Below are 144,179 nucleotides of genomic sequence, written 5' to 3'. Positions count from 1 at the left end.
AGAAGGCCAAAACATTGATAAGATAAATATAAATAAAATTATAAAATCATCTCCAGGAAGAAAAGATAGCTATAAAATAGATTGAGAACTGAGATTTTTTGGCATGAGAGAAAGCATATCTATGTTAGAAGTTAATAAATCTAGAATTTAAACTGTAAGTATCAGTATGTTCTGTTGAGATTTATTTTTGTTAAAAAATTTTTTTTAGCTCTGTCCACTGTAACCTTGTAGAAACAATGATCAGCTCAGTAAAAATACACTTTTTAAGCACACAGATTTATGGTTTCTAAATACAGTTTTCCACCAAAATTTAGCAGAATTTCTAAAAGAAATAGTAGATTCTAAGTCTGAGTCAGGAAATATACAAGTTGATTTTAATCTTCCTATTACTAGAAACCAAAAATGATATGAAAGACTGATCTGGTCATGCCTAAAAAGCTAAAGAGATTATATGAATAGGTTTCCACTGGTCAAAGAAGGCATAGTAATGAACTAAAGCACATTAAATATATACTTATACATTATTGTTGATTAATATATTATTAGTTAATTAATATATTATCTATAGTGGCAATTTTCTAGATAGTTAGGAAATGCCATTCAGTTTATGCCTCAATGTTTCTGTATCTTTCATAGCACTTAAATTGTCCTTCTAGTTATAATTGAGAGTTACAGAATTCTTTTTAGTGAGAAGTAAAATCTTTAACAATTTCTTTCAGTAATCTATAACCTGCAATTGTCCTTCAGCCAGAAACAAACTGCTTCTCAAATAGGGTCTTAATTTCTTTCTGCATTCAGTATACTTGAATTGTTTTCCCATGTAATTTTTTAGAACTGTGCAAGACAGGCACATAGAACTCTTAATGTCTTTGTGCATGAATATAATATAATTTGAATGATGTGACATGCAAACAAGCACCCTCCAGGTGGTGCTAGAGCATTGCGCATGAGTAGCAGCCTAGTTAGGGACTATCACAGTAAAATGCCAGATAGATAGCTATGTACTTAAATCTTTAATAATGAAGAGGGAATTGATTCAAGGATGTACCAATATTTGAAAATTAATTTCAGCCTATAATAACCATAAAAAGATTGCCAAAGGCCCGGCAAAATTACCTAAAATTTCAGAACTAATAGGTTTCTCTTTAGAAGAGTAATTTAGAACTTAAACTAGAATCTGATCAAGATTTCCCTAATTTGTTAAATAAACATATGCCTCAGAATTTCTGAAATATTTGGGAAATGTCTATTCTTTGAAAATCCTGGTATCTTAAAAACGAAAAGCTACTAAAATAGGATAACTAACATTGTGATATACCTTAAAGGCTTATATTAATCAAATGCAAACTTTTAACAGAAATACAACTTCTTGACTATGCATATAAAAACTTGTTTGGTTTTAAATGGCAGAAGGCTACATCTGAGGTCCTTTGTGGACTGTGAAGCCCAGTAGTTGTCCTCAGCATGCACTTTCCCAGGAAGCTCAGGACCCAGGTTTACACACTGTTTCTGCTGTTTATTCAAAATATGTCAATGAGCAAGAGGCCCAGTCTTTTGCATTCAATTGCTGTAACAGTGAACTTAGAATAAAATTCTTGACATGCTTGAAAGGAGCTGCATCTTATCACCTCTTTCACTTCATGCATGATGTACAATCGTTCTTCCGCAAAGACCCTTGGTTCTGCCCCTCTAGGGAACTTTCACGCTGGGTGTGGACTCTAGTTTTCTTAGTTTGTACCTCCTTCTTCATTATCTCTGAATTTCACAGTCTGGTATGGCCTTTCCAGAACTGTGAAGAGAGGACTGTGTTTTTTACACTCAGTGTCTAGCAAGGGCCCTACACACTTGCCATGTTTACTCTGGTTTCCATCCAAATGATTATGCATGAGAAAAAGATAGGCCATTCCAATTAGCAAATGATCTGTTTTAAAACTCGCATTCTAGGGGGGGATAAGGACACATATATAATACCTTAATCAATAAAGAAATAAAAAAATAATAAAACTTGTATTCTAGTAATAATTATTTTATGACTTAAAATAACAATACTATCTAATAAATAGGGAATATGCTACTTGACCATCACTCTGTCACAAAGATTATGCACCCACAGCTGAGGCCAAGTTCCCATAATGAGCCTTAATGAGAAATCTACAGGGACCTGAGGCTACACCCTTCTCTGCCTCCATGGGGCTTGACAGGGGACCTCAGTCCTCACCCCCACCCCCACCCTGGCGTCAGGCTGGGGGACCTCAGGCCGACCCCTACCCCAGTGCTAGGCCAGGGGACCTGAGACCATGCCCCCCTGCCCGGCGGGGCTTGACAGGGGCCCTCAGGGTATGCTTCCCATCTTTCCTGGTGCTGGGCTAGGGGACTTGAGGCTGCTCCCCCTGCCCCAGCACCCGGCAGGGGGACCTCAGACCGTACCCCCTTCCTGGTGGGGCTTGACAAGGGACCTCAGGCCATGCCCCCCACTCGGCACCAGGCCAGGGAACTGAGGCTGGGGCTCCCTGCCTGGCGGGGCTTGAGAGGGGGCCTCAGTCTGTGTCCCTCACCCAGTGGGGCTTGACGGGGGACCTCAGGGTGCACCCCCAGTGCTGGCTCGGGGATCTCAGGCCGTGCCCCCGTCCAGCAGGACATGATGGCGAAATTCAGGCCATGCTCCCCACCCAGCAGGGCTTGACAGGGAATCTCAAGCCATGTCCCCAACCTGGTGGGGCTTGATGGAGGACCTCAAGGCATGCCCCTGCCCCCGTCTGGGCTGGGGAACTTCAGGCCACGCCCCCTATCCTGGCGCTGGGCCAGGGGACCTGAGGCTACACCAGGGCAAGGTTTAACAAGGGTGGGACTGGCTGGGTCTGGATCTAGCCCAATGCGGGGGAGGTGGCCAGGTCTGGGCCTCACGCAATTTTGAGGTGCATGTGGGTGGGTGAGGACTTGACTCTGGGTCCCATAGTGTGCCCCAGACTCTGACAGGAGGAAGGTTTTCATATACATTTGACTAATTTTCTTTAATCTCTGACACTTTTATTATAGAGAAAGGACAAATAGCAATATTAAATTATTTCATCTAATTAATCCCCTTTTAATGTGCATGAATTTCATGCATTGGGTCACTAGTAGGATTAATAATATTTCAACAATATTATTGAAATATTATATTATTGAAATGGCTGATGTGCCTCAGTGGTTGAGTGTTGACCTGTAAACCAGGAGATCACGGTTAGATTCCCAGTCAGAGCACATGCCCAGGTTCTGGGCTTGATCCTCAGTGTGGGACATATAGGAGACATATAGGACAATCAGCTGATCAATGATTCTCTCTCATCACTGATGTTTCACCATATATTTGAACCCCTCAATCCTTTAATACCCCTCACTCCCTTCCCTCTTGTAATCACCATACTATTCCTGTATCAATGAGTTTTTGTTTGTTTATTTTTCTTAGCTGTTCATTTGTTGTTCTCTCCTTTCCTTTCTGAAATTAATAAAAATATATTGAAAAATATCTCAATAATATTATTTAATTGATGTTTCAAGAAGAAAAGGCTAAAATTACTTTATCACAAAGCATGGATGCTTTCAATTTTTTTGTTTTGTTTTTTTATTAATCTATGAGCAACATAATTATGGAAGCAAAGTAATTGTCATATTTAAAGAGTTAATATTAAAACACGGCATTTACAATAAACATAATTATAAGTCTAGAAATTAGTAGAATAGCTGACATTTTATAAAGAATTTTTAGCAGCCATGACTATTATTATTTTAAAAATTTTCCACTGTGTATAAAGCATTTATAAATATACAAGCAATGAACCACAAAATTTAGCCTCATTAGTTGGAAGTCCCTTTGGCCAATCATTCCTGAGGGGAAATAGTTTCTAAGGACACTATGGAAGCCTTTGTTACAAACAATTATTAAGTACTGATCTAGAGGTGTTCTGCAGATAAGAAGTTAAACTAGATTAGAATGCTTGATATATCTTTCACAAATATATATTTAATCAATTAGATATAATCTATGATCTTGATGACATTTTTCTAATATAGAATAAACTTTAGGGTGCGCACTACGTAATATCAAAACTTTGAAAAATGTTTATTTTGGCTTCTTTTAATTTGCAAGGATATTAAGACACAGAGGAAAGTATAGCAATTCTTGTTTTGTTTAAGTAACCCTAGATTGTCTATAACATGACAAAATTCAAGTTCTATTCCCAATGAAGAAAGTAGGACTTATATATATAGTGCTCTACCTCCTACAAAAAATAATTAGCTATTTTTAAGTTGTTATTTTATTCTTAATTAGTTTTTTTTTAATGACAAGGAGCATTATATACAATAAAATGCAATTGCTACAATGAATAAAGTTAAGGCTAAATCTTTGGGTATATTCATAATAACTTCCTTGTAATAAAATTTAGAAGCATAACTATGGATATTTTAATCAATGAATACTACTGGATGTATTATGCACCTAAAAATTTATTCATTTTATGTTTTCTATTGTATGATATAACCATTTTTCTGGACAAATGGTGGCATTTTTGGACATATTTATTTGTATCTGGATAATATATAAAAGATAAATAATGGAGCTTAAAAGGATGTAAAATATTTTTTATTATTAATAATATATTGCCATTGGGGAAAAGAGATGTGTTGAAGAGTATGCAATGCATTCAGATGATATGCTATATGATTAGAAGGAATTTATAGGAAGCTGAAAGGGAGAAGAAAATCACACATTTTAATAGAGCTGCATAATGTTACATCCATAGGCAAAGAGATAGTAGTAACCTTTTCTTTGTTTTATGTTGCTACACGAGCACCTTTTAATGGGTGAAATAAACTCTGCTAAATATTGGAAGCATAAAATATGGAAAAGCAGAGATATTTGCTATTGCTTCAGAGTTATGAAAATGAAGAAACTTTTTCAGTGGTTGGTATCTGGTTCTATATGAGGGAAATAAACTATATATGAGACTATAAGTACTGGGTTGTGTTAATGTGAAGAGAATAGCAAAATTAGTGTATTTAATTCTCAGCTGTAAAGCTCTGTTATAGACCGAGTTTTAGTTTGATTTACTTTCCTAGAATATACTTACCTTTAATTATTCAGAGCTTAATGTTGATAAACTAGAAAATCTTATTGTCTTACTTTGATGTAAATCATCACCCAAATTTTCAATTCTTATTTCATTAAAATAAGTATAGGAATTGCATTATGTGAGGCAGTAAAAAGAACACAGGGGTTTTGAATCAGAAAGACCTGAGGTCATTGAAACTCTGCTTTCTTCCAGTATTTTTTCTTTTGCCTTGGATATTTTTTATTGCTATGTATTCTAGTTCACTTATCTTACTTCTGAAGTATTTAAACTGCTATTAATTCTTCCCCGTTAACTTTCATGGTCAATTGTAGCACTAAACTCACTTGTTTTCCTTATCTCAGAGATCACATTTCTGTGTTGCCTATAGTCCAATGTCTGAAAATCCTTTAATATATATTTATCTAGTTTTCTAGTTGTTAATGGTAGAAAGGTAATTAAGTTTCTGTTACTTCATAAGTAACAGAAGATGATGTCTTAATTCAACATTTTTGTGCCATTACCTGAAATAGATTATTTTTTAAAATATTTTAATTGATTATAAAGAAGAAGGTAGAGGGAGAGAGAGGTAGAAACATCAATGATGATAGAGAATCATTAATCAGCTATCTCCTGAATGCTCCACACTGGATTAAGCCTGCAACTCAGGCATATGCCCTGACTGGGAATTGAATTGTGACCTCTGGGTTCATAGGCCGACACTCAACCACAGAACCATACTAGCCAGGCTATTTTTTTAATTTTTAATTTAAATTAATTGGAGTGGCATTTGGTTAATAAAATTATCTAAGTCTCAAGTGTGCACTTATATGATATATCATCTGCCTATTGCATTGTGTGCCCACCACCCAAAGGCAAATCTTCTCCATCACCATATATTTGACCCCTCCTCAATCTTTTAATACCACTCACTTCCTTTCCTCTTGTAATAACCATACTATTTCTGTATCAATGAGTTTTTGTTTGTTTATTTTTCTTATCTGTTCATTTGTTATTTTCAGTCTTATATTCCATATTAGAGGCCCAGTGCACAAAATTCATGCATGGGGGGGGGGGGGGTCCTTGTCAGGCCTGCACCCTCTCACAGTCCAGGAGCTCTCAGGGAATGTCTGACTGATGGCTTAGGCCCACTCAGTGGTTAGCGGGCTGGCAGGTGGACATCCTTAGTGCTGCCACAGAGGTAGGAGAGGCTCCTACCACCACTGCCGCACTTGCCAGCTGTGTACCCAGCTTCTGGCTGAGCAGTGCACCCCTGTGGGAGTGCACTGACTACCAGGGGGCAGCTCCTGCATTGAGTATCTACCCTCTCATAGTCAGTGTGCATCATAGTGACTGGACGTTCCACCGTTCAGTGTATTTGCATATTAGCCTTTTATATATAGGATATGAGTTAAATCATATGGGTTTTTTTTTTTGTTTTTGTTTTTTTTAATTATTGTTCTGATTATTATAGTTGTTCCTCTTTCCCTCACCTCAACCCCCATAGTTCCCCTCCACTGATTCCCATCGTACCTTCTGCCCTTACCCCTTGGATACTATGGTTGCAAATCATGATAAATACACTTTCAGTTTCTAGAATAGTAGTTTGCTTGATTCACACTTATCCTAATAGCATTAATTGTGGCCAGCTTGAGTAAATGCAATTCTAATCTATCTTTAAAGGGCCTGATAAAGCCAAATCAATATACAGATGATTTACTGCTTCCCTGGTGCTCTTAGATACTCCTCCAGTTCCTAGATCATAATACATACTCTTTTAGAATGCTAAACTGAATGACCAAAGTAATTGATATTTTTAATTAGTTCATGTGTTAAAATATTTAGCTCTGTTTCTTTTTTTAATTGTTATGTGGGCATTTGTGTGCATATGCAATGGTGCAGATAATTTCCACTCAAAATTGACAAGTGAATTATTAAATGTTTCTCTTTAATGTAGTTAATCATTTAAAGGTATGCATTTTCATATGTTCTTGTTATGATATTCTGGTGGGCCTGATGCAGATAAAGATTTCCTAGAGTATATTTACTTCTTTATATTCAGTCTACATCCCAGAGGATTTGATGCATAACATTATGTTAAATACTGCTTTTTTAAAGGCATTGAGCTTGTCATTGGCTTATTTTTTTTTTCTTATGAAAGGATACATGAAAAAAATGCATTCGTTTTATTAATATTTATTGAGTGCTTGCTATGTTTTAGGAACTGCTTTGTATCCTGGAAATTAGCAATGAATGAAAGGCAATGTTTTTACTCTCATAGAGCTTACATTCTTTTTTGGCAGAAGATGGAAAAGGAAAAATACTAAGTAAGCAAGCACATAAACAAATAAGACATTAAAGTACCAATAAGGACCCTAATACAAAATAAAATAGGGTGATATGTCAAAGTAACTCTTTAGAAGGTAAACACTGGTCACAGAAGTGAAAATTAAACTCAAATTTTAGAAGTCATGTCTGTGAGATTAGATGATGAAACTGCTTGTGCAAAGCCCCCAAGGCGGTGTATTTCAGGAACAACAGTCTTGTCCCTTCCAGCAAGCAAAAAGAAGAGAATATAAAAAAGTTAGTGTGGCTGGGTGGAACAGTGTGAGACAACTGGTGAATGCAGAGGCCATAACACATAAGGCTTTGAAATATATCTCCCAAAATGCTCTTATGGACAATTGTACAATTTAGAAAATACTATTTTTAGAATATGTTAGTGTGCAGCTTTGTTCCATAAATGATTTATGGATACTATTTTCTTCTCATGGTGCACTTTCATGGGTTGTTAATCTATATCCAATTTTGAATGTCTGGAAACTCAGTGACCCGATGAACACACTTATATATCTTTCTCAGTCACTTCTTGGCTCATTTACACCTGTCAAAAGATGGTGCACACCTTACTGATACTTGCTATCCTAATCGCCTTTCCCTCTGCGTTGAAAGGGTTGTGACAAGCAACACCAGTTCTTTAACCTATGTTCAGACTTTGGCTCTTGTACTTTAAGTGCATAGCTGGCTAGTTTCTATGCATATTACACATGCCCAGGTGCAAATTTAAGCTTTAAAAGAACTGAAAAGTTTTGGTCTAACTTCCCTTAATGTTGCTGCTGTAATGTCAAGTATGAAGAAGTTTTTGAATTGCAGCTGATGATGAAAAGCAGTGATGGTCAAAATCCTAAGTGTAACACCAGCTGTAAAGGATTCTATAGTAAGAAAGTTTTTCTTTTCCAAAACAGCTATGAATGGAGAAAATGGAACATATTTTTGTGTCCATCTGTTTGTGGAACAGCTTAGAAAAAATATTTTTAAATGATTTGAGAACTACTTGCTAGGTCTCTTCCACAATGTTTGATATACATATTTCATAATTTGGCAGACATTTAGAACACTTTGAATGCAGTTGGCTTAAATCGCTCATTTATATTGGCTCTAGACTATTCAAAAATCATTTGAAAGAGTGACATTCTATTCCTGCATGCATATTTCATAAACCCTGTTGTTATTATAAAATAACAAACTGCCACACACAGACAGACCCATAAGAGCTATTTGCACTTTCCTGCTATGAAGTCTGTGATGATTTTTCTTCCTCTCAGCTGACAAAACAGGTAACTTTGTACTGTTAATGGAACAATTAAATAGATAAGTAAAATTAGAATATTTGAAAGGAATGTCACCTTCTGGATAAAACAATTAGTGAGGCTTCCACAAAATCTCCAGGTCATCAGTATTCAAGAATGGACAGAAAAACCCTAAAAAATTTAATCTCTCATTCTCAGCTTCCAAAAGGTAAATATTGCCTCAAGAAAATGTAGTTAAAGTTTTACAAGAGCAATAATATTTCTAAGAGGAAGTCAGTCTCCTCCTTGGTATTTAAGTTTTATACAAATGTAAAAGCTCACAGTCTGGCTCTGTCAAGATGCCTCATTTGTAAAACTTCTTTTCCTCCTCTGAACAGGAGGGAACGGGGTGGGGAGTGCTTTCAAAACAATTATCTGTGAAGGATCCCAAAATGTCGTTGTGAAGATTTTTATTTAACTTTTGAGATCACCACTCATAGCTGTAATTTGTCGTGTTTTTTCCCACAAATACTTCATCACCTTTCTCAGAACTTTGTTAACTTTCTTTAGTGTTAAGAGGAAATTTTTGTGAAAACAATTGGCTGAAATTCTAGATCTAGTTTTTCCAAGGAAGAGAAAAGCAAAGAATATTTGTTGATTTCCTACTAAGTTATGCATGATCAACAAGATAATATTCCTACCATCAATAGGTTTATTATGTATTGAGGGTTTGGAGCATTTAAAAGAAAAATTCAATGCAATCAATCTTGCATCTGTGTGGTGCATTCAGAGGGAAGGATTTCTGAAGGAAAATAAATAATAACTAAACTGAGCTCTGAATGATACATAGAAATTCCTAGAAAAGATGTAGGTAAATTGAGAGGACTGGTGTCTCAGGTAAGGAGACCAGCATATACAAAGACCTGTGGTTGAGAGAACCTGGTGCATTCTGTGAATGAGAATAGTTCAAAGTGATTTTAGCATCAATTGCATTTTGTTAAGAATGCTGTCTTAGCTCAGGCTAATATAACAAAATACAATAGACTGGGTGGCTTAAACAGTAGATATTTATTTCTCATAGTTCTGGAGAACAAAAAGTATAAGATTAAGGTGCCAGTAAATTTAGTTCCTACTGAGGACTGTCTTACTGGCTTGCAAATATTTTTCTTCTCACTTTATCCTCATATGGCAAAGAAAGGAAACTCTGGTGTATGTCCTCTTCTTCTAAGAACGTTAAATCCATCATAGGGAATTAATCTAAACCTAAAAATCACCCAAAGGCCCCACCTACAATTATCATCACATTGTGAATTAGAACTGCAACATGTGAATTTTGGGAGGAAACTATTAGTCCATACCAAACGGGATTTTTCATTGTGACATCAAAGCATATTCACGTATTATTGTTAAATTATTTATTAATTGTTCTTAATGATAGTGTCACATTCAAATCATTTGTAATTTTTAACTCTAAGACTATTGTTCAACAATCCTAATATATAAAAACCCAGGGTCTGTAATGTCCAAAATGACTGAAGGCTCAATCAACCAGAAGTCAGTCCTGCAGTCAGTGCTGGGTTGCTGTGATGATCCAGCACTGACTGTGGGCGTGGTGACCCAGCACTGACTGCCAAGGGGGCTGCAAATCAGGCCTGGAGAGAGGCCTAGAGAGAGAAGCAGGGTCTGATCCACAGCCTCCATGGCAGCTGTTGATCAGCCCTTGCCTCTCTCTTTCTATCCTGGCCTAGCTAGCAATAGCACCTCTGTTTCTTTCTGGGCCTCTGCCTGGGTTATTGATCTGCCCGGCCTCTCTGATAAGGCTCAGAAATAGAGCCAGGCATAGAAACTGACCAATCAGAACCTAATCTGGGTGAACTGCGAAGGCAGAACCTAAGGTGGGGGCTGAGGAGGGTTTTTAAGGGCAACAGCTGTTTGGTGTAAGGTATAAGAAATCAGTTCAATTTTTTAATTACCAGTTTGGCAGAATAGTGCATATGGCTGGCCATCAATCTAGATACAGGGATTATGTGTTTTTGTCTGCCAAGAGTAACTCCTCCTGCAGAAAAAGGCTTCCTCCCCCACCCCCATTTAAGCAATCCTATCCTATATAATCTATCTATACTAATAAAAGGGTAATATGCTAATTAGACGGGGTCGACCAGCCATCTTCTCAACATCTGACTTCCTTCCGGACAAAGTCATGATGGTGGGGGCAGGGGAAGTTAGGGGTGATCAGGCAGGTAGGCAGAGAGGTTGGGGCAATTAGGCAGGCAGACAGAGGCAGTTAGGGGTGATCAGGCATGCAGGCAGGTGAGAGGTTAAAAGCTAGTGGTCCCAGATTGTGAGAGGGACCACAGTCCAATGCTGGTTTAGGCCTGATCCCTGTGGATTTGGGCCTAAACTGGTGGTCAGCATCCCCAAAGGTGTCCCTGATTGGAGAGGGTGCAGGCTGGACTGAGGGCAACCTCCCCCCTCTCACCTCCACCACCTCCCATGCACAAATGTTATGCACTGGGCCACTAGTAGTATATAAATAAGAGGAGTTAGTTGGTTTTTAGCTTCTATACTTGAAAGACAACATAGAAAATCCTATTAGAGGTTGCCTTCAAGAAAATATAAGGAAAGTATCTGTTGTTTGCAACTAAGTTGATTTAGGCTTTGTGAACTGATTGAAATCACAAACTTGGTTTTTTAAAGTCCTCAGCATTTTATGCGAAGTCAACAATTACTGATTGCTATTCTATTTAGATGTTTGAAAGTTGTAATTGTAGGGTTGATGAATCAATCAATGTTACTTTTAATAAGATCTCACCCTTCTGCTGAGTAATTTCCCTTTTATTCCATATGTAGATCTAGATAATCACACATTCTTTTATTTATTTCAGTTAGAAAATATTGTATTGAAATATGAATGAAGTTATTTTCCTTCTAAATTCTTGCACCAGTTATATTTTCTGTTCTTTTATACATTATAGTTCTTGGTGCATCACAATTATATACTATCCATTATCATCAAATCATGCCATTTCTTCTACCTAGAATGCATTTGAAAGCTAGTGCATTCAAAAGGTTTCACGGGTGAGCCCTAGCAGTTTGGGTCAGTGGATAGAGCATTGGCCTGTGGCTGAAGGGTTCTGGGGTTTGATTCTGGTCAAGGGCACAGGCCTGGGTTGCAGGTTTGACTCCCAGTTGAGGGTGTATAGGAGGTAGTGGATCAATGATTCTCTCTCATCATTGACCTTTCTCTCTCCTTCTCCCTCTCTCTCTCTCTCTCTCTCTCTCTCTCTCTCTCTCTCTCTCTCTCTCTCTCTCTCTCCCCCTTCCTCTTTGAAAGCAATAAAAATGTATTTTTTTTAAAAAAGGCTTCACTGGTGGTACATGAAGGAAGTGGTGTCTCGGTGCTATGACCTCTCCATCACCCTCAAAATGTGGTCTAAACACTTCTTTCATTGAGTTTTTATTCATAATGCAAGCCTGTGTATATTCTCTATGTCAAATTAAATGCTCTTGGATGAGGTTAATTTCTGCTTTGTGTAATAGACAGTATACTAGAGGCCCAGTGCATGGACTTGTGCACCAGTGGGATCCTTCGTCTTGGCCTGTTCTCTCTCACAATCTAGGACCCCTTGGGGAATGTTGGAGGCCTGATGCACGGATTTGGCCAAATCCCCGCAGGCAAAGCCAAGGGACCCCACTGATGCATGAATCAATGCACTGGGCCTCTAGTATACAGAGTTATGTAATAAAAATTCCTCCTCCTCCTCCTTCCACTCAATTCCTGTCTAGATAGGTTGAAAACACTATTATTTTTTTAATCTATTTTTGCAGAAAAAATGCATGCATAAAGGGTTTGGCAAAAGTTGTGAGTATATAAAACATAGGATTTAGGTTTACAGTTATGAGTATATAAAACATAGGATTTATTATAATTCATTGCTGTATTATTTATTTATACTACAACTGTAAGCCTACTTTTTCCCACCCCACATATAAGTTAAAACATGTGTATAATTCCCCTATTTCTTCAGCACTTTGCTTTTCATTTTAACAACATATTCAGAAAACTTTCCCACATAACATATAAAAATTATAACTAACATTTATTTAGTGTTTATTGTGTGCAAGATTTTGTTCTCAGTGTTTTATATATATTAACTTATTTAATTATTATAATAACCCTAAAAAATAAGTCCTATTATTATCCCCTCACTCTTTACTAAGAAAATACTGAGGCCCCAAATATTTAAGTAAACCTCCCAAGATCACATGGCTGTTAAGTAGCACATCTTGATGTTAGAGTACTAATAGTCTGGTGTTATGGTTCATGTTTTTATCCATTATGATACACTGACCTTTCTAGATTCCTTATTCTTGTTTACAGAAGAGGACTGAATAAATATTGGATATTTAACAGCTGCCTTTCAAATGCTTGTTATGTGCTAGGCACAGGGCTAGTCACATTGAATGAATGCAGGATGCATAATTCATATGGAATTCTCTGAATGTATTAGCCCAGGAATTGTGTGATGTGGTTACTCTTGGAAACACCTTTCAATGACTCATATTGAAATGAGGTATAGATTGGTAATTTCCCCAAGTTTATATACAGTACTAGCAAATGGTAAATTTTGGTATTAGACACTAATCTAACTGAAATCAATACTTCATGCTCTTGTATATCTGCTTGTGTGTGTGATTTAACAAACTAACTTTTAAAAATAAATGGCTTTATTTAAAAAACAAAACAAAACAAAAAAAACCACACCAAACCGCTACACTAAATTGCTTCAATTGCTTTTAGGCTTCAAATCCTTAGTTAAGAAAAAAGGTATCTTTTAGGTTGTGATATTGTAGAGGAAAATGTGGTGCCATCTCTGAAAATTTCTCTTTAGGATGAGCCTATAGATTCCTCTTTTCCTGTCTACTACTCACTCCCAAACTTGCTATATCAATGATATATTTCAATCCTAAGTGGAGATACAGGAAAGCTCAGTTCTGTAAGTTAAATGTTGAGTGTAAGATATGGTTGATTCAGTCAATTTGATTTTTAGACCACACTCTACACTCAAAAAGAAAGTGCAAGAGATATGATGACAAATGTAATTTAGAATAAAAAATAATTCTTTCCCAATCTGACTCAACTCTGTGTTTGAGGTGAACTTTGCCTTGGATTACATTTGTGGGGCTCACCATTCTGGAAATAGATGGAATTTTTGGAAGTGCTTCAATAGCCTCTTCAACTTCTCCTTCAACCTTTGAAAGGGAATAGTCTTTTGAGGGAAAATGAGCAGATGGAGCCTAAAGCATTTGCCAAATTTCTATAACATTGCTATTACTTGACTCTGTGTTGTCTGCTGGAGCATCTGTCAGGAGGTAGAGTTATGCTTCTGTGTGTCTCTTCTTTGACAATTAATCACACCTCACCTCCATTTCTCACTGCTCAGCATATTGTCTTTTGCAAAACCTGGTGCCAAAAGATTTCAGTGACTGACATAATTTAAGAAAGGTACTATCACAATAGCATTATTGTGAGTCCTATGAGAAAAGGAAAGACTTCACTGGAAGAGAAGCTGACATTTTGGTTACTGCTGACAAGAAGACTATGTAGAGTTAGTCACTTATCTCAAGGGAATTAAAATCTATGATGACATCTCAGTAGAGAAAAAAAGCACACTAATCCGCTATGAAAACTCCATATCATTCTCCTCCATCATTCTGACTTATTTCCTGTCAGCTTATATTCAAATGTGTATATATGGTGAGGAAAATCCATCATTTATTCTGCCATGTGTCATTATTACCAATGAGATGCCTGTGTCAGAGATCAAGTGTTAAAATACAACAGTATTTGTAATATTGTCTGGATCAATTAAGACAGTGATATATATGCCCATGACTATGCTTTAGCCAAAATGATGAAAGAAATGACAGGAGACATGCTCTACCTTAGAGCACTCATAGTCGTAAAAATAAAACCATTAATCATGATGTAGACATAGTCTGTTCAAGTAGAATATTGTAAGACTTTTCAAGGATAGAATGAATAACTCCATTTCATAGGTAAAAACCAGGTTATGTTTTATATGCTAGGCTACTAACAATTCATGTGGCATTCTAGATACAATATCAATGACCCCCAACCACTTTAGCCAAAGTTATGAAATTTTATTTTATTTTGCTCATCAGTTTATTTTGTTCATTAGACTCCACATTTGAGAAATCATGTGATACTTATCTCTCTCTGACTGGCTTATTTCACTTAGCATAACACTCTCCAGGTTCATCCATGCTGTTTCAAATGGTTAGAGCAAAGTCATGAAATTTTTAAATGTTCAGCACTGGTCCAGTGCTATATATGTATTAAGCTAAGCCAATGAGCTCTCCATCCTACATCAGAATTAGAAACTCATGTGCTGCCCCAGGGGATGGGGCAAGGCAGAGTACTCAGTTTCATTTTTCTTTTTCTCTTTGCCAAACCTGTCTTTCTGTTCTTGTTTTTTATTGTTGTTTTGTTTGTGTGTTTGAGGGGAAGTTTATTTTCTTCAGCTGATTTTGAAACAGGGAGGATATTTATGGGAAAAGAAAACAAGAGCAGAAGCTGTCCATAGAAAATATATGAAAGTTCAGTAAGAAAGGTGAGCCTCTGTGATATTTGAACCAAGACTGCTCCTCTTTTCCTCCCTCCCAGCTCGAGGTGGAGTTGTCCTCCTGACTGCTGCAGCCAAGAACATAGTTTCCCTTCTTGCCTCAGTTGCTACCAGGGTTTTCTTCCTGCTGGAGAGGATAGGAGTGCTTCTCATCATGCCCCTAGTTACTTACTGCTAAGGCTAAGCATCAGGGGATTGCTGAGAGGTGGGACTCCTTCCACACAACCCCTGTTTATGGAATGGAGACTACTTTGGGTGTCAAGCACTGAAAATACTGGGATCCTGACTGTATTTGCCACAGCTCTGGAGAGTGTGGATTCCTGTCAGGAGAGACAGGCTGAGAGCAACTTGGCTACTGCTCCCTCTACTGAGTGTTCAGCTTCTAGAATAGACTGGTCATGCAGAGAGAAGCCTGCCATCCTCACCACTTGCAGTTCCACAGCCCTGTCTGGTGGGAGAATCAGGCCATAACATAGCTTCTAATCTCTCCCCAAAGGAAGTGACTTTCTTTGTATGGAGTTCAAGTCTAAGCAATCTGAAGATTAGTGGGGTTTGTGGTGAAAGGCAATTGGGAGGAGATTCTTGGATTTAGTGAAGATATAACTTCGACTGTAGGCTGACAAGTTTGCATGAGAGAACTGAAAAAAGATAACTGGGAGAAGTTTTCCCGGATTAGAGCAGTTATCAAACACTGACCACAGAATCTATTTCTTCAAAAAAGCCACCATTTGATTGGACCAGTTTGTAGAACAATATAGACATTATTTTATAGTATTCTGCTTTATTGTGTTTCACAGATATTGTATTTATTTATTTTATGTTTTTACAAATTGAAGACAAGATCATTCACTAACAAAAAGATTATGATGCTTTTTATTGCAATATGCTGCTTTATTGTGGTGGCCTGAAACCTAACCTGCAGTATCTCAAAGATATTGCCCATTTATGCCTCAGAGTATTGCTGAAAACAAGAGACCGATTAGCTGGCAATTAATGGAGCTTAATAGCTGTTTGTGGTCAATGAAAGGGAGGAAGAGAGCCTTCATCCGAGGATAACTACTAGTACAGTGATTCTTGAAGAGCGACGCGAGGTTTCACATTGTGTGTGTGTCGGGCGCAAGGGGAACAGACTGCACTAAAATAATCCAACCAGTCACAGAACAAATAATAATAATAATAATAATAATAATAATAATAATAATAATAAAGTGACAATAACAAGCCCTGGAAGGAGAGTAACCAGTATCCAGAGTGTCTGCAGTATATTATCTAAAATTTTCAGTTTCCAAAAAAGTTTACAAGATATGCAAAACAAAACAAAACAAAACAAAAAACAGCAAAAGAGAAAAGCACAAACAAACAACAGAAACTGTGAGAGTCCATATTTCACACATGGTTTTTCACATAGTATACTTTTCAGTTCCACAATTACCATTTGGTGGTGTGTTTTTTTAATCACTTATTTCTTCTTATTAATATTTTCTGTTTGAGAGAAACTTGTCATCATACCTCCCTTTACCTCTTTAATCATGCTTTTCTTTAGTTTCAGGAACATATTTGTAATGGCTGCTTTGAAGCCTTTTATGTGAATCTGATATCTCTGACATTCTATGAATTCTTCTCAAAATACAGAGCCAAGAGGAAGATAGATTACCCTAATTAGGTTATGGTCAGAACTCATAGATAGGCTAGCCTTCTGTTACTTTATAGCTCTGAGCCTACTTTATAGTCTAGTTCTATTTCTTTATGGAGCTAAAGTCTACAATTCTACTATAATTCCCAACATCAAATTCACTCAACAATATTCTCATGTTCTGTTACATTGTTGAAGCTTTTCTGTCAATTTCTCTTCTTGGCTACTTCATAGGCTACAAATTCAGAATTTTCTCACTGCATGAATTAAATATGAGCTTTCACTGAATATGTTTTAAAAAGTGCCAACAAAGCATGATTTTTTTCAGGTATACTGGATGTCATTCCTCTAGGAAACCCAAGTTTGATTACTGCAAATGAAATATAGGAAGATTTCTATAAAGTATATTTAAAATTTAGATTTATTTTATTTGTAAATACCAGTGGCCTAGTGCACAAAATTTGTGCACATTAAAGGGAATTAATTAGAGGAAATATTTTAATATTGCTATTTGCCCTTTTTCTATAATAGAAATGTTAAAGATGAAAGAAAATTAGTAAAATCTATGAAAATCTCCCTCCTGTCAGAGTCTGGGGCGCACTGTGGGACCTAAAGCCCAGTCCCTGCCCATCACCTCCATGCACTTCAAAAATGCAGGAGACCCAGACCCGGCCAGCCCCATCCCCATTGAGTGAGACCCAGACCTGGCCAACACCACCCCCATCAAGCCCCACCAGGCGGGGGCCGCAGCCTCAGGTCCCCTGGCCTGGTGCCGGGGTGGGGGCCGTGGACTGAAGTCTCCTGTCAAGCCCCACTGGGTGAGGACAGGGGCTGTGGGTGGAGGTCTCCAGTCAAGCCCCGCAGGGTGAGGGGTGAGGCCTGAGGTCCCTCAACCTGGCCAGGTGCCATGTAGCCTCAGGTCTCTGCTGTTTGGTCGTGACATTATGGCATCCTGGCTAATTTGCATATTCCTCTATTATATAGATAGATTAGGCTAAAATACTAAAATTAGAACTAAGTACATTTAACTCCTATGTAGATGATGATATGTTTATCTGAAATATCGCCTATGAGAAAGCAATTCTGAATATGAACAGGTGAAGAACTTTGGCAGCTTTTGTAAAAGCCAGTCAACATGAAAATCTTAACTTTTGTTTCTCTGTCACTACCATATTTTAAAGATGTGCATGGATGCCTTCTATTTTATTTTAGAGGCTTAAAGTCTGATGGAATGATAAAAAGACTTTTATGCATGCATATAAGCATAACTAATGGACACAGACAGTTTGGGGTTGAGGGCATATGCTGGGAGGTGGGGTGGCTGGGGAGAGGTCAATGGGAAAAAAGGAGACATATAATACTTTCAATAGTAAATAATTAAATTTAAAAAAAGCAGAACAAAATTTTATGTTGCCATACATAGTACAAAAATAAGTGGTAAAATTATTGTAAAATGAAATGGACAGAATATTCCATTTAATTTTCCACCGATGAGAATTTCACAAGAAAATAGTTCACTTTGTATTATAGAAGTGCTTATTGGATCTATTCATACTCACATAAAGCAACTGAATCCAAGTTACCAAATAGTTATTTGCAGAGAGATTTTTTAAAATGCTTCAAAAGATTTTTTTTGGCTATATTATATGGATAAAGGAGAGAAAATTCAGAAACTATTTTCTAAAGTAGATAAACTATACAAATGTTAGTGTGATGCCATCGTGCACTTTAGTTTTATATAGCAAGTTGTTCAAACTGTCAACTTACTCTTGGTGGGTTAGCAAAAAAACATTACATGAATTTAAGCATATTTACATACTTAGTTTTGAAAATTCTGGTGTCTTTTCCCTATGACAGTCAAGGCTGGAGCTTACCTATAAGCAAGATGTTTCAGCATGCTCCATTGTTTGCTTTTATAAATATGCAGATAAGTGCAGTCTTGAAAAAAAATATTCCCATTCCTACCCCTTTTCAACTACACACATTTCAAGCTACTATGAGCTTTAATAATCTACTCACTTGATAAAGGAAAATTATCACTTGTCATAATATAAATGTGAGTGGCCGCCATGAATTAACTTACATGAGAGTGAGCTGAACCTCAGCAATGTAGTCTCTGGGAAACCCTTGCAGAATGATAGCTATTCTGGTCTGAGCAATAAGTTCCTACTCTTTGACCTTGGATTGAAATTTCCTTTAGCATACGTAACATGTTGCTATTGCAGCATATTTTTACATCAACCCTTCTTTCTGTTCCCATTTAAACTTCAAAAAATCCCTGTGGTTGACATTGTATCTGATTTGCAGATGTGTTCAGTTGTGGAGCTGCAAAAAGAACCTGGTTCTTGAAATTGGCAATAAGCTCTTAGTACTGCCACTCCCCTGTGGAGTTAGATTCTACTAATTTAAGTAGATTCTAGGAAATTTTACTACAGGTAAACTTGGAATTCCATCACCACACTTATGTCACTACTAGAGGCCTGGTGCGTGAACTTCGTGCCTGGGTAGGTAGGGTCCCTAGGCCTGGCCAGCAATCAGGGCCAATCTATGGGGTGACCAGCGGGATGATCAGGCGGCCCCCATTGGCACCCGCTTTGACTGACCTGGGCCTGCAGGCTGGGGGCAGCTCCTGTGTTGAGTGTCTGTCCTTTGGGGGTCAGTGCGCATCATAGCAACCAGTTGTTCTGCTGGTCATTCTGCCATTTGGTCAATTTGAATATTGGGCTTTTATTATATAGGACTAGAGGCCTGATGCACGACATTTGTGCAAGGGGCTCAGCCCTCACAGTCATGTGGCTTGCCTTAGCCCTCACAGCCCCAGCTTCATTCAGAAGGTCATTCAGCTGTCTGGTCTAATTAGCATATTATGCTTTTATTATTATAGATAGACCACTATTGTCCTAAAGGCTAATGCATACCATTGCACACTGGCCAGCCAGGCTATTTGAATGTAACCAGGTCATGTTTATTCAGGAAGATGCTGCTGGCATCTTCCTACGCTGAAACAATTTTAGGTTGTCAACTCCCTATAGCACTGTTGAAGATGTAATTAGCAGCTGTGATGATATTCTTCCGTGACAGGTTAACTGAATATTAAAATGTTCAACACTAAGAAACAAAACCCAATAATAATTGAACAAAGTATTTGAACAGTAAAATCAGCATTTTATGTCCAAATCAATGAATCTTGACAAATGTTTATAATCTTATAACCACTACTAAAAATAAAATATGGAATATATGATTCTCTCCAAAAGATTTACCAACAATGCTTTGCATTTGCCCCATTACCAGTTCATTCTCCCCATTACCAGTCTTGGGCAACTACTGATCCACTTTCAGTTTTCATAATTTTTCCTTTTCAAGAATATCATCATAAGTATGGAGTCATAGAATATGTAGCTTTCTGTGTCTGAATTCTCTGACTCAACTTCAAATACCTAAAAGATTCATATTGTTACATGTTATCAGTAGTTCATTACTTTGTATTGCTAAGTACTATTTTATTGTATGGATGTACCTAGTTTATTCATCCATTCACCAGTTAATATGTTGTTTTCAATTTTGGTGAATATAAATAAAACTGCAATGAACATTTATATACTACCATGTGTTTCCATTTATTTTGGATAAATGGAAAGATGTGAAGTTGCTAGGTTACCACCTAGCAATATATAAAGAACTTTCACAGCTCAACATTAAGAAAACAACCCAATAAATACTGGGGGGTGGGGAGGATGTGAATAAGCATGTTACCAAGGAAGATATACAAAATATGAGCATATAAAATTAGTATGTGTAAAGATGTTCAACATCTTTATGGGAGGCTCCAGCCAGGAGGCTCAATTAGTTGGAGCATCATCCAAACACCAAAAATGGCTGTGGGTTTGATTTCCAATGAGAACACACACCTAGGTTGCAGTTTTAATATCTGGTCCGGGCATGTACAGGGGGCAACTAATCAATGTTTTTCTCTCACATCAATGTTTCCCTCTCTTTCTCTCTCCCCCTTTCTCTCTCTCTAAAATCAATAAACATATCTTTAAATGATGATTTTAAAAATGAAATTCAATATCATTAGTCATTAAGGAAATGCAAATTGAAACTACAAGATACTACTATACAGCTATTAGAATAACTAAAATAAGTGTGACCAAAAACTAATATGAATACAGAACAACTGAACTTTCATATGTTGTTGGAGAGAATGCAAAATGATAGAGCTACTTTGAAAAATAGTTTGACTCTTTCTTATAAAATTAAATGTACACTCTCCCTGTCAATCTTCCTACAATTATTTTAAGCAAATGGCTCCACCTAGTGTATATATGGAAAGGAATGCCTATAAAATCTAAATTTACAATTGATTTAGAATTGCAGCATGTCCATTTTTAACCTATTTTTTTAGACATTCATATTTTATTTTGAGTTTTATCTTTGTGTGGTAGTTTATAAGCTCAAGGTTTTTAAAAATCCCAAAGAATAATCAAATGTATAAAATAAAAATTTTCCACATACTTTTTCTTTTTTAAAAAAATATTGCATGGCCTGGCCAGCATGGCTAGGAGATCACAGTTAGGGCACATGACTGGGTTGCGGGCTGGATCCCCAGTGTGGGGCCATACAATGATTATCTTTCATCATTGATGTTTCTATCTTTCTCTCTCTCCTATCCTCTCTGAAATTAATTTAAAATTATAGTACAAATATATATATATTATTGTGGTAAAATATAAAGAACATAAAATGTACATTTGGGCCATTTTTAAGTGTACAGTCCAGTAGTATTAAGTACATTCACATTGTTGTTTAACCATCACCACTATCCATCTTCAGAATTTTTCATCATTTCAAGCTAAACCTGTAACCATTCAACATTAACTCTCCAGCCTCTAGTTACCTCTATTCTACTTTCTATCTCTATGAATCTGAAGAATTATATTTTCCAGATTTATTGAGATATAATTGACATATAATATTATGTAAGTTTAAGGTGTAAATGTGTTGATTTATATACTTATATATTACAAAATATTTACCACCAAAATATTAGCTAACACCTTCATCACATATAACCATTTTTTTTGTGCCACATTATATTTTCTTAATAGCAAAAAGAGTAAAAGAGGAAAAGGCTATATTATCTTGGGTAAATCCCAGACATAGAATAATTAAAGAAAAACAAGCTTGTTTGCTAAAGGAAAACTTGGAATAAAGTACTAAGCAAACAAGAAACTCCTATGCTTCTACATTAAATAAATTAATTTTTAATACAAGTAGCAGTATTAGTATATAAAATGACTATATAGTGACATGGCTATATATTTTTCAATTTTGGTAAGTTATTCATTGTTTTTCATTTATCCTTTAAATTTTAATTCAGAATTTAACATGTGCCAGACACAATAGTAGGCCCACCAGATACAATCATAAATATAAGGCATAATTTCTATTTTCTAAAATTTCATGTATTCTGGGACTGAAAGTAACAACACATAAATATAACAACAACAAATTAAATAAAAAGCATGAAAAACAAAACCACATTCTACAGTGGTATAATTGTAGATACATGGATTATCCAAAGTACTTACTGCCCTAGCCTATTTGGCTCAGTGAATAGAGTGTTGGCCTGTGGACTGAAGAATTCTGGGTGTACTTCTGGTCAAGGGCACATGCTTGGGTTGCGGGCTCAGTTCCCAGTAGGGGGCATGCAGGAAGCAGCCAGTCAATGATTCTCTCCCATCATTGATGTTTCTATCTCTCTCTCCTTCTCCCTTCCTCTCTGAAATCAATAAAATATATATATATATTTTTTTTCAAAGTACTTACTACAAGAAGCTAAATGTAATTGAAGTGTAAAAAATGTTTTTTTAAATTTCTTATAGGCTTTAAATTTTTCTAAACTAACAATCTTAAGAACTAGAAATATATTACTTTAAGTACTTTAAAAATCCATCTAATGAAAACTTCTTCAATTCAATGAATAAAGAATATTTTTTTAAATGGCCAGATGCTTTCAATTACACATATAATAAGACAGATATATGTGGATAGTAGAAAGCATCAGGGATTTTGTTCAGAATGCTATTTTTTTATGTTTGTGCAATTAAAAGTACATTTAAATGGCATTTATCTTTTAAAAATTCAATATATTTCTACTAGAGGCCAGATGCATGAAAATTGTGCAAGAGTAGGCTGTCCTTCCCCCACGCTGCTGGCACCAGCTTCCCTCTGGCACAGGATCCTGGCTTCCCTCTGGCTGCCTTCAGGCACCCAGAACCCGGGCTTCCCTGCAGCCCTGGCTTCATCCAGAAGGATACCCAGTCTAGTTAGCATATTATGCTTTTATTATTATAAATATTCTATACCAAAGATTTAACAATATCTAATAGGTTTTATAAATTGGATTAAATACTTTCTAATAGAAACAGGACACAAAATTCCCTCATATTAATACAGGACGACAGAGAGAAACAATAGTGTGAGCCTTTAGAATACCATTCTAGCCTTTAGGCATGCTCTTATCAATGGCCAGCTCTCCTATTGTTTTTGTAAGACTTGCTGCAACCAGGAACTATTTTTATTCTCAGTTTAGAATGGTTATCCCAAATGGTTGGAAAGCTTCATGCTTCTCATGTCTCCTGGCAGCATGGGTGCCTGAAGAGTAGTACCAGCCACAATCATGATGTCATTCCCACTGTGGCCATGAGAATTCAAGGTGTTTCTCGTCTTATTTAAAAATGGATTATTTAAATTATTGACCATATTGCCTATGTTTAATTTTACAGACTATACTAAGTACCTAGAGCATATTAAAAATGTTAACTTTATTAAAGAATATTTTTCTATAGTATGTCAATTTACATAATAAACTACTCTGCAGTTTTGATTCAAGTCTTAAAATAGCTGTAAAATTATGGGAAGAAACTGAACATAAACTGTGCACCTATGGATGAGGACAATGGGGGGTGGGGAAAGGGCAGAGGGTGGGGTGGGAACCTGGTGGAGGGGGGAAGAAATGAGGAACCTTTGTAATAATATGAACAATAAAGATTGATTTAAAATAAATAAAAATAAAAATGATTTAAAAAATATGCAATTCTAAGTTTTTAGATAATAATTCTATAATCTGTTACTAGAAGAAACTTTTCATGTATATTAAGTTATAAATTAAGAAGATTTTAACCACAAATGTTTACCCTATTGTATGTAGGAATTTATGTTCATTTTGTGGTAAAAATACTCTATGAAAACAATATATAGACTCTAATAGGCTATAGAACCAACCTGTGTGGTTACATTTGGTTATCTCTGTTCTTAGGAACTGTGGCTTAGATATGGCTATATCCTCTTTCAACTCTTCTAATGGAAATGAGTTTGTTACCTAATGAATTTATGTTTGACAAATTTTCTTCCCCAAAGGAAGTCAGTGTATATTTCATTACAACCCCCTTACAACATCCTGATAATGTAAGAGGCAAACTTGCTTTCCACAACTTAAAAATGAGGAAATTCATGTCTGTTGAAGTTAAGTGGTTTAACAGAAGTCTTCTATTTAGAGGAACAGGTCTGACTCTCTTCTATTTCCTTTCTATTCACTCAAACTGCATTCTTTGCAAAATATAGATCCATAGCAGTCTCTATTTTGCATCTTTAGTCTCAGAGTTTCTGATAATTTAAATTCTGCAAGTCATTGTACAATAAAGATGATGCTGTTTAAGAGACTGAGTTTTCTTCACCCATTTTATAAAGCAGTGTTTTGGAAGTAATCAGCATCTTCCTAAAGTTTTAAATTTAAATTTATCTTGACACATATGACTTTTTATTTTATTTATGTCTGCTTGGTCATTAAAATTCTCATCTGCCCTTTTCTACCAGTGACAGAAGTAAGGCATCATCCTACATGGGTTTAGTAGGACAATTCTATATTTAACACATATGCAGTCATTTTATGGGGGTTCTTAGTCTAATTGCTGAAAGTGTCTTTTAATAATTTCTACCTCATTTAAAAAAATTTATTTCAATGAATAACTGAGTGACTACTACTTCAATCTATTTAAATATCATAAGTGTGACATTGTGATTAAAATTGGTCTATTATATTCCAGAACTTAAAATATAAACAACCTTAGGGTATAATATTATGTGTTCAGTTTCAGACCACTATAATAAAGAGAATATTATACAATGAAGTGAGTCATGTGAACTTTTTGGTTTCCCAGTGTATATAAAATTCATTTTTGCCCTCTACCATACTCTATTAAGTACAAAATAACATTTTGTCTTAAAGTGTACATACCTTAATTTAAAAATACTTCATTCTAAAAAATGCTAATCATCATTTGAGCATTCTGTGAGTCATAATCTTTTGGTTGGTAGGCTTTGCCCTTGTAACATCAAAGTTTACTGATCACAGATCACCATAACAAATATAATAATAATGAAAAAGTTTGAAATATTGTGAAAATTATCAAAATGTGACAGAGACACAAAGTGAACAAATGCTGTTGAAAAGATGATGCCTTCAGCATTTCTTGATGCAAGGTTGACACAAATCTTTAATTTGTAAAAAAAACCAACAAACATAATCCGCAAAATGCAATAAAAGGAAGCACAGTAATAAAGAGTTATGTCTTTAACTTTAGACTTTTTTCTCACTGTTATTTGACATTGATCTTGATACTGCCCAAATATTGTTTCATAAACATGAAGTCTGTGCCAAAATTCAACAAGAGTTTATGGGGTACCAAAGCATTTGAGTGATCCTTATGAACATGGGTGAAGCATTAAGATTAAGCAATTTAAATAACTTTATCTAGATACATGTAGTTCTGATTTGATTATTTTTAAGCAAAATTGTCAATCGGTTCAACTAAACAACCAGTTAGTTCAAACTTACAATCAGGAAATCTGTTTTAAAAATGAATCAATGATTTGTCTGGCAATTGATAGGTTATTTTCAAGAAAGGAACTACTAGGTGTACCAGCTAATAATGTGGATTTTTTCTAATAGATGGAGTTACACATATTTTAATATATATGTAATTTGATATGATGCTATTTTGTTTATTGACAGCAAATATCAAAACTTCATAGTCAAATTTGCTGGTGTTAACATCATAAATATTTTTACACTTAAAAATGTTGAATGTTGTGCCAAAAAAAGCATTTTTGGGAAGTTTTAATTCATTATTTTGAAGAAAAGTGCTGCTGAAAGTTATCATATACTTTGGGAAGTTTATGGTGAATATGCTCCATCACTTGTGAACTCTGGTTTAAAAATGTGATGATTTTGATGTGAAAGACAAAGGACATCCAGGTCAACCAAAAACGTTTGAAAACCAACAATTACAAGCATTATTTGATGAAGATGCGTGTCAAGCTCAAAAACAACTTGCAGAAAGATTAAACGTTGCTCAGAAAACAATTTCTGATAATTTACAAGCAATAGGAAAGATTTTAAAGGAAGGAAAATGGGTGCCACATCAACTGAACTAAAGACAAATGGAAAACAAAAAAATCGTCATTAAAATGTTGCTGCAGTGACACGAAAGAAAGTCTTTTTTGCATCAAATTGTGACTGGCGATGAAAAGTGGATTTATTTTGAGAATCTCGCACAAAATCATGGGTTGATGCAGGTCAACCATCAACATTGACTGCAAGGCCAAATCTCTTCAGAAAGAAGACAATGCTCTGTGTTTGGTGGGATCAGGAAGGTGTGGTGTATTATAAGTTTTTAAAACCAGGTGAAACCATTAATGCTGATCGCTACCAACAACAAATAATCAATTTGAACCACACTTTCATCATGAAATGATCAGAATGTGCCAAAAGACACAGCAAAGTAATTTTGCTTCATGATAACGCACCATCAAACACTTCAAAACCAGTTAAAGACACGATAAAAGATCTTGTCTGGGAAGTATCAATCCACCTGCTGTATTCACCAGACCTTGCTCCTTCAGATTACCACTTGTTCCAATCGATGGCACACGCACTTTCTGAGCAGCACTTCAAAATGTATGAAGAAATAGAAAATTGGGTCTCTGAATGGTTTGCCTCAAAACAAGAAAAGTTCTATTAGGACAGTATCCACAAAGTACCTGAAAAATGGGGGAAATGTGTAGCCAGCAATGGATACAGCACTTTGAATACAGCACTTTGATGTTTCTTTTGAAATTATTGTGAGTTCTTTGATTACAAAATCTTCCATTATTAATTAACTGATATACCTAGTAAGCTGGGTCTTGTGTGTAAGTGCAAACTCAATAGTCAGAACACAAATTCTCATTAATTCAATTAAATCATATTTGTAGAGGCATATACAGTGTTTTCTTTTCTTAATGTTGCCTCTTTCCATCAAGCTATTGTTTATCTTTCATTCATGGATTGTGGATTTTAGTTTTTTATTGGACTTGCAACAACCACCTGAATTTACAGACGATGTACTTGTCCAAAGAGCTCAGGTTTTAGGTGGTGAGTGCCACACAAAAATACAGTGACAAGTGGAAGATATGGAAGTTATATTTCAGAAATAGCTAGTTAAATTCTCCAAGATACATTTTCATTTAGGGATATTAAAAATATGCATTAGTTGTGGTTTTATTTTTGTTTTTGCCTATGATTTTCTGGGCAATCCTCCGCCTCCCCATTTATGATACCTACTTCAGCTTTATCTCTTCTTTTTATCCCAGTAAGTCAGACCAAATTGAATATGTCAATGAATTCAAAAGTTTTAATCTGTATATCTCACCATAATTTCCTATAGGTCCTTCTTAGTTATTGTGCTACATAAAAACTTTTGTTTTGCTTTTTGTAGTACAAAAATATATAGCTACCTCAAAATTTATTCCCTGGAGGCACACTTTGCAGTATAATAAAAATTATAAAATGCAAGAAAACTTGGTAAAAATCTCATATAATTTTATTCTCAGTCCTAATGAGAAACAGTAACCATTCCTTAAATTCATTTTACTCCCATCAGCATACCTGTGACAGATTAAAGAGGACATATGCTAAACTTTAGGCTTCACAGTTTGCTCAAATAATTCATTACAAGGCAAAATATTTTTTAGCTTAAGACATAATATCTAAACTCTAAAATAACTCATAGTGGCTGTTCAGTAAACATTCTTCTCCTTCTTCTTCTTCTTCTTCTTCTTCTTCTTCTTCTTCTTCTTCTTCTTCTTCTTCTTCTTCTTCTTCTTCTTCTTCTTTAATTGAGTTCAGCAAGGAAGAAAGAGGGGGAGAGAGATAGAAACATCAATGATGAGAGATAATCATTGACTGGCTACCTCCCCACTGGGGACTCAGCCCACAACCGGGCATGTGCCCTGACCAGAATCAAATTGTGACCTCTAGGTTCATAGGTCAATGCTCAACCACTGCTCTACAGTGGCCAAGCTCAGTAAATATTCTTAATGATCTTGTTTTGAAAATGAGTTGGGAAGCCCCTGTTGGCCTGTTGTTTTCCTTGCCCAGGAGACAGCCTGGCAAACTCAGGGCAGTTAATCAGTTTGCTCAGCCCTTTGTTCCTTTCTTCTGGGAGATAATTCACATCCCGTCTCTCCATGTGCTAACCAGTGTAGTAAGACATACATGCAGTAAGGCATACAACTACAGTCAGGGAGGGAGGTGAGGTTTACCTGTGTCAGTCTGGCTGCATTTGTTCCCACTAAAGAACCCATAAGGGGAACATGCCAGGTGGCTCTCTTTTCATTCTTCCTCAGGTTGAGTTTTAGGGAGCTTAAATTCTCCCCTGCTGCATCTGAGACTAACTGGTTCCCTCCTCCCCTTCTCCCCTGACCATAATGCAGTTCTATCTAACCTGATTTAAGGAAGTTATACATGAAAGGAGATAAACAGAGGAAGAAAATACTGAAGAATTTAGTTTTTAAGCAAAACAAAACAAAACAAAACACCTTCAGAGACATACAACAAAAACACTAAGGTAGCAACTCGTTACTTTTATCAGAACAAGATAGGGCACACCAAGGACAAAATTAGGAACAACAGGAAACTTGTTAAACACTGAGGATAATGTACATATTTTATTTATAATTCACAAAATTAAGGCATAAACGTTGTTTCTAAAACTTTTTCTAAGTTACCCTTTACTGATGAAGCTAAAATATCATTGATGACTTTGCTCAAATGCTGAAGAATTTGGTATCTCTACCATATTTAAGGACAAAAATTGTATTAGGAGTCACTAAGTTCTAAGGGATAAAAGCATAAGTCAAAATAAGGAAATAAATACAAAAGATTCACTGGCACATATTACTGGAATTGAAGAAATGTGTTAGGTGTGCAATATTTAAATAGTCTAATCAATTTTTTTCTGTCTACATTCTTAAAGATTGCATTTAGCTCAGATTTACATCCTGCCAGGTAGAACCTTCCTGGGAAACATCTTAATGTCTCTAGATCAGTTTCAGTGAAGATTCTTATGGCTCTTGTTTGAGTCATGTGACCAGCCGTGGGCCAGCCTTGGTAATGTGGCCACTCTGAAATAGGGACTGAGTGCTAGGTGAGATAGTCCAAACCAGAACACATAAGAGAAAACTGTAGTTACCACAGAAAAGAGAAAGAATACTAGACAGCCAAACCAACAAATATTTCCCACTATAGTGATATTCTTAATTGGGTATGGTGACAAAGATTATTTATGAGCATTGATTTTTTTTTTCTTAAAAAAGGCCACTTTATTGGTAAAACACCATAGAAATGTATTTTGTAAGTATAGATAAAATAGTACAGCCTAATTATTAATGCTTCTCCTACTCATATTCAAATTTTAGGTAGTTCAAAAATAAAAACTGCCCTGCTGGGTGTGACTCAGTGGTTGAATGTCAACCCAGGAACCAGGAGGTGGCAGGTTCGATTCCATTTGGGGTACATACCTGGCTTTTGGGCTTAATCCCCAAAGGGGGCCATGCAAGAGGCAACAAATCAGTGATTCTCTTCCTTTCTCTCTGAAATCAATAACAAATATATTTTTAAAATAAAATCTACCTCAATGTGACCAATTAGACTTATAAATCTTATAGGCAAATGGCACTGAAGGAATGGTATAATAATTGCAATGGTCTTGAAGGGCAGAAATGTATAATAAAGTTGTAACAGAAGTGTAATAATTCTGACTGGTGTTTACTGTAGAAAACAAAAATGCTGACATGAAACTGATGATAGCTGTCAGGTTGCACAAAATGAAGGTAATTCCTCAGAATAGCTAATCTCCTTTAAAATTTATTTGTGGCTAACTTAAATAAATAATTATTAAATAAAAGCATTTTATTTTAAAAATGGATTTTTAAAGCCTGCAGTTTTATCTGTTTACTAGAGGCCCAGTGCATGAAAATTCATGCACTGGAGGGGGTGTCCCTCAGCCTGATCTGCCCCCTCTCACAGACTGGGAGCCCTCAGGGGTAGAAGGCAACCTGGCAATCAGTGGAAGGCAAGCATCATCACACCTCATCACTCCTCATCAAGCCTCTGCAGGCCCTGGTTACCTGAGCCTCAGCTGGGAAGCTGCCATACAAGGTTTGCCTGCACCTTGGGCTGGCCCTGAGGGGACTGGGGGACTCTGGAGGCTCGCTTGGCAAGGCTGGGTTCACCTGAGGGTGGGCCTGGCTTTGTTGTGAGCCTGCCACCAAGGAAGGCCTGAAGGGGGTGGGGCTGCCATCTTTGAGGGCGGGACAGTCAATTAACATATTCCCTCCTTATTAGATAGGATAGATAGATTTGATTTATCTTACAGCTATAAATATTATAACTTTAATTATATAATATTTATGAAATGCATTTTTGCAAACCCCTTCAGAGAAGATTTGATACCTAGGTCATCTCAATTAATACAGGAACCTCATAGCACTGTTAACTTTAAACTGCATTTGAGGAAATCCACGGAAACATTGTATAGAACTGATAAATAATGGAATTAGAATAGATTAATGTCTACATTCATGTTTTTAATCACTACGGTAATATAAATGAATTTTGTTTGAGAAATGAAATGATTTCTGTCCTGCAAAAACAAGGAACCCTGAAAGTTACAGTATTATTGCCCCAAAGGATATTAAGTAATATTGTATTTAAATTAGCATTTTTTTGGAAACTAATCTATCTTGCCGGTTTCCTTATTAATGGGGTGAATAACTTTATTTGAGTGAGCAATGTTTTTTATTTTTTTAAATAATGCTTTGCCATTAAAGGTTTATTGGATGCCTTACTATTCTTCAGAAACATCCTAGAAACTCCTGAGGGAATGAACCTAGTAATTGCCTGGGTTTCCAACATCTCTCCCTCCCTGGGTTGGGGAGACAATGAATATGATGAAGAGATTGTGCGTTCCTAGAGGAGGAATTCATTCTGGCCCTCCTCCATCTTCACTACCAATCCCCTCAGGCCTTCCCCTTACTCTCCCCTGCTGAAGATCCCCTCCTTTCAGTCAATGGATCCTACCAATGCAGTGAGGTCAGGGGAAGTGCAAATTCTCCCAAACATTTAAACCAAAGCACCTATCAGTCAAACCTTTCTCTGACCAAGATGATCTACTTAAAGCTTAATTATACCGCATTATAATCCCAAAGGAGCCTTGGTTGCTTTCCTCAGCTTCACCGCAGAAGCTTTTCTAAGAGGGAGTTGGAGATAGAATCAGATTCAGAATTAAATATATATATATATATATATATATATATATATATATATATATATATATATATACACACACACACACACACACACACACACACACACACACACATGTGTATTGTATATATTGTCAGAGCCCTGACAGGGAAACAGAAACCAGAGACCTCTCTACAAATGTGGCAGGAATTGGTTAAATAAGTGGTGGAAAGGCTGAGAAACCAGACATAGCACAGGGAGGCACTCCAGCTATGAGCAGGAGCAGACAGTTGCTCCACTCCTATGGCTGCAAGTAAAGAAGGGGAGGGCAGTATTCCTGAAGTTCATGGGCTGTTATTAAAAGGTAGACATTGATATCATGAGGATGATGCAGCTGTTGGCAGAGAAACTGCCAAGGCAGATAGAGAAGAAAAGAAATAGTCTGGTTTCTTCTTTCTCACCTTCCCACTAGCCAAACCTATCAGGGAGCAGATGCCTAAAAAGCCTGGGAACTGCAGCGTGCAGACCCAGTCCTGTGACGAGAACAGAGCAGCAGAAGGGGGAAGAAGGAAATAGGACAATACTGGTGCATTGTGTAGTGGGACCCTGAAGAGGTCAATAGAGGCTAATTTTCTATTTCTTCCAATTTTCAGTTTCATTGGCCTTTAGATTCCTTATCTTGCTACTAGGAAATGTAAAGAAAAGTGTTTTTATTATTTGCTCCAGGACCTTGAATCAGGTCAAAAACTTTCTAAGAATACAAAGGGTTGTTCAGAATTTCTTGAAATTACCTGAATTTGAAGATAGTTAACTTGGTCAAGCTAAGTAAAGGTCACTCTCTCAACTCCTGCACTTTACTTTAATACTTTTTTCACTCTCTCTTTTGCCTGCTCTCCCAAAGATATTCTTTCTTTAGTTATGACTCATTTCTACACCGATCAGAAATAGAGACCTTTTACCATTGATTCCACTTCCTCTAATTAAATTGCTCTTTTGTTTGGCACATACAAATGGAAACTATTGCGTTTTGTGGTAATACTAATTACTCCCCCTTTTTGCCTTTTAGTTCTGCATAGATTTAAAAAGTAGATTCGGAAGTGAGGTTAAGGAGCAAATATCAATTGTATTGCCGGAAAAGCTAGATCAAAGAGCACAACGGAAACTAGTAGGTGAAACACTCCTTGCTTTTCCCACTGAATCAAACTTACATGTTGTCATAGAGTGCACAGATAACTACAGGCCAGGGTCCTATATGTTCAGTATCTTCTCTACATTTTCACAACTTGATAAATCAAATTGGAGGACATTCAAATAATAAGGTACACAGAGTGACCAGAAGTTGGCCCCAATGTTTCTTTCTGGAGAATATAAGAGAAGGTATCTCTGTAAGAATGAGATCCCACCAAATTACTTCCTACATAAAATCTCAATCAATCTACCAAAACTTAATTGTGGGCCACGTTAGCCCCATTCGTTATCAATTTGTATAAAATCAATAACTACCTTAAAAACTTAAAAATCCTATGTTCTTTTATAAAACAAATTTAAAATCCTGATTAAAAAAGCTTAAATTTAAAAAATCTTTAAAGCTTTACACTTATAGTATGCAATGTTATAAAAGTTGGCACAATATATTAACAAATCTACAAATGACAAGTGCTGACGAGGATATGGAGGAAAGCAAACCCTAGTGCATTGCTGGTGGGAATGTAGACTAATACAGTTATGGAAAACAGTATGCCATTTCCTCAAAGAATTAAATATAGAACTGCCATTTGACTCAGTGATCCCATTTCCAAGAATACTAGTATATCCTAAGAAATGAAAACACCAATCAGAAAGAATGTATGTATCCCCATATTCATAGCAGCACAATTTATAATAGCTAAGATCTGGAAATAGCCCAAGTGCCCATTAGTGGATGAATGGATAAGAAAAGCTGTGGTACATTTACATCATTGAATAATATGCAGCATTATAAAGGAAGGATTTCTTACCCTTTGAGACAGCATAGGGGGAACTGAAGAGTATTATGCTAAGCAAAATAAGCCAGTCAGAGAAAGACAAGTATCACATGATCTCACTCATATGTGGAATCTAGTGAACAAAATAAATTGATAAATAAAATAGACCCAGAGACATAGAAGCATGGAACAGATCATAGAATCTCAGAGGGAAGGTGGATGTGGGTGGGAAGAGATCAACCAAAGAACTTGCATACATATATGCATAAACCATGGACACGGACAATAAGGTGGGGTGGGCTAGAAGTGGTCAATGGAGGGAAAAGAGAAACATATATAATACTTTCAACAAAAAGATATAATTTTTTTTAAATTAACACAAAATAAGAAAAATATATTGTACACTGAATATAATCAATAACTCTAATTCAACTTTAAGAGTACCAGAGCATGATTAGAAACATTAAAGCATTTTGTGGTTGAAAATAATTGAAAGTATTTTCCTGAAAGGAAAGGTGCGTAACAATGTAACAGCATGTGAAGTCTATTTTAAGTCTAAATCCATTTCTTTTAAATTTAATATTTTAAAAGGTGAAAGTATATGTCCACTAGATGGCAGCAAATGAAATCTTTTAACAGTACTTTCGCTGAAGCAGAAGGGAAAGGAAGTCTCTGCTGGCAGTTAAGTCTTCAGGGGGAGCTAGGAATGTAGACAGAGACCAGGACTTGCAAAATACAGTGGTAAATCAGATAAATCATCATCCAAATTATGATTACAGACTATCTCTGTTGGTCTCCTAAAGTTAAACTCTTTTAACACCAATTCCTTTGGACCTATATGTTCTAAGATAATACCACAGAAAAACTGATCCAACAGTAACTGTCCACAGACTTACGAGTTCTGAAAATACAATCACTGGCTATGACAGAGACTGGCCTAAATTACAAATTCTTATCAATATTTGCCAAGACCACCCGTGGTTAACTCTAGCATTCCAACCCTTTATAGTAACCTTCCCTAGATTCCTTCTTTGGTATTCATTCTCTCTTGAGTTAGACTTGTAGAGTTGTTCCTGATGGTATCAGCCGATGAGCTATAAGACATCAATGAAACATGCTATGTTTAAACTTATCAAGGAGTTATTTACATAATTGCATATAATATTGAAATAAATTTATTTCAAGTACTATAAGTCAAATGTGACCAGTGCATCAAATATACATACTGACAAAGACTTTCTCCTCCTTGACTAAACTTTATTTTTCTAAATCCTCACCCATGTATGTTTTTCCATTGATTTTTCGGGAGAGTGGAAGAGAGAGGCAAAGACAGAGAGAAATATCAATGACTGAAACACATTTGTTGGTTGCCTCCTGCACAAGCCTGACCAGAGCTTTGGCTGGGAGGAGCTTGCAACCTAGGTACTTAATCTTGACTGGAATTGAACCCGGGACCCTTCATCCACAAGCCAACACTCTATCCACTAAGCCAAACTGACTGTGGCCTTGAGTAAACTTTAGATGAGTTCCCATGAGTCCTCTTTTCAATAGCCTAAGCCAGTCTTAGCAATGAATGTTGCTAAGTCATCACCCTTAGTATCTGAAAAAGTTCCTCATTCTCCCCTTTGATGTATAAGTTGTTGGCCTATCTTTAACAAGAATCCTATTAGCAAGAATTTCTCTACTCTTGATGTCTATTCCTAGTAAATTTTCATCTACTAATACCCTCAATAAAGAATTTTTTTTTAAAGATGTCAATTATGGAGTATTCCTGAGCATCTATATATTGTTTATCTTTTATTCCAGCTCCTTCCCTTTCAAAGCAGTTTGTTATCTGCAAAGTTATTTCAGGGAACCCTAAAATTCATTGTGACAGCTTTTGGCTTTCTTTCTAAGTGTTTTAAACCTTATCTCTATTGTACTTTATAGCAAACACTGATTTAGGTTGTTATGCTTCTTGAAAACATTATTACTTATTTAAATTCTTCCAGTTCACTACCGGTAGGATAATCTCAATGTTGCTCTCTCTCTATAGCCTGTTGTGAGAACATCTGCAAATATATTTTTCTCCTCAATTTATTCAATTTCTACCCATTGGTTGAGGGACTAACTTGAAGAAGGCTACACATAGTAGGTACTTTTTTAATATAGAAGTTTATTATTCTAATAAGTTTATAAATAATTATCTTTTTTGAGTATCTACTATATCCTAGGAACTGTGCTAGACACTTTTACTATATTATCCTTATTTTACAAATGAGGAACTAAGGGTCAGAACATGTAAAAGACTTAACCCAGATCACATTAACAACTAAGCAGAAGAGCTGGATCCAAGCTCTATGTCTTATTCACTCTACAGCATGTTTCCTTCATGCTCCCCCCATTTTATTTTCCTCTGGTTTTAAAATTATTTAGCATTTATCCAGTGGGTTAGACTTCTAATCTCAATAAATTAATCTCAGTATACTTTCCTCTTGGGACGCCAAAAAACAAAGTTAAATAAAAAGTCTGTAATCATTGAAAAAAGTAGTACTTACAGCACCCTTATTTAAAATATAAGTACATATATATATTTTTTGCAGTAGATTGCAGCCATTTTAGCCTAGAACTTTCAGATCTTGCTTTTGTTTTTGTTTTTTTGTTTTTTAGTGTGGAATATGTAATTCTTGACAACATAATTACAGGAAGCAGAATATTGGAAGCTGTAGCAAAAGCAACTACTCTCAAGCAGTGAGGAAGCAAGCATAATTTACCGGTCCAAGTAAGCAAACAAGGACCACTCACTAAAGGCACACAGTTCTATATCCCTTATTGTTGGGGTCATCCTCATATTGAACTATATTAATGTGTACCATTGTGGTGTTTAGCTGCTTTATTGGCTCATTTGTTAAAGACAGTTGCATGAATTATCCTCCATAAGTTACTTTAGTGAGTAGTTCTTCCTACATACATGTTTAGCTGAAATTGATATGTGGAGGGTATTTAACAGGATCTCTTACACATGTATTGTTTAATTAAAACTGATATCTCAATATTTCTAAAGCTCTTTGAATCTATAGAAGTATAGATATTAAAATCACTTTGCGTTTTCTAGAAGTTAACAAGTGACTGTTATGTAAAATTTCAATATAGGCATTGAAATATAGCTACCAATTGAAACACTCCCTGATAAATTTGATCTGTCTTTCAGGAAAATACTCTACATATGATCTTCAATTCAGTATTATCAGGGCAAAAACTGAAAACAAGCCAATACCATCAATATGGAAATGGTTAAATAAATTAGAGTTAATTCATTCAATGGAATTCAATACAGACATTGTTTCTTCATATAAAAATAGCCCACATGGATTGCTGAATGTGATGTTAGCTAAGGTAAAATGTGCAAGGCAAACAAAGATCCACTATTTCCTTTTAAATATTTAGACTGCAATTCTTATAACTGGATGGCAACATCCTGTATTATATAAGAAAAATCCTGTGGTGAGACATTTCTCCACTTGAATAAATGCTAATATTTAAAGAGACACAACTAAGTTATTAAACTTGGCTTTAAAAATTTTATTATAGAAATGGGGAAAACATAATTTTATAGTAAGATGTAAAAGATATGGAGGCACACTCTCCCTTCTGGAGCACTTCCTATGCCATGCCTTTCCCTTACCCTCTTCTCTCTCAGGGTCCCCAAGGGGAGCAATGGGCAGCGGCGGCTCATCTCTGGCTAACCTCCTGAACCTGTCCCCAAAGTCCCCTTTTCTCAGGCTTCTCAGTGAGCCAAAGTAGCCTAGCCTAGACTCTCCTGTTGCTTCTTCTACCTTAAGCTCTTCCTTGTTTCATGGTCCTCAGCTTTAATAAACATACTCTTAAAAAAAAAAAAAAGATATATGACACCAAGGCATCAGTTAAGTAATTAATAGCTAAAAGAATTCTTAATTCTGTGATTTAGCAAATTTTAGCCCCCAAATAATATATATTTAACTTTTTAGAACTAATAGGAATTTCTGTAATTAATTGCATACTTGTTATGGTAGCCACCATATGGCTACAAATGTGGCTATTGTGTGCTTGAAATGTGAACAGACCAGAGAATCTGAAACAATGAGTAAAATGTTAAATATCCACTATGATGATTGATAGAGAGTAAGTACACAACAAATCGCATTTTTCTTTTTCACTTTCTTTTTTTTTTTTTTCAACTTTAAAAATCCAACAAGTTATCCTAGATTCTAGAAATGGAGAGATACACTAACAAAGCAGTTTACCTTCTAGGATCTTAGTGTTGTAAATAATGAATTCTATTTTCAATTAGAAATGTAAAAAGTAAACATTGGAGAAAATAAATGAGGTTATTTTGTTGATATATTTTTTATTTATAATATAAGTTATTTATAGTTTTTATTTTAAAATTTACTTTATTTTTACATAAAAATTATATTTTTGTATTTTTAATTCACTTTCATTTATATTGTCACCTTCATAACAACCATATAAAATAGGGTAGGGAGAACCTCCATTTTATAAATAAAGATTCTTTAGTTGAAAGAGTTTAAGTGACTTGCCCAAGACATTTAGTTAATAAACTAGAGGACCATTGCGTGAAGATTCATACAATAAGCCTTCCTTCCTCTGGATGCTGGCACTGGTTTTCCTCTGGCACCAGTTTTCCTCTGGCACCCAGGACTCAGGCCTTCACTCTGGCTGCAGAGGAGAAGCCACACCTCTCCAGGCTTCAGTCTTCAGTCTTCTTCAGTCTTTAGTCTTCAGTCTTCAGTCTTCAGTCTTCACTCTGCACCTGTGTATGCAAATTAACCAACATCTTTGGTGGGTTAATTTACATACTCATGATTGGCTGGTGGGTGTCATGGAGTTATTGTCAATTTGCATATTTCTCTTTTATTAGTGTAGATTGAGAGGTAAATCTTGAGCTTGGTCTCAGATTACAAAGGAGGTACATTTTTTATTCATAATAACTCTACTAGGTTGAATATATTATTTGAATACAATGTATATATTTAGTTGAAGCACATATTATCTTTATTTAAAGATTTTGACATTTATTTACTATTATGAAATCCAGTTCAAGATTTGAAGAGGATGAAGAACAGACTGTTTGGCTTTTAAATGTTTCTTTAATTAGTTTTAAATTTATAAGTTACACTTAATTTATTATGCAATAAAAGTTGTGAAAAAAATTACACAGAAACATGAAATAAACTTTTGCCCAAATGTACAATTCTCTGTACTAACTCATGAACAGGTTTCCTTTTTTAAAACTTATGTTTGTAAGCCAAGACTCTATAATAAAAATATGTTCTTAATTATAGAGAAAGTACTTCCAAATCACTAGCTAAAAATCCTTCTCTCTCAAGAGAAACCAGTTTTACTTGCATGGTAACTACTGTTAATGTTCTGTTTGAATGGCTCTAACTGGTGATATTTATTTTTATAATTTATCATTGAGAAATAGAACTAATAAAATAGAATCACTGTGGTCAAGCTACTAAATTATTAACTTCAAGTGAGTTGAGGCATAAGGAAATGATTATCCTTGTTTTAATTGACTCTGGGAACTTAAACCTTGAAACTTTTCAATCCTGCATCAATACTTGGATGTATATCAGTATGTGTTCCATTATCTAGGCCATCAGACATCTGGTGAATACTTATCTTGGACTACCAATCCAGGGGCTGTGAATACAGAACTGATTCTTCTCAAGAATATTCTTTTTACTATAAAAATTCTCAGATTTTTCTTTTTCCTTTGAAACACTCTCAGTATTGCTTAGACGTGTTTCTAGTTTGCAAACCCTAAGACCCTTGAATAAATCTTTGTCATTTATTTATAGCCATAGTCTCCTGACTCTTGTTGAGTATGTTCAATCAACATCATTATGTCCTGACTCTTTTTGAGTATGTTCAATCAACATCATTATGACACATTTGAAATCACAGGATAGTTTTTTGGAATCAAATGCAAAATATCAGGAAATGATCAGATGTTACATGAAAAAAAAAGTAGAAGTACAAAAATATCTTAATTTAAAACTGTAATTCTACAACTTTGAAAAAGTTATGAAGGATGGAAAATAAAATGGTATTTATTCTCAAAATAAGGAAAGAAGAGAAAGGTCTCAAAACTCATTGAACCAAGAATGAGATATTTGTGTTTAAATTTTAGTTTAGCCCAGCCAGCATGGCTCAGTGGTTGTCAACCTATGAGCCAGAGATCATGTTTCAATTCCCAGTCAAGGTACATGCCTGGATTGTGGGCTCATTCCCCATTTTGAGGTGTGTAGGAGGCAACTATTATAATAAATGATTCTCTCTCATCGCTGATGTTTCTATCTCTCCCTTTCCCTTCCTCTCTGAAATCAATGAAAATATATATTTTTTTAATTTTAAATTGTTCTTTTGAAGAATTCACTTCTGTGACTAGCCTATATCTATGTTATTCCTTTTGCTAGAGATAGAATGGGAAAAGCTCCTTAACAAAATATCTATCTGGGAATTTCTATATAATAAAGATAAATTTAACATCTCTGAAAGAAATCTGCATAGCCATTGAATTTTTCTGGATCTTCTAGAGCTTAATTGCTAGAGCACCCTCTAAGGATTATTATTGCCAAATGAAACATTATCCTGCAAAGGCAGAGGGAAGAAGAAAGGGAAGAAAAGAGGAAGGGGAAACTTGGCAGCATCTTGGGGAATTTAAAAAATTTAAAAAATCATAATTCTTGGATCTCACAAACCAGAGATTCTGAATTAATTGATCTGGAATGTGACCTGATTTTGAGATTTTTATAAGCATCAAAAATATTTTAAATATGAAATCAAGGTTATGTATAACATTTATGGTTTATCTGGTGAACTAAAGGAGACTGTAGAACTGTTGGAAATTTACTAAGGTTTATAAGGTCCCAATCCATTATGAGCCAACAAAATATTTAATATATCATTAATATTCATTAGTAAATATCATTCCCAATACATGCAAGGGACCAAGAAAGGATGAAATCAAAGGCCAAATTGGCAGTCAGTATTTCACCAGTAATGTTTGTCAAAAATGAGCTCCCACTTACTATTTATTTTGTATAAGTTCTCAACTACTAACCATCTCTACACTCATTGGCCAGTTATTATTACTTTCTGAGGAAAGAGGTAAAGGAAAGAAAATAATATAGCACTGCAGGGAATTTGAAGAGCAGGAGAATTAACTTTTAACTGTTTAAAAAGTTGAATATTAAAATATATCTGATTGCCTCATAACAAAATTGTGATTTATTAAACATCTGTCCTGCCACTTGCACTGTGCTAGAAGCCTTTCTTGACATCAGAGAGCCTGCATTATTTCCATAATACTTTAGTTTTGTCACCACAGCTAATATTTACACTAATAATGTATCAACAAATATTTGAAGTGTTTCTCCAACATATTAAATTTCCTCTCAGCACCTTATAATTATTCACTTATTCCCACTAGATGTTTAATAAAGTTCTGTCTACCTGCCAAGAACAACACTGGCAAAAACTTTGAGAGATAGGAAATTAAAAATGAATAATCCTATATAATAAAAGGCTAATTTGCAAATAGACTAAATGGAGGAACAAGCAAACAACCAGTTGCTATGATATCCGCTGACCACCGGAACTTGCAGAACATGGAGGGCATTGGCAGCAGGCAACAGAGCATGGAACATGGTGGGCATTGGCTGTGATGGGATGGTGGAGCAGGTGAGGGGGGGGGGAAGAGGGGAGGGGGGAGGATGGCAGACCAAGGTGGGGTGCCGTGCAGAGTGCCGTTCAATGTCATTGAGGCAAGCCTCTGTTGATTATTGAAAATCCTTTGCTCCCATGCACCACTGTCCCGCCCAGTACTCGCACCTGCTGCTGGCTCTGGTGCTGCTTCTCATATTTGCTGCTGGTGTCCAGTGCCAGCCACAGCCCTGATCGCTTGATGCCATCAGCGGGTGGGAGCAGCAGCTGCCATCCCTGATGGTCCCTCAGGGCTTCTCCACCTCCCCCTGCTCCTGAGGAGTGATTGGGGCTGGCAGTCACCTCTCATACACACTGCCAGCTCCTGGAACTGGTCATGATTGCTTGGTGCAGTCAACAGGTGCAAGCAGCAGCTGCCAGCCCCGATCACTCCTGAGGGCTTCTCCATCTCCCGCTGCTCCTGAGGGGCAATTGGGGCAGAAGCCACTGATGGCACCCACTGATGGTGGCGCTATCTCTGCTCACACCTGCTGCTGGTGCCAGCCCCAATCACTGAGTGCTGTCAGTGGGTACAAGCGAGGCCAGCACCATTAGCTCATAGGAGCAGAGGCAGGAGGGGGCTGCTGCAGGAGGGGCTGGGTTGGGGTGGGGAGGTGGGCCGAGACCCACCCCTGTGCCCACCACAGCCTCACAGCCCACAGTTCAAGGTGCAAAAATTTGTGCACTGGGCCCTAGTTTTTTAATAAAATAGGCAAAGAAAACACTATGAGTTTAAAAATTACGATTTAAAAATACTAACTTAGTTGTCATAACCTAAAACCTAAAGGGGAATTGTGTCTAATACTGAGTTGCAGTAGTTTCAAATCTACAGAGCATCAATTAGTTTGTTGAATCATTTGATTAAGAAACCCTTACAGAAATAAAAATATTCTAGGCTTGTGCTTTTCATTTATGATTTCATTTGTTGTAAGTTTTTAACTAATAATTATCTATAAAGTAACACTGGCTAGTTATTGTTACAGTAAGTGTGTGTGTTTCAATCACACACACACACACACACACACACACACACACACGCACATAAAGATACAAACATATACATTAGTACTGTATATCTGTGTACTGAATCACAGTGTAAAATATATTTTATTGTAGGTGTGTTTAAAAATTTTAATATACTAGACTAGGGAAAATTATGTACTCTCCTATGTGCAAGAACAGAATTTCATTGAGTTATTAAAGTGAAATATTTACATGTAAACAGCTTCATTCTACATTCAATTATCTTTATAGCTTGGAAATATTAGGAATATAATGGTGAGAATTCTTGGATTTATTTTCTTTTTACTACTCACCCAAGAACATGATTTTTATTTTTATTTTGGTGAGAGAGGAAGGGAGAGGGAGACAAGTCAATGTGAAAAAGAAACATAGTTCAGTTGCCTCGGGTACACACTCCAACTCGGGATTGAACTCAAAACCTGGGTAAGCCTCTTGACCTGGGATCAACTGGGGGCTTTTTGGTGCACAGGACAACACTCATCCAACTGAGCTATCGTGCACGGCCAGGGCACCAAATGCATTCTTTATTAAGGAGGGGTTCTTGCCCTGTCAAATGGCAAAGATTCCCCTTGTTTCTGATGTTTCTAGGGTTTCTAAACCATATGCTAGACCTCACTGTGCCTTTAAGAATTCATTACAATTTCAGTAGTTTCCTTCATATATATATAATTTTTTTAAAAATTCTTTATTGTCTAAAAGTATTACATGAGCCTCCTGTCGCCACCCATACCCCAAGCACAAGCCGTCCCCGCCCTAATGTCTGTGTTTATAATTGCTACCTCCTCCCATTCTCTGCCAAAGGTGAAAGTGTTCATGTGTCCCATCCTTTTTCTGAGGGGTTTGTTAGCCTCTGGAATCAATTTACCTTGTTGCTTTGGGAATATAGCTCTTCTATGGGCAGAAAAGGTGACAGTATTTTATATTACTCAGCTTTTTTTCCTTTTCTTTTTGATTATGTTTGTTAGCGTGGGGGTGACATTCTACGTGGCTCTCTATGTTCTGAGTGGAAGCAAAAATCCCAATACCATTTATTTTGAACAAAAGAGGCTTTCCCCCTCTGCTCTCAGACTGTGCCCAGTCTGGTACCAAAGCACAAGAATAAGAGTGCCCCTACTTTTCGACCTCCAAGGAATCCTGTTTCCTTTATGCTTATTGATGTTATGAAGTGACACGGAGGGCATCCTAGCTAAGTAGGAAAGGCAGATGAAAATTAAGGCATTGTTTCTTCTTATGTAGTGGCCAATATTTGACAGACCAGGTCTCTTAGTATAGGTGGGATTACATTTTCACTCACTGTTGGGCACAGAGCTCTGTTGAGGCAAGTTCAGGCCTCAGGTCAGGGGTGGGATCTGTGGAACCCTTCTGCCTAGCTCTTCTTAGTGATTTCTGCCCTCCCTCTCCTTTACCCGCTCCCCCCCCCACACACACACACCCTCAGTTAACCAGCTCCAGCACTTTCTAGCAGCACAAAAACTTGTTGAAGAGCTGAATTTTTTTTTTTTAAAGTTTAATTATTTTTTTAACATGGTATCCATGGGAGGGAAATAGTTTCAGTTTTCCTGGGAAGTCACCCTTCCCACATACATGGCCTGAATAACATACTTTGCCTTTGCTGAAGAAAAGAAAACCAGTTAGAAGTTTCATCTTCATATAAACATTTCATGTCCTGTAACTGTTCTCCTACCGTCTTTATTTTCAGTTAAGATGTTTGCACCTGGGAAAGTAAATTACACTCGAGGTCTCATCCCCTTATTTACGGAGGAAAATAATAATCCTTTCTCTTCTTGGCTAGAAATAGAGTTTCTAGGACAATAATTTTTGTGTGTAAAATTATTAATTTTACAATAATTAGTATGTGTAAAATTACTTAGGAGCATTCACTGGGACACTGTTTTATGATCTTTGCTGGTTTCTCCAAATGTGGTAGAAGTGTTTTTTTTCACGTCTTCTGATTTCTCCTCCAACAATTTTTAGTCCCTTCCTTTCTAGAGAGATTATTCCATTGGAAAAACACCACAGTACAAGAAATCTCGGGTGGGAGGCGAGGAGGGGTGTTGGGGGACAGTTCCTCTGTCCCATCACTGCACATTTCTCTTTCCTTACTTTCTAAAAACACTTCTATTAGAGTTACTGGAGTGTCCTGTCTCTGTTAGCTATCAGGGTCCAGTCGTTAAAAAAAAAAATCTTTCTCTCTGCCCCTCTCCCACGTGGAAGCCAAGAGGAAATAACCTTGGATGGTTTCTCAGGGCAACTGTCAACGGAGCTCTGGCAGGGACGTTTGCCTCCCGCCAAGAAAGAACGTACCCCCCCCCCTCCCTCGGGCAGGCGCCGGTTCCCTGGCGTCCACGCCCGCGGGCGGTCAGTTGGAGCGGGCGGAGCGGGCGCTGGGCCATGGGGAGCCACAGGCCGCCCAGCCCGAAGGCGGCCGCCCAGCCCCAGCGGCAGCGCCCCGGCCTCAGCCCACAGACCGAGGAAGAGGAGCCCCAGGCCGTGCAGTCTCAGGTCCTGCCTGCTGAGCCCGCAGACAGCACAGCGGGAAAAGCCTGGCATGTGGGTGTTGTTTCAAACAGCTTGATCAAGTTCCACAATTTCCAAAAACGGAAAAGAAGCAAGGCTAGGGCCGTAGCCCCCATGACCAAGAAGCCGGAAGAAACTGGGGAGGAATACTGTGGCTTGAGCTGTATAGGTGTTACCTATTGCCAGCGTTTTAATAACATCCACTGCTTACTGTTTTTCGTCTACATGCTGATGCTGTCTCAGGGTGAGCCTGGGCTGGGGGCCGGGGGAGGGAGGGGGCAGTAGGGGGCGCTCAGTGTTGTCCAAGTGGAGGAGGCAGGAGAGGGGCCAGGTGGTCCAGTTTGAGGCAGCTAGTCCTCTCTAACATTGAAAGGGATGACTAGGATAAAAGCTGGCTAATTGGGCTGCCACCATGGGTCTGGGCTCCTGTCCTCAAACGCCTTATTGGCACAGTTACCTCTCACAGTGCGGGTGATAGGGGTCTGGCCTCCAGAGAGCCACCTGGAGAGAGTAATGTTGAGTCATTACTGTTGTTTGGTCACCAACTCTGAGAAGCTCAGGGTTGAGTTACTTGGGGGATTAAAGTTGCAAACAAGACCTGTGACTGCCAGGTTGTTTCTGCTTCTGAACACAATTTTGAGACACGTGGGCTAAGCCATTTCCTTCCTGGATCTTATTTCCTCATGTGTGGATACAGGAGGTCGAGTCAGGATTCAAACAATCTATATGAGAGAACCAACTGCAACTCAAAGGTATTTATCTTTGCCCACACAGTTTGAAGAAGAATGTGGATTTGAATGCCTTTAGAAGGGTATGCTTTCCCTATGTGGCCATGGCCCTCAACACCGCCTTTGCACCTACATTCTTTAGTAGTCTGTATCCCCTGATGTCCTTGGAGTGTGCTAAACGTGGTATTTTTTTTTGTTCTAAAATGCTATGTTGAAATAAGCTATGTTGTAATAAAATGCTATGTTGTAATAAAAATGTCTAAATGTGATTAGAATCATATGAGAGGAGCAAATAAATAGTCATTAGATTTTTTTTCTTGATACCATCAAAGAAGTTTCTCTATAAGGAATAGGCATTTGAATTAAACCTTGATAAACAGGTAGAGTTCTGATAGCTGGGAATGTAATTAAGGAATATTTAATGAATGAATGAATGAATGAATGTGATGTTTTGATGAATAAATACTCAGATACAGGAAAGCCTTGTTTCAGAATGGTGAGTGCCCGATTTGGCTGGATAATAGTTTCACCCAAGCACCAAAAAAGATAATTATACTTATTTTCTTTATTGTCTCAACCCCTGCCCCAGAACTAATATAGTGACTGAGGCAGTAAAGACACACAATAATATTTATTGAATACAAAAATAAATAAATGGAAGGAAAATACAAATTGTAGCCATATTATGAAGGTCTTTAAATACTGAGTGAGAATTTTGAAAGGATACTAGAAGATGTTTCCTTTCCACTAGTGTACTGGGCAATTAGTGAGGTGCTTTGTAGGCTTCTTCTCACTTAATATAGCCTCCTTATTTTGTGGGTGATGAGGAGCCACTGAAGCTTCTTAAACAAGTGGTTTCAGTGAATGTTTAGCTCTACTATTTATTAACTGACTATACAGGCCATTGGCTCAGCTTAGGTATAACATTGAGTCTTGCATTCATAAAAATGGCATATCTATTCACTTATGTATTCATCAGTTGATATATTTATTGTTATGTTTTAAACAATTTTGAAATAATTTCAAACCTATGGAAAGGGTGCAAAGAATTCCGAGTCCCCTTCGCCCAATTTCTCTAGTAGTTTACATCTACCACATATGCTGTTCCTTCACCTTTTCTTTCCCTGAACATATAGATTTTTTTTTCAGACATGGTGCCTCATTACTGCTAAACACTCAGTGTACATCTTCTCAAAGTGAGGACACTTTCCTATATAACTGCCATTCACCCACCCAGTCAAGACTGTGTCAGTGCACACTACCATTAAACTATGAACTGATTATCTCACTCAGATGTTGCCAACTGTTTGAATAGTCTCCTTTTCCTTTTCCACCCAAAATTCTATCCAGGAATACATGTTGCATTCAGTTGTCATAATTTGGATGTCTTCTTTAATCTGTAACACGTTCTCATTCCCTCAAGCCCCCTTACATATATTGTGACCATGCAAGTCTTAAAGTATATGGGTTTTTTATTCCTTATGTTGAACTTCAGCCTGGGTATGTTTGATGTTCCTTTATGATCAGGCTGCAGGCCATGCGTGATTGCTTGCCTGTCTGCCTCTCTCCCTCCCCTTTTCCCTCAATTTGTGGTTTGCCTTTTCATTTTGTGGTTTGTCTTTTCATTTTCTTACCTGATCTTATTGAATGAAAAAAAGGGTTCAGTTCTATTGAAGTCCAGTTTGTTCATTTTTAAATGGTTTGTTCTTTTTGGTTTCTATTTTTAAAAGTATTGTGTAAGTCAATGTCATGAAGATTTTCTATTTTGTTTTCTTGTAGGAGTTTTATAGTTTAGCCCTTATGTTTAGGTCTCTGATTCATTTTGAATGAAAATTTTTTTGTGTGTGTATGGAAAGGATCACAATTTATTTTTTTTCCATATAAAATCTTATTCCAACATTATTGAAAAGACTGTATTTTATCCCATTGAATTATTTTGGCACTTTTGTTGAAATTCTGGTCTTTTTCTGTCTCTTTATAACCTTTGTATTCTGTTCTATCTATTTATGCAAATATTATATTGTACTGGTTACTGTGGCTTTACTACATTTATTGAAATCAGGTATTCTTTTGACTTTGTTTTTTATAAAACGTTGTTTTTGCTGTTATAGATACTTTGCCTTTTCCACATGTTGATTTCTATAAAAACTTATTGGGATTTTAATTAAGGTTTCTTTGATTCTGTAGATTTGCATAAAATTGACATTTTAACAATATTGAGTGTTTTCATGCCTGATCATGGTATGTCTCTTTTCTTATCTAGGTTTTGTATCCTTCAATGTGGGTAAATTAACTTTTCTTTTCTTTTTTTTTTTTAATATATTTTATTGATTTTTTACAGAGAGGAAGGGAGAGAGATAGAGAGCTAGAAACGTCGATGAGAGAGAAACATCGACAAGCGGCCTCTTGCACACCCCTCCCCGCAACCAACGTACATGCCCTTGGCCGGAATCGAACCTGGGACCTTTCAGTCCGCAGACCGACGCTCTACCGCTGAGCCAAACCGGTTTCGGCAACTTGTTTTCTTAGGATGTTTTACAAACATGATCATGTGACCTGTGAGTCAGGACAGTTTTATTTCTTTCTTTCCAATCTGTATGTTCTGTTACATTGGTTAAGACCTCTAATACAACGTTGAATAGATATTTGAAAAGAGAAGTTGTTTTTCTTTCTTATTTTAGGTAGAAATAATTTAGCCTTTCTCAATTAAATATGTTAACTAAGTTTTTTGTATATGCCTCTTATTATTTTGATGATGTTATCTTTTATTCTTAGCTGGTTAATAAATTTTATCTTCAATTGGTTTTTGAAATTTATCAAGTTTCCCCCCCCTGTGTCTTTTGAGACAGTTATATAATTTTTCTTATTTATTTTATTAATATTATATATTGCATTATTTTATTTTTTTAAATATTTAACCAACCTTGCATTCCTGGAGTAAACCCTTATTACAAAATTATCTTTTTTTTAATATATTTTATTGATTTTTGTACAGAGAGGAAGGGAGAGAGAGAGTTAGAAACATCGATGAGAGAGAGTCATCGATCAGCTGCCTCCTGCACATCCCCTACTGGGGATATGCCCGCAACCAAGGTACATGCCCTTGACTGGAATCGAACCCGGGGCCCTTCAGTCCCCAAGCCGACGCTCTATCCATTGAGCCAAACCGGTCCCGGCACAAAATGATTATCTTTTGTATATGTTACTAGATTTAATTTGCCAAAAGTTTGTTATATCCTCTTCAACTAGGTCTGGATTTTAGCCCTTGAGTTTCCATCTCAGTCCTAGGGGAAGTGGTTGTTTCTTAGGCTAGATATTTCTATATTCTTTGACATTGTCTTTACTTCTTACTAGCTAATTCCTTGATACTTTAATCCTCTGTTATAGTTAATAATTTTTTATAGCAAATTGTCCTTGTTCAAATTACTGTGTGGTTTCTCTCTCCTGACTGGATTCAGACTATTATGGAATTGGTATCAGGGTTTAGTCTCATACATATCTATATGTATAAAAGGCTAATATGCTAAGTGTCCATCCTACCGGTAGTTATGATGTGCACTTACCACCAGGGGGCAGATGTCCAATGTAGGAGCTGCCAAGCTGCAATGACTTGGCAGCAGAAGTTCTTGGGTGACTTACCCTGAAACCAGAGAGGAGGGAATTAATTCCTTGTGGGGCCACATGATTTCACCATCGGCTGTAGGTTATGTTATTGTTAGGGCACTGTCAGCCTGAATCTGGTTTACTGCACACTTACATTTGCATGCCACACCCTGTACGACAGCAACTTGGCAGGGTGCCCTCTTGCACTCTGGGACTCTTTGAGGTATGTCCCCACAGGCCAGGACAAGGGAACCCACCTGCCAGAGGGACCCTACTCATTCCACAGATGCCCTTCGAGCCACCCAAGTGCAGCTGGCCAGGGAAGGACTATGGGAGGTTGGCTCTAGGGAGTGTCTGGCCCGTCTCACCCAGTCCCATCCACCTTCTCATTAATTTCCTTTCAAGGTGCATAAATCTATGCATCAGATCATTAGAATACTCATAAAGATGGTAATTTAGAATTGGTTTTGTTATGCTTTTAATCTTGAGTCAAGTGCTGAGCTCTTTGCCAATGGGAAATGGATAGTAATTCTTGGCATGCAGTAACTTCACAATTCATCAAGTTATCACCATGTTTATTGAGATGAAGTGTCAATTGAAGCATGTACCTTGAAAGCCCAAGTGGCTGCTGCACTTTGGTGGTAATGTTGACTATAAGGATTCTGGTGTTGAATGGAATGTTTTCAGTGCCCTTAAGAATTTATGAAGAGAAATGGCAAACTCAGGTCTCAAATTTCAGCTCAAGTCATGGTCTGAGAATTTAAAAACTCTCATCAAAGCGCTAAATAAAGTAAGTTCTCATTTTATTTATTTAACTGTAAAGCTGATGTTTCTGGGAATGAAACACAAAATTTAAATGTATGGGCTAATGAATTATAAAGACAGTTGAATTCACAATATCATCAGTTTCCCCTGTTTCTTCCCCTCTGTTAAGCATCCAAGAAGAGTTATTAATTTTTTCAGACTGTTCAGTTTGTACCTGTTAGGATACAGTGGTGACTTCCAAGTTCTTTACATGTAGAGCTAGAATGGTCTATAAGTTTTTGTGTGGACATATACCTAGGAGTGGAATTTCTGGGTCATATGGTAGCTCCATGATTAACTTTATAATTATGTTGTAGAATTTTCATATATAAGGTGGGGAAAATAGGTTTAAAGTTGTTCATATGGAAAATAATTCCACAATTAATAAGTAATAATGCAAGAATATATTCTGTTTCATGTACTTACAACTATAAACCTTCTTTTGGCCCACTCTGTATGTACGTGATCAGTTTAATGAAGTTACCTTTTATTTCTAGTTCAATTACTGTTTTTATTATGAAAGTGTTTGGTTTTTGTAAAAATATTTTTTTGCATTCTGATATTCATTTGGCTTTTGTTCTTTATTATCTTAATACAGTGAATTACATTGATTAATTTTCATATATTGGAATGAAATTAAGGGGGCCCCAAGCTTTGCACATTTAACTTTAACAAAACATACTATATTATAAAGAGGTAATATGCAAATTGACCATCATGCCCTTGCTCAAGATGGCCACCCCATGTTGGCACAAGATGGCCACCACAATATAGCCTGCAGGGCAGTTGGGGGTGACCAGGCTGGCAGCAGAGGACAGTTGGGGGTGATCAGGCCGGTAGGGGAGGGCAATTGGGGGTTATTGGGCTGGCAGGGGAACACTTAGGCATTGATCAGGCAGGCAGAAGTGGTTAGGAGCAATCAGGAAGGCAAGCAGATAAGCGGTTAGGAGACAGCAGTTCCGGATTATGAGAGTGATGTCGAACTGCCAGTTTAGGCCAGATCCTAAACTTGCAGTTGGACATCCCCCAAGGGGTACCAGATTGGAGAGGGTGCAGGCTGGGCTGAGGCACAACCTTCCCACCACCACCCCAGGTGCATGAATTTCATGTACTGGGCCTCTAGTCCTATATAATAAAACCCTAATATGTAAATCAACCAAATAGTGGAACTACCAGTCGTTATGATGCACACTGACTGCCAGGGGCCAGATGCTCAATGGAGGAGCTGCCCCCTGGTGGTCAGTGCGTTCCCACAGAGGGAGCGCAGCTACGCCAGAAGCTGGGCTCACAGCTGGTGAGCAAAGTGGCAGTGGTGGGAACCTCTCCCATCTCCACAGCAGCCAGACCTCCCCTGAGGGGTCCCGGACTGCAAGAGATCACCAGCTGGGCTGAGCTTTGCCCCACCCCCACCCCCTCAGTGCACAAATGTCATGCACTGGGCCTCTAGTTTAAAATAATAATAAAGACAATTTATTTGAAGAGTTTTATAAAGTATTTGTAAAAAAGAAAATTTTACAAATTTGAATGATTTTGGATAAAATATTTCAGTACAGAAACAGTAGTGTTTCCTTAGATATACAGGGGCCTGATGCATGAAATTTTTGCACTGGGGAGGTGTCCCTTTTTCCAGCCTGACACCTCTCTCATACAGGGAGCCGTCAGGAGATGTTCTACTGATAGCTTAGGCCTGCTCCCCATGGGGAGCAGACCTAATCTGCAGTCTGGACTCCCTTTGCTGGAGGTGACTGGGCTGATCAGAAGAAAGTGCCAGCCCCATTACCCCACTGCTGCAGCCACTGCCAGTCACTGCAGCCGTCAAGGTATTTTCATCAACACAGACTCCAGTCTTTTTTTTATTTTTCTTTTTATCCTCACCAGAGGATGTTTCCATTGATTTTATCTCTTTCCCTCTTATCCCAGGCTAAGCCCCTTCCCAAGCCTACAGCCTCTGCCTCAGGCTTTGGCCTTAGGAAGGACTTCCCCAACACCCCACCCATCCAGTCGCAGGCTCAGCCCCTTCCCAAGCCTAAAGCCTCCACCCAATGGCCGGCTGGGAGTAATCTGGGTGCCTAGGAGGTTCCCAATACCCAAGTATGTAACCACCATCATTATTGGGTTAATTTGCATCACTTTGATTGGCTGTGGGTGAAGTGGAGGTATGGTCAATTTACATGTTTCTCTATTATTAGGTAAGATATTTATAGGAAGTCTTTTCTCAATTAAAATATTATAATCTACAGTGAAGGGTCATTTGGAGGCCTTAACAAACTTCAAATGTATTAACTATTATTCTGGAGGTCCCCAAGACCTCACTCAGACTGAATGATTGACTAGAAGTGTTGTAGGTTAGCAGGAATGGGCTCCAGATGCCTGAGTGGTGGGGTCAGACCAAACCTGGGTTCAACGACTTTAGTACTTGGATTCTGGCTAGGCAAAAATTCAGAGCCAAGACCCAAACTGTAAAAGAACATTTATTTGGTAAATCATGGAGATAGAAAAAGTAATTCCTAAAAAAAATGGGCTTAAGAAACAAGTTACAGAGGTAAAAGAAGGGCCCTAGGAGTTTGGAGTGAGGAAGCTAATGTTAACATGCCCAGGAGTAAAGAAGGGCTGGGGGAGGAAAAAGGGAAAGGGAAAAGTTTGGGCATGCTCCTAGGAGGGAGAGCCCATTGGGTCCTCCATCCTAAGAGTTTTGGTTGTAGATTTTAGGGGAGGACCCAGGAGTAAATTTTAATAGAATAGCCAGAGATGTTCCAAGTATGTCCTTTCAGGGCCTTGTCTCCACTGATTGGTTGGTTGGCACCAGGGCACGGGACCATTACCCAATGCAGCTGGTCTTGAGATTAATCATGCATCTCATTTTGTTGCTTTTCTGGGCCTGGAGATGAAATACAACTGTTCCTTTATGTTATCTCTAGGAGGATAGGTCAGGGGGTCCAAACCCTAAGACCAGAGATATGCTAGGGGAGGAAATGTCACCCCAGATAGGGTCCCACCTACAATTTGTCCTTTGCTTTCTACTCTGGTGACCTTCTGTACCTGACCCATTGTCCTTGCTCTGCTCATGTCTCTCTAACTGCCTCCCACAGAAGGACAGAGGACTCAGAGAAAGATGTCTTATGCATGGTTATGATTTCTTAGAGTGAATAGATAAAATCAGCAAAGGGAATAGGCAAACGGGATAAAGTCTAGAAACCAAGCCCAAGCTGCTGAGTCCTTTCCCAGTGGAGACATATGGACATGCTTGATTCTTCCAGCAATAATGTGAGATAACACATGCAAAGAGTTGCCCATCAAGAAAGATAACACGAGCCTTGGTGTCCAAGATTTTTGAGGGGTTAGTCATGTAGACATGCAGCATCTTGGTGACTAACTTCAGCTACTCAGACTCCAGTAACACACCCTCCTCACACATACACCAAAAAAGGCGTTTCCCATAAACACATTGTTAACATAAACTAATCAAACTGATACTGCATGGCCAAAGGCGTCAGGCATTCAACAATAGGTGTTCACTTTAAATCACCTTCTTAGTATAAATTATCTGATCCAGTTGGTACTGTGTGGCCCAAGGCTTCAGGCATATAAAAGCACTCTTATCAGGCACAATATTCAAGAACTCAGAGTCATCTCCCAGGAGACAACCAAAGGTCAGTCTTGAAGATAGGTCTTTTTTGAGCAACCAAGGCTTGTCAACCCTTTGCTGCAAAGCTATAGAAATCAGATCATATTAAAAGTATATGTTCTTTAGAAAAAATATTAATAACATTTTATTAAAGATAAGTATGGTTAAGAAATTGTTTAAAGTAATGTTCCTTTCAAAAATGTTATGAGATAATAAGATGTTTGAAAGTTCTTGATTGAACTTTTAGCTTCACCAATGTAATAAAACTAATTTATCTATAAATTATAAAAATCATGTAAGTTTTGATACAGTAATGTCAGCGAGGGTCAAGGGGGTATCTGGCCAGAGATAGACCCTAGCCAGAGATAGTACTCTGTGCCCCTAGTTCTTCTCTTGCTTGTAGGAATGAATTCAAACAAGAGACAATAAATAGCAACAAAAGCAGGCAAGGGTTTATTTATGTAGGAAATAAATACACTCAGATAGAACCTGAGTGGGCAATTCAGCTAGCCTACACCAAACCAAGAGCCCTGATATTTGGAAGTTCAGAGGATTTATACCCCTAGGCTAGAACACCTCTAGGCAAGGAGCAAGTTACCCCATCCCTCACATCTCAAAAAAATATATCTTCAAACTATAAGGCCCTTTTGCACAGGTGTTAGCCACAGTTAGACCACATCCTGTAGGAACCCTAAGTCTTTCCTTCTCACATAGTGGTTTGCTGCCTCCATTGTCTATTTTTGATTTGTTCCGTTTCCCTCCAAGACCCAGCTACCTCTCCCAGCTCATATCTACCTAGCTGCCTACTCTAACAGTAGTCTATGCCAACCATTAAACCAGGAAAAAAACAACCGAACCATCCCCAAGCATAGGAACCTGGGATTGGTTATCTGAGCTAACTGATCTTGAAAGCAGCAAAAACAACAGTATCTTGTGGAAAATGGTACGCTAGAAATCCATGACATGCAATGACAAATTTATTTAAAACGTTGCCTGAGATAAAGTTCTTATTGAAGGCAAGATTTTGGAAGACCCAAGAGCTTCTGCAATTGACTTCTATGGTGAAACTTTAGACTACAGAGCTTCTGGGTTTGGCTGGCTGACTGCTTCAGGCTGTACTGAAAAGTTTACAGAAAGAAAATGAGTTTAAGGCATAACTAGAAAATGTATAAGCTTCTAGTCACACACTGCATATTTTGAATAGTACCAACACTAATTCATGGTTATAGAATTACAATACAATTTGAATTCACAGATTCACTAAATCACTTATGTGAGAGTTGGGATATTGACTGGAGAAAAGGGGACCCTGGAAATTGGGTGGAATTCAGTGAATCTGAGACCCATCAACCCTGAAATTCCAAGTCTCCTTTCTCAGTAAGAGCAACAGTTTCTCTTATGACTGAGGGGAAAAAAAGTTTCTGTTTAAAGATACTGAATTTACCTCACCCGACTTTAGGGAATTCTGATTCCCTCATGACCCACCCCATCACCCTTTATTGATGCCAAACTCATAACTAGAATGAGATCCCAGCCTTCCAGAATGACCAACATATAGTTTGTCTTGGGAGTGTCTTATACACTAAAAATGTGCCTGCTACTTCAGAAAAATTGGTTTGGATTGTGCAGGGCTACCTCTTCTGAAATGAAAGAGAAGTTTCTTCATTTGTACCATTTACTTTTAAGAAAGAAACAATATTATGTGCCTGTGGTTTTTGAAGGTAGAAGTATGTTATGGTAACGTTATAGTCCCACTTAGGGGATTCCCTGAAAAAAAAAAAAAAAATAGAGGAAAAGGGAAGTCCTCCTTTTGGGCAGAATGTTGGGTAGTAAAATTTGATTGTATTTCCTAGAAACCATGCTGCCATTGTCTAATGGTTGACCATTTGGTAAGTGGTATGTCAATCTGAATGGGCAGAATTATGCTAAACAAATGTTCAACAAAAAAATTCATTGCAGAGGAAGCTCTCAATAATGAGGTAGATAGGTAACCAACCTCGGAATATTAGCCAGCCTCTTTTCCTGCCATTATACTAGTATATCTTGTTCAGAGGACTCATGTTTATGACGACAGTTATATCAAGAATGTAAGTTATACAAGAAAGAACTGAATACGTGGATTTATCTTCACCAGGGCTGATGTAGCTATTGCACTACTGAGTGCCTGTCTTGTCAATCACAAAGTCAACATAATCCAGGATACTTAGCATATTAGGCTTTTATTATATACAACTAGAGGACCAGTGCATGAAACTTGTACATGGGGTTGGGGGGGGGGGTCCTTTAACCCAGCCTGCACCCTCTCCAATCTGGGACCCTGCGAGGGATGTCTGACTGGCCGTTAAGGCCTATCCTAAACAACCAGTCAGACATCCCTCTCACAATCCAGGACTGCTGGCTCCCAATCATTTGCCTACCTACCTGCCTGATTGCCACAAACCACTTCTTCCTGCCAGCCTGATCACTCCCTAATCACTCCCCTGCCCCTAACTTCCCTGATGGCCTGGTCACCCTTAAATGTCCTCCGCTGCCAGCCTTGTTGCCCCTAACTGTCCTCCCCTGCAGGCCTGGTTGCCCCCAACTGCCCTACCCTGCTGGGCCAGCAGTCCTTAACTGCCCTCTCTTGCCAGCCTGATCACCTCTAACTCCCCTCCCTTGCCCGCCTAGTTGACCCCAACTGGCCTCCCCTGCAAGCCTGATCACCTCCAGCTGCCCTCCCCAGCAGGCCTGGTTGCCCCAATTGTTCTCCCCTGCAGGCCTGGTCACTTCTAACTGCTCTTCCCTGCTGGCCTAGTCATCCGTAACTGCCCTTTTCCTACAGACCTGGGTTTCCTCCAACTGTCCTCCCCTACAGGCCTGGTCAGCCCCAACTACCCTTTTCTGCCAGCCCAATTACCCCTAATTTCCCTCCCCTGCTGACCTGATTGCCCACAACTTCCCTCCCCTCCCAGCCATCTTGTGGCAGCCATCTTATGTCCACATGGGGGTGGTCATTGACCACATGGGGATGGCCATTTTGTGTGTTGGAGTCACAGTCAATTTGCATGTTACTTGGGCCAGATTCTCTATGCTGTTCCATTGGTCTATATGTCTGTTCTTGTGCCAGTACCAGGCAATTTTGAGAACCATGGTTTGGTTATACAGCTTGATGTCTGGTATTGTGATCCCTCCAACTTTGTTCTTCTTTCTCAGGATAGCTGTGGCTATTCAGGGTCTTTTTTATTTTTATTTTTTATTCTAGATGAATTTTTGCAGAGTTTGTTCTAGATCTTTGAAATATGCCATTAGTATTTTAATAGGCATTGCATTAAATCTATAAATTGCTTTAGATTGTATGGACATTTTAATGATGTTGGTTCTACCAGTCCATGAACATGGTGTGTTCTTCCATTTGTTTATGTCTTCCTCTATAATATCCTGTAGTTTTCTGAGTACAGGTATTTTACTTCCTTAGTTATTTTTATTCCTAGGTATCTTAATGTTTTTGTTGCCATGGTAAATGGGATTTTTTTTTTCATTCTGTGAGTTCATTATTGGTGTATAAAAAGGCCATAGATTTCTTAATGTGTTAATTTTGAATACTGCTACATTGCCAAATTCCTTTATTAGGTCTAGTAGTTTTTTTAATGGAATTTTTGGGGTTTTCTATGTATCATGTCATCTGTGAATAAGGATAGTTTTACTTCTTTTCCAATTTGGATGCCTTTTATTTCTTCTTCTTGTCTGATCACTATGGCTAGTACTTCCTATACTATGTTGAACAGGAGTGGTGAATGTGGGCATCCTTGTTTTGTTCTTCTTAGGTGAAATGAGTTTAGTTTTTGCCATTGAGTATGATGTTTGCTGTAGGTTTTTCATATAGGACTTTTATTATGTTGAGGTATGATCCCTTTATTCCCACTTTGCTGAGAGTTTTTATCAAGAAAGGATGTTGGATTTTGTCAAATGCTTTTTCTGCATCAATTGACATGATTATGTGATTTTTATCTCTCAGTTTGTTTATTTGATGTATCAGACTTACTGATTTGCAGATATTGTACCATCCTTGAATCCCCAGAATAAATCCCACTTGTTCATGGTGTATAATGTTTCTAATTTATTGTTGAATTTTATTTGTTAGAATTTTGTTGAGGATTTTAGCATCTATGTTCATCAAGGATATTGGCCTGTAGTTCTCTCTTTTTTGTCATTTCTTTATCTGGTTTTGGGATTTAAGGTAATGCTGGCTTCATAGAAAGAGCTTGGAAGTGTGCCTTCCTCTTCAATTTTTTGGAATAGTCTGAGGAGGATAGGTTTTAGTTCTTTGAATTCTTGGTAGCACTCCCCTGTAAAGCCATCTGGGCTAGGGCTTTTATTTGTTGGAAGATTTTTGATCACTGTTTCAATTTCTTCGGTAGTTATTGGCCTATTCAGGTTTTTAAATCCTTTTTAGTTGAGTTTTGGGAGCTTGTATTTTTCTAAGACTATGTGCATTTCATCTAGGTTGTCCATTTTGTTGGAATAGAGTTGTTCATAGTATTTTTTCATAATCATTTGTATTTCTGTGGGATCAGTTGTTATTGTACTTTACCTCTTTCATTTCTGATGTTGTTTATTTGGGTCCTCTCTCTTTGCTTCTTGGTGAGCCTGGCTAGAGGTTCCTTTCAAAGAACCAGCTCTTGGTTTTATTGATCTTTTCTTTTACCTTTTTTTTTGTCTCTATGTCATTTATCTCTGCTCTGATTTTTATTATTTCCTTCTTTCTGCTTATGCTGGGCTTTTCTTGTAGCTCTCTTTCTAACTCTTTGAGTTGTAGAGTTAGATAATTCATTACCAATGTTTCTTGTTTTTTGAGGTAAGCCTGAAGAGCTATGAACTTTCCTCTTAGGACTGCGTTCACTGTGTCCCATAAATATTGAATTGTTGGGTTTTAATTGTCGTTTGTTGCCATAATGTTTTTTAATTCTTCTTCGATCTCTCTGGTAACTCAGGCATTGTTTAATAGCATGCTATATAGCCTCCAGGCTGTTTGGTTTTTTAAAATTGTTTTTATTGTAGTTGATTTCTAGTTTTATGCCATTGTGATCTGAGAAGATGCTTGATATGATTTCTGTCTTCTTGAATTTTCAAAGACTTTGCCTGTGTCCCAGCATATGGTCTGTCTTTGAAAATGATCCATGTGCACTTGAGAAAAATGTATACTCTGTGGCTTTGGGGGTGAAATGTTCTAAAGATGTCAATTAATTTCATTTGATCTAGTGTGTCATTTAGGAGGAATTGTCCAGTGTTGTTAGTGGGGTATTACAGTCCCCTATTATGATTGTATTGCTGTCAATCACTCCCTTGATATCATCCAGAAGTTTTTTGTTTGTTTGTTTTTGTTTTATGTATTTGGGTACTCCTGTATTGGGTGCATATATATTTACTAGAGTTATATATTCTTGTTGGATTACTCCCTTTAGTATTATGAAGTGGCCCTCTTTTCTCTTGTTAGGTCCTTCACTTTGAGATCTAATTTGTCAGATATACCGTATTTTTCGGACCATAAGATGCTCCGAACCATAAGACGCACCAGTTTTTAGAGAAGGGAAATGAAGAAAAAAAGATTCTGAAACAAATAGTGTCCTAAAATATTTTATGTGCATTAAAACCCAACATCACAGTCATAAACACATGTAATCAACCCTGTAAAGTAAACAGCAGCATTTAGAACCATTTTAGAGCCGGGCAAGCACACAGAGACCACACAGAGCCGGGCAAGTAAAAAAACTTTTTTTTTTAAGTATATGTGTAGGCTATATTTGGACCATAAGACGCAGGGACTTTTTACCCCCACTTCTAGGGGGGAAAAAAGTGCATCTTATGGTCCGAAAAATATGGTAAGTATTGCTATTTCTGTTTTTTTGTTTTGTTTTGTTTTTCATTTCCATCAGGCAGGCAGAAGTGGTTAGGAGCAATCTGCCTGAAATACCTTTTTCCATCCCTTTACCACTAGTCTGTGTGAATCCTTTTTTTCTGAAGTGGGTGAGATAGAAGATGTATGAGTCTTATTTTCTTATCCACTCAGCTACCCTATGTATTTTGATTAGGGAATTTAATGCATTTACATTTAAAATTATTATTGATAGGTACTTGTTTGTTGCCATTTTTATTTTTATGACTGTGTTCCTTCTTCACTTCCTATTTCTTCTTTTTACACCAGACCCTTTAGCATTTCTTGCATTGCTGGTTTGGTGGTAATAAACTCCTTTAGTCCTTTTTTCTCTATGAAGCTTCTGATTTCACCCTTAATTTTGATTGATAGTCTTTTTTCTTTTTTAATATATTTTTATTGACTTTTTACAGAGAGAAAAGGAGAAAGATAGAGAGCTAGAAACATCGATGAGAGAGAAACATCGACCAACTGCCTCTTGCACATCACCTACCGGGGATGTGCCCACAACCAAGGTACATGTCCTTGACCGGAATCGAACCTGGGACCTTTCAGTCCACAGACCGACGCTCTACCACTGAGCCAAACCGGTTTCGGCTTGATTGATAGTCTTGCTGGGTACAGTATTCTTGGATTTAGACCCTTCCTTTCAATGACTTTGTTTCCTCTTCTTCTAGCACCCCTATTATGTGGATATTGTTTTGTTTTGCATTGTCCCAAAGTTCCTTTAGGATCTCCCCATATTTTTTAAGCTTTTTTTTCTAAATGTGTGGGTGTTTTTTTCCTATCTTATCTTCTAGCGCACTGATGCAGTCCTCTACTTCTTCTAGTCTACTGTTGATGCTTTCTATTGAGTTCTTTATTGCAGTGATGTCATTTTTCATTTCTTCTTGGTTCTTATTCATTTCCTCTTGTTTCTTAAACATATTGATGAATTTATCTTCCAACCATTTCAGAGACCTCGTGACCATTTATCTGAATTCTTTCTCTTTGCTTGCTTTCATTTGGTTTACTTCCTTTTCTAGTGATGCCTACTTTTCTTTCATATGTGAACTGTTTCTTTGTCTCTCCTCATAATCTCTCCTCTCTAGGTGTCTGGTTATGTAGCTCTCTCTCACCTGCATTTACTTAAAGGCACAAAACACAACACAACAAGGCACAATGCACAAGGCACTGAACTTACATGTTTTCATGATACTAATAACCCCAAATAAAGTTGACCACTAGAGAAAAAAGAATTAGGGTCTTTTTTGTTTGTTTGTTTGTTTGTTTTTTAAAGAGTGCAAAACTTACATTGAGAATAGGGAAAAAAGTAAGAGAGAAAAGAAAGAGAATAAAAAAGAAGGGGAAAAAAACTATATGGGGATAAAACTCCAATAGAACTACAACTAATCCAAAAAAATACAAACAACTAATACCCAGATATGAATGCAAATTACAAATAACAACTAATAATAAGTGAGGAGAGGAAAAACAGAAGCAAAAAAGTAGTGAAACAATCACACAAACAAACAAACAAACAAAAACAATCTAATCAACAAACAACAACAATAGGACAGAAAGAAGGGCAAAACAAAACAAAATAAAACAAAAAACAAATTAAGAAAAAGGGAAGAGAAAAAATTTGGATAGTGAGGAAAGAGAAGAGAGAAGTGTATATGAACTTGGAACAAGGGATTTGAAATTATATATATATATATATATATATATATATATATATATATATATATATATATATATATTAGTAGAATGGATTTTTAGCATGGGGTAAAAAGAAGGAATAGGGAAAATCTAAAGCAGAAATAGGGTAAGGGAAATAGGACAACAATAGGGAAAAAGAAGGAATAGGAAAAATCTAAAGCAGAAATAGGGTAAGGGAAATAGGACAACAACGGGGAAAAAGTTGGCATAAAGGTCAAGATGAGATAGAGTAAAATGATGCTAAAGGAAAAATTAAAATATAATGTAGAACACTAATCCCAGAATAAAATAAAGAGAAAATAAAATGAAACTTTAAAAGAGGTAAAATAATAGTAGTAATAATAATGATTAAAAACAAAAATATAATAATTAAAAATGTAAAATCAAGTGAGTGAAAAAGAAACAAATTTAGATTCCTAAGTGAAAGATAAAAAATGAAAATGTGAAGGTCATTCACTTTCTCTACTGTTCTGTTTGGCACACCTGTTTCCTGTCAGGTAGTTAGGACAGTACTGAAGTTCCCTGTATTCCACAGCTCTTCTGTGTCATAAGCCTCAATCTTGTTTTCGAGTAGACAGTATTTATTTATTACTCAGCCTGCCTGTGGTTGTAATTATCGAAGAGTCAGTTTGTGATTCAAACCCTGGGTGGCGGTGTTTCTGTATTGACATCTGGGGCTATAAGTCTTCTCTACCCAGTATTTAGAATTTGTTTTCCCTGCTGCACCTAATACTGGTTTGGAGGAATGGACTGCCCCAGAGCTGGTTTTCTGATTGTTTCTCCCTGCTCTGATTCCCAGGTTCCACAAAAACAATTTTTCCCTGTAGTCTCTGAGAGTGTTTTTTATTGGGTGATCCTATGTACTGGGTTTAATAATCATAAGCAAGGATTTAAAGAGAAAAAATAATCAGAGTGAGTGCGCAAACTTATGATTTTTTCACCCTGGCACTGAGTGCGACTCTGCACATGTCTCTGCATGTCTTTTTCCCCTGGCACAGTGCAGCTTATTTACTGGTAAAGCCTCAGGCTTCCTTTTTGTACCCAGCCCAGCTATTGGTTTATTCCTTGAGTTCCCTTCTGTGCATCCCTGTGGACCCCCTTCTACATCTGTGGACTATGCTGGCCCCACATCCATAGGTTTTGTGGGGCGCAGGCTTCCTCTGAATCTCTAGATCCTGCTGCACACATTTCTTCCTTCAGCCTGAATTGTAGACTCACCTTTCTCTGGGGGAAACCTGACCTTTCCGTGAGAAGGTGCAGAGCTTGTCCGAGTCAGTGTATTCGCGCTGCTTGAGACCTGGTGTTTGTGGGTTCACAGCTGTCTGTGGGTGTTGTGGTTGTAGGGTCCCGGGACGTATCCAATTCTTCCCAATTGATAGTAAGGCTAGGCTTCCAATAACAGCCACTCTTCCTTTCAAGATGGCACAGTCTCTGTGGCAAAGCTGGTTACTCTGGGAGAGATTTCAGCAGCAGTGGAGGCTGCCTGGTCAGGGGAGCCTGGTACGGAAGTTCCCAACAGTCCCTTGGAATGTAGGTGTCCCTCACTCACAAATAGACACTCCCTATAGGTCCATACACTCTCCTTTCATTCTCTCATTCACACACTATCTTGTAGGCTGCCTTCCTGACGGCAGCTATCTTCTATATTCTATGTCAATTTATTTTTGTTTCAAATATTTAGTATGATTACCCCTTCCTCCCCATTAGATGTTAAGTGATGGACATGGGCATATATGATACCATTTATTTCATGTTCAAGAACATGACAAAAAAGTAGTATTGTTAAAAGATGTATACACATTGTCAAAAAAGTATTAAAAAGGCTAAGAAATGGTGAACTTCAAGTATAGGATATGAGTTATGGAAGGAGAGAGAAGAATATGTTTGGGAGTACATGCTGGACTTCAACCATTTTGATTATGTTTTATTTTCTGTTCTGGATGATAGATATTAGATTGTAACTTATTCACTTTTATTATTGAAATATAAAATATCAAAATAAATATTAATACTGAGATGATTGAAAAGATCATATTCTTCATCAATTACTCATGAATATACTATTTAAAAAATAAATATAGTAATTCCATTGGCAAATATTTCATAGATGTTAAAGCTTATTGGGTTTTATAAAAAGGATCATTTTATGCTCATAAATTTTAAACACATTTAAATAAGGTGAAATAAGTTTGAGTCACTGTAAATTACGTTTTGCTTTGTAATGTTTACAATGGTGATCTGTTTTGTCTCTTAAAATGCATATTATTGTGTTCTTTTTTTTCTTTCTACATTTTAGGTATTGTGTTTGCTCTTATGGATGTGAGCGTTGACACATTTCAGAGGGGCAGTGGTCTGAAAACCATTGAGAGTATGTTGTTGTCATCGAGTTATGATATTTCATCTTGCCTGGTAGTATTGTTTATAGCACACTATGGAGGGAGAGGAAACATTCTACGTTGGCTTTCAGTTTCCTCCTTTTTAGTAGGATTTGGATCACTTTTACTTGCTTATCCATACTTCAGGGGTCAAGATTATCAATTGAAAATAGAAACTGAAGGTAAGATTTAAATGTTACTGTCATACATCAAATATTTATTCCTTTAAATCATTGCCTCTAGGACCTTATAATAGACTATAATACTTGTCTGTCTGTATACCCATCCACCTGTATCTATTTATATGATCAAGTTTATTAAGCTAATTAATTGTAGCTCCCTAGTAATATATGTCCATTCTTTCATCTACTCAGGATCATAATTTTTCATGTAAGAGATGGGCCTAGGAAGAACAAAGACTGCTTTGTGATAATTATTTTGTGAAATTGTTTTTCTTTTATCAATTTTTATATCTGTTTCTTGAGAATTTCAATAATTTCTCCTGTGTTTTAATTAATCCATTTATTTTTACTTCAAAACAAGGAGCTTTAATTAATCCACTTATTTTGACTTCAAAACACAGACACACAAGCACAAATACAAACATAAAAAACTTACACACAATAAAGAAAGGTCAGATATTTTTTAGCTACTCCTCCCACTTCAAAATGGGAGCTTCCCTTTGATATTTTCATACACCTATCTATGCAGATATATTGCTTTATTTTTATGTTTATCTCTTACATAACCAATTTTCTACTCTGTTCACACATTAGTGTATGTGTGTGTGTATGTGTGTATAATTTTTATGTTTTCTTTGAAATAGTCCATTTACCACCACCTGCCACTCCCTCATCCCATCACAGTTTTCCATACCTAGGACAAGTTGATCTTCAGGCCTGCTTCAACCAACAAGTAGGTATCATATTCCATCAAATCATTTAGCAGTTAAAACTGAAGTTTCTTCATTAGTCTGTGGAAACACTTGTATCACACTCTGATCTTTAGTTTCTAGATTTTTACATGTGATTGGCCACCTAACATTCCCATGGTTGCAGTGAACTGTCACTTCACCAGGAACTTCCTAAATATCTATTATCCCATTCTCTGATTATACCCACTCATTCTTCCAACTCACTCATATAATTAAAACCACAGTTCTTTTATTAGAAGCTTAAATCTATTAATATCTACTTTCTTCCTTAATTAGGCTCTCCTCATCAGTTTTTAAATTTATATTCCTTAATATAAAATATTATATTAAGTACTAGAGGACCGGTACATGAAGTTTGTGCACAGGGGTTTGTGTGTCCTTCAGCACAACCTGCACACTCTTCAATCTGGGACCCCTAGAGGGATGTCCAACTGCCCAGTTAGGGTGGGATCTGGCCTAAATGGGCAATCAGACATCCCTTTCACAATCCAGGGGGACTGCTGGCTTCCAACTGCTTGCCTGCCTGCCTGCCTGATTGCCCCTAACTGCTTCTGCTGCCAGACTGATCACACCCTAACCCTCCCCTGCCAGCCTGATTGATGCCTAATGGCTCCCCTGCAGGCACGATTGCCCCTTGCTGTCTCCCCTTCCATTCTGGTCAATCTTAACTATTCTCCCCTTCAGGCCTAATCGTCCCCAACTGCCTCCCCTACTGGCCTTGGTCACCCTAACTGCTCTCCCTTGCCATCCTGGTCACCCCAACTGCCCTCCCCTGCATGCCTGATCACCCTCAACTGCCCTTCCCTGCAGGCCTAGTTTCCCCTAACTGTCCTCCTCTGCAGGCCTGATCACCTTCAACTGCCCTCCCTTGCAGGCCTGGTCCCTCCAAACTGCCCTCCCCTGCTGACTTGATCGCTCAGCATCCTCTGCCGGCCATCTGTGGCAGCTGTCTTATGTCCACCTGGGGGCAGCCATCTTTGACCACGGGCAGCCATCTTGTGTTGGAGTGACAGTCAATTTGCATATTACCTCTTTATTATATAAGATTTCAAACATACTCTAATCATAATCCTAAAATGCCTGTCCCATTGTCCTATTTTGTTCCTGGGTGGAAATTTTTTTTATCTAACTAGTTATCTTTCCTACACTGTTGAGGAACATTTTAGAGGAAAATCACAAAAAAAAGGACCAGTTAGTCCCACAATGAATTTGATACTGTCAACCTCAATTCTGTTCTTATATGAATCTATTCTCTGACATTTTTTTAAAGTCTACTCTCTTTTATAATTCACAACTTTCCTCTTGTTTTAATTAGTTTGGGCTATTATAACAAAAATATTTTAGACTGGGTAGCTTAAACAACAGAAATTTATTTCTCACACCTCTGCAGGCTGAGAGTTCAAGATCCAGGTGCCTGCCAGTTTAGTTCCTGGTGAGGACCCTTTTCTTGGTATGTCCTCATATTGCTGTGGCCAAGAAAGAGAGGGAGAGCAAGCTCTCCAGTGTTTCATCTTATAAATGCACTGATCCCATTCATGAATAATCTACTTTCATGACTTAATTACCTCCAAATACTATCACATTGTGAATTTGGAATTCAACATATGAATTGTGGGGGGATACTTCAGTTAATAGTACTCACTTAACTTATCTTCTGTATTGTATAGAAAATACATGCCATAAGAAGAAATTGCCTTAATTTCTTACTTATACTAATAGTATAGAAACTATAACTTCACATATATTTTCATTCCTTACTTCTTCATTCCTGTTAAAATGAAAGAGCTATCCTCCTGCTAAACATCCTGTTCTCTCTTACCTACTTGGGAACTTTATTCCAGTGATGATCTGTACCTCCTTCTGCAAATTCCTTTCTTTTTTTCGTGGTACTTATTGACACCTAAATGTGCTCAAGTTATTCCCACCATTTAAAAACAAAAACAGTAATAGATATAACTCACAGTTCTTTTATCACTTTGCAAAATCTCATCATTTTCAATTGACAATTTTTTTGAAAGACATGGCCAAGCTTTCTGACATTATTTCATATCCTTTTTTCAACCCACTTGAGCATGGCTTAAAATAGGGGTGTCGAACTCAATCAGAGAAGGAGCCAAAATCTAAAATCCAGCCTAAATCGCGGGCCGAATGGTTTACTGAACAGTCATAAACTGTCATTGTGATGGAAACGCAGCGGAGTGCAGTGATGACAGCGCGGTGCGGGCCACATTGCAAGGCCTGGCGGGACGGATTTGGCCCGCGGGCCTTGTGTTTGACACATGTGGCTTAAAACCTTAAACACTGCAATAAAGTTATTTTCACCAAGCCACCAACATAATTCATGTCATTTAATATAATTAAAACTTTTGACTTGTTCTAGTACTTGAACTACAAACCCAGTGTTTGTAGTACTGACTGTTCCCTTCTTGAAACTATAGTCCAAATAAAATATTTTTTTTAATCTGAAGAAAGGTGTTAGAAGATTAGTTTTATCCTATTTGCGGAAAATATTTGTTTTCAGATATTGGATAGCAGGCATATCAGGACTGTGAGCTCTAGGAAAAGGAAACCAATAAGCTGAATTTTCTAGGAGAAGGCAAGAGTAGTAGATTAGGGACATATTTTATTAAGGAGGGTGAAGGACCTCCTTAAGTTTAATAATCATAAATTTAAAGTGAGATTTGCATGGTTGTGTGTTTTCCTATGGCTACATTCAATTTTTAAAGTGTAAGTATAGAGTAAGGAGAAGAGTTTAACTTGACTAGGGTTGCAATTTCATTGAGGAATTGAATGACATACAAGAGTGCAAGGGATTTAAAAGTGTTATGATGACAGTGAAAGAAGTAAGGGTAAAGAGGGACCTTGAGATAGTGAAAAGGAGAAAGATCAATAGATTATATAGTCCTGGTGGGTTTTAGGGATTGGTGAAATTGGATTACTAGAAGGAGTGAGCTAGAAAGGTAAAGATGTTTGTAGGATGCTTGAAATTGCAATTCAAGAAGGTTTGTAGTTCATTGTGTTTGAAAGTTTAAATTGAATAGCTATATACCTGCTAAGTGGAATTCAAGTACATAGGGCAGTGGTCAGCAAACTCATTAGTCCTCAGAGCCAAATATCAACAGTACGACGATTGAAATTTCTTTTGAGACAATTTTTTGAACTTAAACTCTATAGGTAGGTACATTGTTATTAACTTAATTAGGGTACTCCTAAGCTGGACTTTGCTAAATATTCAAGGGGCCAAAGAGCCACATGTGGCTCTTGAGCCACAGTTTGCTGACCACTGGGCTAGGGTGTTGATACTGATATGTCTATATAAAGTTGAATTATTAGTGATTAGAATAACAATTCTAGAGACCTCCTATTTAACATGGAATCAAATAGTCCATATGAATACTGAACCAGCTGAAATTTTCCATTAGTGTACTATTTTGCAATATACACATTAACCAGTTTTTCACAGTAATATTTTCAGAACATTTGTTAAGTTCCAATCAATGTACATAATCAAAATGATCTAATAGCATTGTTTAGATCTACCAGGCTAATAACAAATGCAATTCTAACAAACATTTATTTACTATTGTTTTATAAGCATCTGAATTAAAAAAAAGCTTAAGAAATAGGCTGTCCTGTAAAAAACTTTAAAATCTAGTGGATTATTATACAATGACTAACAAAAATTTTTTTTTGTGTAATACAGTGATTTTCAGTCTTTTTCATCTCATGGCACACATAAACCAATTAGTAAAATTCCGTGGCACTCCAAAAATATATATTTTTGCCAATCTATTGGAGTAAACAGGGTCAGTAGGAAAAAAGGGGAGTATAACTGTAATACTTTCAGTAACAAAGATCAATTTTAAAAAAGAAGAAAACACAGAGTTGTAGAAACAAAAATAAATAGGTATAATTTTGATTCATTCCCACTGCATGGCTACCGTTGTGTTGGTTATTATCATTTTGTTTATTTGATAGTATAAAGAAAAAGATGTCAATGCCCCTAACTAGTCATGGATTGCATGTTTTAAAAATTCTTATGGTACACTCATTAAAAATCTCTGGTATAATGCCTTGTCCTTATGGACATATGTTTTAGAAGTTAGTGGGTATGAAATGTGAAATTATTTTAATCAGAGTGACACAAAGTTAATTGTCAGAGAAGTAGATATAGAACTAAGCTCAGAAGGTAATCTTTAATAATTCAGATAACCTAAAAAGGATACTTTTATCCTAGGTCAAAAGTCAGAGTTATCAGATGCCAAATTTAAGATATGTATATTTACCTATACAAACAAGTATGTGTATACATATAGTTATACATATGCATTTATGTTTGGTTTATATATAATATTTGCATCTTTTTCAGTATTCCCACAAATTTTATTTTATCATTGCATTTTTCTGAGAACATGTTGATTAATTGTAGAGCTACTACATTCAATGTAAATGAAATCTTAACGAAAAGAAAAAATATAATGGTGGAAATATCTTATAAAAGGTAAAATATTTCATAAAATACACTGTGAATTGTTGTGTGTTTAAATTTTGACTCATTTAACAAAAAATTAAAATTATCCTTTCAAAAGATATTTGTGAAGAAACGAAGAATCTCAAAGCTTGCAAATCCTTTTCATTCAACTCAAAATATATGACTTTCTTCGTACTTGGACAGGCTGTGCAGGGAATAGCAGGAATGCCTCTTTATATCCTTACAGTACTCTTTCTTGATGACAACATTTCCAGATACTCAGTTGGTACTTATCTAGGCAAGTTTTTTTCTTTCTAATATAATTTACCAATTCTGAATTTTTATTGAGCTTCTATATTTTGGTGTGAATATCTAAAATTATATTCAGGTGCTAATTATTGACTTTTATAATAACCATAGTGGCCTGGTGCATGAAATTTGTGCACAGGGGTGTGTCCCTCAAACCCGCCTGCATCCTCTCCAATCTGGGACTCCTCAGGGGATGTCTGACGAAATCAGCAGACAGATATCCCTCTCGAAATCTGAAATCCAGGACAACTAGCTTCTAACCACTCATCTGCCTGCCTGCCTGATCGCCCCTAACCATTCCACCTGCTAGCCTGATTGCCCCCAACTTCTTCCGCCTTCCAGTCTGATCATCCCTAACTGCCCCCTCTTGCTGGCCTGCTCACCCCTAACTGCCCCCACTGCTGTCCTGCTTGCCCTCAACTGCCCCCCTGCCAGCCTATTCAACCTCAACTACCCCTTGCCAACTTGATCACCCCCAACTGTCCCCCCACTGGTCTGATTGCCCCCAACTGCCCCCCTTTCTAGGGTGATCACCCCTAACTGCCTCCTCCTGCTGGCCTGATAGCCCAAAACTTACCCCCTGCTGTCCTGCTCATTCCCAACGCCCCCACCACCAGCCTGCTTAGCTCCAATTGACCCCTGCTGTCCTGCTTGCCCCCAACTACCGTCCATACCAGTCTGCTCTCTCCCCTCTGCTAGCTTGACCTCCCCTAATTTCCCTCCCCTTTTGGCCTTACCACCCCTAACCACCTCTGCCTCAGCCCTGCCACCTTGGCTTTGTCCAGAGAACCGCTGGAAGGTCTCCCAGTCTAATTAGCATTTACCCTTCTTTTTGGTATAGATTGTAATGAATGGTAACTGGTGTGTTTAACTTTAAAATCACATTGAACCACTTAATTCTGAAAAGCTGCTTGAGATTTGGAATTGTAGATAAGTCATCTGAAGGCCCCCCTAAAATATATAGAGCAGTAGAAAAAATGCATTCTTAATTAAAACTGTAATCTTTCCATATATATATGGAAAGTTCATTTTTCTAGAAAAAAAAAATCTCAAAATAACCAGACTGAATTTCTTGAGTAGATGTATGTTTAAACTTATGGGATATGTGTGGGAAGTTGCTGCCATCATGTCCATTAGGGGAAATATATGCCTCTTCAGTATGAGATTCATTGTAGTGCTAAAATAGTGATCATTGTTCTAAGTCCCTTACATAAATTAACTCACTAATCTTTTAGGGGAGCTCTGAATTTTGAAGTTAATGAAAACAATCTCATTCATCTTTCAAGGAAAGAAGTGATATGCTATTTAATTAACCATAGAGTAGTACCCTCAGTTCACAGTGTTTTATGCTTATGTATCCTGCAATAAGTAATGCTGGGGTTTATCTCAGAATAATCTTCTTATATTACAGTGGCTTCTAGTCCTGGTAGATCATCTATTTGTACATCTATTTATCTAACTATCATTTGTGAAAAAAAATTAAAGTTGTTTTTTATACTTATTGTGAAGGTGAAATAAAAGAAAATAGTATTTTGTATCAAAATGATAATTTCCCTTCAGAGGTAAGAAAAGGCATGCCAATAAACTAAAATGTCTGATATTCATATATATGTTTGCTTTTAGAGAAAAAAAATGCTGTTATTTATTAGTCTTAGCTGAGGGTGGAAGCAAATACATTTGTTTTACTTTTGGTTCTATGGAATAACAATTGGAACTTACATCTATGTATTACAGAGAGAAGTTTATTTTATTGCCACCTCTTGTCACCCTGACAGCTAATGTGAAAGATGCAAAGGGGATGAGAATGTATCATTATAAAGTAGAATCTTGTGTTAGTACCACAAATTAAAGTAAAATATTGTTTATTTAACTTATATTAAATGAAAATATATTTATTTATACTATATTAAATACATAGATGAAATAAGATACAGTAAATAATATAATTAAATTACCTGATTTTCTCTAGTACAAGCTTTGGATATATGTATGGTGGCTAATTTTATGTGTAAACTTGGCTTAGTTTGGTCAAGCACCAGTCTAGATGTTTCTGTAATATTTTTTAGATGTGGCTAACCTTTACAATCAGCAGACTTTGAGTAAAGCAGATTACCCTCCATAATGTGGATCAGCCTCATTCAATCAGTTGAGGCCTTTTAGAATAAAGACTGAGATTTCCCAAAGAGAGAAATCTGTCTCCAGACAGCAACGTAGAGAAACTCCACTTGAGTCTCTTCAGCCTGCTGTACCGCCATGTGGATTTCAGACTTATTTATAGCCTTAAAGCTGTAATATTAATTCTTACCTGATTTTGAATCTGCCAGACTATCATGCACATTTTTGGACTTGCCAGTTCCCACAGTTGCATAAGCCAATTCCTTAATATCTCTCTTACTCTCTATATATCTTATTTATAATAGTGCCAACAATAAAAAAAATTAAAAAGAAAGTAGAAAAAATAATTCCCACTGAGAGATATTGATCAGAAAAACAGGAGATGGTCACCTGCAGGGGGAAAAAAATTGTTCAGAAATCACTTCACACACACCCACAAATCCTTATTCGTTCTATTTCTCTAGAGCACCCTGACTAATAAAGTATACTATGAAGCTTTAAGAAGGAATCCATTTTAGTGATGTAACTTTTATTATCTTGTGGCAAAGCTTGCTTATACTATAGTAGTTTGATGTTTAATATTCATTTTATAGGCTTAATGGAAGCTTCAGTAACAATTGGATATGCTTTCGGTCATGCGATAGTAGCACCATTGGTTACCACCCCAGAGAGTAGTATTATTGAAAGGTAAGCCATTTTCTTTCCTTTTTTTGCCTACATTATGTAAAGTATTTATTCAATAGACACGTTAGCTTATAAATAGACTATAGGCCCAGTGCACAAATTTGTTCACCCATGGGGTCCCTCATCCTGGCCTGTGATCATGGCCAATCATGGCCCTCTCACCCAGTCCAGATCGGGACTGATGGAAGCCAGCCAGCTTGGGAGGAACCATAAGAGGGTTCCAAGGCATGTCCAGCTCTCTTGCCCAGTCTCCACTGACCGGACCCCAGCAGCAAGCTTACCTACTGCTCAGAGCACCTGGCCCCTGGTTAGTGCGCATTATAGCGACTAGTCAAGCATTTGACCAAATGGTCAACCAATTGATCAGACACTTAGCATATTACACTTTTATTATGTATGATACATTTAATTTTTAATGACCATATTTTAAAAAAATATATGTAAATGTGACTGATATGCATATATATGTACATATAAATCACATCTAAAATGTGTGTTTTTATGGTACTATTTGATATAGAATATAAAAAAACACCACTTAGAATGACAAGCTAACTAGTAATCCTAATATATTAAAAGCCAGGGGCCATCATGATTGAAACAACCAAATAGTCAACTAAACAACAGGCTGTGTGGGGTGAGCAGGCCGGCAGGGGGATAGTGAGGGACGACCAAATGACTGAACAGCAGGATGCATGGGGTGACCAGGCTAGTGGGGGGGGGGGGGGCAGTCAGGGACTACCAGGCTGGTAGAAGGGGGCAGTTGAGGGCGACCAAGCAGGCATTGGGGGTAATAAGGGGTGATCAGGTAAGTGGGGGTGGGGGTGGCAGTTTGGGGCAACCAAGCCAGCAGTGAGGGCAGTTAGGGGTGATCAGGCTGGCAAGCAAAGGCAGTTAGGGGTGATCAGGCTGGCCAGTGGGGGATTGGGGGGTAGGAGGCAGTTAAGGGCAATCAGGCAGGTGAGCAGTTAGGAGCCAGCAGTCCTGAATTGTGAAAGGGATCTGACTGCCGGTTTAGGCCCAATCCATAGGATCAGGCCCAAACTGGCAGTCGTACATACATCCCATGAGGGGTCCCGGATTGGAGATGATGCAGGCTGGGCTGAGGGGATCTCTCTCCCCTTCCCTGTGCACGAATTTTGTGCACCAGACCTCTAGTTCTGCATATAATTTTTTTTTAATTGTGGTAAAAAAAACATGTAACATAAACTTTATCATCCTAGCCATTTCTTAAATGTACAGTACAGGGTTAACTATATGTACTTAGTTGTGCAACAGATATCTAGGTCTTTTTATCTTCCTAAACTGAAAATTTTTATCTGTTGCACAGCAACTTCCCTTTTTTCCCTATCTCCCCAGCCCCTGGCAATCACCATGCTACTTTCTGTTTCCAAGAGTTTGACTACTTTAGATATTTCATATATGTGGAACCATGAATTATTTGTCTTTTTATGACTAACTTATTTCACTTAGCATAATGTCCTCAAGTTTCATTCATATTGTAGTGTATGATAGAATTTTCTTCTTTATTCATTCTTCTGACAGTGGACATTTAGTTTACTTTCTATTTGTGGCTATTGTGGATAATTCTGCAATTTCCATAAGTGTGCAAATATCTCTTTGAGATTCTATTTTCAATCCTTTGTGATATATTCCCAATTTTTCTTTGGCTTGTTTAAAAAAAGTTCCTCACCCAAGGATATGCATGCTTATTGATTTTTTTTTTTTGAGAGAGAGAGAGAGAGAGAGAGAGAGAGAGAGAGAGAGAGAGAGAGAGAGAGAGAGAGACATTAATTGGTTGCCTCTCAACTGCACCCCAATCGGGACCGGTGTAGGCCCTAACCGGGAATTGAACCCAAACTGGAGGACACTCCAACTGAGTCACAACAGCCAGGGGCAGAAATGGAATTTTTAAAAGGAATTTTCATTCTGCTATCCATAGTAGATATATCATTTTATATTCCTACCAGTAGTGCTCAAGGGTTCCAATTTCTCAACATCTTTGCCAACACTAGTTATTTTCTGTTTTGTTTTTTGGTAGTAGCCATCTAATTTCAATTTATTTTTGCCTATAATAGGAGGCATGGGCCAAGATTCTATTTTCTCTCAAAGAAATAGCTAATTGTACTAATGACTTTTTGGATCATTTCCTTTTTTTTTCAATTTTTGTTTTTACTGATATTAAATACCATTTTTATCATACATTACATTTCCCATAAATGTGTTTTTTTCCTTCTCTCTTATTTGTCTAATCCATTTCTGACATTTAAAAAAAATTTTTTTATTGATTAAGATATCACATATTTGTCCTCATCCTCCTATTACCATCCCATACTCCTCCCCACATATGCCCCCAGCCCCCTGTTGTTCATGAGCACTGGTTAGGCTTATATGCATGCATACAAGTCTATTGGTTGATCTCTCCCCCTTTCTCCCACCCTCCCCCACCTTCCCTCTGAGGTTTGACAATCTTATCAATGCTTCCCTGTCTCCGGGTTTGTCTTTATTCATCAGTTTATGTTGTTCACTATTTCCCCTAGATGAGTGAGATCATGAGATATAAAAAAATATACTTATAAGAACCAAAAATGAGGCAAGCAATAATGGTTATGCTGGGAGGCAAATGAATCAATCTGTAGAGAGTTTCATTCTGGGCCAACAGTTCTTTTGAGTCCCAATATCAATGCCAGATAGTTCCTTATGTGTACATGTCAGCAATGATATTTCATTTCTGAATGGTGGACAAATGGAGGCAATGCAGGTCTGACCCTCTCTGTTTTGGTCCTGGGCAACCTGCAGTGATGCACAGCTGCTGACTGCTAGTATGGCAAGGTGACGTCAGCATCTTCCATCTCTGGACTGCTTCTCTTCTGTCTTCATGGCTGGAGCAGTCCTGTCAATTCCTCTATGTTGCAGGTATCCACATGATCTTGGAGTTGTTTTCTGAAAATATACAAACATATTTTTTTTAAAAAATATATTTTATTGATTTTTGTACAGAGAGAAAGGGAGATAGAGAGTTAGAAACATCAATGAGAGAGAGTCATCAATCAGCTGCCTCTTGCACATCCCCCACCGGGGATACTCCCGCAACCAAGGCACATGCCCCTGACCGGAATAGAACCCGGGGCCCCTCAGTCCCCAAGCTGACGCTCTATCCATTGAGCCAAACCAGTCCCGGCTACAAACATATTTTTGACCAAAAGTTAATAAAGGAATATTTTTAATAAATTTGACTTTGGATCATTTTTCATTTTCTGCCCAAACAATTTTCCTTTGGCTTGTTTTGACACAATGGGTGTCTTGCTCTGTCCTGCCATCCTCCATCTTATGCTCTCCCCATTAAAAAACAAATTTTTTTTTATTGATTTCAGAGAAGGGAGAGGGAGAGAAAGATAGAAACATCAATGATGAAAGAGAATCACTGATTGGTTGCCTCCTGCAAGCCCTACAATGCAACCTGGGCATGTGCACTGACTGGAAATCAAACCTGTGACCTCTTGGTTCATAGATCTACACTCAACCACTGACCCACATTGCTGGCAGGACATCTGACATATTTTTCTATTTAATGCCAATACTACAACATTTTAAATATAACTACTAAATATAACTTGCGTCTGACCAGTGTAGCTCAGAGGTTGAGTGTTGACCTATGGACCAGGAGGTTATGGTTTGATTCTGGTCAGGGCACATGCCTGTGTTTTGATTTGATCCCCAGTAGGGGGCCTACAGAGGCAGCCAATCAATGAGTCTCTCTCATCATTTATATTTCAATCTCTCCTCTCCCTTATTCTCTGAAATCAAGAAAAATATATAAAAATAAATATAACTACTTATATTATTAACTAAGCTTTATCATATAATTTGCTATTTTGATGAATAAGACTCTACTCATAATTATTCATTAAAAGTCAGGGGCTGTGTTTGCAAAATTACTTTTCAGATAAATTTAATAATCTCATGTTATAATCAAAGCATTTTAATTTGAAATACTTGAATTTTTGTGTCAAATTGGGAATAACTGTTAACTGACTATGTAAGAATATATTGATATAGTATATTGCTCTATTTTCTCAACATTTCTTTTATGCCCTTCACTAAAGTTTTATGATTTTATTTATTGAAGATATCTTATGAAGTTTATTTCTACTGATTTCATATATTCTGTTAGTGTTGTGCATGGAATCTGGAATCTTTGTATTATGACATTTACTAATTATTTACTTTTATTAGTAAATTATATTTGATTTTGATATTAATTTCTAAATTTGTCTTATATCTATTACTTTATTAAATTCTTTGCTTATACTTTGTAGTTTTTTTAAAGTTTATTTTCCTTAATTTTTAGATACTCAGTTATTCACATGAATGTGTATAACTTTTATCATATTATATGCAATATAATGAATATAGTTAGAATATATACTGGGTTCAAAAGTGAATCTAATAAAATTCCTAAAAATTATAAAAATAAGAAAACTTGTAACCCTATTGGCAATCTGGAGTTGAAACGTTCTAGGCATAGCATACTATACAATGGAAATCAAGATTGCAATCCTGTGTCATTGCACTTTGAAATTGGTATCCCTGAGTAATATAGCAATGGATAAAAAGTTGGTCCACATTCTATGAGAGATAAGACCTATAAGCAAGCTACTCATCGGGTGTCTGTTGGCAATAAAGTCACCTGTGAGAAACCAGCACCTCCAAACCTGTGGTTCCTGGGGTTGTGGGCATTTCTCCATGATGGCTGGTTGGACAAAGTCTTAAATGTGTATGAAACTGAAGACAGTGGCTGCTGTGTAGTAATCAACTTCCCTAAATCTCCTCCCTAAATTATACAAAATAACTTCACAACTATGAAAATTCTCAACAAGATCATAGTCTCAGTATTATGGAAGACAAAGAATGCTGAAATTATAATCTGTGATTAAAAAAGATAAAATTTTAAAATCCCAACACAGGATCCTTCACACTCCCACCCCACTCTTCCCCTGTAAGGCTTTGTGGTTTAGAAAGGTGGAGCAAGAAAAATGACAGGTCCTGAGGTTGATTAGGTATGATCACTAGAAAGTAACTCACTCTTAGTCTGAGAGTTCAGAGAAGGCAATATAAGAAAGAGATTTCCTAATAAACGTGATTTAAAGGGTTAATTGTGCAACTTAAAGGGGAGGTTTTCACTAAAGGCCTAGGTACATGATTTAAAGTGGCAAGACTGATTTTAAAGGAGAGGTGAGATTTAAAGGAAAAGTCTTCCAAATGCTTAGCTTCTGTTGGAGAAGAAAGTTTTAAAAATACTAAAGAATTACTCATCACTGCTTGAGTGGACAGGAGAGAAAAAAGAAAGGGAAAAACTTAGGACAAAACACAAGACAAAAGGGAACTCCATAATTGAAAGACTCCAGAATCAAAGCATAACCTCCTGGTCCATAGGTCAATTATTCATTCTCAGCAAAGAAAACAAAAGGGACAAATTAATAGAAAATGTTTCATTTCTCTCTTTATGTTTCTTTCTCTGTTAGATTGTGGTTTTGTTTGTAATAAAATACACAAACTTAAATTTTTTTGCTTTTCTCTATTAGAGTTGATACCGGTTTTTTTAATAAATACTGGTTCGGTACTTGGTGGATTCGCTTTGTTTTTGTCACAGTTATAGCATGGTCTACATTAATAGGATTTTCATGCTTTCCACGGCATATAAAAGGTGACTATACTGTTATAATTCATTTAACTAAAGGACTGTAGGCTCCTCGACCCACCCTCACTTCCCCTGTCCCCACCCCCTCATTTCCAGAATATATACAGAGACATGGGATAGTATTATCAGAACAAATGATGCCTTGTGTGGCCAGATACTATTTTATTTATGTACCAGACTTTCATAAGTGAATATTTTTTTTGCTCCTTGTCATTTATTTTGAAAAAAATGGTTTATATATAGAGTTTATAAGTTTTCTTAAAGAAAGATATCTATTTATCTAGCATCCTATATAATAAAAGGCTAATATGCAAATTTTCCCTTCCACCAGGAGTTCAACTGGGAGTTCCACCAGGCGGAAGGGCTGGCCAGCCAACCACCCACAGTCCCTCCCCCAGACTAGACCCCCCCATCAACCAGCTCTCCCACCCCCAATCGGTGCCAGGGCTGGTTGGACCCCACCCATGCACAAATTTGTGCACCAGGCTTCTCATTATTTAATATATGTACTACCTCATGGAATTGTTGTAATCCTATATAATAAAAGGGTAGTATGCAAATTGACCCTAATGGCAGAATGACTGCTGGACTAGTCATTATGAGGCACATTGATCACTTGTTGGTTGCTTTCCCTGGCTGACAGGCTCCAATGGCCTGATGGCCACCTGAGGTGGAGGCGGGGCCGGCAAGTGGGCAGGAACAGCCGACCTCTTGGTCCCTTCCCCCAGCTGTCAGGCACTGATCACCCAAAGCAAAGTCGAATGTGGAACCCGGGGGTGGTAGATGGTGGGGGATGGGGCCAGCTTGCAGCAGCTGGAGAAGATGGTCTTGATCAAAGGCCAGGCTTAGGGACCATACCTGCACACAGGGCCTCTAGTATAAAATAAAAATTATTAAAATTCTTTTAAAAACAGAGAAATAATATATTCTCTTTATAATAGTACATTTTATTGGCACAAAATGTTTTATTAGCATTAAAGACTACTATTTTATATTGTAGGACTATACTGTATAGTGTAGAACCTTGCCACCTGTGGCTATTTAAATTTTAAATTAAATTAGAAATCCATTTACTCAGTCATAGGAGTGAGTTTCAAGTATTTAATGGCTTAGCTATTGGAAAATTTTCATTATAACAGTATGTTCTTTAGAAGGGCACTGTAGGAAGAATGTACCTTTTAGTTAATTAGATTGACTTTAGCTTGTTCAAAAATAGCTCACTTGGCAAAGACAAACTAGGTTTATTAGGATGTGTGTGTATATGTTTCACATGTGTTTTATTTTTATTATTTTTTAATTTTATTGTTGAAAGTATTATATATGTCCCCCATTTTCCTCCCCATCCCCCCCCCCCACTCATTTCCCAACCCTCACTACCCTATTGTCAGTGTCCAAAGGTAATGCATATATGCATATAAATCTTTGGTTAATCTCTTCCCATCCTTTACTCCCACCTTTTCTTTGAGATTCCTCAGTCTGTTCCAAGTCTGATGCCTCTGGTTCTATTTTATTCATCCGTTTATTTTGTTCATAGATTTTTTGTTCATTTATTTTGATTTTTAGATTTAATTGTTGATAGATATGTATTTATTACCATTTTATTGTTCATATTTTTTTATTCTTACTTGAACATGTCATAAGATTCTTTTGCTTGTTAACATTTAGGTATATCAAGGATAAAATCTGGGAAACACCGAAAGCCTAATTTAATGGACAAAAAGTATAAAGATCAGGAATTTGGAACTAGTATCGGTGATTTATTTGCTTCTATTTGGGTAAAGTAAAATATTTTGCATGAACATGCCAATTAAGTTGACTTGTACAATTTTCTATGGTGGATTTAAGAAAATAACCAACAAGTGTTCAACTTAAATCTGAGTGGGACTTTTAAAGTCTTAATTAACCTATTCATTTAATGGATAATGGGAAAACAGGACATTACCTAGCAAGCATTGCCAAGAACTTGGCTAATGTCAGAGTCTGGTACCAAATTTTTTCCTTCTTTTACTTTTTTAAATATTATTTTGTGTTTATTTTTTCCCTTATGAAATATAAGTATTAACATTATATATCTTTTTATTATGTTTAAATGTCTTAAAAGAGAACTCTAGAAGTTAACAATATTCTTACAAACATCATATTTCATTGAAAATATTTCATCTTAATATCAAATGGAGATGAACTCTGTTTCTATAGGTGAGAAATGAGTCAAACAATGCACCCAACCTACATTCAACTTGTTTTCCCTTCTGTTCACAACTTTACCCTTTAGTTTGCCTGTAGAATTATCATTCTCACATGTAGTTTTTATCAAGTCATTTCCAATATTACTTGGTAGGTGAATTCCATATTCTTTTCTTTTTTTTTTTAATATATATTTTATTTATATATTTATTTATTTATTTATTTATTTTTATTTTTATTTATTTATTTTTTACAGAGAGGAAAGGAGAGGGATAGTTAGAAACATTAATGAGAGAGAATCATTGATCAGCTGCCTCTTGCACACCTCCCACTGGAGATGTGCCCACAACCCAGGTACATGCCCTTGACCGGAATCGAACATGGGACCTTTCAGTCCCAGGCTGATGCTCTATCCACTGAGCCAAACTGGTTTTGGTGAATTCCATATTCTTTTAGTGAGACTTTGAATACCCTTCACAATAGCATCAACTGAATTTTCCTCCATTATTTCAGAATTTTACCCATCTCCCCCACATTCCAGTCACTTGCTGTTTCATGGATGCATTGGGTACTTTTGTAGTTCTGTACCTTTTTAGATGTGAATCTCTCAACTTCAAATGTTCTTCTTTCTCTTCTTCATTGGGACAAAACCTCTTTATCAATCTTACCTTAATGAGTTTCCCCTTTAATGCTTTAGGTATTTATTAAAAATATAATATAATATAACAACATGTATATATGGTATAAACATACATAGTGTTTTTTTATTAAATTCATCTAATTCTTAAAATGAATAGCTATGTTGTATAAAATCTTGTTTACTTGTTTTAATTTAAACACAAAAGTTTTTATCTTTTTATCAAATCATGAAACATTTCTAGTAGTGGTCTATATTTTATTTAGTATTTTATGTACTGGTAACTTTAACTTTTACCAAAGGATTTCATGTATTTCATATATTTTAACAATATAGAAATAAATTAGGTATAGCTTCTTTTACATTGTTAAAAATGTTTTCAGAAAATTTAAACGTAAATATTTTAAGTCTTTTCTAAGACAAATGTGCAAGAAATAAAACCAAGTCAATTTCAATACCTCTCTTTTGTAAATATAGTGTTTTGGTTATTATTAGGATACAAAATTATATATATATATATATATATATATATATATATATATATATATATATAGAGAGAGAGAGAGAGAGAGAGAGAGAGAGAGAGAGAGAGAGAGAGAGACCAATACTACTGAAATGACTGTTTGACCAGTCACCATACAGTGCTAGCATAGATGTATAGACACAGGTAAATTCTATGAGTGAACTAAGAATGAACAAGACAAATGCTTGCCTTTATGGAGCTTGCACTGTAAGAAGGTTAGGGCAGGGATGAGAATTCAAAATTGCTACCAGCACAGACCTGAGGTGCCACTTCTCAGAGCAGCCAGAAATATACCCAGTTGTGGACGGGGGGGGGGGGGGCATGATTGAAGGGCTGATGCTAACATGAAGGTGCGGCCATTCTGGATTTCCCAGAGGAGCCAATGGCTGCCTAGGAGGTGGAACTTTTGACGCTGAATGTCATAGAAACGGACCAATCAGAACCTAATTTGGATGAACTGCAAAGGCAGAACCTATGCTGGGGCTGAGGAGGGGTTTTAAGGGCAACAGCTGTTTGATGTAAGGTTCAACTTTTTAATGACCAGTTTGGCAGTATAATACATATGGCTGGCTATCAGTCCAGATATAAGGATTAACTTTTGTCTGTCAAGAACATTTCCTTCTGCTGAAAAAGGCTTCCCCTCTTTTACCCATTTAAGCAATCCTATCTATACAATTTATCTATACTAATAAAAGGGTAATATGCTAATTAGACTGGGTTGATTGGCCATCTTCCAGATGTGTGACTTCCTTCTGGACAAAGCCATGGTGGTGAGGGTCAAGGCAGAGGCAGTTAGGAGTGATCAGGCCGGGGGGGGGGGGGGGGGGCAGGGGGGAGTTGGGGGCAATATCAAGCTGGCAGGGGAGGGCAGTTGGGGGCATTAGGCAGACAGGCAGGTTAGTGGTTAGGAACCAGTGGTCCTGGATTATGAGAGGGATGTCTGACTACCGGTTTAGGTGGGATGGGGCCTAAAACAGCAGTCAGACATCCCTGGGGGGGGGGGGGGTCCCAATTAGAGGGTGCAGGCTGGGCTGAGGGACCCCCTCCCCGTGCACAAATTTCATGCACTGGCCTCTAGTTAATAATAATAATAATAATAATAATAACAACAACAATAATGCCTTATTAACTGTCTTAGACTTCTGACTGGAACTTGTCTGGTTAGACAAGTAGAAGATATCTTAATTCTTTTAAAATTTTCTTAGAAGGTGTTACTTCTAAAATATTATAGTGAGCAGTTTGGAAAATCTTCACTTCCAAAACACAGTGGATGAAACTGGCAAATTTTTCAAAAATTATTTAAAAACCCTGGATGTGGAATCCAAGATGGCTGCTCAGGTAGACACCTAGCCACAGCCGCACACAACAATTTCAATAAAATACAACTAAAATATAAAATGGACATTACCCAGAACTACAGGAAAGTCGACTGACTGGAAATTCTACAACAAGAAGCAAGGAGAAAACCAGAAGGAAGTGCGGAGGAGCTGTAAAAACCTGAGGTACGGAGACATGCGGCGCGGAGAGGACGGAGCCAGAGAGGAGGGCGGCTGAGTGCCTGGCTGGCGTTCCCTAGCGGGAAGGAGATAAAAGCTTCAACTGTGCTGGGCCCCAGTTCTGACTGCTCTGAACACCAGTTCTAGGCCAGACCCCGGAGACCCAGGCTCACACAGAGGGAGCTGGGCTGTAAGGCGGAACCCCGGGGAGCAGCGAAAGGAGGTCCCGGAGGCACGCACACTGCGCGCAGAGAAGGGACAGTCAGCTGTGCCACGAGATTGCCCTGACAGGAAGGAGACTGGGGCTCCAGTCTGCTCTGAACGCCACCTCCAACTCCACTTCCAACTGAACTGAACCCCAGTACCGGGCTCATTGGGGGAAAGCCTAGACTGTTTGGTAGCAGGCGAAAATCGAGGGCACCTTTCTCTCAGAGGCGCTTGCAATGGAGTACTGAAGGACCCTGGGGATTACTAAGACCCAGGAACCACATAGGGCTGGGCTGACGGAAGCCAAGGCTGTAGGCTCCACCCTGAAACCCTGTCCCATCTGTAGCTGCAAAATGCGACAACGAAATATATCACAAACGAAGGAAATGGAGGACAAAAAGCGACTGGATATAGAGTTCAAATCTACGCTTATACAGTTTTTCAAGAATTTCCTAGAAAAGATGGATAAGACCTATGAGGATATGAAAAGAGATCAACTAGAATTAATAAGGAATCAACAAGAAATTATAAGAGATCAACAAGAAATGATAAGGGATCAACAAGAAATAAAGAATACATTGTCTGAAATAAAAAATATTATACAGAGTCCTAAAACAGAATGGAAGATCGCAAGAATCAAGTCAAAGATTTGGAACATAAAGAGCCAGAAGACACTCCTCCACAGAATTTAGAAGGCAAGAGAATCCAGAAAATTGAAGATAATGTAAGAAACCTCTGGGACAACTTTAAGGGAACCAACATCAGAATTATGGGGGTCCGAGAAGATGAGAGAGAGCAAGATATCGAAAACATACTGAAAGAAATAGTGACAGAAAACTTTCCCCACCTGGTGAAAGAATTAGACTTACAAGTCCAGGAAGCGCACAGAACTCCAAACAAAAGGAATCCAAAGAGGACCACACCAAGACAAATCATAATTAAGATTCCAAGAGCAAAAGACAAAGAGAGAATATTAAAAGAAGCAAGAGCAAAGAAGGTAGTTACCTATAAAGGAGCACCTATACGATTGTCAACTGATTTCTCAACAGAAACCATGCAGGCCAGATGGGAATGGCAAGAAATATTCAAGGTGATGAATAGCAAGAACCTACAGCCAAAGATAATCTATCCAGCAAAGCTATCACTCAGATTCGAAGATCAGATAAAGAGCTTCACTAATAAAAAAAAAGCTAAAGGAGTTCACCACCACCAAACCAGAATTATATGAATTGCTGAAGGGGGTTCTTTCAGAAGAGAAAGTAAATAAAGATAAAAATTATGAACAACAAATACGTAACTATCAACAAGTGAATCTAAAAACCAAGGAAACTAAAAAAAAAAAATCTGAGGAACAATATTAACTGTTGAATATAATAGAATCAGAGGTATGGAAGGGGAATGAACTGTTTATTCTTGGGAAAAAGGGGAGATGGGGATGTGGGAAGAGACTGAACATAAACTGTGTACCTATGGATGAGGACAATGGGGGGTGAGGAAAGGGCAGAGGGTGGGGTGAGAAGGGGGGCTAAGGAACATTTGTAATAATATGAACAATAAAAATTTATTTTAAAAAAATATTAACTGTTGAATATTATAGAATCAGAGGTATGGAAGGGGAATGAACTGACGATTCTTGGGGAAAATGGGAGAGGGAGATGTGGGAAGAGACTGAACATAAACTGTGCACCTATGGATGAGGACAATGGGGAGTGGGGAAAGGACAGAGGGTGGGGTGGGAACCTGGTGGAGGAGAGCAATGGTGGGGGGCAGGGAGGAACATTTGTAATAGTATGAACAATAAAAGTTTATTTAAAAAAATCAATAAAATATATTTTGAAAAAATAAAAAAATAATAAATAAATAAATAAATAAAAATAAATAAATAAAAATCCTGGAAGTTAGGACTATACTTTGAGAATCACTGATCTAATTTATCAAAAATCTTCCTACTGAACCTTAATTATGAAAGCACAAGTACAGAGCAGATTCTGCATATGTCATTGGCTTGTACTTTTAGTGCATGATAAGTGCCTGTCCCAGGAAGAAGAAAAGTTAGGAAAACCACAAATAATCTTGTGCTATTCCTAACACATTGCCAAAGTTGGACAAGAGCAAAACATTCATTTCAAGTGAGATTGACTTGCTTTAAACCCATCTGGACTTTATGTAAATAATAATTTGAGAAGTTTTTACTTTCAGTTTACCAGGTAAGAATTGGTATGCAGTTTAAATGGGATAACTTAAAAACAATAAACTGAATAACTTGTTACTCTTTTAAAAAGTTTTATTACAACCTGATAGAACCATACCCATCTAATTGCTAAAATAGAATTAGTTAAGAATTTTTAGACATATGAGTGCTCCCTTATTGGTAACCAACTGCTTTTCTTTTGCTGCTTTTAAGATTCTCTTTGTCTTTTGCCCTTGGCATTTTAATTATGATGTGTCTTGGTGTGGTCCTCTTTGGATTTTTCTTGTTTGGGGTTCTGTGCTCTTCATGGACTTGTAAGTCTATTTCTTTCACCAGGTGGGGGAAGTTTTCTGACATTATTTCTTCAAATAGGTTTTCAGTATCTTACACTCTCTCTTCTTCTGGCACCCCAATAATTTTGATGTTGGTATGCTTGAAGTTGTCTCAGAGGCTCCTTACATTATCTTCAACTTTCTGGATTCTCTTTTCTTCTTGTTTCTCTAGAGGAGTGTCCTTTGCCTCTTTGTATTCCAAATCTTTGACTTGATTCTTGCATTCCTCTAGTCTGCTATGGGGTCTCTGTATATTTTTTTTATTTCAGTCAATGTATGTTTAATTTCTAGTTGGTCCTGTTTCATATCCTTGAGAGTCTTTATTAAATTTATCAGCCTTTTCTAGGAAATTCTTGAAAAACCTTATAACCGTGGTTTTGAACTCTATATCCAGTCTTTTGTTCTCCTCCATCTCTTTCATTTGAGATCTCTTTTCTTGTCTCAGCATTTTTGCTGCTTCCCTGAGTTGGTAGGATGGCTTTGTGTATTTGGTGTCCTATATGGCCCAGTAGCTGAGTTTCCCCAGTTACCTGAGGAAGACACTCTTGGTATTCCCCTTTGTGTACTACGTGTACAGTCTTATTGTAGGTAAGTCTTGATTGTTGTTTGTATCACTGGGAGGAATTGACCTTCAGGCCAATTGAATGTGAGTATTAGCTGTGTCTGCTACAGGATACCTTCTGTATTGGAGACAGTCTTATAGGATCAGACTTACAAAATTGCAAAAGCCTCTGTGCTCAGCTTGGATGGAGCAGAGTCTCAGGGCTGAGCCGACATTCTTGGCTTCCTGTCAGCTCTGCCCTTGTGCACTTGCCTCAGACCTCTGCCTTCCAGGGATTCCCTGAGTTTACATCTGACAGCTCATATTTCCTGTCAAGAGCATGGGTGCCCCAGGGGCTTGCCCAGAATTGAGTCTCTGTAGTCTGGAGCTTCCAATTTCTTCTCCTATGGAGAGGCCGTGGCAACCTCCATGGTCAGACCTCTCTGTGTGCACTCACTCATGTGCAACTGTAGACCCTGCCCGCTGCAGCTCCCGGCTCCCCTGAGTTTCCCAGTCTCTGAGTCTCTGGGTGCCTTTCTCTACAGTCCAAATTCCACCCGTATGAGCCTGGGTCCACGGGATTTGGGCCAGGGCTGGGATTCAGTGCATTTGGGGGCTTCCTTTCCCCTCCCGCCAGCCAGGCACTCTGCCGCCCTTCCTCTCTGCGAGCGTGCATCTCCCTAACTCAGCGCTTTGTGGCTCCCCTGATTCGTGATCCTCTCTCCTTCTCTCTTGTTGTAGATTTCCCACTCACCCAGCTTTCCTGTGGTTTTGGATGATGTCCATTCTATCTTTTAGTTGTTGTTTTGAAATTGTTGTGTAAGGCAGCAGCTTAGGTGCTTACCTAGGCTGCCATCTTGGTTTCTCTGGAAGGCCCATTCTTGGACAAATCTTTGTGCATTGGGCCTCTAGTGATAATTATAAATGACTGTGTTACTGGTTTATATATTTACTCTACTATACTTTTTATTTATTATTATTTTTGAATGTACTCAATTTACTTATAAAATAGTTTGCTGTTAAACAATATGTCATGTTATACAGCAGCCTTATATGTCTTGTGTTTACATCATCTTTTTTTTTTTTTTTTTTTTTTTTCTTTTTTTTTTGTTAATCCTCACCCAAGGATATTTTAAATTGATATTTAGAAAGAGTGGAAAGGAAGGAAGAAGGGGAAGAGAGAGAGAAAAACATCCATGTGAAAGTGATATATCAATTGGTTGCCTTCCACATGCACCCCTACTAGGGCTGGGGATTGAATCTGCAACCCAGATACATGCTCATGACTGGGAATCAAACCCACAACCCCTCGGTGCATGGATGACTCTATAATCAGTGAGTACACCAGCCAGGATCACCTCATTTTCTTATTGCCTCATTTTATTTTGTTTTCAATTAAGTCTTGTGTTGTTTTGCATAGGTTTTGGCCTAAGAGCAATTGGCTATACCATACAGTTTAAGTATGTGGTAGACTATACAACCTTGGTTTTTATAAATGCACTCTGATTTCACACAATGACCAAATCCCTTAATGACCAATTAGAACATGTCCACATATTTAAGTGACCCGTGCCTGTACTTGTTTTGTTGAAACAGTGAGAAAGAACTTTTCATGTTCAATGCCTCTTGATGGCGGGGGGGGGGGGGGGGTAAATCTGAAAAAGGATGTGGAATCAGAAATATTTCTCTGGTGAATTTTAGAAAGTATAGCTATTAAAGGAAGAAAATAAAAGTCTCCTACATTATATTGGGAGTGTAAGCTAATACAGTGTGGAGAAAGAATCTGGAGATAATGGAATGAAGTATAACAAATTCTAGTCACCTAGAAATTTCTTCTGGGATATATTCTTTTCTAAACACTTTCTCCTAGGCCCTTAAGGGCTCCTGCACAGGGATTTTTAATGTAGCCTTGTTTGTATCAATAACAATAGGATATTGAAATCAGCCTAAGAATTTAACCCTATGGAAGTAGATAAATATGATGGAATTATACTATGTAAAGCACTCAGAAGACAAATTAGATGAATACACAGAATATGTTAAATTTTAAAATACAGTGTTTAGGGCCAGAAAAGAATTTTTAAGTTAATTTTAAAATATGAAAACATAAAACAACCAGTAAATATTTTCCAAAATATATACATATGAAAGAAATACAGAAATTAGTTTGAAAATTAATATTTTAATGTAATTTACAGTCATGTCTTTTTAAATTGGTTTTAGAGAGGAAGGAAAAGGAATAAAGAAATAGAAACATCAATGATGAGAGAGAATCATTAATCGGCTGCCTCCTGCATGCCCCCCACTGGGGATTGAACCTGCTACCTGGGCATGTGCCCTAACCAAGAATCAAACTATGATCTCCTGCTTCATAGGTTGATTCTCAACCACTGAAAAACACCAGACAGGCAGGTACAGAGTTAATTACTCTGAATAGTATCTATCCTATCTAATAAAGAGCTGCTATGCTAATTAGACCAAATAGCAAAATGACCATCCGGACATCCTTCCAGACAACCATCTGGACAACCTTCCAGAAGAAGCCAGGGCTGCGAGGGCTGAGCCCCTTGCATGAATTTTGTGCATTGGGCTTATAGTCTACAATAATAAAAGCATACTATGCTAATTAGACTGGACAGCCAAATAACCTTTCAAATGTCCTTCCGGACAAGCTTCTGGATGAAGCTGGGGCTGCCAGGGCTGAGGCAGACCACCAAAGCTGTGAGGGCTGAGGCCCTGGCACACATTTCATACATCAGGCCTTTAGTCTATAATAATAAAAGCATAATATGCTAATTAGCCAAACAACCTTCCAGATGTCATTCCAGATGAAATCGTGGTGGGAGCTGAGGCAGAGGTGGTTAGGGGTAATCAGGCAGGCAGGCAAGCAGAATGGTTAGGGGCGATTAGGCAGACAGGTGAGTGGTTAGAAGCCAGGGATCCTGGATTGTGAGAGGGATGTCTGATTGCTGGTTTAGGCTCAATCCCTGTAGGATCAGGCATAAACTGGCAGTCAGATATCCCCCAATGGGTCCTGGATTGTGTGAGTGTGCAGGTTGGGCTGAGGGATTTTGTGCACCAGGCCTCTAGTTATCAATAAAACTATTATAGTAATCACAAGTTTTATTTATGGAGATGTTATGGAGAGAAAGGAACCCTCAGTCAGACAGCCTTAGCATTACCTTGGAGGCAGGAGAGGCTCCCACCACCACCGCTGTGCTCGCCAGCCATGAGCCCAACTTCGGGCTGAGTGGCTCCTGCATTGAGTGTCTGCCTCCTGGTGGTCAGTACACATCATAGAGACCGGTTGTTCCACTAATTGGTTGATTTACATATTAGCCTTTTATTATATAGGATAATCATTCTAATGAGTTTGAGGTGGTATCTCATTGTAGTTTTGATTTTCATTTCCCTAATAGCTAGTGAAGTTGAGCATATTTTTATATATCTGTTGGCCATTTGTATGTCTCCTTAGGGGAAGTTTCTGTTCAAGTCCTCTGCCCATTTTTTAATGGGATAAAAGCAGAATTTAAATGACTCTACTCTTTAGTATATGGAATTTCCTGGATTAAAACATTATAGATTCTTGACTTCAATCCTAGTGATTTTCCCTTAGTGCTGCTTAATTTTTCTTTGTCTGTTTTTAGAAAATGAAAATATTTGCTAAGAAAAAAAATAAAGTTAAGAGAAATTCTAATTTCCCTGGTTATCGATATTTATAATTTTTCTCAATCTTTCTGGCAAACTGGCAGAGCCACAAATAAAAATTACAGGCAGTATAGAGATCAAATTACAAATAAAAATGGTTCAAACACTACATGTCTTTCATGTTATGTGTAGATAGGTGAATTGTAAATTTCTGTTCGAATTTGTATTTTTATATTTCTATTTGCATTGGGAAAGGTTAAATTTTTGTGGATTGGTTATTAACATATGAATGGAATATTGATTCTTTAGCTAACAAAATAAAATAATCCATATGTAACATTTCTATTTCAGATTCTGTTAAAGACTCCAATGTTTGTATGTCTAGCTATGACCAAAGCTTCAGAATCTTTACTTCAAATTGGAGCTATTCAATATTTGCCTAAATATTTGGAAAATCAGTTTGTATTAACACCTAGTCAGGCAACTACACTTTCAGGTAACTTTTATGCTCATTGTAATTAATTTGAAAATTTTTATGTAAAATTTTTATATGGTACTTATAAAATATTTCAAAAAGGGGAAAGTAGAGGAGTAATAGTGTTTGCTCAGATTTTAAATACCTAAATACCATTTGCTCAAATTTTTAAAAATGATCACTTTGACATCAATGCATCAGCATTCCTTAACATATAAAATTTTGTAAGACTTCTGCACCCTTCCCTTATCCCATAGATTTTCCTCCCTCCCCATAGGTAACCACTCTCCTAAAGTTAGAGTGTATCCTTTCCCCACATTTGTTTATTTTCAGTGCCCATATCCCTATCCATATAAAATCTATCTCTAATATTTATGTATCATTTTGTACATATTCTTCTGTTACTGTCATTGAAATTATGTTGATTGGATTTATGTTGACCTCTGTCTATTTAATGCATTTTAATTATTCTATAGGAATTTATTTTATGAATTTACCACTGTTTATCTATCCATTGTCATACTAATGGACATGAAATTGCCTCCAACCTTTTCTCTCTTTCAAACAGTACACTAGCACTAGGCTTGCATAAGTTTTCTCGTGCCCATTTGTAAAAGTTGACAAACTTTTGGGTTCAGTTATTGAAGGGTAATTGCTACTGCGTATATCTTCAGTTTTACTGGCTACTGACAATTAGCTCTCCAAAAGAGGAATTAAATGTTTTCAGGTACCAGCATTAATGATGAAGTGGCAAATGTAATCATTTATTTTATGCTGTAAAAAAGTCAAGGATGCATGCTATAACTACTAGGTAGCCAATAGAAGGAGGGTAAAAAGTATACCGACTGGGGAATTTTTTTATTAATAGTAAAAGAAACAAGAAAGCAAAGAACATAAAACATGTGGGCCAAATAAAAAACAAACATTAAGATGTGAGACAACACTATCAGCCTATTATTGAGTAGATTTTGTGATCTAGGGCGTGGCTTTGTCAGACTGCAAATAATATAAAAACCAAAAACATGGTACAGTTTTCAAGAGTCATAATGACAACTTTTCAAATGAGTATCTACGTTATTTGCCAGCATGATTCATCTAATTAATAGAGATTGGGACTAAATCCATTCAGCACTTGTTTCATACAGTATGCGATTAAAGCTGATCTCAACAAGGACTCTAAGCAACAGGATAAGGCTACCTGCCATATCAGCCTTAACCATGCTGGCAAGGTCCTGTATTCAGCCAGCTAAATAAATATATTGGCCTTCAGGGTCTACCATAGGAAACAATATGGATTTCTCTGTAAGTTTCTGTATTGACCTTTCCTCTTAGCCTGAGGTGTTAATCCAAGTTTAACAGAATGTATTAGCTAGTGCATATATTTTACCTTGGCCTGCAAGGATGAAGTTTTGGGCAATTCCATTACCACAAATAACAATGCTGATGAGTGACAGTCTGACCAGAGGGCTTTCCAGGGATGAGGTGGAGTCATTGATTAGTTCAACTAAACCAGAGACAAATTTTGTAGAACCTTTTCTTTTTCTTTTCTTCTTCTTTTTTTTTTAAACAAATCTTTATTGTTCACATTATTACAAATTTTCTCATTTTTTCCTCTCCACCAGGTTCCCACCCAACCCTCTGTCTGCCCTTTCCCCACCCCTCATTGTCCTCATCCATAGGTGCACAGTTTATGTTCAGTCTCTTCCCGCACCCCCCCCCCCACTCCCCTTTTCTCCGAGAATTGTCAGTCCACTCCCCTTCCATACCTCTAATTCTATTATATTCAACAGTTAATAGCTGAAACCGGTTTGGCTCAGTAGTTGAGCCCTGATCTGCAGACTGAAAGGTCCCAGGTTCGATTCCGGTCAAGGGCATGCACATTGGTTGCGGGCACATCACCGGTGGGGGGTGTGCAAGAGGCAGCTGGTCGATGTTTCTATCTCATTGACGTTTCTAGCTCTCTATCTCTCTCCCTTCCTCCTCTCTGTAAAATATCAATAAAATATATTTTTTTAAAACCAAACAGTTAATATTGTTCATCAGGTTTTTTAATTCCCTTGGTCTTTAGATTCACTTGTTGATAGTTACATATTTGTTGTTCATAATTTTTATCTTTATTTTCTTCCTCTTCCTAAAGAACCCCCTTCAGCAATTCATATAATTCTGGTTTGGTGTTGATGAACTCCTTTAGCTTCTTTTTATTTGTGAAGCTCTTTATCTGGCCTTCGATTCTGAGTGCTAGCTTTGCTGGGTAGAGTATTTTTGGCTGTAGGTTCTTGTTATTTATCACCTTGAATATTTCTTGCCATTCCCATCTGGCCTGCATGGTTTTTGTTGAGAAATCAGCTGACAATCATATAGGTGCTCCTTTATAGGTTTCTCTCTTGCTGCTTTTAATATTCTCTCTTTGTCCTTTGCTCTTGGAATTTTAATTATGATGTGTCTTGGTGTGGTCCTCTTTGGATTCCTTTTCTTTGGGGTTCTGTGCATTTCCTGGACTTGTAAGTCTAATTCTTTCACCAGGTGGGGGAAGTTTTCTGTCACTATTTCTTTCAGTATGTTTTCGGTATCTTGCTCTCTCTCTTCTTCTGGGACCCCTATAATTCTGACGTTGGTTCACTTGAAGTTGTCCCAGAGGTTTCTTACATTATCTTCAACTTTCTGGATTCTCTTGTCTTCTTGCTTCTGTGGAGGAGTATCTTCTGGCTCTTTATGTTCCAAATCTTTAACTTGATTCTTGCGATCTTCCATTCTGTTTTAGGACTCTGTATAATATTTTTATTTCATACAATATATTCTTTATTTCTTGTTGATCCCTTATTATTTCTTGTTGATTCCTTATTATTTCTTGTTGATCCCTTATTATTTATAGTTGATCCCTTTTCATATCTTCATAGGTCTTATCGACCTTTTCTAGGAAATTCTTGAAAAACCTTGTAAGCATGGGTTGAAACTCTATATCCAGTCACTTTTTGTCCTCCATTTCTTTCATTTGTGATCTGTTTCCTTGTCTCAGCATTTTCGCAGCTTCCCTGAGTTGGTAGCCTTAAAAGTCTCTGTGTTCAGCTTGGATGGGGCAGAATTTCAAGGTGGAGCCTACAACCTTGGCCTCCATCAGCCATGCCCTATGAGGCTCCTGAGTCTCCGTATTCCTCAGTGTCCTTCAGTACTCGTTGCAAGCACCTCTGAGAGAAAGGTGCCCTCAAGTTTCGCCTGCTACCAAACAATCTAGGCTCTCCCCCAAAGAGCCTGGAACTGGGGTTCAGTTCAGTTGGAAGTGGGGTTCAGAGAAGTCTTGAGCTTTTGTCTCCTTCCCGCTAGGGCAATCCAGCGGCACAGTCAACTGCCCATTCTCTGCGTGCAATGTGCACGCCTCCAGGACTTCCTTTCGCCGCTCTCCTGGGTTTCCGCCTTACACCCTGGGCTCCCTTTGTATGAGCCTGGATCCCCAGGGTCTGGCCTAAAACTGGGGTTCAGTGCAGTCGGAACTGGGGCTCAGCACAGTCCAGAGCTTATGTCTCCTTCCCACTAAGGCAATCTACCAGCAGAGTCAACAGTCCATCCTCTGCGTGTAATGTGCATGCCTCCGGGGGCACTGCCTTTGGCCGCTCCCCTGAGATTCCGCCTAACAGCCCAGGCTCCCTCTGTATGAGCCTGGGTCCCCAGGGTCTGGCCTAGAACTGGGGTTCAGTGCTGTTGGGTCTGGGGTTCACCACAGTCCAGAGCTTTTATCTCCTTCCCGCTAGGGAACTCCAGCCAGACACTCAGCCTCCCCCTCCTCTCCAGCTTCTCTCCTCACGCGCACAATGTGCCTCTGTACCTTAGGCTCTTATAGCTCTTCTGATTTTTCTTCTGGTTTTCTCTTTCCTTCTTGTTGTAGAATTTCCAGTCAGTTGACTTTCCTGTAGTTCTGGATAATATCCATTTTATATTTTAGTTGTATTTTATTGAAATTGTTGTGTGAGGCTGCAGTTAGGTGTTACCTATGCTGCCATCTTGGATTCTCCTGTAGAACCTTTTCTAATTTGATTAATCTTATTGTAGAGATAACTGTTAAGTGCATGTAAATAATATTTCAGTAATCTCTCCAAAAAGCTCCCCTGAGTAACTAAGAGGAATTTTATTTAAGAGAGATTTCTATTGCCTTCTAAGGGCTGTATGATTTGTTGGAGGTGTTTCTTTAAGAACTTGCAAGTCTCTTATGAACATGCCTGTCGCTTAAATATTATCATTTCCAGTTGACAAATAAGGCTTGTCAAATAGTTAGTTATGAATCTGAGTTGGTCTACCCCAAAATTGAGAATATCAAAGCTTCTGTTGTTAGGGCTTAAGTTTTGACAGAAAACCAATAGTAAACCGAGAGTTGTTATTCAAATGTAGAGGTTTCAGGGAGTTAATGAGTCCTATACCCTAAGAGACACTTTCGACTGGAGGCTACCTCCCTTTTTCAAAGGCTTCAACACAAAAAATCATCAGTCATGGGGACCTGCGGATCAAATGGGTCAGTAGGTTTGTGCTACCTCAAAGTAGGGAGTGTGTGAGAGCTTGCTTATTAGTTTCCAATGTAGGTCTTCATTTATATCAGCTAATCCATAGGGATTAGCTGATATAAAAGACCAAGTGAGTCATATATGTCTCCAATACTCAGGGTCCGAAGTGATGCTAGGCTGCCTTTTGGTTGTGGGGAAGGGAGACAATTACATTTCCTAAACTGCCAGAGGTATTGGATATTATGAATCTCTCTTAGTTTTTTTGGCATCATCAGTTACCTTTGCTGATGAAGGTGTGATAACACCAAAGTCATAGCCATTGAGTCTGTTGTTTCTGACCCTCCAGCCAACTGAATGTCATCTATCATTGAAAGTTTTGGGCATCAGAGTGTAGTAGTAGTGACAAAAAATGCTTGTGATAAATGGCAGAAGAGTTTAGGTATCCCTGAGGGAGTACTGAGATTGCATAATTGTGGCCTTGCAGCATGAATGAAAATTGGTCTGTGTCTTTGGGTGCTAAGATAGCCCAGTATTGCCATTTCACCTTAACAAGCAATTATGCACTCCACTCCATAATCAAACAAACAAATTAGCTAAACTTCTGATTGTTCACAAGTTTGTGTCCATAGTGTTTATAAAATTCCCTCCTTTCACACTCAGTGTGATTGCACACCTCTGTAACTGTTGTCTGAAGTTAGGAGGAATCCTCTGTCCAACCAGGATGTATCTTAGTAATAGTTGTTATCATGGGCAAATCAGAGGCTAATGATCAGATTGGTGAGGAAGTCCTTTTGCCCAGAGGAGAGTTAATACCTACCATGGCACCTTCTTTGGTGCTATCTTTTTAAGTCTACTTCAGCATGCAGCTGCTGTCCCAATTCTTTATCACTAGTAGGCAATAATCAACATGTTCACTACTGATTCCCAGTACTTCTGTAAAGTCCTATTACTTGGTCCATGAGGCTATCATTCTTCATCTCTCATAAGGCCATATCTCTGTCAGCATCCCATCTTTGTCACCATAAGTGCTAAGATCTGTTAAGGGTTTGAGTTTTACTCTCTTTCAAAGCTAACAAGTTAGTCTGTCATAATGTCATAGATGCTAACAGAAGATCTAAGACTCCTTCGTCAGAGATGAAGGGAAGTTTGTGACTCACAGCAATAGCTGGAGTATCTCTCTCTCTCTCTTCTCTCTTTCTCTCTCTCTTTCTCTCTTTTTCCTCTCTCTCTCTCTCTCCCTCCTCTCTCTCTCTCTCTCTCTTCTCTCTCTCCTCTCTCTCTCTCTCTCTCCCCCTTTGTCTCTTTGTGTGTGTGTATGAGTTTTCTGAGCCCCAACCCCACACGATGATGTGAAGGAGAGCCAGTGATACCTGCACGCACATGGGTTGCATTACAGGAGTGGATTGCACTACATTCCCTGAGCTTAGGGAACCCAAATACTTTATAATGGATAGTAATCATGCATGCCTTTTGATCCAGAGGGAAATGTTAACTTTTATTATATCCAATAGCACACTTGTCTTTTCTTAGTTCCAGAGGGGACGCTATCTCTGTCTTCCAAAACTGGAAGCAAACTTGCCTTCACTCTGGAGGAGGACATTACCTCTATTATCCAAGGCTGTTTGCTATACAAAGATCATTGAAATGATAGAACAAACAGTAGTCAGTGCTTCTGTTTGCAGGGTATACAGCATCAGAGGGTAATGGAGAATTTTTGCCCAATAAATAGAATGGCAATTTTCTCTATATATAAAAGCCTAAGCAACCTTTATGACCCAACAATTCGAATGTTGACAAATAAGGCTTGTCAAATAGTTTGACTTCCACTGGTCACTGTGATGATGCTGAATGCAGGAGCTTCCCCTTTGTGGTCAGTGCTCTCCCACAGAAAACCTCCTGTAGCCAGCCAACCTTGCATGGTCTCTCCCCACCAGCCAGCTAGGCTGAGAGACCCCACCCATGCATGAATTTGTGCACCAGGCCTCTAGTGTGTATATAAATAAGGATTGCCAGATTGAGGGGGAAAATCCACTATGTTACTTAAAAGAGTCACTGCTAAAATATGAGGACATGACAAGGTTGAAAGTCAAAGAATCTAAAAAGTTGTACTATATTAATACTAACCAAAACAAAAGGTGGTGTAACTATAATAATTTTAAATATAGGATTCTTCAAAGCAAGAGGCATTACTTAGTATACAGAGAGATCATATATAATGTCAGAAGAGTCAACCAGTGAGATGAGTAATATAATTATACATGTTTATGCCCTCAACAATATAAATTTAAAATATATTTAAAATTGAGTTAATTAGATATTAGTGATTTTAAGTCAATTAGATATTCTTATGAAAAGAAGATAAATCTTGACCTCTACCTCACTACATACACAAACACAAATTCTAGATAATAATAAAAGCATAATATGTAAATCTACAGAACTGCTGAATGGCAGAAAGATCATCTGGACAACTTTCCGGATGATCTTCCATACAAAGTCAGCGGGGTTGCGAGGGCAACCGAGACAACTGGGCCTGTGAAGGTCTATTCTTGCACAAATTTCATGCATTGGACCTCTAGTTGAATAATAAAGCTTTTTAGAATAAGGCATAGAAAAAGGTCTTCATGGCCTTAGATATAATTTTGATTCACTCACACTGGATAGCTATTGTTGTGTTGGTTGTTGTCATTTTTTTAAATTTGACAATGTAAGGGAAAAGAGGTCAGTGCTCCTGACTAAATAGTCAAGTATTTTATGTTTTAGAAACTCTTGCAGCACACCTGTGTGCCACTGCATACTGGTTGAAAATCACTGGCTTAGGCCAATAAGACTGACAGCCAATATTTTCTTACCTGAGTTGGATTCTCAGTTTTCCGATTATAGGTGTATTTTGTTTTCCAAACTGTATAATTGTCAAGCTCAAACTGAGCAAGTCTAAGTTCTTCTCCTTGTTCAAGCACAGGCCATGCAGTTGGGAAGAGAAATTTTGAGGATCAAACATTTTATATAAACTTCCATTCTTCCTCTTGTTTATAACTTACTCTTGTTTTTGTTGGTACCTACTGCCCTTGACTTCTGTGATTCTGGGGTAAAATGTGTTTTGTTTCTTCTTGACTTTCTTGTCTTTAGGCTTATTGTTAACTTAAATGTTAACTTATTTAGTTGTCCTAACAACCTTATGATGGAGGTGTCATTATTTATATATTTTCTTTAGTAGCCTCTCATACATTCAAATATAATTTTATTATTGTTTATTTTAAATCATTTTTAATTTTTATTATCACATTTTTATTTAATCCATGAATTACTGAGATTTTCAGTTGCTAAATATATGTGTTTCTTTCTCTTTTAAAATAACTGATTGTTCAAAGAAGTTAATTTTTAACATTTTTAATAGTGTTACAAGCTAAGTCTATTTTGAAAACATTGAATTAAAATACTACTTTGATTTTGGATGTTTAAATTTCTTGAAATCTGGGCAGTTTTTACATAATATATTTTATGTATTTTTAACTTTATTTTCAAAGTTTGCTTTTTTAAATATCTAATTTAATAATGTCTTTTTATTAAATTAGATATTTAAATATCTAATTTAATAAATAATGTCTAGTTTAATTTTACTTATTTAGTATTATTGTAAATTCTAGCTTATTTAAGTAATTTTTAACTTATTTGTAATTTTGTTTATTAATCATCTCTTTTTCTTCATTTTACCTCCTTCATTTGGGTTAGGAGATTTTAACTAACCACTGACAGTTCACTACCCCTACTTTTCAGGAGCATGTGTGGGTACATTCATATGTGTTTGGTCTAGGTTATTAATATTACCTTTTTTAAAACTAGCCATAATTGTAATTATTTTGCAAATAACATGCTCTCTGACAACTTTTTATAATTTTCGCTTTAGTATTGATGTTGTTTCTTTAGCTTGCTTCTTTATATGCAAGATGTAATTAATTATTCACTTTTTACTTCTCAGCAGTTGAAATGTACCTTTATTCTCAAGACTAATGTTTATTTAATTATGGAAAATTATCATTCTCAGTAACAATTTTGCAAATATTGTTTTTCTGGTATATCTTTCATTATATTTCTCATGACTACTGTAAAACATTTTGTGGAACTTCTTATACAATTGTCAAGGTCTTTTAAAACAAACTTTATTTTTTGAATTGTTTTATATTCATAGAAAAAAATTGAAGATAGTAGAGTTTCTATATATATACTCGTAGGTTCCTTTTTGTTAGTATCTTATGTTAGCATGGTATATTGCTTAGAATTAGTAAATCAATATTAATATTACTAACTAAAGTCAACATTTATCTATATTTCCTTATGCTTTCACATAATATCCTTTTTCTGTTCCAGAATCTCACTCAGAATACCATATTAGATTTAGTTCTCATGCTTCCTTAGTTACTCTTGGTTATGACAGCTTCTCAGACTTCTCTGGTTTTTGATGACCTTGACAGTTTTAGGAGTGCTTGTCAAGTATTTTTTAGAATGTTCCTCAATTGGAAATTATCTAATGTTTTTCTCATGATTAGACAGGAGTTATGGGTTTTGGAAGGAAAACCACAGACATACTACTTTTGAATTTGACCATCATCTTGCTGAGGTTATGTGTATCAAATTTCTCCACTGTACTCATTGTCTTTTAAAAGCTTATTTTAGTTATTCTTTTTTTAAAATTTTAAATTGATTTTAGAGAGGAAAAGAATTAAAAAAAACTTTAATGATGAGAGAGAATGATTGATCGACTGCCTCCTACATACCCCCTCCTGGGGACCAAGTCTGCAACCCCTGGCATGTGCGTTGACCTGGAATCAAATGGTGACCTCTGGTTCATAGGTTGATGCTCAACCACCTGGCCATACCAGCTGGGCTCAGTCTCTTTTTTTAAAAAGTTGAATGCTGGATGAATAACATAATGCTTTATTCCAATTTATTAATTCAGTTTCAAATGTCTCTAGTCTGGGATTTGAGTGTTTTTTTTAAATATATATTTTATTGATTTTTTACAGAGAGGAAGGGAGAGAGATAGAGAGCTAGAAACTTTGATGAGAGAGAAACATCGACCAGCTGCCTCTTGCACACCCCCTACTGGGGATGTGCCCGCAACCCAGGTACATGCCCTTGACCAGAATCAAACCTGGGACTTTTCAGTCCGCAGACCGACGCTCTACCACTGAGCCAAACCGGTTTCGGAGAGTTTTTATTTTAACAATTGAATTTAAAAATATCCAGGCTTCTCATTTGTTCTTTTTTTTATCCACCTATTCTTATTTTTTTATTACATTCTCTTACGATTGTACTTCTTCATTTTTATTGAAATTACACTGTCAATCTTTTCAGGCATTTAAAAGTTATTTACAAGACTGTCAGACAATTCTATGCTATAAATTTAATCTGATGTTAATGAGATTTTTGTTTGTTTTTTACTTATATTTATCTTCCAATTTTCCTATTTAAATCTACCATTTCTATATGTTTGGTGCAGATATTATATCAATGTATGAAATTACTGTGTTATCTTTATCTGAGTTTTTTTCTAACTATATTTCTTCTCTTCCTCCTACTCCTTTTCTCTCCTTCTTGTGCTTTATCTCTTTCTAATCCATTAGGCTTCATGGAAAAGAAAATTATATCTCTGAATGGTTATTCTTGAGTCCCACTTTGTTGTGAGATTGTTGATATTACACAGAAGCAATGGGAGGCTTGGTTTACTACCATGTTTCCCCCAAAATAAGACATCCTCTGAAAATAAGACCTAGCGCAATTTTGGGAGAAAAAAAATTAATATAAGACACTGTCTTATTTTCGGGGAAACAGGGTACTTGGTAACAAATCTCTGTTTGTGAACCCTTGTCCTTATGGGCATGCCTCTTGCTACAAACCATAAATCCAGGCAGCTATATACTAATAGCTCTCAATAAGACAGTTGTCATATTCTGTTTGCATGGATTAAGTTTTGGGTTTATCTTAGATATCATTACTACCATAGGAACAAAATTGACCAGTTCTGTCCTTGATTCCATTAGGCCTATAGCTTCACCCCATTCACAAAATTTTATTAATTTTAAGGTTCAGGTTTATTGAAATGTATATCATGCCTTCTGTATCAAATTTTCTGTCTTTTTATTTAAATCTATGTTTGCTATATATTTAGAGCAGAGAGGAGTGCATCCATGTATGAATTTTCTGTACTCTCTTTAGTTGATTGTTTTTAATTGTGTTTCCTCTTTCTCCTCTTTTCCTTTAGGACTTGTTTTACTTCCAGGAGGTGCTTTTGGCCAGGTTCTGGGAGGTGTCATTGCTTCCAAGTTACATATGTACTGCAAAGGCCTTATGAGGTTTACAATGATTACATCTGCTATGTCACTTGTACTGGTTATGCTTGCAATTTTTGTACACTGTGATCCAATACCATTTGCTGGGATCAGTGAAGATTATAACGGGTAAATGTAATTTTGTATATTAGATATTTACCTACAAATCCAACAGTGTATTTTTTAGTCAATTAACTATTATTTATCCAGTGACTTTTATAACTTTATCATTCTTAGAATTATTGAACATATAAAACTGTAAAGCATAGTTTTACCTTTCATATTAAAGGCAGAAACAACAATGATAACTTATTACATGGTTGCTTATGAATTCATAAAATACTAAAGAAAAAATGCATTGAAATGATTCAGAACCTAGAAGTAGAATTTTGTACTAAAGTGGCTAGCAATGCAGGATAGTACTGTCTGTACAAAGCTAGACTTACCTTGAAATGTTCTGAAATGGTATGTCTGCCTTCTTAAAGACATCAAAGAATATAATTGAAGTATATCTGAAATTATGCATGAGTAATGTCTCCTTTAAGCTAAACATACAAAAATTTTAAAAACTTGGCAGAGATTGATATTAAATACAGGGGAACAAAACTGGAATTGGAAACCAAAGAACTGAGCAAGTAAAACATGAAAATAAAGTTCCACTTCCAGCTACAATGGACTAGCTTAAGGCAGACCAGTGCTCTCACTGAGAATACTAGTGACTAGAAAGGCTATATAAATTTTTTAAAATCTTGTTTAAAGCTGCTTGGCAGCTAGGAATTTAAAAGCCAAAATCCTGAAAAAGGCAAACCTTTGAGAGGAGGAACAACCTTCTGTAATTCTCCTTCCCACCCCACCCCTCTCCAAGGATATTTGCTAACTTTGTATATTGATGAGAAACTGAGAGTTTGGACACAGGATCCAGGCAAGAAGCATCTAGTAATATGACAAGAAATCAGAACAAATTTTGACCTATGATTCTAAAGAGATAAAAATAGAGCATGGGACAGGGCAGAATATCAGAGATAAGAGAGAGGTGGACAAATGAGATAACACTCTGTTGTGTTTTCATTCAATTAGGAAGGTAAGATGCTGAAATTGAGCAGAATCTTGTAAAAAGCAGAGAAAGATTTTCTCAGTATTGAGATTCTCTTTACATAAGAGATTAATGTGTTAGGGAGATTAGAATGTGTTAGGGGGAGGAACTCTGGTGAACACGTGTTCTCAATGAAAGGCTAAGACCAATGAATGAGGGCCTTTCTAAAGTACTATAGCCTAGCCAGGAATTAATTTGTTCTCTTTTAGAGTGATGTGATCAACAAGAATTCTACCTAGCAGCATAACGAGACATCCAGTGCTCTGCACAAAAGATAATATATAGAGCTATAAATTATCTTTGGCAAAGATTTGCATTAAAAAATTCCCAGGCAGGCCAAGGACATGGTAAAAATCTATGAGACAAAACAGATGATAGAATAGACCCACAGGTCTATTCAATACGATCCAGATATTGAATAACATGTGTTTGAATGTGTGGGACCACTGACTGTATATTTTTTTCAATAAACATATAGTCAGCCTTCTGTGTCCTTGGGTTTCACCTCTGATGATTCTCAACCAAGGATGGAAAACAGTAACTTTAATTGCAAGTTGGGAATCTACATATACAGAGGGTCAACTTAAGTTATGTAGACTTTCAACTGTGTGTGGGTTAGTGTGGATAAAAAAGCTGTGGCACATATACACCATTAAATACTATGCAGCAGAAAAAAAGAAAAGACAAAAAGAAGGGTCTCTTACCCTTTGAGACAGCATAGAGGGACCTGGAGAGTATTGTGCTAAGCAAAACAAATAAGTCAAAGAAAGATAAGTATCACATGATCTCACTCATATGTGGAATATAAGGAACAAAATAAACTGAGGAGCAAGCTAGATCCAGAGACTAGCATGGGACAGACTGTGGAATCCTAGAGTGAAGGAGGGGGAAAGTGTGTGAGTGGAAAGAGATCAACCAAAGAACTAATACACAATCCATGGATACACACAACAGGGTGGTGAAAGACTGGGGTGGGATTGGGGGGGGTGTGTGTGAGGGCTGGGCTAGGAGGAGTCAATGGAGGGAAAAAGAAGACATATGTATTACTTTCAACAATAGAGATTTAAAATACATATTCACCATATCAACAAACTAAAAATGAAAAAAAATTATATAATGTGAATAGATGCCAAAAGAGCACTCTGACAATTTAGGAAACTAGGGATGGAAGGGAATCTATGAAAATATAAAACTAACATCATACTTAGTGATTATTATGTACTGAATGTGTTTCCATCTCCCACCAAATTTATGTGCCCTAATCATCAGCTTAATAGTATTAAGAGGTAGAGCCTTTAGGAGATAACTAGGATTAGATGAGACCATGTGAGTAGATCCCCCACACACACAATGGGATTAGTAACCTCAGAAGATGAGGAAAAGACCAAAGCCTTTCCTCTATTCCTCATGTGAAGGTACACTGAGAGGATTATGGTCTTCAGTCCAGTAAGAGAGCCTACACCAGACATCAGAACTGCTTGCACCTTGAGCTTAGACTTAGCTTCCAGGATTGTTCAAAATAATGTCTGTTGGTTAAGCCACCCAGTTGATTGTTTTGTTATAGCAGGCTGAGCAAACTAAGAGAACGATAAACCACTGAATGACCAGGAATGCAATAAGAATGTTTGTTTGTTTGGGGAGGGGGGCAATGGTAAAATATGTACACAGATAATAATTTAATAAAAAAAATATATTGAAAAAAAAGAATGTTTGTGTTGAAGACTTCTATATCAACATTGTTTTGGAGGCTCTAGTCATTACTGGAAGAAAAATGAAGGCATTCAGATAGGTAAAGTAGAAGTGCATCTGTATTTATTTGTCTGTATAGAAAATTTAAAACTAGTAAAATGAGTTTGGCAAGTTTGAAGGATGCAAGAGCAACATACAAAATTCTATGGTACTTCTATTTACTGCATAAAATTGGCAGAAATTAATATTAAAAATAATATTGTTAACAATAGTATCAAGAAAAGATTAATAATACAGGAATGTATAGTATTTCTATGTGCTATTTACAAACAACTGGACATATATATTAAATAAAAATATTGATGTTCATATCAAGAGAAATAAATACTTAATGGTAAATATGATAAAAGATGAGCAACAACATTAGTCATTAGGGAAATTCATATTAAAAATTACAATATGAAATTACTATATTCCTCTTAAAATGTCTAAAATAAAAAAGACTGATCATGCTAAGTGTTGATGAGGAATACAGAAAGCCAACTGAAAGTCTTATACACTTTTGATGGGAATGTAAAATAACACAACCACTGTGGAAACTGACAGTTTCTTAGAAGTTAAATGAACACATACCATATTATCCAAACATTCGACTCCTTAATATTTATTCAAGAGACATGAAAGTATATGACCATACAAAGACCACATAAGGATCAGCTACATGAAAGAAGCCTGACAAAGAAAACGGACATAATGTACTACTATATTTCACAAAATGCTATGAAATTCAAGCTAATGATAGTGTCAGACAGATGCCAGGGAGTGGAGGAATTACAAAGGAGCACAAGGAAAATTTTGGGGCAGTTGATTGTTAATATGATTGTGCTGATGGTTTTAGCCAGTTAGACTCAGTGGCTAGATAGAGTGTCGGCCTGCAGACTGAATGATCCCAGGTTCAATTCCGGTCAAGGGCACATGCCTAGGTTGTGGTCTTGATCCCCAGTAGGTGGTGTGTAGGAGGCAGCCCATCAATGATTCTCTTTTATCATTGATGTTTCTATCTTTTTCTCCCACTCCCTTCCTCTCTGAGAGGAAGGGAGTGGGAGAGAATATACATATATTTAAACTGTTTATTCTATGTCAGTTATACTTTAATAAAGGAATTTAAAAAATATTTTATGGATCTCATTGATACCTTGATGTATACATTAATAAATATACAATGGCATTATAATCACATTCAATCTCTTCTTTTACAGAACAGGGAAGTTGGGAAACCTGGCAGCTCCTTGCAATTCTCATTGTAGATGCTCATCTTCATTTTATCTTGCTATATGTGGAAGAGATAATATTGCATATTTTTCTCCTTGCTTTGCAGGCTGTAATCAATCTAAAACATTTCAAAATGAAAAGGTAATTATTTGAGCTATGCTTTTTTCTCTCCAGTAAGGGGTTGAGTTTGTGGATGATGTTTACACTATGGCAACTATGCACATAATTTAAAATTGAACATTTGTTTTCCCTGTTTGTTCTTTGATATTTACATGAATCGGGTCTCATTTTAAAATTCCCCTATATATTCATTTTGGGGGCCATTTCTGTCAGAATTCCTTATTTCCCTAGGTTTTTTACCAACCCATAGACAAATTTTTTTTTGTCATGGAAAGCAGCTAAATACTCAGCTACTTGTTTGACTCCAGATTCATTTTCTTATATCCAAAGTTGCATAAATGAGCTTTTATCTAAGTAATAGACTGTAACTTCAGCTTCTCCTCTTTAAGTAGAACAGAAGTAGGGATTCAGGCTTTAAAAATTCAATCTTTTTCTCATCTGGGTAGTTTTGAAAAGGGGAGAAAAACAGACATGTATTTCCTGACCTATAGACATCATACTACCTCCTTATTAAGCAGTAAAGTCCTTTATTAGTTATAATATAATAATCAGCTCCTCTGATTCTCTTTCCTTTCTATATGTAGAATTTCCACTCCACCAGCTTTCCTGTGGTTCTGTCGTTTAGTTGTAGTTTTCAAATTTTTGTGTGATGCAGCAGTTTAGGTGTTTACCTATGCTGACATCTTGGTTTCTCTGTTGTGTTCTTTTTGTCATATGTTTTGTTTTGTTTTAATATAGAAGTATTTTATTTAAAAATATATGTGCATATACATATAAAGTTTGCTCCATGATATTTGTCATAAGATTTTCTTACTACACTTGGGAAAACTACAAAATGAAAGTTCATATCATGTTTTGAGTAAGCTTGAGGAACTGATCAGAAGAGTAGGTAAGCTATATAAAGTCATGGTTCCCCTAAGGCATAGATCTTTGACTCAAACCCAAGTCTGTTTGTGCTTTTTTCAATATACTTCTTTATCTCATACATTTTCATATGTTTTTAATGAAATGTACTATTATTGTTGTTATTTTGTATAGTTGGTATGCATTTATATTTACCTAACCATTTCCTTGCTTTCATATGAGATCATTTTCTTTCTTCCTGAGGAACCATATTTCACCTTCTTTTATTTAAAAAAACAAAACAAAACAAAACAACAAAAAAAAACAACCTGTTTTCACTGGGTATGGAATTCTATATTGGCATTTTGAAAGATGCCATTATGTTATCTATGTCTCTGGCTGCTTTTAGGACTTATTCTCTCTCCCTTCCCTCCCCTCCCCTCCCCTCTCCTCCCCTCTCTCCTCTCTCCTCTCTCTCTTCCCCTCCCGGTAGTTTTACTTTAATGTGCCTAGATATCATTTTCATTGTATTTATTTTGGTTGGGTTTCATAGAACATCTTTAGTTTGTAGATTTCTGTCTATCAGTTGGAAAACTCTCAGCTATTTCTGTCTCACTTGTGTGTGTGTGTGTGTGTGTGTGTGTGTGTGTGTGTTTTGTGGGGAAGGGAGAGGTATATTAATATACTCTTGCAAGTACCAATGCATTTTGTCTTAAATAATACCCATTTATTAGCTCACAGTTCTACGGTCACAAGTCCAAATTATGACAGATATGACAAGCTCCTTTGCTCAGGGTCTTAGGCTAAAATCAGGGTGTTGGTTGAGCTGCATTCCTTTCTGGAGGCTCTTGGAAAGAATCTCCTTACGAGGTTGGTTAATTCAGTTCTTTGGTCTATAAAATATGGGGCCCCTCTTCACTTGCTATCTGTCTGCTAGGTCCAATTTTAGCTCTTTGAGGGCCCAATTCTTTGTCACATGACTCCCCCTCATCTTCAAGGCCAGCAACAGAAAATCTCCCTTATCACATGCTTTGAATCTCCGACTTCAGGAAAAGCTCAGTACCTTTTAAGGCTTACCTGATTAAATGAGCTTTACTTTCTCCTTTAAAAAGTCAACTATTCCATATAATAATGTAACTTAGTAAAATGTGTAGAATCCATTAATTCACAGTCCTAGGTATGATGTCCCATGAAGAGGGGGGTGGATTTTAGGTGCCATCTTAGAATTCTGCCTACCACAGACTACAAATAGACCTTTCCACTGTGTCCAGTACTCTTTTGTTCTTTTCTCTATTTTCCATCTCCTTCCACCTTTTTGCTTAAATGTATGTACTTTCTGTTGACTTGTCACATTCTCTATTCTCCAGTATCTACTTTTAAGTCCATTAAGAGGTTCTAAGTTTACTCATCATATTTTTCAGTTCTAACATTTAAGTTTTTGTCAAATCCAAATCCTGTTAAATTTCGCATCATTTAAGATATTTTATCCACTTTACCATCCATTTAAAAAAATCAGAGTGATTTTAAAGTTCTTTCTATTAAGTCCACTATCTAGATAAACTATGAGTCTATTTATATTTGTTTCTCTCTTAATTTTAAGCTAAATATTTTTATCAGTTTACAAACCTTGTAATATTATATTAAATCCTAAATGGTGTGTAGGAAAAATAACTCATATCATATTTATTATTTGGCTTCATGTATTTTCAGGATGTGTTATTATGTGCATAATTTTTTATAATTGTCACATCTAATTGTTTATTTTATATTTATAAAATCTCTTTTTCCATTTCTGGTAATACTCTTGTCTTTAAGTAATATATTACATTTTATATATTAAATAGTTACTCTAGCTTTCCTTAGTGATTTTTTCCCATGGTGCATCTTACTTCTATCATTTTATTTTTCAAATATTTGTGTCTTTATGTGTAAAGTGTCTTTTGTAGCCAGCATATAATGTGGTTTTGCTTTTTTTAATTGGAGATTTTAGAGTATTGACATTTATTATAATTATTGCCATGGTGGGTTAAGTTATACCTTCCTGATCATAGGTGTGGCTCAGTGGTTGAGCACCAACCTATCAATGAAGAGGTCATGGTTTGATTCTTAGTCAGGGCGCATGCCCAGGTTGCTGGCTTGAGCCCCAGTATGGAACATGCAGGCAACTGATCAATGATACCCTCTCATCATTGATGTTTCTATCTCTCTCTCCCTCTCTTCCTCTCTGAAATTAATAAAAATATATTTTTAAAAAGACCTACCTTCCTTTTTATTGTTTGAATTAAATATATTTTACTATTTAATTTTTATATAACTTTTGGCATTTTAGTTCTGTCTCTTTGAATAGAATTCCATAGTTTTTTGATCCTCTCAGAGCCTAATATCTGGTGATTCTATAATCTGTTCACTTAAACCTTCTTCATATTTTCACTTCTGCTTTTAGTCAGCCTGGGTTCTATAGCATGCAACCATTTTTTGTACTATATATCTTATGTCTGACCCACATCTACTTTTCATCTTTCTTTACCCTTCTCATTGTTCCAGGAGACTGATATATAGAATGAGAGCTCTTTTACCTTCCAGTTTCTGGCTGGATTAAAGTAAGAGTTCTAGTGGAAAAATCAGAAAGATGGTGAAAAAACAGTGAAGTTGTGTTTATTTTTTTGGTTCTCTCTCTGAACCATGGACTAATGGCCTCTCTGGATGGAAGGTCTTAGTTTCTTTCAGGGAAGCCTCCACATAACTATCTCCTTTTGATAACCACTTCTACTTTAAGGTCCTTCAGAAAATTCATTCAAATCAGGGGTGGGCTTATCACTAGCTGCTGCTCCTCGGACCAGGGCGGGCTGCGCATGGCTGCTCAAATTTACTTTCAGAATAAATGCTGGATCTATCTATTGTTCATTTCCTCTGATCCTTAATCTGATCCCAATCACCATTGCCTTGTACCTTGTGTCAAGATATTGATTTCAGAGAGGAAGGGCAAGAGAGATGAGAGATGAGAGAGAGAGAGAGAGAGAGAGAGAGAGAGAGAGAGAGAGAGAGAGAGAGAGAGAGAGAGAGAGATCAATGATGAGAGAGAATCATTGATCAGCTGCCTCCTGAACACCCCCACTGGGGATCAAGCCCACAACCTGGGCATGTGCCCTTGACCAGAATCAAACCTAGGACCCTTCAATCCATAGGCCGATGCTCTATCTACCAAGCCAAACTGGCTAGGGCTTGATTCAAGAGCTTTTTAATGCTGTCTCTGCTTTCACCTTAACAATCATAGGTGAGACTAGTAGTCTCAATATAATAACCAAGTGACATTTTAAAATATCATCTATAGGTAAGATATGTACACATATAATACCTTAATTAAAAAATATCATCTATAATAATAAAAGGATAATATGCTAATTAGACCAGATGACCTTCCGGATGAAGCTGGGGCTTTGAGGGAAGCTGGGTTCTGGGTGCCTGCCAGCTGCTGGAGGGAAGCCTGGGTCCTGTGTGCCAGAGGGAAGCTGATGCCAGCAACTGGGGGAAGGAAGGCCTAGTCTTGCACAAATTTTGTGCATCAGGCCTCTAGTCCTATATAATAAAAGTGTATCTGAATAGCTGAACGATGGTTGATGGGGGTGGGGCTGGCAAGCACGTGGTGCAAGGCCAGCCAATGCGCACATCAGTGGGCAGAGAGAGGGGATAGTAGTGATTGGGGGGTGACGGTGACCAGTGGCAACAGAGAGGTGACTGAGGGGTGGGGCCGGCTACTCACCGGCTACACCATCCCCTGATCAGCCTACCTGGTTGCCTCCCACAGAGTGAGGCCAGACTGTAGCTTAGTCCCCAGGGAGCAGGCCTAAGCCATCAGTCAGACATCTTCTGAGAGCTCCAGGATTGTCAGAGGATGCAGGCCAGGCTGAAGGGCCCTTTCACCTCCTCCCCCCAAGTGGATAAATTTTCATAAACCAGGCCTATGGTTTAAACATACACTGAGTGGCCAGATTATTATGATTTCTGAATGCATAATAATCTGGCCACTCAGTGTATATCCTATATAATAAAAGGCTAATAGGCAAATTGTCCCCTCAACCAGGAGTTCAACCAGCAGGCCCGCCAGCCAACCTAATCTGGCCACTCACATTACTAAGTTTAAAAACCAAAGTTCTTAAATTGGTGTTGTAATTTATCAGTTTTTGTATAATTGAATCTCCCCTCATTAATTTTATTTTCTCTTAGTTTGCTTCATGTTCACTCTGCTTCAGCCACATTTTTCTCCTTGCTTTTATGAAGCATGATTTTGCTTTCCTACCTGAGATGTAGTCATTGAGGTAGTCACTCATTATGAGAAGTTTACCCCTAGAAGTCCTACATTTCTATTGTATTGTTTAATGTGTTTTCATTAACACCAAGAATGATGTTTAGTATTTAGTACATCAGCACTAAAAAAATATGGTGGAATGAATAATTTGGCAGTTTAGATATTTCTTCTCTCTCTCTTTCAACTTAATTTTTAAAAATAAATTTCTTTATTGATTAAGGTGTTACATATGTGTCCTTATTCCCCATTACCTCCCCATCCTCCCACCCCCCAATATCTCTCTCTCTATCTCTTTTTTTTTTTTTTGACATATTTAGTAACTACTTAGTAACTCCTACAAACTGAGATGATTTTTGGATGATCATTTTATGAATCATTCAGATTTAAGTCATTTTAAAAAATTAATTCACTTTTCTTTGATTCAAGTCATTTTTGTTACCTCTTATACCTTCTCTAGTAACCTAGTTCCCTATTTCTGTTGAATTTATGATAATTTTTTAAACTAGAATATTTTAAATAGATTAGTAAATTCCTAATTGTTCTCTGTATCATCAAAATCTGGTTAGTTCTTGGAAATATCACTTTTTCATCTTTCTTGAATTATCAGCCCTACAATAACTACCCCAAATTTTCATTGGCTCCCACTTAGGGATGTATTGTGCCTTTTATTGGCCCTAAGTACTTTGCCTTTGTAAGCAACAAAATAAAAAAATAAAAAATTAAATTAATTTGTAAAAATCAATGTATACCTGTACTAGTATGATTCATTATTATTATATTCATTTAAAAATTTTTAAAAGCCCTAACTGGTTTGGCTCACTGGATAAAGCATCGGCCTACGAACTCAAGGATCCCAGGTTCAATTCCAGTCAAGGGCATGTACTATGGTTGTGGGCACATCCCCAGTAGCGGGTGTGCAAGAGGCAATGATTGATGTTTCTGATTCTATCCCTCTCCCTTCTCTGTAAAAAAATCAATAAAATATATTTTAAAAAATTTTTAAAAGACACTGGAATTACAACAGTTGTATGTGTCCTTAATGTATTAGTGCCCTAAATAATGCCTATTCTGCTGAATAGATAATATCCCTTCCATCATTACATAGAAAATAAAGTCTTATCTTTGCAGTATAGTCCCCAAACCTTCCATAGTTGGGTAACTGTCCATATCAGCTAAAGTTCAATTTTATTTATTACAGTATACTTAATTCCCCTCAATTTACATAGCTCTCCAAAAATTATTTGTGCTTTTAGGTGTAAATATTTTTGGTGGAATTTCTTAAATTAATAGAACTTTTTCTAAGTAACTATAATTACATACACACACACACACACACACACACACACACACAAATACTTGAATTTTTGTTAGGTAAAATAGCTTGGACTTATCATTAATGTTTCATTTCTAAATGATGACTGGCATATTTAATGTAAGGGCATTTACTAATACAACTAGCTAGTCTCCATGTAGTTATTGATTTAGTTTTATTTTACAGTAACAAGTTTTTTCTTTATGATTATATTTCTAAAAGATAATTTTCCATCTTTTTTATCATAGACATATTTCAATTGTTCTTGCATTGATGAAGGAATAACAATATCAGATGAGCAAGGTGATTTTATTGATGCCAGACTTGGGAAATGTAAATCAGATTGCTATAAATTACCTATGTTCATTGTTTTTTTCTTTTCAATGATTGTATTTGCTGGTTTCTCTGGTATACCAAACATGTTGATCATCCTTCGGTATGTATATTATTATTCATAATAATTTACTTTTAGTATATAAGAAGACAACTTTTAGGAAGATTTAAAATATAGTAGTAAATTGTTTACTATTTTGTTTCACTGTAGGTTACTGCTAGAGGGGAAATTGTTACATTCTCCAAATTAATGTGTATGTTTAATTCTCTATTTTGATTAATTTATTTGCATAAATTCCAATGATATCAAATTTAGTTCAAATTAAGTAATTAGCATTAACATAGAAAATTCATATATAGGCAAATTGTTACATCATCAAAATTTATGTGTATGTCTAATTCTTTATCTAACTTATTTGAATAGTCTATAGATACCCCATTTAATTTAGCTTTAACATAAAACAAAACTAAATTTAAATATTTAATGTACCACACCCAGAAAATTCATAAATATAGGAAAGTTCTTAATTACAACACAGATCAAATTATAATGTTGAGTCATTGGTTGTAGGTATTTATTGAATATTTACTTCTCTATTAGCAAATTTAACTATGAAAAAACATCAGTATTATCAACAAAGGAACACACTTTTTAGAATTTTGCTACATATGTTTAACATTTTTCTAAATTAAAATAGCATTTGTTATTCTTTTGTTTTTCCAGAATATGTAAAATAGACAATATTTTATCACATTAATAGAAAAATGGGTCATTATCTTAAAATTATTTTTCCCAGGGACTAACATATGAATTTAAGTCATGGGGAGCAATTTTTTTGCCCCTTAAGAAAGTAGACTAGAGAACATGAATAATTATGTGCAGAAATAAAATCTGAATTGGGCACATGTGGTCTCTGCCTTCAATGGTCTTGCAATTAAAAACATTTTTAATATAGATTTTAAAGAAAGAGATTTGCTTTCCACTTATTTATGCATTCATTGGTTGATTCTCGTATATGCCCTGACCCATGATCAAACCCAAGACCTTGGCTTAGCAGGACAACACTTTAACCAACTGAGCTACTGGGCCAGGGCAATGAGGTTGCAACTGAAATGGAGGATGAAACTTGAACATATAAATATAAGAAGCAGCTTTTTTTATTACTTATACATTTTTTAAAAATATATTTTATTGATTTTTACAGAGAGGAAGGGAGAGAGATAGAGAGCTAGAAATGTCGATAAGAAAAAAACATCGACCAGCTGCCTCTTGCACACCTCCCACCAGGAATGTGCCCGCAACCAACATACATGCCCCTGACTGGAATCGAACCTGGGACCTTTCAGTCCGCAGACCGACGCTCTACCACTGAGCCAAACCAGTTTCGGCTTATTACTTATACATACATATGTCTGGCACTTAAACTATAAGGACCAATAAGATATGGACATTGACTTTAAGTTTATTAGAGTTTAATAGGGGGAGAAAAACACTTAAAAAGAACTACATTGGCCGAAACCGGTTTGGCTCAATGGATAGAGCGTTGGCTTGGGGACTGAAAGGTCCCGGGTTCGATTCCGGTCAAGGGCATGTACCTTGGTTGCGGGCATATCCCCAGTAGGGGGTGTGCAAGAGGCAGCTGATCGATGACTCTCTCTCATCGGTGTTTCTAACTCTCTATCTCTCTCCCTTCCTCTCTGTGCAAAATCAATAAAAATATATTTTAAAAAAATAAAAAAAATAAAAAGAAGTACATTGAATAGTTAGAGGTGCCTTGTTTAAAGCTTATAAAACTGACCCAGAACAAAGTGAAGAAAATGGTAATTTTTACTTAGGAAAATTTAGAAAACTTACAGAAGGTGTAACACTTGAACTAAGTTATAAAGATAAGTAATTTCTCATAATGCAAGTAGACTGGGGACAAGTTTTCAATAGGAAAAGTGAGCAGTGAAAATAGATGCTAAACGCATAAAATATGTGGGCAAGGAGTTTTGTTATGACAGGAGTAATATAATGGTGAAATGGGACAAGGAGATTTGAGCTTCCTTAGGACCTAATAATGTATGGTTTTCTTTGCCATGCTAATGTGAATGATGTTATCCCATGTACACCCAGAAGTCATTGACAATAAACTTCAGAAGTAAAAGTGACCAAATATGCATTTTACTTATTTATTCATTTTTCAAATATGCATTTTAGATAGAGTACCTTGAAAATAGTGTGGAAGATGATGAAAGAGGGAAAACTAAAAGAGGAAAGAATTTAGGACATAATTTTATTTTATTTCTTCTTCTTATTTTACTTTAAAAAAATCTTTATTGTTAAAAGTATTATATAGGTCCTCCATTATCCCCCATTAACCTCTTCCAGCCTGCTCCCCTTCTTATTTTTTAGACTCTTAAAAGAATTAAATCTTAATTGTTGAAAGTATTATATACGTCCTCCTTTCTCCCCATTTATCCTTTATATTCTGTCCCCACTCTCCACCCCAAGCCTTCACCACCCTATTGTTTATGTCCATGGGTTATACATATATGCATTGAAGTACTTTGGTTGATCTTTGCCCACCCAAACACCCTCTCCTGCCTTCCCTCTGATATTCACCAGTCTGTTCTATGCTTCTGTGCCTCTGGTGGGAATGCAGACAGGTGCAACCAGTGTGGAAAACAGTATGAAGTTTCCTCACAAAGTTAAATATGGAACTGCTATTTGACCCAATAATCCAACTTCTAGGAATATATCCTAAGAAAACTAAAGCACCAATCAGAAAGAAATATGCACCCCTATGTTCATAGCAGCACAATTAACAATAGCTAAGATCTGGAAACAAGCAAAGCGCCAATCAGTAAATGAGTGGATAAAAAAGCTGTGGTACATTTGTACCATGGAACACTATGCAGAAGTAAAAAAGAAGAATCTCTTACCCATTGAGACCACATAGAGGGAGCTGGAGAGTATTATGCTAAGTGAAATAAGCCAGTCAGAGAAAGACAAGTCTTATGTGATCCTCACTCATATGTGGAATCTAATTAACAAAACGTTCATCCAAAAACAGAGAAGCATGGAACAGAGTGAGAAATCTCTAAGGGAAGGCTGGCGGAGGGTGGGTGCATGGAAAAAAAACATATTAAAAAAAATAAAGAAATAAAACCAAAGAATGAAGAAAGAGAAGTGGGGAAACTATGATTTATTTATTTATTTTTTTCAGGATTCTGGGGCAGGGATTTGGGCCATAACTGCTTACCCCTTGTGAAGAGCAAAATCTCAGAATTGGTTGGCAAAGGGCAGGGTATGGAGAAATGGGAGGAGTTGTAATTCTTTAATTGAAGCAGATCAAATTTTGTTAATTATCCAAAGATTCTTAGTTTCATTCATATACTGGGAAAAAATTAACCTTGAATCTAGAAAACTTTCTCTGAAACTAATGATAACAATGTTTTAATAATATTGCTATTTGCTTGCAGGATTGTAGCTGAGAAACAACGTTCTCTAGCGATGGGTTTGACCTATGTGTTTTTGAGAGTATTTGGTATGAACTTTTAGCAATTTTTTATTGCATTGAAATGTTCATATTTTCATGTGTCTATATTTTCACATGTACATTTACAATTTCAAATAGATAATAATGGCAATCAGCAAAACAAGTGAATGGGGGAGACAAAACAATGTAAAAAGATAATATAACCCATCCTGTCACATAAAATATGCATTAATGTTATATTCAATTAAAAGAGATCATTTATTTGATCAGAAGTATGTTCATCAGGTTCATCCAGTTGGTGTGTGAAGCTGAAATAAAACATATAAGCATAATAATTATTCATTACTTTTTATTTGAGAAGTCAATAACTTAGATGAGTGCTTTTAAACATTTCATTATCAAAGTCACTGAATCTGATGTTTTTAAAGATTTGTATCCAAAGTACAAATTAATTTTGCTGAGGGTAATGCACTCTGTTCTCCAGGCTTTCTTAAAATAGCAAAAACTAGCTTTCAAATCCACAGTATGACTATTATTAGGACCCCTATTCAAGAAGTTGATTGAAAACATTGGTGGGGTAAGAAAATAAGATTAAACTGAAGACTGAAAGACAGGATAAATGAAGTTAAGAATGTAGAAAAATTGGCCGAAACCGGTTTGGCTCAGTGGATAGAGCGTCTGCCTGCGGACTAAAAGGTCCCAGGTTCAATTCTGGTCAATGGCATGTACCTTGGTTGTGGGCACATCCCCAGTAGTGGGTGTGCAAGAGGCAGCTGATCGATGATTCTCTCTCGATGTTTCTAACTCTCTATCCTTCTCTCTTCCTCTCTGTAAAAAAAAAATTATATATATATATATATATATATATATATATATATATATATATATGTATAAAAACCTGAAAAATAAAAAAATAAATAAAAATAACAACAACTGTTTTGTTTTGTTTTGTTTTTTTAAAAAAAAAGAATGTAGAAAAATTTAAGTGTGGCTCTGATGTGGATCAGAGAAATCATTCCATAGCTACATTAGTAGGCAGGGTTAAAATTAGCTTTAACGGGGGGAAAAATAGAGGATATTTTTATAGTGAACAATGGTCCACTAGACAAGGACAGACTTTTAAAACCTGTTAACCGGGGAATTCCCTTTTTAATTACGCAACATATAACAGGCGCATACTCTTTCACTAGGACGTGCCAGTACATCACGCCCGGAGGACGTAATTTCATATTATTATTTTTTTATACTTAAAATAAATGAAAAGACTATGAAATATATATATATATATATATATATTTATTTATTTATATATAAAACAGAAAGGAAAATACAAAATTACAAACAAATAGAAAAGAATACCAACAAAAAAATGGAAACATCAAATTAAAATATTATAAATTTTACAAACAATTATAAAGATTACAAAAAATCTATATTTTTTACTTTGATACACAATAAAAAATATAAAAAAGTTAACAATTACAGAACAATAAACAAAAGCACACAAATAAAATAGAAATATTGAGTTTAAAAAATTGAAATATAGATGTAAAAATTCAAAATTCAACTTCCGTGTGATATATTTTAAAACAATTATTGATACATAGTGCTACCTTACAATCTGGACACCAGTATGTAGATTCTTTCCTAACACCTTTTTTGTAGCAAACTCGGCATTTCCTGGATTTAGTTTTTTCTTTATCGCTTTTCATTTGTTCTGGAAAATGCCTTTCAACTAAGCGTGATGGTTTAGATGTACAGCTGCTTGTTGATGTCTTTGGGTGGGTTTTCACTATGTTTTATCTACCAATTTCTCTACACACTCTATCAAAAAGTGTAATAGATCCAAATGACCTTTATCTTTTTTGTATATAATATATGCATTGAAGCAGCACATATCAATTAATCGTAGAAATTTTTTTTTACCCTATTACGGGCAGCCTTGTAGGCCACCATAACTCCATCTACCAAATCCTCGCAGGACAACGTTCGGTTTTTCTTGCCTTCTTCCTCTCTTTTCAATCCTTGTCTTTTCATCATTATGAATAGAACTGAACATCAATACGTCTTTTTATCCTTCCATTTTAAAACCATAAGTTTGTCTTTGAATCTTACTATATGTTCATTTTTCTGTAATTTTTTTGTTTTTATTTCACTGGGGATTCCGACTCTGTTTATCCTCATTGTTCCAACAATGTCTGTATTATTTTGACACAAGAGTTCAGCCAAATGAATTGACGTATAGAAATTATCTAAGTAAATCCTATACCCTTTATTCAGTAAGTCATGTGTTAACTCCAAAACAATTCTTGTTGAACACGTCCACCACTCTCACTAGCGAAATTATACTGATTCCCTCCGTGTCTTAAATTCATGTGGAGACATGTATGGATGACTAATACCTTTGTTGTTTGGAAATATACATCACGCCCATTTCAGGGCGCAACATATATTTCAAAGACGTATTCATATGTCCTACCTGTACCCTATATTGTTTACGTTTGACGTATGTATATGTCCCACTCCGTTAACAGGTTAATGGAAGATGGAGCATAACAAACAGCAAATTCATAGACAGAAAAGAACCCAGTGAGACATGCATTTTTAAATGGGTGTGGGTAGTATAAGATGTTTCAGATATAGACTGTTTCTAAAATTCTCTGTAGCATCAGAGAATTTTAAACTGAAGAATTATTTTATCTGATTTGCTTTTAAAATATAACTCTGTTGCTGAAGGAAGAAATAATAGAATATAATGTGCAGAAAATGGAAATGGAGGTTCTAAAATATAATTCATATTCACAATAAATTAGATTCTGGGGTTGCAGTATAGACAAAGAGAAATCAACACATCCAATATACTGTATGTTTGGAGTTAGTGTTAGAAAGGTTTATCATGGATTGGAAAATTATCATGGGAAATGGAGAAAAAGCATAATAGGCTTAGGATTTTTTACCTTGAGCCATTATATACAACACGACAGCACTCACTGAGACAGGGGTTTCTGATATTGGATAGTGGTTCTTAAAATCAGTATTTAGTATCTTATGTTTAAAATACCTTTTTCTTAAATATTTCACTAAAAAATTCACAACAATTTTGAGATGTCAACTAAATGACATCATGCACACTATTCTGAAAAGATTCAATTCTACCAAGGATAAGGATTTTTCAAAAACACGTTGTTTCTAATTATTAACAATATTATCTATAAGTAAATTCTTAGACTATTTTATATTATTATCCAGGACCAATTTTTAGATAATTTAAAATGTTATGTTTACAGTGATGATAACTAAATTTATTATAGATAGATAGATAGATAGATAGATATTTAATTTTAGGATGAAAATTATTCTGATACCAACCTATAATGTTTTTATACAGAATTAACAACTACTGCATTTTTCATAGGGACTATACCTGGACCAATAGTTTTTAAAATGGTAGGAGAAACTTCTTGTACCTTTCGGGATAGTGGACAGTGTGAAGGCACAGGAAGTTGTTGGATCTATGACGGAATAAAAATGGCCTACCTATTTTTAGGAATATGTAAGTGATATCTATTAAAGAAATGTAAAGAAGTAAAGTTATTTTAAAACCTTATGGTTATTTAAAGTAAAGTACAGTCATAATAAACGATCAACAAATGGATACTTTGATGATTAAAGAAGCCTTATATCATTACATAGGAAATATTTTTGAAACTAAAGTATTATAGAATTTATGTAAATAATTGGGTCACTACATTAAATACACTGTTGTTTTATATGATTCCTGAGTAGAGAGTGGTGATTATCAGAATTTTCATTTCGGGAGTAATTTTGCCTGTATACATATCTAACCAAGTTATTTGATCTTGTGACCCTTTCCCTTTCCACAGTAAAAGATTGTATGATTAAAAATTATTTTTTGGCCAAAACCAGTTTGGCTCAGTGGATAGAGCGTCAGCCTGCGGACTTAAGGGTCCCAGGTTCGATTCCGGTCAGGGGCATGTACATTGGTTGCAGGCACATCCTCAGTAGCGGGTGTGTGGGGGGCAGCTGGTCAATGATTCTCTCTCTTCAATGTTTCTTACTCTCTATCTCTCTCCCTTCCTCTCTGTAAAAAAACAATAAAATATATATTTTTTAATTATTTTTTGGCACTACTAAAGAGCATCAACATACTCTTACCCCACTTAAATGTAAATTTCATATAGTCTCATGCTCAATGATATAACAGTGCTTGGCACATAGCAAGCATCCAGTAATGATTGAACAAATAAGAGATATAGGGAAATGAGATACTAGGGTGGTGTGAGCTATTGGGGATAATGTTGGGAAGTCTAGATATTACTTGGGAAACATCACTAATCTTCCTGTATTTCAATGTTTTCATCTGTAAAAAGAAGATTTAGACTACATAATTTCTGAAGTCTTAATCATTATTAACATTGAATGATTTTTATTGTATACTAATAGATGCTATTGGTGTGATAAATAATTTAAAGTGCTTTTTTATGTTTTGTGATTTTACTGAGTTCAGTACTTCAAAGAACCACATAATGATAGGCTCTAATATTTAACAGGAACAATTATTTGTTTGATAAACAGTATACAGTAGTGCCTTCTAATTCAGAAATTAATTTTCCAGCAAACTTAGTCAACATTTAACCTGAATAAAGTAAAATTTAAGAAAAATATTAAAAAGTAAAAATGACATTTAAGAAGTCAAAATAGCCGGCACCTGTTTGGCTCAGTGGATAGAGCGTCAACCTGTGGACTGAAAGGTCCCGGGTTCTATTCCGGTCAAGGGCATGTACCTTGGTTGCGGGCACATATCCAATAGGGGGTGTGCAAGAGGCAGCTGGTCAATGATTCTCTCTCATCGATGTTTCTCTCTATCCCTCTCTTCCTCTCTATAAAAAAATCAATAAAATATATTTTAAAAAAAAGAAGTCAAAATAATTTTTCCAGAGATAATTCAACAAAACCATTACGAATTCCTCTTAAAATACTGCTGAGCCTTTAAATATTCATATTATTCTATAGCAGTAGTTAGTGCTTTTAAATTTTTAAAAAATTTTTTGTGTATGTACTGTAGGTTATCTGTTCTCCTTTATGTACATTTGGGTTGTTTATGGTGTTTGGCTATAGTATTTAAATGTATGAAATATTATTGTGTCATTATAAATGTCATACTCATTAATTTTTTCTATTTTATCTTTTGAAGCCACTATTATTAATATTGTTAGATAATTGATATTGTGGCTCTGAAATATTTTTTAAAATTATATTTTTATTGATTTCAGAGAGGAAGGGACAGGGAGAGATAGAAACATCAATGCTGAAAGAGAATCACTGACCACCTGCCTCCTGCATGCTCCGCACTGTGATCGAGCCCACAACCCTGGGCATTTGCCCTTGACTGGAATCCAACTGGAGACCATTCACTCCACAGGCCAGTGCTCTAGCCACTGATCCACACCAGCCAGGGCAATATTTTTTTTACTGTAATCAACATGTTTATTTTCACCCAAAGTTCAAATGCTTTTATTTATTTATTTATTTGTTTATTTGTTTGTTTGTTTATTTAAATATATTTTGATCTTTTTTTACAGAGAGGAAGGGGGAGGGAGATAGAGTTAGAAACATCGATGAGAGAATCATCCATCAGCTGCCTCTTGCACACCCCCTACTGGGTACAAGCCCTTGACCAGAATCAAACCTGGGACCTTTCAATCCACAGGCCGATGCTCTATCCACTGAGCCAAACCAGTTTCAGCAAGTTAAACTACTTTTAAATAATACTTGTACTATATTAACTTTCTGGAACTTGAAACATGAAAATGACTTTTTAAACACTGTACAATCAATTGATATTTGTAAAATACTTCTGTTTATATTGGAAAATCATAAATACAATAGTTCAAGAAAAGTAAAGTTTTATGAAATGACTTAAACAGGTTCTAGTTCTTATTACTAATTAAGTTTTGAAGGTAGACATCTTGATATTCTGTAAAATAATAGCACATGTTGCATATTTCTAGGACTCATGTCTAAGAAATCTAAAAGGTTTTGTAGCCCTAGCTGGTTTGGCTCAGTGGATAGTGTGTCGGCCTGTGGATGGAAGGGTTCCGGGTTTGATCCCAGTAAAGGGCACATACCCTGTTTGGGGCACTTGAAAGAGACAACCAATCAATGTGTTTCTCTCATATCAATATTTCTCTGTGTCTTTCACTCTCTCTCTGAAAATCAATGGATAAATATCCTTGGGTGAGGAATAAAAAAAAAAAAAGTTGTGTAAACATTTTTAAAATCTCCTTTAAATAACTTGATATGTTTATGACATTAATTACATCGGGAAATTGGTACATTTAAAGATAAAATATACTTCCTTTTCTTTGGTGAGTGGCAGTCTTTCCGTAAACATTTTTACTTTAAATAAATTGACAAATCTGATGGTTGTATTTTTTTTTTTAATTTAGGTGTTCTTGGCAAACTATCCACCATCGTCTTCACTGGTATTGCATTTGTCCTATACGAAAAGTTTGTAAGGGAAAACAATGATGCCTTAACTCCAAATGCAAGGAACCCAAAAGGAAAACAAAAAGAAAAAAAGAAAACTAATTTATAAGTGGATTATCATTGTGTAAGAATTATGCATTGTCAGCCTATCAGTGGAATATTATATTAATATTTATCTATGTTATATATTTATAGTATATTTATTATATTTATGTTATGTTTATATTATTAATATTTATTGAATGTTTAAATTTTAAAATAATATAATTATCCTAAGAAAAAGGGAATATGTTAATTGACCCTCATGCCATTGCAAAGATGGTGGTGTCCACAGCCAATAAAAATGGAATATGCCAATTGACTACCCCACCTTCAGAGATGGCGGCACCCACAGTCACATATTGGTGGCGCCCAGTCCCCTCAGCCCCGCTGGGGTGCCAAGTGCACAGTAAGGCACAGGCAAGCCTTGGATGGTGGTTGCCCAGCCATCCAGGACCACCCAAGGCTCAGTTGAGGCTTGCACTGCCAGCAGTGGCAGCCAGCAGAAGTGTGGTGGGGTGTTGCCTTCCCCCATCACTGGTTCGCCTTCTTCCCCTGAAGGCTCCCAGACTGTGAGAGGGGGCAGGCCAGGCTGAGGGATGCCCCCTCCAATGCATTAATTTTCATGCATTGGGCCTCTAGTATGTTTAATAAATAAATGTGATACCTATGATCCTATTATATTTTTAGTATAAATATAATAATATAGTCTGTGTTTTGAATTTTTAAAATATATTCTTATACAGTTGATATTTTTAATAGAGTCATAATACTTTAGAGAAAAGGATGAAGTGGAAGTGGGAAAATACTATTAATTCTGAGTATTTAATAATACTTGTACTATATTCACTTTCTGAAACTTGAAACATAAAAATGACTTTTAAGACACTATATGATCAATTAACTCAAGTTAGTTCAAGTTACATATTAGTTATTGGCCTTTGATTATATTAGGTTACTTAGGTTTTATATGCTTTCTTTTTGTTGCTTTTTATTTGCATTATGGATATTTATTTCTCAATAAGTTTTCAAAACAAAATTAAATTTGCCATTCTAATTCATATAAAATTTTAAATTGATGTTATAATTATTCTAAATTTTTTTTAAACTTTTACAAAATTAAAAAATAAATAAATAAATAAACTTTTACAAAATTAATATTTTACTTAACTTTCATTTGATCATGGAAAGGTTTTCTTAGAAAATTTCTCTGGTCAATTGGCCAGTTTACAATAAATATTTCCATGGTCCTTTAATTTTAGTAGAATAAAATTCAGTTTGATCCATAATAGCTCTCTATTTTTAACTTCACTTGAATTTTATTGATTAAAAACTAGTACCTGATACCTGACTTGATATCCATTTTTGTGCTTTTGTATTTAATTTTGTGATTAATAATAATAATTTCATGTGAAGACACATTCAAATTTTTATGTAGAAAGTGTTTCAGCCATTTGTGCAAATTTTCTTAAGTTTAAATGTGTCAATAAAATGTTTTTGTTATAATTACTTCATGTATTTTTGAACATCCATGCAAATTATTTAGCAATTTTCCAAATATTGGAATGAAAATCAGATTGTTATAAAACAAAAATTTTTCTACAATGGTTTTTATTCTCTTGGAAGAAAGAACAACTGATAACATTTCTCCTTTGTTATTCATATTAGTCAATGATTTAGTGTGTAAGGGTAGAAATAGTTTTATTTGAGGTCATCTATAGCAGAAAGAAATGTGAAGCAAGGAGTATTCATATCATACTATATATGTTTCTTCCTTAACTGCGACATGCAATTTATAAAAATTTATGTTAGTCTTTACATGAAACTCTAACTGCTTGGCTCTTCTCTATTTGAACCAGCAGGATTGCAGAACATCTGAGGATCAGAGTTTGAGAACAGGAGTTTCTCCTTCAAAGATTCTACAAAATGTGTTGCTGTACTTCACATTCAAAAAGAAAAATCAGACATAATATTTACCTAAGTAGTATCTATAGAAATCTTTCTTTTCAGAATAAAGTACTTTCTTATGAAACATTCCTAATATGTTTTTAATATATATAGGATTTTAAACGTTAGTTTTCAACATAGATACTTGTAGGAGAATTAGAAGTTTAATTGTTTTGGGTTACTTATATCCTTTCTTAACATTCTACTGGCTAAAAATAGTATTTGATAATTTATATAATTAGGAAATCAGGTAAAACAATGGCATTCAGATCCATTTTGAAGGTGCTAGTAATGTGTATGTATGTATAAATACATATCATCATAGAATTGATGAGACTTTATTTGTACTCTTCAAATAGCATTGTTAAAAAAACAAAACAAAATGAAAAAACAAGCCAGCAAAAGTATAAGCAAAATTATACTAATTTGAGGAGTAGCATTAAGACTTTAAATACAACGTTCTGCTACATTAGAACATACAATAGTTCATATGTCAGAGACTAGTTCATAGAGGATTGGTAAATGATGTAAATACAACTGAGAGAAATGATGTAAATATAACTCAGACATTCCATTCATTAATACCAATTTTGTGGCTTTTGAAACAATCTGGGGAAGTTTTCTCACTATTAAAGAGAAGACCTTAGCAATAAATTACGTTTTAAGAAAAAAATAGCTAAAAATTCTACAGAAATACTTTTCTTCTAGAATCAGTTTTGAAGGATTTAATGTTATCAAGAATCTTTGTGTTTTCTACAATGTTAATGCATTTCGTGATGCTGTAAGTACCAATGAAGAAGCTGTAAATATGTCTAAGTATCATATTTTTAATTTGTGATGAAATATCAACATTGAGAATTCATGCCCTCAGGGAGCTGCATGTCAAAGGAGAAAGGTGAGCTCCAGCATTTAAACCTACAATTGATTGACTATGCTGGGTGAAAAGACTAGTGGGACTTTAGCTGTACTAAGATTTATTAAGACAGATTGTTTTTGTTAGGACAGGTTACAAAGTTGCATAGCCTTCTGAGTGGTTTACTTCTGCAATATTTTTTTCCTAAACCTAGTTACTTTTGGTGCTTAATTTTACCTAAAAGGGATGTTTTAAAGGAATTGGTATATGATATTATAGCAGAAATGCTTATATTTTAGAATTGATGAGAGTTTATTTGTACTTTTCAAATAATATTTTCTCCAAAGTTGTGGAATAATTTCTATGAAAATCTAGTTTTTCAAGATTTCCCTTTTCTGGATTCTTTTGTATATTGGATTGAATGTTTTCTGCTTTAAATGAAGCATGTAATCTTTCTTATGTAGAATAGAAAAAGTATCAAGTTTTGATTTACTAATGTCATATAACTCCTTTTGCACTAAGTCTACTCTAATTTTTTCCTATTTTATTAAGATATAATTGACATACAGTACTGTGTAAGTTTAAGGGGCACAGCATAATGACTTACATTTGTTGTGAAATGATTATTATAATAAATTTAGTTAGTGGCCATTGTTTCATATAGATAAAAAAGAAAATCAATGCCTTGTGATGAGAATCCTTAGGATCACCTCTCTTAACTTTCAATTACAACATACAGCAGTGTTAACTATAGTCATGTTGTACATTACATTACCAGTCCTTATCCTATATAATAAAAGGCTAATATACAAATAGACCAAAGGGCTGAACTACTGATCGCTATGATGCATACTGACCACCAGGGTGCAGACACTCAATGCAGGAGCTGTGCTCTGGTGGTCAGTGTGCTCCCACAGGGGGAGTACCGTCAGCCAGAAGCCAGGCTCGCAGCTGGTGAACACAGCGGCAGTGGCTGGAGCCTCTCCTTCCTCTGCAGCAGTGCTAAGTATATCCAACTGACGGGGAGCAGGCCTAAGCTATCAGTCAGACATCCCCTGAGGGCACTTAGACTCTGAGAGGATGCAGGCTGGGCTGAGGAAACCCCCCCCTCCCCGAGTGCACAAATTTCATGCACTGGGCCTCTAGTTTATTTTATAATAGGAAGTTTGCATATTTGAACACCTTTATCCAATTAGTCCACCCTCCAACCCCTGCCTCTGGTAACCACAAATATGATCTATTTTTCTATTAGTTTGGGTTTAATGTTTGTTTTGTTTTATTCCACAGACTAGAGGCCCATTGCAGGAAGATTCCTGCAAGAATAGGGCTTCCTGTGGTCTTCTTTGCCACCCCGCCTGCTTCGCTTCCTTCTCTGCAGCCCAGACAGCTTCCCTGCCACGCCACTTGCTTCTTTGCAGCTTAGCTCCCTTATGTAGCACTTTGCTTCCTTCTATGCTGTCTTCAGTCTTCGCTCTGCACTCTGTGCAAATTAACTGACATATTGGTTGTGTTAATTTTCATACTCGCTCCTGATTGACTGGTGGGCGTGGCTTGTGGGCATAGCGGAGGTATGGTCAGTTTGCATATTTCTCTTTTATTAGATAGGATAAGTGAGATCATACATTATTTGTCTTTCTCTGTCTGACTTATTTCACCAAGCATTATGCCCTCAAGGGGTCCTAATTGTGTGTTTGTCCATCTGTATATTGAGGCTAGGCGATAAATGGAATGATGACACTTAAATGAACTTAACATGGAGGGCAAGAAACTCTGTGCATGGGGTAAACTTTACCATAAATGTCTGCACTACTCATAGTTTCTCAGTGTTCACTGTTCTAGCACATGCCCAGAGCATCTTACCACAGATGCTCTTCCCATCTTAGAGGTTTCTTTCAACCTGTGAGTCAGGGAAGGCCATAAGTTTCAAAGAATTAATGCCTCCAGGAGTTGCTCTCAGCCTGAAGGGAGTTGGGGAATAAACGTGAAATATTTTTTGCCCCTCAGGCAAGACAACTCTGAAGCATGATTCACTTGGTCTCCCAGAGGAGTGATAATTTGTGCGTTGGTGCACCATCTATTTGCCTCTTTGCATCATTCCATCATACTTTTCATTCCTCCTCTGGTGCCTTTACTTCCCAAATAAACCAGTTACACTCCTTGTCTCGGATTGTGCTTCTAGGGGAATGCAGCTCAGAGAAGTATGATAAAGTCTTGTTTTTTTAGTGTTCTATTTGTTTCTTCAACCTCTTGTAATTTCTCCTTTACAAAAGCAGTTATGTGTTTCTGGTAGTATAAATGTTAATAACTCTATAGTCCTTTGAATACTTTTTGTTCTGAAATTTTCCTTATCAAATATTAAAATGTTATAACCCCTTCTTCTCTTTTTAGTTATATTTTCTTATATATCTAAGCTTACTATTATATTTTGACATGTTTTGAGTTTTTTTATTTTATTTTTACAATATACAAAACAAATCTATTACCAGATTGTAGATACAAAATAATTAGCCATTTACATGCAATAAACATGAATATTTCAGAAAAACAATTTTAAATATAATAATACTAGAGGCCTGGTGCATGAAATTTGTGCACTGGGCAGAGGGAAGGTCCTTCAGTCCAGCCTGCCCCCTCTCACAGTCTGGGAGCCCTCAGGGGATCTCCTACTGATGGCATAGACCCACTCCTCTGCAGGCAGTGGCCAGGCTGATCAGGGGAAGGCGCCAAACCCATCACTCCCCTGCTGCTGCCACTGCTGGCCACTAGAGCCATCAAGGTGTTTTCATCAACATGGACTCCAGTCCCTTCACCACAAAAAATGACAACTTTCAACTTTCTTTAGGCATTTTTAAGATGTCTCTTTCAAAGAATATGACATTTTTTTCTTTCTTTTATTTTATTTATTTATTTATTTATTTATTTATTTATTTAATTCTCAGCTGAGGATATTTTTCCATTGATTTTTAGAGAGCATAGGAGAGAGAGGGAAAGACAGAGGAAAACATCAATGTGAGAGTGACACTTCGATTGGTTGCCTCCTGCATGAGCCCTGATCTGGGCCTCGGCCAGGAAGGAGCTAAAACCTAGGTTCATGCCCTTGATCAGAATCAAACCAAGACCCTGCAGTCCACAGGCTGAGACTCTATCCACTGAGTCAAATCAGCTAGGGCAGGATATGACATTTCTTAGCCCCTCTAGCAATGGACCTTTGTTTTTCCCTTCAAGAGTAAGGTGGAAAAACCCTAGATCACCTTCTTGGATTCTTTTTTTCTTTTTTTAATATATTTCATTGATTTTTTACAGAGAGGAAGAGAGAGGGACAGAGAGTTAAAAACATTGATGAGAGAGAAACATAAATCAGCTGCCTCCTGCACACTCCCCACTGTAGATGTGCCCACAACCAACGGACATGCCCTTGACCGGAATAGAACCTGGGACCCTTCAGTCCACAGGCCAACCCTCTATCCGCTGAGTGAAACTGGTTAGGGCATCTTTTTGGATTCTTATTATCCAAATTACCAAGAACACTGTGGGTGGTATACTGGAAGCTTAGCCAATGAGCAATCAGAAAAGGTGTTTCCTCTGCAGCTCATGTGCAGAGGCAGGCCTTCTGATACACCATGGCTGGAGCAGACTCCTCTGCCTGTGTCCACTCAGGGGCTGCCGAGCCAGTGTGGCAACTCAGAAAGGCCCCCTGTCTCTGTATTCATCTCCACTATGCGCCTCACCTGTGCAGGCTGCCTCCTCCTAACCGGTCATGACTGTTAAGGTGTCCCAGCCTAATTTGCATATTATCTCTCTCTCTCTCTCTCTCTCTCTCTATATATATATATATATGTGTGTGTGTGTGTGTGTGTGTGTGTGTATTACATGCAATAAACATTAATATTTCAAGAAAAAAAGATTTCAAATATAACAATATTGCCAAAACTGTACTAACATAGTATAATATCACAAAAGTTGTAGGAAATATTAACAATCTGCAAATAAAGTGCTAAGGATGTGCGACTGCCAGCTTAATGTAAAATGTAAAAGGGACATCCCTCAAGGGCTCCTGGTCTGGAGGGCACAAGCCAGTCTGAGGGACAGTGCCCCCCAACTCTGAATGCATGAATTTCATGCACTGGGCCTCTAGTAGAAAAATAATGGGCATTTTATAGAGGAGGAAACACAACTGCCTAATAATCATATGAAAAGATGTTTGACCTAATTAAGTAAGCATGAAAACACAAATTGAGAAAGATTCCATTATGCACTCATTAGAACTGCAAAAATTAAAAAGGCATGACAATATATTTTATTTATATTTTATTGATTTTTGTACAGAGAGGAAGGGAGAGAGATAGAGAGTTAGAAACATCAATGAGAGTCATCGATCAGCTGCCTCTTGCACACCCCCTACTGGGGATATGCCCACAACCAAGGTACATGCCCTTGACCAGAATCGAACCCGGGACTCTTCAGTCCCCAAGCCGAAGCTCTATCCATTGAGCCAAACCGGTCCCGGCGACAATATTTTTTTTTAAAGGATTTGGCCAGATAGGGGCTCTCTTAGACTGCTGAAAAAGTGGGAAAATTGTACAAGCATTATGGATTTGCATTTAGTTTTGTCTTCTAAATTGGAAGTATATACCCTGTAGCTCAGAGATTTCATTCTAGGAATATATATCTTAGAAAATTCTTACATATGTCCAAAAAGAGAAATATTCAACATGTTTATAGATGTTCTTGTTTTGTATTAGGAAATAAAGGAAACAATATGAATATTAAGATAATGTACACATACAATGTACTATATTTTTGTAATGGAAAGCATACTACTATGAGATGGAATAAAATTGATGTATAGCTATCAAAATAAATCTTACAAAAACAGTTTTGAACAAAAAATTCCAAATTGCAGGTTAAATATAGAAATTTTTATAACGTACAATTTTATTATTTATGAAAATATATATCTGTAACATAAAGAAGTTTAAGAGAATAAAATATTAGCAGCAGCAAAGCTAACATGCTGCATAGCATACATTCATTGGAGGAGAAAAACCATCTTCCCAAATTTAAAAAGAACAATAAAAATACTCACTTCCTTCTGTCTGGTAGGATGACTTTTGCTTCCATGCCTGTCCTGAAACAATAACAGTTGCAAAGTAAATAATAACAGATTGACTCAAATTTGAGCTCCTAAATTAATTAATACCAAGGGGAATATAATTGGTATAATTGGATGGTTTAATTAGGTCCTGGCCTTGAAGCTGAAGATGCAATCAGCTCCCCTAGATCCCATAAGCAGTGTGGGAGAGACATATATAATGCACAGAATTATTTTAAGAAGAAGAAATTTATAGGAGTTAAGTGTTAGAATGACCAGGACTACAGTAGTACAGTGACATTGATGGTAGAATGTGAATGTTGAGGGATGAGGGGTGAGAAAGGGAAGGGGGACATGGAGGATAGAGAGAGAGAAAATGGGAGAAAAATTAAACTTGGCACCCTTAGAGCTGACTTATATGTTTGGATACAGAGTGTTATAATTTATTAATATACTAGTGGCCCAGTGCATGAATTTGTGCACTAGAGGAGTCCCTTGGCCTGGTCTCTGGGATTGGGCTGAAACCAGCTCTCCAACATCCCCTGAGAGGTCCCAGATGGCTAGATGGCACAGGCCAGGCTGAGGGTCCCTATCAGTATATGATCTGGACTGGGGAGGAATGCAGGAGGTTGGCCAGCTGGGGAGGAACTGTAGGAGGGTTCCAAGGCATGTCCAACCCATCTCAGTCACGATCAGCTAAACCCCAGCAGCAAGCTAACTGACCGGTCAGAGTGTCTGCCCCCTGGTGTTCAGTACACTTCATAGCAAGTGGTTGAGTGGTCTTAGCATATCATTAACATATTATGCTTTGATTGGTTGAATGGATGAATGGATACTTAGCATATTAAGCTTTTATTATATAGGACTAGAGGCTTGGTGCACTAAATTAGTGCATGGGGGGCAGTGTCCCTCAGCCTAGTATGCACGCTCTTCAATCTGGGACTCCTTGAGGGATGTCCAACTGGCTTTTAGGTTAAATCTAAAAGGCCAGTTGGATATCCCTCTCACAATTCAGGACTGCTGGCTCCTAACTGGTCGCCTGTCTGCCTGCTTGATTCTGCCTACCAGACTGATCACCCCTAACCATTTCCCTACCAGCCAGATCAATACCTAACTGCTCTTCTGCCAGCCTGATTGCTCCTAACTGCCCTCCCCTGAAGGCCTGGTCGCCCCAGTTTCTCTCTCCTACCAGCCTGGTTCCTCCCAACTGCCCTACCCTGCTGGCCTGATCACCCACAACTGCCCCTCCCATCCTGGCCATCTTGAGGCAGCCATCTTGTGTCTACAAAGGGGCAGCATCTTTGACCACATGGAAGTGGTCATCTTATGTGTTGGAGTGATGGTCAATTTGCATATAATATTACTCTTTTAATAGATGGGATAGGTAGAATAGAAGATTTAGAAGATAAGAATTCAGTTGTGGGCATATTAATTTTGGAGTATCCATGAGTTAGCTAAATGACTTTTGGCATTGAAAATATAGATATGAAGCTCAATTGGATTCATAATTGGGGATCATCAGTATAAAAATAATTATTTATCTTTATTGGATAAAGATACATTTTTCCAGGAAGAGAAAGCCTACTATAAACTGAGGAATTCTGAAGAACATATTACAATATATAAGAAATGGATAGAGGAAGAGACTAAGAAGAAGAAAGAAGAAATCAATATAAGGTAAGATAAGAAAGAATATGAAGATGATGGGAGTAGTCAAAATTATCACATGTTGCTGAGGCACCAAGGGAGAAGGCAGTGAAAATGTCTTCTGGATTTAACCACAAATAATTAGTTGGTAACTAGGATGAGAGAAGTTTCTCAGGAATTATAGGAGCAGAAGCTAAATGCTAATAGATTAAGAAATATGTTGGATATAAGCAATTGGACACATCAAATGTAAACAACTTCTGTAAGTGTAGCTGTGAACAGAAGACATAAGCTAGTAGTTTGCTGAAGACTTGAGGTTTGTTGAGGATGGCAGATGTGGTGGTTATTGTTATTAGTGTCACGATGATGGCATAAGCATGTTCAAAGGCTGGTGAGAAGGAGCAAGTAGGAAGGGACTGTGGTCAAAGAGCAAGAAAATAATTAATAGGCTAGATGAATCAAGGAGGGAGAGGGATAGGATGGATTCCAAATCACAGGAAGAAAAGTTAACTGTGTAAAGGGAAAGGACTTTTTCCTTAACATCAGAAGGCACAAAGGAAAGGAGGGGTGCAACTTCGAGTGATATTATATAAGTGTCTGGATGTGTAAAATTTTAGTTTGGCACCAGTGGTCTTTTGACCTAACAGATCTCAGAGGCAACTATGAAGAAATAAACAACTCAGGGACCACTAAAAAGAAATGAACGACCATGCCATGAAAAGACATAGAGGAAACTTAAATGCATATTACTGAAAGAAGATAATCTGAAAAGACTACATGCTATGTGACATTCTGGAAAAGACAAAATTATGGAAACAGTAAAAAGATAATAGTTGTCGATGCTAAGGAAGGAAGGGAGGCAAAAGCAGAGAACATAGTTCTTAGGGCAATGAAACTACTCTGTATACTATGATGATGGATACATGTTTTTAAAGTTTGTCCAAGACCGTGGAATGTACAGCATCAAGAATGAAGTCAAGTAAGTGACAATGATTTATCAATGTAGTTTCTTTAGTGGTAACAAACGTACCATTCTGTTGGAGAGGTGTTGATAATTGAAAAGACTATGCATGAATAGGACTAGAAAGAGGGTGTACGTGGGAAGTTTCTGTATTACTTTTGCTGTTAACCTAAAACACAGTTCTAAAACTTAAAATCTATTATTAAAAAAATGATTGTCCCATTAGACCTTTTATTATATAACTAGAGGCCTGGTGCATAGATTCATGCGCAGGTAGGGCCCCTCAGCTTGGCCTGCACCCTCTCGCAATCCAGGTCCCCTTGGGGGATGTCAGACTGCTGGGGATCAGGCCGAAACCAGCAGTCTGACATCCCCTGAGGGATATAGCAGTGCTAAAGTGGCAGGCGGCTGGGGAGGAGCCTGAGTGGCGACTGGCACCTCGCCACTCTTGCTCATACCAGCCCCATCACACCTACTGCCACCACCTGCAGCTGCCACCTGCCTGCTGCTACCACTGCTCAGTAGCACTGCCATGGAGGCGGAAGAGGCACCCACCACCACAGCTGAGCTTGCCAGTCATGAGCCAGGCTTCTGGCTGAGCAGCGCTCCTGCTGTGGGATCACACTAACTACCAGGGGTCAGTACCAGTTGTTCCAGTGGACTGGTCCTGAGGGTTGCTTAGGCATATACATATGTATATGTATATGTATACGTATATATGTATATTATGTTTGTGTATGTATACACACACACACACACACACACACACACACACACACGTTTCTCTTTTTCCCCCCTTCCTGATGAAACTCCTATAGCATTGATCTATACATTTCTGCTTATTTCATGCTAGGTATAGCTAGTTATGCTTTATTGGATATGGTTTTGTCATTCTAAAATGTCATAGTTCTTGAATGAAGAGATCCTATTTTATCACTCTGAATATTATTTCTTCCAAGCTCGTATATATTTTGATCTCTGAGGTGGTGGCTCCGTGGCGCAATGGATAGCACATTGGACTTCTATATTTTGATCTCTTTGTGGTTGTAAATAAAATAGAAGGATAAGCATATTCTGCAGAATATTCGGTATTTATTTTTCCTCCCACTTTGCATCCAAATTTCTACAATTTTTCTTTGATTCAGCAATGCTAACATTGTTATTCTCTATTTTGATTAATGTACTTCTTAATTCTTTTTTATTCTAAAAGCATTGGAAGAGGGTGCATTTTTTTAAAAAGAGAAATAGATTATAGGACTATCTAGGAAAACAGGATTTACTTGTTCCAGAAACTGATACTGAAATGGGTATGCAATGTATTACTGAATTAAGTTTTCTTCTTCCTTGTCTCTAAAAGGAAACATTGTATTTTGTTTCCATGAACTGATAAAAGGAAACTTGCCAGTTCTTATACTTTAAAATTTTTTTTAAAATTTACCTTTATTATTGCAACTATTACAGAAGCCCTCTCCTCTTTCCCCTATTGATGCCTCTGCCCCCTCCCCAGGCCTTTATCACACTGTTGTCTGAGTCCATAGATTATCCATATGTGCATATAAATTACTTGGTTAATCTCTTCCCACTCCCCCCCCTCACCCCCCTTCTCTCTGAGATTCCTTAGTCTTTCATTGCCTAACATAATATGCATTATCTTTAATATCAGATGTGCCAAAGCTGCACAAATGCTTTAAAAAAATTTTTATTGATTTTTTACAGAGAGGAAGAGAGAGAGATAGAGAGTTAGAAACATCAACAAGAGAGAAACATCGATCAGCTGCCTCCTGCACACCCCCTACTGGGGATGTGCCCGCAACCAAGGTACATGCCCTTGACTGGAATCGAACTTGGAACCCTCCATTCCGCAGGCCGAAGCTCTATCCACTGAGCCAAACTGGTTTCGGCCACAAATGCTTTTTATATCCTACTTGGTAAGCAGAATGATGGCCCCTCAAAAATGTCCACACCCTAATTTCTGGAGCCTGTGAATATATTGTTATGTTGCAAAGGAGAATTCAGTTTGCAGATGGAATTAATATTCTAATCAGCTGACCTTAAAATAGAGAGTTTAGCTCAGCCAATGTGGCTCAGTGGTTGAGCATCGGACTAGAACCAGGAGGTCATGGTTCGATTCCCAATCAGGGCACATGCCCAGGTTGCAGGCTCAATCCCCAGTGTGTGGTGTGCAGGAGGCAGCCAATCAATGATTCTCTAACATCATTGATGTTTCTATCTCTCTTCCTTCTCCCTTCCTCTTTGAAATCACTAAAAATTATTTATTTAAAAAATTAGAGAGTTTATCCAAATTAAACATAATTACAAAGATCTTGAAATGTGGAATACAGAAGCAAAGGAGTTAACTGTCAGAATGATGTGATGTGAGAAAGATTCAACTGCCGTTTCTTGCTTTGAAGCTGAAAGTAAGAAGGCAACAAGCCGTGGAATGCCAAATGCTGACACTTTGATTTTAATTTTGGATTTCTAAACTTCACAATTATAAGGTACAGCAGCAATAAGAAACTAATACATCTATCATATTAGTCCTCAGAAACTTGTGGGGAATGGCATTGTCACGGAAATAATATTCATAAAATATTACCTCACATTTTCCAATCCCTTTGATGTTAGATGTTATTCATTCTGGTCACTGAAATGTGAGAAGTGAAATGGGCCACCTTCAGATCAAGGTTCTTTTCTTCAGCTGTGCCCATAGAGTTCAAATGGTACAACAGCAGGCTGGTAACTCTTCAGTCAACCTGGGCCCCTGAGTGACTGACATGTATAGCATAGCAAACCCACTCAAATCCTCACTCGCTTAACATTGATCTAGAAATACAATTTTTGTTATTGCAATGGGACATAGTTTATAATAAAAAATACGATTACCAAATAATAGCTTAGTAAAAATATTTCTATCACAAACTAAGTTTCTCTAATTTCTAGAGTTCTGGCTTGAAGATAGAGTTTATGGAATTTAGATTTTTATGGCTAACGTTATGCTTAGTTTGTTACATTCCATATGCACTTTTAGCACATAATATTTACAATTCTAAATTGTGCCCTGTGACTAGTGCCTGAAATGAAAACTGTACACCTTTATGAACAATGGTCAGTAGCAGATAGTTAAACCAGTCAAGAAAGAGGTTCTCTTATTTTCCTTCAAGTAACCTCACCTCCTCATGAAAGTGCCTGGGGCGGAGTCTACAGTAATGGCTGGCAAGAAGCCAATATTTTCTCAAAGAGCTTCAAGCCTGGTATGCCTGAACAAATACTTCTTTGGTAGCCACCTGCCAAATAACGAAATTTATCGTGGCCTCGTGGTTTTTAATGGCAAGTTGTTGCCATTTGACCCAATTATAGAACCTAAGTGCCAATCTGTTATATAAATGAACCAGAGCTGGTCCCTAAGTTGTTTATTTCTTCATAGTGGCCTCTGAGATCTCTTAGCTCAAAAGACCACTGGGGCCAAACTAAAATTTTTACACATCCAATTGTTTTAAACAGCCCAAATAAGAAGGTTTTTAGCCATTTTGCATGCCATCGGAAACTGTTTTGCCTATCATAGGAAACTGAGCCCAACATCGCTAACGACAGATAAAATAAACCCTGCAGCTATCCAAAACCCCAAACTGCTGCTGACTTTTCAGAGCTCCCTGACCCAGAGTCCCTGCTCATCTGCTGCATGACATCACCTGGACATGCAAGCCCTTCTCTCCGTCTCCTCTCCACCAGCGTTCCCTGGCTCTTCTCCCCTTCTGGATATTGCTTCTCATCTTCTCCCTTTTGATACAGCTTCTCATGGCATTGAGCTGTGAGGGATTTCTCCCACATGCAAACTTGTCAGAGGGTTTCCCAAATCTCATCTGTGCTACTGCTATCTCATGGTCATGGTCATATCTTTTTCTTTGATCAGCCCTGAAATTCCATGAAGATACTACAGAATCTTATAGAATGTCTGGTTTTATCTATCATTGCTGGGCCCACTAAATGTTAATTGCCAAAAGTACTTCCAAGTAGCTGAGAGAACTCAACTAAGTAGGATTAGTTAATATCACCCATTCAGATGGTGGCAAAAAAAAAACCCAAACCCCAGGGTTTTACTTTGATGTAGTTATATTCTAAGAGATACTTTTCTTTCTTAAATTTATTTGACAATAGGTTCGAATGTTTTGTAAACCTTTATTCTGGTTTAGAATCATTTAACTAAGAAATATAACCACACCTGGCCAGTTTAGTTCAGTGGTTGAGCTATGACCTATAAACCAGAAGGTTGAGGTGTGAGGGCACATTTCTGGGTTGCGGCTTGGTCCTCAATGGGGAGCATGCAGGAGGCAGCCAATCAATGATTCTCTCTCATCATTGATGTTTCTATCTCTCCCTCTCCCTTCCTCTTCCTCTCTGAAGTCAATAAAAATATATTTAAAAAGAAAAAATATATATAACCACTATTTTCAGGGATCTTATGAGCACATTATAACTCAGTGATTAAAACTATAGACTTTGACACCCAAAATCTTAAATTTTTTACTAATTAAAGGCATATAAGAGAATAGCATTTAAAGTACAGATTTGTGAAGAAACATACCTAAAGTGAGTGAGCAATATTCAAGGGTCTTTTTTCCCCCTCCAATTTATCTTTATTGTTGAATAGACTTTGACCTTGAGAGACCAGCGTTTGAATGCATTTTGTTAATTATGTAACTTTGGACAGTTATCTCTAAGCTGCTATTCTCATTGGAAAAATGGAATAATAATTGTATAGAAACATGGGTCTTCATTATTACTATATAAACAATACAAAACTTAGTAGCTTAAAACAACATATATGATCCAGTTTCTGTGGGTCAGGATCCTGGGTACAGTTTACCTGGGTTCCACCGCTCAGGATCTCACAGGGCTGAAATCAATGTGTCCTCTGTGGCTGCAGTCATTTCAAGGCTTACCTGTAGAAGAATCTGCTTTTAGGCTCAATCATATGAGAGTTGCATGGCTATTGGTAGGTTTCATTTTTCTCAAGGGATTCCTCAGTGGCTTTGACCAGAGGCCACTCTCAGTTGCCTGTGGGCCTTTTTATGTGGGCTCACATCATGGAACTTGCTTCATCCATGTAACAAGCAAGGAGACGCAGAGAGTAAATGCAAACAAGATGGAAATCACAGTCTTCTATAGCCTAGTCTCCGTACTGATATCGCAACACATGTTAAAAAACTAAACTACAGCTTTATTTAGAATTCACCAGTTTTTCCACCGCTGTTCATGTTCCAGGATGTGACATCTAGGAGGTCACATTGCATTTAGTTGTCTTGTCTCCTTGATCTATAAACATTCCTCTTTCCTTGTGTTTCATGATCTTAACATTTTTCAGAATGGATAGTTATTTTGTAGAATGCCCCTTAATTAAGTTTGCAAAAATAGTGCAAGGAAGTTCCATATACCCTTTATGTGAAGTGAAACCTATATAACAATTATTCTTTATGATTAAATCTATTCTCTTCAGAACATCTAAAATGGAAAACAGTCAGCCCTCTGTATCCCTATGTTTTGCATCCACAGATTCAACCAAATACTGACTGAAAATATTCTGGGGAAAAAACAATAACAAAATCCAGAAAGTTCCAAAAGGCAAAACTTAAATTTGTCACCTATACCAGGCATAACCTGTTTTAGCCTATCTGCAAATATAGGTTATATGCAAATACTTCCCCATTTTAAATAAGAGCTTGGAGCTTCTGTGAAATGTTGATATTCCAGAAGGGTCCTGGAACCAATCGCCTGGAGATATGAAGGGACTGCTGTATTAGCTTTTGCTTTTCTCGGATGAAAAAAAATCAACATTTCTAGACCTACTACATAAGAAATAGAAACCATAATAATTATGTCACATTTCTTTATATATTCATATAATAAAAGCAAAAATATTTGGGGACTATTGAGATTCTCTTTAGTATTTAAGTTTGGGACAGCCACAGGTTGGCACCTATTGCTTGGTGGGAAATTATTTTCCAGCCTCTTCTGTCTGGTGTCATTAAGTATGCTGTGGTAATTTTATTTTACTAGTTGTATTTCACTGTAAGATTTTTGCCTTTACTCTTAACTTTTTTTGGGGGGAGAGAGGTGTTAGGGAAAAAGGAAAGATGAGTATAAGTTTCTGAAACATGGACATTATAAAATAACTAGAGGCCTGGTGCACAAAATTCATGCACAAGGGGGGTGGTCCCTCAGCCTGGGTTGCACCCTCTTCAATCTGGGACCCCTCGGGGGATGTCCGACTCAAAATCCAGGACCGCTGGCTTCTGTTTGTTTGCCTGCCTGCTTGATTGCCCCTAGCCACTCTACCTGCCTGCCTGATCACTCCTAACTGCCTCTGCTTGCTAGCCTAATCACCCCTAACTGCCAGCCTGGCCTCTCCCTGACTGCTCCCCTGCTAGCCTTGCTACTCCCTAACTTCCCCCTTGCTGGCCCGGTTGCCCCCTAATTTCCCAGAAGGAAGTCAGACATTCGGAAGACTGTCTAATTAGCATATTACCCTTTTATTAGTATAAATGTGTAATTGAATCCAAAATTTTGTCATCAACATTGATGTTTGAATATGACATATACATTATATTAACTAATTAATGTTTATGCCTACAGTAGTTTCATGCTTATTGCATACCATACTTACTGTTTTAGTATACTGTTGTAGGCAGTCGGGAGTGGCAATATAACCTTTATGTTTAGGTCCATTATTTGAAAAAGTATTTGTTTGTGTACAACTATATGTACCTTACTGTGTCATGACTCATTTCACTCTATGAATGATATCAAAACTAGATCGTATCTACATTCTTGTTTTATTTCCCACCCAGAACTGAACCTTTCTCTCCTTGCTAACAATGTCTCTTAGACATTAAAAAAAAACAGAGTGGGTGGGGGTAAACATTACTCAGAAGCATGAGATTTATTGTCTATTCAGTCAAAAATACTAAGAGAGAAAGATGGTTACAACAAACAAACATCTCACAAACAGTGAGATCACAAACAGTGAGATCACAAACAGTGATCCAGTTAGACTAGATCACAGTCTATTTACTGCCTAGCCAAGGTCTGGTGGAAAACAAGGTTGCTAGCTATGGGACTACGATCAGGAGAAGGAATAAATATGGTCTGATGGAAAGATAGCAGAATTCTAATTATGAACCTGACACTAAGTAGTTGTTTGATGAAACAAATTTAAATAAATTTTGATTCTTGTCAACGTTACACTAGAATTCTCCCAATTCCCAGTAAATTATGGAAAGATTACTGTGAAAAAATATACAAGTTATTCACTCACCACTCATCTTATTTGTTATTGGCCTAGTTCCTGCTTTTTATTGCATTAAGCTTTTGGGTGCATTTGACATTAATCTTCCCAGAAGCAAGCTGCGGGAACAAATGATATCTTGAAGTCCCTCATGGTTCTATAAATCTAAATTTTAATAATGTTCACATTTACTTCATTTTGTTAAAAAACGGATAGGAATTAAATTGTGGATTGGTGGGACTATCAAGAGTTGTAGTTAGCTTATTCAATAAAGATTGTATTTTGTCATGATCATAAAATTGTGATTACATATATCCTATAGCAGCGTTTTTCAACCGCTGTTCCGCGGCACACTGATGTTGCCTGGTGTGCCGTAGGTGCAGACAAGACAAGAATTTTATAATTTTTCACTATTTTGTTTACTTAATATTTCATAATAAAGTAATTATAAAATACTTTCTTTGTGTTTATTTGATTCCTATTCAAGAGAATTACTTTATATATAGTCAATATAGGCACAGAGTTAAATTTTTTAACATTTTCTAATGGTGGTGTGCCTCATGATTTTTTTCATGAAACAAGTGTGCCTATGCCCAAAAAAGGTTGAAAAACACTGTCCTATAGGATCATGGCATATTATTGACCTTTTCTAGGCATCAAAATCAGATCTTGAGTGGAAAAGCAATATGTTTTAGAAATTATATCCTAATTTCTAATGTACAATAGAATAATTCCTTCTACTTTAAAGCATTTCTTAATATATATAAGTCCAAAAATGCTTCCTTCACTATATCTAATGTTGTGATATTTGTATCATAAGTATGCTTTTATAGAGTTCATAATGTTTTGAATAAATTATAGTAATTATCACATATTAGTTAAAAGCTTAACTTCATACAATATAGTGTTTTACACTAGTAATTTATTTTTCACAACCTATTGGGTTAACTTTCTTATGGGATTATTGTATTAAATGTTTGTTTTCTTTTTAAAAAATTATGATCATCCTTGTTTATGTATGTACTTAATGATTTATGGTTAGTGTGACTAAAAAATATAGCTGTATTTTTTAAAATATAAATGTTTTTATTTACAATTATAATTCAAACATTATTTTAAGTAATCTAGTTCAGCATTACTTTCTTTTCTTAGACATAATTTGTTATTTCTACACATTTTGTGGGAGCATTTAAATGGCAAAGAAAGTGAAGAATATGAGATCACTTAGATTGTTTCATTGCTTTTATTTAGTAATATGAGATCAAGTGGCATTAAAAAATTTTTAATACTGGGATTTTTTTCACAAGATATATTTTTGGGTTTTTTTGGTTTTTTTTAAAAATATGTTTTATTGATTTTGTGCAGAGAGGAAGGGAGAGAGATAGTTAGAAACATCGATGAGAGAGAGTCATCGGTCAGCTGCCTCTTGCACACCCCCTACTGGGGATATGCCAGCAACTAAGGTAGTACATGCCCTTGACCGGAATCGAACCCGGGACCCTTTAGTCCCTAAACTGACGCTCTATCCATTGAGCCAAACCGGTTTCGGCTCACAAGATATTTTTAATCATTTATTTACTCATCCATCTAACCACCCATCCATCCATCTATTCAAGCAATAGTTATTGTGTACCTACTACAACTATGAGTTCCATCTATGGGGATACAGCAATGAACAAGCTTGACAATCTCTGCTCTCAAGTACAATAGTTTACATTCCTGAGAGACAGGTCAACAGCAGATAAATAAGGAAATAACATCTAGTAAAAAGTGGAAGATGCACATACAGTGATGTCATAAAGGGTGCTTAGGTGGGTGGCCCAGGAAAGGCTTCTGAAAAGGAAGCATGTAAACTGAGATAGGAGCACCAGGAAGAAACCACTTTGACAAGAGGAGGGAAGAGCATTCAATACTGGCATTTGTAATTTACTTCAACAGTATCTGCCCTTGTCCATGTTTGCATTCAGGCTCTCTCCAAGATTCCTCTAATTTTAATATTCTATGAGTCTCAGTGTTATACCTATAACGGAGTCACAGCCAATCTACAACTATAAGGGAACTAATACCATATTAAAAGTACGCAGAAAGGAAAATGATAAAATACTTGACATAGGCATATACTTCATCCTATTGGTGTATATCTACATGAAAAGCCAAATTATAATCGTAAGATTGCTTTTAAGCATGGAATCAGAGCAAGAAGAGTTAGTGAGATAATCTTGACAGCTTTTTTTCATTAAGCCATTTTCCTTGGTTTATTCAGTGCCTGATTGGGAAGACCTACCTATTATATACGGCAGGGACATCTGCTCCTCTGGAGATTGTTGGAGCTTTACTATAAAATTTGGGTACTATTTTTTTTTTTTAAATATCTTTTATTGACTTTTTACGGAGAGGAAGAGAGAGGGATAGAGAGTTAGAAACATCCATGAGAGAGAAACATCAATCAGCTGCCTCTTGAACACCCCCTACTGGAGATGTGCCCGCAACCAAGGTACATGCCCTTGATCAGAAATCGAACCTGGGGCCTTTCAGTCCGCAGGCTGATGCTCTATCCACTGAGCCAAACCGGTTTCGGCTTGGGTACTATTCTTTTTTCCATTCTTCACCTTCAAAAATATAACAAATAAAATTCACAAAATTAATAGCAATTTATTAATTACCTTCTGAAATTTAACATGGTATATTTTGACTATGCTTACTAGATTTACTTTAGATTGACCAAAGAATTAAAAAAAAAAAATGGGATCACTGTATTACTGTAAAAGATAATTTTCCATAGAATTAGCACAAACAAAACCCATCAAGTTTTTTTGTTTGTTTTGTTTTGTTTTGCTTATCTGTCTTTGTTGCGAACCTGAACCTTCCTTCTATCATTGCAGCATAAAGGATGTAGGGGAACAGGAAAGTGGTGTTGATAGCGCTTCCAGTAAGCGCAATTTGTATTTAAAATGAAGCAATAGTACTTATGCTAGTCTTTCAACAAAATTCTAGAACGCTGCAAGAGTAGATATTTCTCCTTAGCATAGACTTAAGTGCATGACGATGGTGCTCCTTTAACTTTGGTAGTATGGTTTGAACTGATTTATTTTTTAAATTGAAATTTTTAATCAGGTGACATTGGTTAAAAAATGATACAGCTTTCAGGTGAACAATTCTACAATACATCATCTTTTCACTGTATTGTGTGTTCACCACTCCAAGTAAAGCCTCTGACTATTACCATTTATCCTCCCTATATCCTCCTCCACTCCTCCTCCCACCCCTAAGATATGACTGTATTTAATTACCGCTGATGAAAGATAATTTGCTTACTGGTTAAACTGTTTCATATTTCACAGATAAAATGGTGATACCACTTGAAGTCCATATCTGTCTACTTTTTTTTTTTTTTTTTTTTGATAGACAGCCTAGGCAGATTGCATACTAAATCTAATGTGGATATCTGAAAACTCTGGGCATTCAGAACAGAATTCATCTTCAAACCTCAACAACATCTGGTATATACAGTCTTAATCTCTTAGAATTTCTAGGCAATAATTCTAACCAACAGAGTTAGGCTGTAGCAATTAAAAGAGAAAAATGCAAAGACCAGGGAAGATATCTGACTGAGAGAACTGACTTCATAGCCTTAAAAAGTGGCAGGCCATTTACTAGCTATACTGTATGACTTAGGGAGAGTTACTAATCTGCTCTTTACTGTGTAAAACGTAGATAATAACAGCTACTGCTTGTATAAAGATTAATAATGGAATATTGGCATACATTTAAAATGTAATTTCAAAACAAATGTCACCCCAGTAAATTTAATTTAAAAATGTAAAAAAAAGTTATTTCTTTTTTTCTCATTTTTTTATTAAATTATTATCTGTGTACATACTTTAACATTGCCCCCCATACATACTTTCCCTCCCCAGAGTTTTGTGTCCATTGGTTGTACTTATATGCATGCATAAAAGTCCTTTGGTTGATCTCTTATCTCCCCCAGATCTCCCCACCCTCCCCGCTTTAATTTGATAGTCTGCTTGTTGCTTTATTGTCTTTATATCTGTCTTTTGGTTCATTAATTATTTCTTATTTCTACTCTTTTCCTATACCTTGGGTCAGTCTAGACCTTTTTTGACTGTGAGGAAACAAGAAACATGGGATGTACGATATATTTTTAAAATTTCATTTCTCGATTCAGTAAATAAAGCATATATAACTGAAACTAAATTTTCACAAAGTAGCATTTATGCAATTCTTTCTTCTGAATTCTAGTTTATTTAGAAGTAATAGTGTTTGAAAAACATTCCTCTAAGCCATCTTAACTGAGCCTAGTGTCTATAGTTAGAAGAAATAAAACCCATCTTATTTTAGGAGCCTTTTTAACACCATATTCTCTTCTCTAGGTTAAAGGCTACAACTGGATATGACTATTATATGCTACCAAATCATGGCTATTTGAGATGTATTAGCACTGAATCTACAAGTAGCTTCTTGGGTAGGCAATCAGCCATGTGTTAAATTAAGATAGCAAGACTTGAAAATTCTCTCTAGAACTTAATAGAGTGATGA

General features: G+C 36.8%; 1 protein-coding gene across 1 annotated transcript; it reads left to right on the top strand.

The window, feature by feature from the left end:
• The first annotated feature begins 44,674 nt into the window (after positions 1-44,674).
• On the top strand, positions 44,675-121,951 carry LOC118703119 (solute carrier organic anion transporter family member 6A1). Its single transcript, XM_045571719.1, has 12 exons — positions 44,675-45,071; positions 63,496-63,756; positions 71,997-72,090; positions 77,673-77,794; positions 79,454-79,563; positions 89,899-90,043; positions 100,775-100,970; positions 104,883-105,036; positions 111,725-111,912; positions 115,275-115,339; positions 118,707-118,844; positions 121,762-121,951. The coding sequence occupies exons 1-12, from the start codon at positions 44,702-44,704 to the stop codon at positions 121,908-121,910; spliced, it is 1,992 nt and encodes a 663-aa protein (XP_045427675.1). The 5' UTR covers positions 44,675-44,701; the 3' UTR covers positions 121,911-121,951.
• The last annotated feature ends 22,228 nt before the right edge of the window (positions 121,952-144,179 follow it).

This window comes from Pipistrellus kuhlii, unplaced genomic scaffold (genome assembly GCF_014108245.1).
Source record: "Pipistrellus kuhlii isolate mPipKuh1 unplaced genomic scaffold, mPipKuh1.p scaffold_m20_p_4, whole genome shotgun sequence".
NCBI lineage: Eukaryota > Metazoa > Chordata > Mammalia > Chiroptera > Vespertilionidae > Pipistrellus > Pipistrellus kuhlii.
This window is presented reverse-complemented; position numbering and strand designations above follow the sequence as displayed.

Coding starts and splice junctions, on each gene's coding strand:
- LOC118703119 (XM_045571719.1), top strand. CDS start 44,702: ATGGGGAGCCACAGGCCGCCCAGCCCGAAGGCGGCCGCCCAGCCCCAG. Junction 72,091..77,672: donor GAGAGTAGTATTATTGAAAG/GTAAGCCATTTT, acceptor TTTCTCTATTAG/AGTTGATACCGGTTTTTTTA. Junction 90,044..100,774: donor TCAGGCAACTACACTTTCAG/GTAACTTTTATG, acceptor CTTTTCCTTTAG/GACTTGTTTTACTTCCAGGA.